This window comes from Schistocerca nitens, chromosome 1 (assembly GCF_023898315.1).
Source record: "Schistocerca nitens isolate TAMUIC-IGC-003100 chromosome 1, iqSchNite1.1, whole genome shotgun sequence".
Lineage (NCBI taxonomy): Eukaryota > Metazoa > Arthropoda > Insecta > Orthoptera > Acrididae > Schistocerca > Schistocerca nitens.
The window spans coordinates 1,230,818,192-1,230,962,370 of NC_064614.1; positions in this window are offsets into that span (position 1 = coordinate 1,230,818,192).

The following is a 144,179-nucleotide window of genomic DNA, read 5'->3' on the forward strand; positions in this document are numbered from 1 at the left end:
TGCTCAATGGGGGACAGATCCGGAGATCTTGCTGGCCAGGGTAGTTGACTTACACCTTCTAGAGCACGTTGGGTGGCACGGGATACATGCCGACGTGCATTGTCCTGTTGGAACAGCAAGTTCCCTTGCCGGTCTAGGAATGGTAGAACGATGGGTTCGATGACGGTTTGGATGTACCGTGCACTATTCAGTGTCCCCTCGACGATCACCAGTGGTGTACGGCCAGTGTAGGAGATCGCTCCCCACACCATGATGCCGGGTGTTGGCCCTGTGTGCCTCGGTCGTATGCAGTCCTGATTGTGGCGCTCACCTGCACGGCGCCAAACACGCATACGACCATCATTGGCACCAAGGCAGAAGCGACTCTCATCGCTGAAGACGACACGTCTCCATTCGTCCCTCCATTCACGCCTGTCGCGACACCACTGGAGGCGGGCTGCACGATGTTGGGGCGTGAGCGGAAGACGGCCTAACGGTGTGCGGGACCGTAGCCCAGCTTCATGGAGACGGTTGCGAATGGTCCTCGCCGATACCCCAGGAGCAACAGTGTCCCTAATTTGCTGGGAAGTGGCGGTGCGGTCCCCTACGGCACTGCGTAGGATCCTACGGTCTAGGCGTGCATCCGTGCGTCGCTGCGGTCCGGTCCCAGGTCGACGGGCACGTGCACCTTCCGCCGACCACTGGCGACAACATCGATGTACTGTGGAGACCTCACGCCCCACGTGTTGAGCAATTCGGCGTTACGTCCACCCGGCCTCCCGCATGCCCACTATACGCCCTCGCTCAAAGTCCGTCAACTGCACATACGGTTCACGTCCACGCTGTCGCGGCATGCTACCAGTGTTAAAGACTGCGATGGAGCTCCGTATGCCACGGCAAACTGGCTGACACTGACGGCGGCGGTGCACAAATGCTGCGCAGCTAGCACCATTCGACGGCCAACACCGCGGTTCCTGGTGTGTCCGCTGTGCCGTGCGTGTGATCATTGCTTGTACAGCCCTCTCGCAGTGTCCGGAGCAAGTATGGTGGGTCTGACACACCGGTGTCAATGTGTTCTTTTTTCCATTTCCAGGAGTGTATGTTCCACTGCCACTGTGCCCCTCTCTTTCTTTCACACTGCCATTGTGCCACTGTCACCTTCGCACTTTATACAACACAACCACTGTCTACTTTCTTCCAGTATTTATTACTGTTCCGTGTCTTTGTCACTGCCACTGTCTTCCTCACTCTCAACACAAAAATGCGCGAATATATTCGCATGCCATAATTTTTAAAAGTGCAGAGGAAAGTAGAATGACGCATCCTGTACCTCACTTTTCAGTGAAAGGCTTTTAAATAAACAGGAATTCGCATTTTTTGTGCTACGATAGGAGCATTTTCCTGCTGGGTCCCTTGTTTCTCTACTGCAGCAGGATATGTAACTCCTATGAAAAGAAATTCATTGATCAGTAAAATTTACATGGTTTACTTGTGTGAAATTGAAATAACGCAAAACTAATTTTACACCTAAGAACTGATTTCATATGCACAAAAATTTAGCACGTGCTTCAGAACTACAACACGAGGTTTCCAGTAACCGTCTACTGATAATGCAGACACTTTACAGCATGTTTCCCAGTGCTACGTCACTTTATAAATTACGTCCTCGCTTCACACCGGATTTTATGTGCGTATTTTGCAAGTGGGGTAACTTTCAACGTTTCCAAGGTTGTTCCAGATCGGTATCTTAGGAATACAACGTATAAACTGCAGCCGTTTGTCATGGGTAGCCGTCTTTGAATCAGCGACTGGGTTTTTGCAAACAAAAAACAAGTTTTTGGAGTGTTTCTCTGTAACGGATAAAGATTTTTAAAAACGAGAATACAGCTCTTCTAGAAAAATACCTAGAGAATATGCCGTTAAAATGTGAGCAATTTTCTGCGATTATTTATTATTTAGCTTTTGCTTCTTGCAGGATTTTACGTGTAGAAGTAGGGTAACATTGCACGGATCTCTGTATTTTGGAAACGGGTAAAGATATCAAGAAAATTTTCAAGTGTGTTCGAGATCAGGATTTAAGGAATTTATCATAAAAATTTCAGCCGTTTACTTTGCATAGCCGTCTGTGAATCCTCGGCTGGGTTTTGGTCCTCTGGTGACGGCGAAAATATAGTTAAAAAATTTTTTTTAGGTTTTCCGAAGAATCACCCATGAGCTTTTGTTGTGTGAGTGATCAGTGTGGACGTGGTGTGTGTGATCCTGATGAACTGCAACCAGTAATTAATACTGGTACCTCCGTAAGTTCCATCAAGCCCACCTGGGACCACATCAAATGTACGAGGGCAGTTCAATAAGTAATCCAACACATTTTTTTCTGAAACAGGGGTTGTTTTATTCAGCATTGAAATACACCAGGTTATCCCTCAATCTTTTAGCTACACAACACTATTTTTCAACGTAATCTCCATTCAATGCTACGGCCTTACGCCACCTTGAAATGAGGGCCTGTATGCCTGCACGGTACCATTCCACTGGTCGATGTCGGAGCCAACGTCGTACTGCATCAATAACTTCTTCATCATCCGCGTAGTGCGTCCCACGGATTGCGTCCTTCATTGGGCCAAACATATGGAAATCCGACGGTGCGAGATCGGGGCTGTAGGGAGCATGAGGAAGAACAGTCCACTGAAGTTTTGTGAGCTCCTCTCGGGTGCGAAGACTTGTGTGGGGTCTTGCGTTGTCATGAAGAAGGAGAAGTTCGTTCTGATTTTTGTGCCTACGAACACGCTGAAGTCGTTTCTTCAATTTCTGAAGAGTAGCACAATACACTTCGGAGTTGATCGTTTGACCATGGGGAAGGACATCGAACAGAATAACCCCTTCAGCGTCCCAGAAGACTGTAACCATGACTTTACCGGCTGAGGGTATGGCTTTAAACTTTTTCTTGGTAGGGGAGTGGGTGTGGCGCCACTCCATTGATTGCCGTTTTGTTTCAGGTTCGAAGTGATGAACCCATGTTTCATCGCCTGTAACAATCTTTGACAAGAAATTGTCACCCTCAGCCACATGACGAGCAAGCAATTCCGCACAGATGGTTCTCCTTTGCTCTTTATGGTGTTCGGTTAGACAACGAGGGACCCAGCGGGAACAAACCTTTGAATATCCCAACTGGTGAACAATTATGACAGCACTACCAACAGAGATGTCAAGTTGAGCACTGAGTTGTTTGATGGTGATCCGTTGATCATCTCGAACGAGTGTGTTCGCACGCTCCGCCATTGCAGGAGTCACAGCTGTGCACGGCCGGCCCGCACGCGGGAGATCTGACAGTCTTGCTTGACCTTGCGGCGATGATGACACACGCTTTGCCCAACGACTCACCGTGCTTTTGTCCACTGCCAGATCACCGTAGACATTCTGCAAGCGCCTATGAATATCTGAGATGCCCTGGTTTTCCGCCAAAAGAAACTCGATCACTGCCCGTTGTTTGCAACGCACATCCGTTACAGACGCCATTTTAACAGCTCCGTACAGCGCTGCCACCTGTCGGAAGTCAATGAAACTATACGAGACGAAGCGGGAATGTTTGAAAATATTCCACAAGAAATTTCCGGTTTTTTCGACCAAAATTGGCCGAGAAAAAAAATGGGTTGCATTACTTATTGAACTGCCCTCGTAAAAAGAACCAACCGACTTCCTCTATTTGTCTAAGGAGGAGGACGTGTGTAATATTCATATTTTGACACTGTATAGTCGGATAGTGACACTAAGACGATTTTTCAGTTGCGTACACAAATAGTCCCTGTCAGTGGCTACCCATAGCACTTGACCCTACCTTTTTATCGCAGATAGAACCCGAGATATGAACAAGGGAAAATGCAGTTTTTATGCCTCTTTGGATCGCTGAATGACACTATAGGCTTTTACTGCTGCAACGTACCTTCGCGAAATATCTCTTTTTCTGATGCCCTAAATCCCTCAAGAATGACTATGCGAGTATATCCCATGTCCGCTTGCCTCAAACAAGTACCAAACGCAACATTTGTCATTAGTGGGCCAAAAATATTTAAATATTAACTAATTAAACTGATAAAAAGGAACACGGCACTGATCATTTGATGACCTATTAAAATACCAATCCATATATATTGGATATTCAATAATAATGATAAAATTCATTGAAACATTATTAAGGGGATGCGCAAATTGACTGATTTTAAGAATCCTGAGTAGGGAGCGGAATGGCCGTGTGAGATGTAATAGCATCGAATTTAGCAATAATTACCATTTATTTCCTCACTGAAAGTAACACATACACGGATGTTAAGCTAAAACACAGTTACTCGGAATGCTGACGCGTGAATCTCGACACCTGGTACATTATACAACGTAACAACTGAATCGACACGTGTGGGGGGGGGGGGGGGGAAGTCTGCTAAATTACTGGCTGCAGTTCATCAGAATCCAGAATCACACACACCACGTCCACACTGATCACTCACACAACAAAAGATACAATTTAGAAGAAAGTTTCCCTACTCCACATGTAATCTCACTGGATCAGAGCGCGAGTGGCTTTAACGGTCAATTTCAGAGACCAAATGGCACTTCTGAAATGCCGTACAGCTCACTAACTTCGTAAATTAATTTACCAAACGTGAGAGCAGCTATTTCGCGATGAAACTGAGGATTCAGTTCGAACACGAGAGGTCTTTACTTCGAATTGGAGCCCCATGGATTACAAAGAAACGCAAGTGTTGCTGCAGAGTGCGAGCTACGAAGACCGTGGGAATGAAACACAGATTGGACGGTACATTAAATAAAATTTAACTCAAGCATTCCACAAAGCACACGGCATACTCATACATGATACACGAAACAAATTAAAACTGTACATCACGTGCCGGCATCGCTCGTCCACGCCAAGTGGACGTAGCACAGAAGTTTACATCGAATAAACTAAAAACTAGTGAAATTGACACCGTTCCCTTACGCATGATTATCAACGCCTCTCACCAGAGTGACTATTGTAGACTCAAACTATGCTAACTCTTGCACATTTCAATTTAGCAACTTGAGACACTACTGAGAGCACTGTTACTCACCGGAGTCGTAGGGAAGAGTAAAACTAACTTGCCCCATCATCGGGACTCACACAGAAACCCGGAAGAGTTTAGAGAGCATGAGCAGTTTCTACCTGTACCAACCTTGTATGAAAAATTATTGAAAAAAAATTATTGGAAAATTAGAAAACACGTAATCTATCTTAGAGGATTATTACTTCGTTAATTCTATGGGCGATGGGATTATCTCGCCAGTTTCGTTTTCATTTGTGTGTGTTGCCATCCCTGTTTTTAATTTGCCTTCATTTCTGTCTTTATTTATTACTTCCTTTTTAGTTACTAAACTCATCACTTACTTTACACCTGCAGAGAGAGGTGTATTTCAGACAAGGGAACCTCCCCATCGCACCCCCCTCAGATTTGGTTGTAAGTTGGCGCAGTGGATAGGCCTTGATAAACTGAACGCAGATCAATTGAGAAAACAGGAAGAAGTTGTGTGGAACTGTGAAAAAATAAGCAAAATATACAAACTGAGCAGTCCACGGGTCGCATAGGGAACATCATGGACAAGGTGAGCTAAGGAGCGTCGTGGTCCTGTGGTAGCGTGAGCAGCTGCTGATCGAGAGGTCCTTGGTTCAAAGCTTCCCTCGAGTGAAAATTTTATTTTCTTTATTTTTTCATAGTTATTATCAGTCCGTTCGTTCATTGACGTCTTTGTTCACTGTAATAAGTTTAGTGTCTGTGTTTTGCGACCGCATCGCAAAACCGTGCGATTAGTAGACGAAAGGACGTGACTCTCCAATTGGAACCGAAAACATTTGATCGCAAGGTCATAGGTCAACCGATTCCTCCACAGGAAAACACATCTGATATATTCTATACGACACTGGTGACGGCATGTGCGTCACAGGACAGGAATATGTTGTCGACCTACCTAACTTGTACACTTGGCGAAGGGGTAAAAAGATTGTTCTACCTTGCCCGATTTAGGTTTTCTTGTGGATGTGATAATCACTCCCAAAAAAGTGATGAAAACATAAGAGTTTGTCACATAAACTGAAAATAAAAAATTAAACTTTCCACTCGATGGAAGATTTGAACCAAGGACCTTTCGATCCGCAGCTGCTCACGTTACCACGAGAGCACGGCGCTGCTGCGTTCCTAGTGTTCTTCACTTTGCCTATCTTCCCATGAACTAGTCAGTTTGTATATTTTGCTTATTTTTTCACAGTTCCACACAACTTCTTCCTGTTTTCTCAATTGGTTTGTTTTCAGTTTTTCAAGGCCTATCCACTGTGCCAACTTATAACTAAATCTGAGGGGGGTGCGATGGGGAGGTTCCCTTGTGAGTAGTGTGTCGTCGCTCCCTGAGGCATAGCAGAGTGTGCCTCCGTTTTCGGTTTCTGGCAATAAATCTTGCTACTAACAGCACCCTGCTTTACGTGCTGCGTCGACACTAGAGGATGCAAAAAAAAAAAAAAAAAAAAAAAAAAAAATACGACCTCTTAATGCATACCGACGAGTGGCCACTAATGCCTCTCTGACCCAACGTAGCCCGACCCAAAGCTCTGTACAAAGTTTGGCTAAACTGCCCCTAAGTTTCAAGAAAAGCTCATGACAACTAAGAAAACCCGAAGTGCCAGCTACAGACAAATCACACATTTACGAGGGGCGTTTGGAAAGTCCGTGCTAAAATAAGAACTACTTACGTGTTTGGGGTAAACCTTTTTTATTTTTCGACATAGTCTCCTTTTAGACTTATACACTTCGTCCAATGCTGTTCTAACTTGTTGATCCGTTCCGAATAATAGGAATTGTCCAAGTCTGCAAAATAGCTATTAGTTGCTGCAATCGTCTTCTCGTTTGAATAAAATCTTTGTCCCGCCAGCCATTTCTTCGAATTGGAGAACAAATAGTAGTCCGAGGGAGCCAAGTCTGGAGAATAGGGGGGATGTGAATCGAGTTGGAATATTATTTACACTAACTTTGCGACCACAACGGCTGAGATGTGTGCTGGTGCATTATCGTGATGGAAAAGGACGTTTTGGCGGCCCAGTCGCCGGCGTTTTTCTTGCAGCTCGGTTTTCGAACGATCCAATAACGATGAATAATATTCATCTATAACAGTTTTACCCTTTTCCAGGTATTCTATGAGGATTATCCCTTGCGAATCCCAAAAGACAGTAGCCATAACCTTTCCAGTCGAAGGAATGGTCGTCGGCTTTTTTGGTTCAGTTTCTCCCTTGGTAACCCATTGTTTGGATTGTTGTTTGGTCTCAGGGATACGAGGTTTCATCCACAGTGACGAAACGACGCTCAAAGTCCTGCGGATTCTTCCTAAAGAGCTGCAAACCATCCATGCAACACTTCACATGGTTCCGTTTTTGGTCAAGCGTGAGCAATCGTGGAACCCATCTTGCAGGTAGCTTTCTCATGTCCAAATGTTTATGCAAAATATTATGTACCCGTTCATTCTAGATGCTCACAGCAATCTCACGCACCTTCACTCTTCTGTCATCCATCACCATATCACGGACTTTATCAATGATTTCTGGAGTCGTAACCTCCACAGGGCGTCCAGAACGTTCAGCATCACCTGTGCCCATATGGCCATTCCGAAAATTTTTAAATCACTTATAAACTGTTCTAATCGAAGGTGCAGGGACACCGTAATGTTTATCAAGCTTCTCTTTAGTCTCCTGAGTCGTTTTGTGTTTCATAAAGTAATTTTTAATCACCATACGAAATTTTTTTCGTCCATTTTTTGACAATCACTCGACTTCCTTGATTCACACGAGTGCCAAACACAAATAAATAGACCAATATGGCTGGAAATTGGTGTGCTTTCTTTCCAAAGATGCTACTAACTAAACATGACCTCGATATGGACCGGTAGTGCCATCTCTCGGACTTTGCACGGATTTTTCAAACGCGCATCGTATACTAACAGACGACAATGGGGACGAAAGATATGACATGAATATATGATAATGGATTACACAGGTACATACAAAGCATAGTTATGAATTTGAAATTGAGAAAGACATTCTCCTTTGGCGTTGAAATGCCTCTGAGAAACGCCGCTGTAACGTCACGCACTCTTTCGTCTATCTTTCACTCCAGGCATTGTCGTTCTGAACATCTGAGTCGTTCAGAATTGTAACAAAACTTAAGGTTGCTTCCTAAGATCAGTGGAGCGGCTCGCATGGAGACCTTTAAACATATTACCATCGTATGCTGTCGCATGCGTACCTATAGGAAGTGGTGCTACGGACTATCTGTCAAACACAACACGTCAACTGTAGAGTAATCATTTAAATGAACATGTAGGAGTGCCGTTTCATTAGGTATTTGGGTTTCATGCCTTTCCATTCTCTAATGCAGTGCGAGAATAATGAATGATTAAATCCCTTTGTGCTCCTTGTGAATAGATACTTCGCTTCTCGAGGGTTGTGGGTACAGGTGTTGTAGGAGGGAACTCTAAAGCTTTACCAGACCCTCTGAATTCCTCACAGACTGTGAATCTATATGTTGACACTCATGTCAGAGGCACACCTGATGCCAAATACAGTGGTAGCTGCCGGCAGCTACTCATACACAGCAGAGCCAACGCTCGTCCGACGCTGTCCTGCTATGCATCACCGCCAAGCGGAATGGGCGCTGGCCACCTCGCTTTGACGTCACATCTTCGGTTCTCTGTCGAGCTGACGAATCGACTAGCTCAAGGGGTTCGCTCCCACTCACAGTCGCCACTCCAGAACGAGCACACGGGCTGCCCCTATACGCCATGGCCTCATTCATTCACCGGAGCGTAACACTAGCAGCCGTTTCAGCTTCGTAACTTGTCCTTCTACAGCCACTTTCACAGCCCGCAAAACCCCCATACAGTGTTTGGGGGAGGGCACATATAGCACTCCTTGGAACTTGTATGGCTCCCTCCCACCTAAGTGTGTGGCTACTCATGAGTATGTTAGTTTTTAGAATTTTTTTTTTTTTGAAACAGATGTCAGTAAGGAAAGTTGACCTTACTTAGCTCATTCGGAAGAATTGCTCGACTGAGGATGTTATTTACACATTTACTCATAAATAGTACAAGCCTTAAATAATGATATATTACCAGCCGGTATTTTTTGTTATCTTTCCAAGATGTTCATTTTTGTAGATCAAGATGATCTTTTAGAAAAACCAACATTTTATGAAATTGGTGGTTTTACACACAACTGCTGTGAATCATATTTCACAAACAGAATGCACATGGCTGTGATGAATAATTCAGACAACGTCAGGAATGTAGAAAATTGTAGTGATTAGGGTAAAAGAAAAATTTCACAAAGTCAATCCCATAGGGTTCAATTTTGGGACCACTACTAGTCCTTATATAGGTGAATGACATTCCATTTAACATTCAACAACCAAACAGGAGCTTTTAGCAGATGGTACTAGTATTATAATAAATCCCATTAAGGATAAAGCAACAGAAGTGTTGGTGAACAATATTTTCCAAAAAATTAATAAGCTGTTGTCCGCAGCTCGTGATCTAGTGACTAGCGTTGCTGCCTATGAATCATGGGGTCCTGGGTTCGATTACCGGTCGGGTTGGGGATTTTCTCTGCCCGGGGACTGGGTGTCTGTGTTGTCCTCATCACTTCATGATCATCATCATCATCATTCGTGACAGTGTCTAGATTGGACTATGGAAATGTGGGACTGTGTAAAAATTGGGACTTTGTACGGGCGCTGATGACTGCCCAGTTGAGCGCCTCACAAACCAAACATCATCATCATTAATAAGTTATTCTCTGAAAATGGACTCTCCCAGAATTTTGAAAGAAATGGTTCAAAAATGGCTCTGAGCACTATGGGACTCAACTGCTGAGGTCATTAGTCCCCTAGAACTTAGAACTATTTAAACCTAACTAACCTAAGGACATCACAAACATCCATGCCCGAGGGAGGATTCGAACCTGCGACCGTAGCGGTCTTGCGGTTCCAGACTGCAGCGCCTTTAACCGCACGGCCACTTCGGCCGGCTGAAAGAAAAAGCACCCTAATTTGTGTATGAAATTATAGTGTGAACCATAATTGTAAAACGAGTGCATAGCTCCATACTTGCTAGTACAGTCGCTGGACTGCAATGGCTAAAAAATGGTTCAAATGGCTCTGAGCACTATGGGACTCAACTGCTGTGGTCATAAGTCTCCTAGAACTTAGAACTACTTAAACCTAACTAACCTAAGGACAGCACACAACACTCAGCCATCACGAGGCAGAGAAAATCCCTGACCCCGCCGGGAATCGAACCCGGGAACCTGGGCGTGGGAAGCGAGAACGCTACCGCACGACCACGAGATGCGGGCCAACTGCAACGGCGCTGCACTCAGAACAAGAATAATATCTCTAATCCGTTTACGCGCCAAAACGGCTACCAGTAGCCTGTAAACAGTCGTTCGCTGTTGTGGTGTAGTGCAAAAGTTACTAGTGATGGCGGAACAAACATGTGTGCTGTTTTACGGTATATAGACATGTGTGCTCGCAGTACTTAGCAGCGTCACGAATGTAGATAACAGCAAATGACAACAACATTTAAATGTGTCAACGTGTATAAAGTTGACATGGCTAAAAGCCAAAACATGTAAGTAAACATGGTTACATAGCTGTAGTTTGCAAATTGTGTAATCGGCCGAATGTCAAAATACACAACGATTTTTGGAAAATATTTTATAAACCTTTTGTGTTTCAGCTGCACTTGATAATGGCCTAAGGCCGAAATTGCAATAGTGGCAATAAAAAGTTTAACAGTCACTGGCTTAAACAAGATGTCTTTCAAAAAACCCTAATTTAGCTCTGTACAACAGGGGGAGTCACACGAATAGTTGATGTAGCACATGAGCAGGATTCAGTAAGTAGGCTAGAATGCTCTAGATTGTAGGTCTACATACTGAAGAAAACTTGAACAGGAGGAAGCATCTTACTCAGCTTCTCAAACAATTTAAATTCAGCTACTTTTATTCTTCTTGCAGCTGCTGATCGTGGAAAGAAACCTATCAACTTACTGACATATGTTGCGTATTTTCAATAAATAATATTTTACAGAACAATTTTCTCCTCAATTAGAAGGGAGGTTCAAAAATGGCTCTGAGCACTATGGGACTCAACTGCTGTGGTTATCAGTCCCCTAGAACTTAGAACTACTTAAACCTAACTAACCTAAGGACATCACACACATCCATGCCCGACGCAGGATTCGAACCTGCGACCGTAGCAGTCGCACGGTTCCGGACTGCGCGCCTAGAACCGCAAGACCACCGCGGCCGGCTAGAAGGGAGATATTGATTGCACAAAAGCAAGCAGCAAGAATAATATGTGGTGTTCACCCATGGACGTCACATAGGTATGTCTTCAAGGAACTAGGAATGTTAACTGCCCCTTCACAGAAGTTATATTCGTTAATGAAATTCGTCATAAACAATTCATCAGGACCTACAACACTAGAGGGAAAAATGACCTTTATTACCCATTGTCAAGACTGTAATTCATAGAAGAGTTCAATATGCAGAATAAAAATTTTTGATCATTTGTCGAATAACGTAAAATGTCGGATATGTAGCGAAGTAAATTTTAAATCTAGTTTAAAATCATTTCTCCTGGACAATTCCTTCAATCCCATTGACGAATTTATATTTAAAAACAGGTAGTTAGTTAAACAAAGTGTAGCTACCTTAATAGGGCTGAAAACAATAATGTGTTCATTAACTTTTACACTAATGAATCGTTGCACATCATTACGGTAAAAGAATCGCTCAAATGATCTATGGAACTTACCACTAACTAATTGACGTCCGGTCTACATAACGTATTGTCTGAACTGCGACACATTGCGGTCACTAAGTCCCACCCAAAGGTTATCCTTCCTTTAAAAATGAATAAGGCCCAATTAATGAAAAGCACTGTGATTGTTCTCAGTTACGGTTCTGCAGACACCCATGTTTATACAGTGTAAAGTAACATTTTGTTTAATGTCTGTAACACCTTTGTGTTGACCATTGGTTAACCTTGTCATTGCTGAATGTATCTAGAATCCTCCTAACGATATTTAATATTTGTCTAATAAGCAACACAGAATACCAGATTCATGCTTACATATATGAAGTTACTATATTTCGTTGACATTTCAATGCAGTAAACATTATTACAAACCCTGTAAATAAAATGTCGAAGCTCTCGAGGTGACTTACCATCTGTGCTCTGAAAATAATTTGCCAACCCAAAGAATGGTTCTTTTTGAACATCTGCCACGAGCATTAATGAATCTGACTGAAGAATATTCAGTTTACTTACTACCATGTTGGTATTGTACTAATCCTCAAAGGTGTTAGCTTCTACTATCTGCTAAAATTTGTACTTTAGTTAACTAAGTGTACGAACGGAGCGAAGTAGTTATGAGATCTGCATTAACTATGTAATTGTTATGGTGTTCCAAATTACAAAATTCTTCCATAATTCAAACTGGTTACGAAGTACCTAGCAGTCTCACCATGGTCATATAATGACCATTTGGTTAACATACGTTTGAAAAGGCACAGAAAATATAAAACGTATTTGGGGAATGATATCCTTGCTTGCTAAACCCGATCACGAACCAGAGGATTGTTGATAACTACTCCTCCAGGAAATTTAGCTGTGAGTGAATCCATTACCGGCGAGTGTTCGTTTTCACATCTGTCAATAGTGACCAGGAACGCCAACTGCAATCCAGCATAGTTCTGTGGCCAAGTCATCAAACCGTATACCGAGCACGGTACTACACGCTTTTCCTCTAAATGCCTTGGTATCTCACAGCCCACATAAGAAGTGCCTGCTGGACTACAGGGTGGGACTAATAAAAGTGGCCTGGTCGAGTGGATGCGATTGAACATGAATTTGTGGCAGCACTGACGGAGGAGGAAACGACCTACAGTCACTTACTACAGGATGGAGCAAGTGCCCATACAGCCGACTGAACCTTGGAGCACATTTACACAATTTTCACGCAGACAGAGGTGTTAGCAAAATTCTGCCTGGCAAATTAAATGTCGTGTGACTAGGGCCTCCCGTCGGGAAGAACGTTCGCCGGGTGAAAGTCTTTCAATTTGACGCCACTTCGGCGACTTGCGCGTCGTTGGGGATGAAATGATGATGAATAGAACAACACAACACTCAGTCCCGGAGCGGAGAAAATCTCCGACCCAGCCGGGAATCGAATCCGGTCACTTAGGATTGACATTCTGTCGCGCTGACCACTCAGCTACCGGGGGCGGACATTCAGTCTGGTCTCAAGCCTAACCGGCCACCCAGGTCATCTGATCCTTCAGTGTGCGATTAATTTGCGTGGGGAGCCTTCAAGTCTAAGGTGCATCGCCGCAACCTTCATAGTCCTCAAGAAATGCAGTAGGACATGTCGGATGAGACTCCAGCAATTCCAGCAGTGCACCTTCGATCCACCGTCAGCAACTTGCTGAGGAAGGCCCAAAAGTGCTGACACGAATGGTGGTCACATTCAATGTCTACTTATTCTGGTGTTTTTCTTTATGCACGGGAACTCTGTTCTCGGAGAAAATTTAATTGCAAGATACACTCCTGGAAATGGAAAAAAGAACACATTGACACCGGTGTGTCAGACCCACCATACTTGCTCCGGACACTGCGAGAGGGCTGTACAAGCAATGATCACACGCACGGCACAGCGGACACACCAGGAATCGCGGTGTTGGCCGTCGAATGGTGCTAGCTGCGCAGCATTTGTGCACCGCCACCGTCAGTGTCAGCCAGTTTGCCGTGGCATACGGAGCTCCATCGCAGTCTTTAACACTGGTAGCATGCCGCGACAGCGTGGACGTGAACCGTATGTGCAGTTGACGGACTTTGAGCGAGGGCGTATAGTGAGCATGCGGGAGGCCGGGTGGACGTACCGCCGAATTGCTCAACACGTGGGGCGTGAGGTTTCCACAGTACATCGATGTTGTCGCCAGTGGTCGGCGGAAGGTGCACGTGCCCGTCGACCTGGGACCGGACCGCAGCGACGCACGGATGCACGCCAAGACCGTAGGATCCTACGCAGTGCCGTAGGGGACCGCACCGCCACTTCCCAGCAAATTAGGGACACTTTTTCTCCTGGGGTATCGGCGAGGACCATTCGCAACCGTCTCCATGAAGCTGGGCTACGGTCCCGCACACCGTTAGGCCGTCTTCCGCTCACGCCCCAACATCGTGCAGCCCGCCTCCAGTGGTGTCGCGACAGGCGTGAATGGAGGGACGAATGGAGACGTGTCGTCTTCAGCGATGAGAGTCGCTTCTGCCTTGGTGCCAATGATGGTCGTATGCGTGTTTGGCGCCGTGCAGGTGAGCGCCACAATCAGGACTGCATACGACCGAGGCACACAGGGCCAACACCCGGCATCATGGTGTGGGGAGCGATCTCCTACACTGGCCGTACACCACTGGTGATCGTCGAGGGGACACTGAATAGTGCACGGTACATCCAAACCGTCATCGAACCCATCGTTCTACCATTCCTAGACCGGCAAGGGAACTTGCTGTTCCAACAGGACAATGCACGTCCGCATGTATCCCGTGCCACCCAACGTGCTCTAGAAGGTGTAAGTCAACTACCCTGGCCAGCAAGATCTCCGGATCTGTCCCCCATTGAGCATGTTTGGGACTGGATGAAGCGTCGTCTCACGCGGTCTGCACGTCCAGCACGAACGCTGGTCCAACTGAGGCGCCAGGTGGAAATGGCATGGCAAGCCGTTCCACAGGACTACATCCAGCATCTCTACGATCGTCTCCATGGGAGAATAGCAGCCTGCATTGCTGCGAAAGGTGGATATACACTGTACTAGTGCCGACATTGTGCATGCTCTGTTGCCTGTGTCTATGTGCCTGTGGTTCTGTCAGTGTGATCATGTGATGTATCTGACCCCAGGAATGTGTCAATAAAGTTTCCCCTTCCTGGGACAATGAATTCACGGTGTTCTTATTTCAATTTCCAGGAGTGTATATATGATCATCTGTGGTGCAGGACTTCCTCATTACGTCCAACGCTGTGGTGCTATTGCAATGCCGGACGGCCCTGGCAATAGTGAAAATTTAGGGGGAAAATAAGCTGAAGATATGAATTGAAATTTGTGTTGAGGAGAGCGTTCGACTGACGTAGTTCGTGTAGCAATGCAGACCTTAGTGCTGGGTGGTGTAATGGTCAATATATCTGACTGGTAACCAAAAAAACATGCCCCGGTAGTGCCACAAATTTTAATTCTTTTTTTCAGTTTCCATAATTATCGCGGGAAAAGATGAAACTTAAGGCCTCGAGGAAAATGTAATTATGAGAGTGTCAAAGAAATATCAAAGAACGCTCACCATTCAAACAGACCGTGGCAGTCCAGATCTCTACGTTCGATCAAGCGTGGCAAGCAAGCCGGGTTAATGACCGGTCAAACTACTCACCAAACGGTCGGGCCGGAACACACTAGTAACGGCTGCCACGCCCCAGTAACTGCCGCAGAACTCTACGACGTCAGCGCCAACACCCGGGGCCCGCTGCTGGAACACGCGCACAGCGAGAAAGCTGGCCACGCTAACCCAGAACAAGTATGCTCCGTCTCGTGCACTGTCGTCTCCAGGACTCCACCCAAACTCTCGGTCCGACTGTCACATCCACCGTTCCTCTGCCTGAAAGCGCTAGCTCTCCAAATACACAAATATGGTGCTCAATTTCACCGGGTACGAGGTATCAACCTCGCCACACGCTCAATGTATGAATCAAAATAAGCGTAAACGTCAAATAAAGTTTTTTCTGCTTTATTTCGATGTTATGCAGTAGAGTGTGGATCACAAGTGCAACACATACAATACAAAATTAATTCTTCTCGCCGAGCGGTTCTAGGCGCTTCAGTCCGGAACCGCGCTGCTGATGCGGTCACAGTTTCGAATACTGCCTCGGGCATGGATATGTGTGATGTCCTTAGGTTAAGTTCTAAGTCTAGGGGACATGTTCACCATACAGAGGACTTCATGTACGGTGACGAGGTGAAGATCCCACACTCGGCAATTCTGTGTGTTCACTTCACCCATCAGAGAAAAATGTGCTTCGTGTATCTGTAGTATGCTCCAGAGCCAGCCCTTGTTTACTTCAACCCTAGCGAGAAAGTGGAGGATGAAGTCAACATGTCGTACGTCCTGTGGTGCAAGTTTCAGTTCGATATGAATCTTGTACAGATACCATTTGAGAATGGTTCGAAGCACCTGCCGTGCAGTGGGTCACAGGAATTTCGACTGTCGTGACACAGCATGCGCACTGCCTGACGATCGTGAGTTGCGCGCACCCTTGTCTGCATAGCAACAGCGATTTCATCAACAATGTGTGGTGCAACCGGCCGCCGACCTCATCCCAGAGCGACGCCCAGTTCTCCAGTTCATTGGAACTTCTTCACCATGCTCCGCACAGCAGGTGGAGAAAGAGGACCCTTCCGTATTCCTTTCAGCTGGAGATATTCTCGAAGCGCAGATGCAGCATTACCGTTGTTTTGACAATAGAGCTTCACCGATAACGCCCTGCTCCTTTCGTCCAAGCTCATGTTGACACACCAACAAGTGCACAGCGACTGTTCAGGTGTGTGAGACTCTGAATCACGATGATTGATCACGACACCCAGTGGTCATAGTTGGAACTGGACGGTGGGGCTATGACGCACGGAAATCATGCACCCCATGTTCTGGACATTAATGCTACCACTTTTGGTACTAGTACAGTAAATAGTTTTCGTTTTATAAGGTGTTAAATAGGGAAAGTTTAGTTAGAACGACCGGTATATCGGGTAAAAGATCATCGTAATAAAATAATAGAAACCATGGAAAGATTTATCGTTCATTTGAGAGTGAAATGGTAGAGAAATAGCCTCAATGTGGTGCTATGCACCCTCTGAAAAACAGTTAAACGGGAATTGCAGAGTAGCCACGCAAATACACTCCTGGAAATGGAAAAAAGAACACATTGACACCGGTGTGTCAGACCCACCATACTTGCTCCGGACACTGCGAGAGGGCTGTACAAGCAATGATCACACGCACGGCACAGCGGACACACCAGGAACCGCGGTGTTGGCCGTCGAATGGCGCTAGCTGCGCAGCATTTGTGAACCGCCGCCGTCAGTGTCAGCCAGTTTGCCGTGGCATACGGAGCTCCATCGCAGTCTGGTATCATGCCGCGACAGCGTGGACGTGAACCGTATGTGCAGTTGACGGACTTTGAGCGAGGGCGTATAGTGGGCATGCGGGAGGCCGGGTGGACGTACCGCCGAATTGCTCAACACGTGGGGCGTGAGGTCTCCACAGTACATCGATGTTGTCGCCAGTGGTCGGCGGAAGGTGCACGTGCCCGTCGACCTGGGACCGGACCGCAGCGACGCACGGATGCACGCCAAGACCGTAGGATCCTACGCAGTGCCGTAGGGGACCGCACCGCCACTTCCCAGCAAATTAGGGACACTGTTGCTCCTGGGGTATCGGCGAGGACCATTCGCAACCGTCTCCATGAAGCTGGGCTACGGTCCCGCACACCGTTAGGCCGTCTTCCGCTCACGCCCCAACATCGTGCAGCCCGCCTCCAGTGGTGTCGCGACAGGCGTGAATGGAGGGACGAATGGAGACGTGTCGTCTTCAGCGATGAGAGTCGCTTCTGCCTTGGTGCCAATGATAGTCGTATGCGTGTTTGGCGCCGTGCAGGTGAGCGCCACAATCGGGACTGCATACGACCGAGGCACACAGGGCCAACACCCGGCATCATGGTGTGGGGAGCGATCTCCTACACTGGCCGTACACCACTGGTGATCGTCGAGGGGACACTGAATAGTGCACGGTACATCCAAACCGTCATCGAACCCATCGTTCTACCATTCCTAGACCGGCAAGGGAACTTGCTGTTCCAACAGGACAATGCACGTCCGCATGTATCCCGTGCCACCCAACGTGCTCTAGAAGGTGTAAGTCAACTACCCTGGCCAGCAAGATCTCCGGATCTGTCCCCCATTGAGCATGTTTCGGACTGGATGAAGCGTCGTCTCACGCGGTCTGCACGTCCAGCACGAACGCTGGTCCAACTGAGGCGCCAGGTGGAAATGGCATGGCAAGCCGTTCCACAGGACTACATCCAGCATCTCTACGATCGTCTCCATGGGAGAATAGTAGCCTGCATTGCTGCGAAAGGTGGAGATACACTGTACTAGTGCCGACATTGTGCATGCTCTGTTGCCTGTGTCTATGTGCCTGTGGTTCCGTCAGTGTGATCATGTGATGTATCTGACCCCAGGAATGTGTCAATAAAGTTTCCCCTTCCTGGGACAATGAATTCACGGTGTTCTTATTTCAATTTCCAGGAGTGTAAGAACTCTTACGGGACTCGGTGGAATGTCTGCCGCGAGTAATGGGTATAATGTCAGGGGCACTACGAATGTAGTGTGTGGACTGTAAGTTGAGAATGTGGGTCCCACATGGAGCGTGCCGACGGTAAGTCCCTGCAGTCGCACTATCCTATTTGCCCTCAGTGGCTCACATGGACCTTCTGTAATAAAAAAACTAAGTAAACGGATCAACGAAGAACCTGAACGGGTGTCATCGGACATCCGCCCCGAACAAATTCCACAAACAGTATAGAACAAAATGAGATAAACAAAAGATGGATGGAGTGTCTGTCATGTAATCAGGACATCCTGGGTTCAAGTCCCGGTTGGGACACACATTTTCATGTGTCCCCGTTGATGTATATCAACGCCCGTCAGCAGCTAATGGTATTGATTTAATTGTAATTTCAAAGATCATTTTGGTTCCAGGAAAATTTGTAAATATGTGGTAAGAGCTCATGGGACCTAACTGCTGAAGTCATCGGCCCCTAAGCTTACACGCTACTTAATCTAACTTAAACTAACTTACGCTAAGTACAACACACACACACACACACACAGATTCCCGAGGGAGGACTCAAACCTCCGACGGGGGAAGCCGCGTGCACAGTGATAAGACGCCCTAGACAACGCGGCTACCCCGCGCGGCAGGTTCCAGGAAAAGTAAAGCTACCACAGAGGCAGTTCTGACGTGGCAGTTGATAACGGAACCAAAAGATAAAATCAAGACTAGTTCGTAGGATCCGTCGACCTGGAAAAAGCATTCGGTAATGTAAAATGCTGCAAGATGTTCGAAATTCTGAGAAAAACAGGGGTTAGCTACAGGGAAAGACAGATAATATACTACGTATACAAGAGCCAAGAGGAAATAAAAAGAGTACAAGACCAAGAACGAGGTGCTCGTACTAAAAATAGCGTAAGACAAGGATGTAGCCTTTCTCCCCTACTGTTCAACCTATACATCGAAGAAGCAATGACGGAAATAAAGGGAATGTTCAAGAGGGGAATTAAAATTCAAGGTGAAAGAATATCAGTGATAAAATTTGCTGATGACATTGTTACCCTCGGCGAAAGTGAAGAAGAATTACAGAATCTGCTGATTGGAATGAACAGTGTAATGAGTAGAGAATATGGACTGAGAGTAAACCGAAGAAAGACGAAAGAAATAAGGAGCAGAAATGAGAACATCAAGGAACTGAACAACATGTTTGATGATTACGAAGTAGATGAAGTTAAGGATTTCTCCTACCTAGGAGGGAAAATAACCAATGCCAGACGGGTCAGGGAGAACATAAACAGCAGACTAGAACTGGCAAATAAGACATTCAATTTGAGGAAGAATTCTCTGGGAATGTACGTTTGGAGCACAGCATTGTATGGTAGTGAAACACGGAGTGTGGGTAAACCGGAACGGAAGAGAGTCGAAGCATTTGATATGTTGCGTGGCAGAAGAATGTTGAAAATTAGGTGTACTGATAAGGTAAACAATGAGGATGTTATCCGCAGAATAATTGAAGTAACGGATATATGGAAAGCACTGACAAGAAGAAGCGACAAAATGTTAGGACATCACCACGAAATGACTTCCATGCTACTGGAGGGTGCTGTAGAGGCTAAAAACTGTAGAGCAGACAGAGATTGGAATACATCCAGCAAATCACTGGGACCTTGGGGTCTTGCCGTAGATCCATGTTGCACTATGAGTCACTTTTTCAGTTGGCCTCGCTACAGGAGTAAAAGGAGAAATATCAGTTTGAAAAGAAGCATTTAGTTTTCTGATGATTCTTCTACGATATGAGTGACATATTTTCCTATGCTTTTATACGAAATGATATGCATTCATATCCATGGTGTAGAGTTTTTACACATAACAAGCTTTTGCTTAATACTGTACAAATACCAAAATAACATTGAGATAAGAAGCGTAATATATTAAAATGTGGCTTAAAGGAAATATTCTTGTAGTGATTTAGATATTAACATTGTATTGCCTTAAAATTTTTGTGATTCATTGAATTTATGGTCTCTGACATAGACCCTACCTTCAAAATAGATTTCAAAAGAAGAAATGGACCGTTATGGGCTGTACAATTTTCACTTGCCTTGCTCTTGCTCATTTTTGACTACATGGTTCTTATCATGTGACGTGCAGATTGTTATCACTATGCAACGTACCGCAAAGGATGTGACATATAAATTAATCTGTCAGTCTACATATGGGACCACAAATACACTATGTGATCAAAAGTATCCGGACACCCACAAAAATGTACGTTTTTCATATTATGTGCATTGTGCTTCCACCTACTGCCACGCACCATATCACCGACGTCAGTAGACATCAGACATCGTGAGAGAGCAGAATGGGTTCGCTCCGCGGAACTCACAAATTTCGAACGTGATTGGGTGTCATTTGTGACATACATCTGTACGCGAGATTTCCACACTCCTAAACATCCCTAGGTCCACTGTTTCCGATGTGACAGTGAAGTGGAAACGTGGAGGGGAGGGACACGCACAGCACAGAAGCGTACAGGACGAATTCGTCTGTTTCCTGACAGAGACCGCCGACAGTTGAAGAGGGTCGTAATGTGTAATAGGCAGACATCTATCCAGACCATCACACAAGAATTCCAAACTGCATCAGGATCCACTGCAAGTACTATGATATTTAGGCAGGTGGTGAGAAAACTTGGATCTCCTGTTCGAGTGACTGCTCATAAACCACACATCACGCAGGTAAATGACAAACGACACCTCGCTTGGTGTAAGGAGCGAAAAAATTGGATGATTGTACAGTGGAGAAACGTTTTGTTTAGTGACGAATCACAGTACACAATATGGCGATCCGATGACAGGGTGTGGGAATGGCGAATGCCCGGTGAACTTCATCTGGCAGCATGTGCAGTGCCAACAGTAAAAGTCGGAGGCAGTGGAGTTATCGTGTGGTATTGTTTTTCATGGAGAGGGCTTGCACCTCTCGTTGTTTTGCATGGCACCATCACAGCCTAGGCCTACATTGATGTTTTAAGCACCTTCTCGCTTTCCACTATTGAAGAGCAATTCGGGGATGGCGATTCCATCTTTCAACACGATCGAGCGCCTGTTCGTAATGCACGGCCTGTGGCAGAGTGGCTACAAGACAGTAACATCCCTGTAATGGACTGGTCTGCACAGAGTCCTGACCTGAATCCTGTAGAACACCTTTGGGATGTTTTGGAACGCCGACTTCGTGCCAATCCTCACCGACCGACATCGATACCTCTCCTCAGTGTAGCACTCCGTGAAGAACGGACTGCCAGTGCTCAAGAAACCTGCCAGCCTGCGAGAGTGAAAGCTGTCATCAAGGCTAAGGGTGGGCCAACACCATACTGAATTCCAGCATTGTCGATGGAGGGTGCCACGAACTTGTAAGTCATCTATTTTGATCACGTATTGTAAATATTAATGCGATCTGCATCGAATGTGAACAGAAAGTTCGTAATACGTGTGGAATAACCACGTGCAACGCAAATTTAAGTACGCGTTTGACATCCAACCAAGGAAAATCCGTATTATTCCACACATGACCCTCAATGTTTTCTCTCTATCCATCCAAATGTAGACTCGCAAGTCTGTTTACATTCGATACGAATAATGTTTGTGTGTGGCTCCGTATGAGGACTGACGGATTAATTTGTATATCATGTATGTTGCGGCATCTCTTCGTTCCTTAATAATGACTGTACAGTCGAAATTGGCGAACAACAAAAACAGAGAAAAAATTTACGGTTTCTGGTGGAAAATGTTTTCTGTTGGGAAATACTGTTTATGGTGTCTGTGAACCGTGTACAAACAATATTATTAAAATATGAGTTCGCAGTTTTTTCGATACTTTAAATGAATTTACATGCAGAGAGGAATTATACATGATTTCAGGTAATCTTTCGGTTCAATGAATCACTGAATAAGATTTCGCAATTGTAATAAAGAAATAATTACTGAAAATACTAAAGTTAAGCTGATCTGCATTGTAGAAGTCGTCCGCAAATAGATGCAGCGATGAGTGGTCAGCTGACTGAGACGTTAATTTTAAATATAGGTGGTAATGTCATGCGAAGTCTGTACAGGGTGTTCGGAAATTTCCGTTATAAACTTCTACGACTTTTGGAGTGGAATCAGTACATATCATAGTGAATAGGAACCCATGTGTTCTACGACGGACGACGGTTTTAGATCAGTTGTTCAACTCATCCTCTTATGCTTGAGGAATTCAATTAGGCATGACGCAGTAAAGTTATTAGGTATCATAATGAAACATTCATTTATTTGTATTAACACTTGACATTACGTTCTGTACGTACAGTATTCTGGGTTCTTTTTTGTTTTGGAATAATGTAAACATGTAACATTTACGTATTAATAGGAACAAATGTGTTTAAGCGATAAATGGATGTTTGGTTATGTTTCCTTTCGAAATGTTTACTAATAACTGCACTTCGTCATGCCTAATTCATCTCCTCAAGCAGAAGTGGATGAGTTAAACATCTGAATTTAAATCGTCTTAGAGCGAAGACTGTGCTTTTCCGAACATGGGTTCCTACTCAAAATATTATTTACTCACTCTCATCTACAAGTCCTAGAAGTCTGTATGGAAAGTTCCGAACACCCTGTGTAATCCATGGTCTAAGATCTAAGACATATGCACTACTGGCCATTAAAATTGCTACACAACAAAGGCGACGTGCAACAGACGCGAAATTTAAGCACAGGAAGAAGATGCTGTGATATGCAAATGATTAGCATTTCCGAGCATTCACACAAGGTTGGCGCCGGCGGCAACACCTACAACGTACTGACATGAGGAAAGTTTCCAACAGATTTCTCATACACAAACAGTAGTTGATCGGCGTTTTCTGGTGAAACGTTGTTGTGACGCCTCGTGTAAGGAGAAGAAATGCGTACCATCACGTTTCCGACTTTGATTAAGGTCGGATTGTAGCCTATCGTGATTGCGGTTTATCTTATCGCGGCATTTCTGCTCGCGTTGGTCGAGATCCAATGACTGTTACCAGAATATGGAATCGGTTGGTTCAGGAGGGTAATGCGGAACGCCGTCCTGGAGCCCAACGGCGTCGTATCACTAGCAGTCGAGATGACAGACATCTTATCCGCATTGCTGTAACGGTTCGTGTAGCCACGTCTCGATCCCTGAGTCAACAGATAGGGACGTTTGCAAGACAACAACCATCTGCACGAACAGTTCGACGACGTTTGCAGCAGCATGGAATATCAGCTCGGAGACCATGGCTGCGGTTACCCTTGACGCTGCATCACAGAGAGGAGCGCCTGCGATGGTGTACTCAACGACGAACCTGGGTGCACGAATGGCAAAACGTCGTTTTTCGGATGAATCCAGGTTCTGTTTACAGCATCATGATGGTCGCATCCGTGTTTGGCGACATCGCGGTGAACGCACATTGGAAGCGTGTATTCGTCATCGCCATACTGGAGTATCACCCGGCGTGATGTTATTGGGTGCCATTGGTTACACGTCTCGGTCACCTCTTGTTCGTATTACCGGCACTTTGAACAGTGGACGTTACATTTCAGATGTGTTACGACCCGTGGCTCTACCCTTCATTCCATCCCAGCGAAACCCTACATTTCAGCAGGGCAATACGCCACCGCATGTTGCACGTCCTGTACGGGCCTTTCTGGATACAGAAAATGTTCGACTGCTGCCCTGGCCTGCACATTCTGCAGATCTATCACCAAATGAAAACGTCTGGTCAATGGTGACCGAGCAACTGGCTCGTCACAATACGCAAGTCACTACTCTTGATAAACTGTGGTATCGTGATGAAGCTGCATGGGCAGCTGTACCGGTGCACGCTATCCAAGCTTTGTTTGATTCAATGCCCAGGCATATCAAGGCCGTTATTACGGGCAGAGGTGGTTGTTCCGGGTACTGATTTCTCAGGATCTATGCACCCAAATTGCGTGAAAATGTAATCACATATCAGTTCTAGTATAATATATTTGTCCAATGGATACCCGTTTATCATCTGCATCTCTTCTTGGTGTAGCAATTTTAATTGCCAGTAGTGTAGTAGCACGCGGCGTGCAAATGGCTCCTGGCGGCGAAGACGAAGAAAGTTGTTGAAACCATGAGATCGCAAATCTAGCACGAGAAGAAAGCCGTGAAGCATTTCTCGGAGAATTTCATCACGAAAAATTGATTTCTCATACGATGAGTTTTATCCATAAATATGATGGTTATTCCGCAAGAAATAGTCGAAAAGCTGCAGCGCAGAATGTACGCGGAGCTGAATCCCGCATTCCGTGAATATATCTCGCCCTGCATTAGTCCGAGGGCAACGGCTTGGCGGCATTGCCTCTGCGAGAGGTGGCGGCGGAAACGGCAGATGCAATCGCCAGTTCGTTAAGCGGCGGCGGCGCAGCCCCCGACGTATTTCCGAGCGAATGCGGCGAGCGCCGAACCGTGAGGACCCAAACACGAGCACGGCGGTGGAGGGGGAGGCGCGGGGGTGTTCACAGAGGCCGCCGCCCCCGGGTGATTGCCTAGCCCCCGGGTCCCGCCGGGCAGCGCGCTGTGCGCACCCGCCGCTGCCATATTGCGACCAGCTGCGAGTAATTGCGCCCTTCCTGTTCCGCGGAGCTTACACCTCCCCCCCGCCCTCCAAAACCTCCTCCTCCTCCTGCTGCCTGGACCTCCTCGCCAGTGGACTCTCTCTAAATCCACCTCGCCCGCTCTCCCTCCCTCCCCTCTCCAGTTCACAGCACCCTCTGTCGCACCCTTCTCCCACCCTACACGTATTCCGACACCCACGCACACACACACGGACCTGTGCGGGGGTGCAGCCCGCATGCGCCACAGTCCGCTGCCCCGGCCTAATAAAATCCAGCTTCAAAGCGGCGCCGCAACAAATGCGGACCCACCCCCACTTGCGTATGATACAGACGTGGACACGGTGCGCTGGGGCGTGCACCCCAACCGCCGTGTTCGCTCTCTGCGTTTCTTCTGGCGGAGAAGGGGAGAGCTGCAAGTTACTAACGAAATTGTTGCCATAACTGAGGCGGGACGGATGATGGGTCGAGGGTAGATTGTCTTTAGTACGAGGATCGCCGCCTGATGATGAGGGTCGGGTTTTAATACTGAAACTGTGCACCGTTGCAGTAATGTTCTTTAATACTGTTTGTCCGTAAATGAATGAGTCATCGGGGGATGTCTCCCCTTGATGGAAAATGCCGCGGGTATTTTTCTTTTCGGCGAACCCTTTCAAAGCAGCTCGCATGGCTAACATAGTAGAAATTTTAGGAATATCGCATTAAAAAAATGTACAGCACCATTACTGAAGTACAATTACATAAGCCTGTAGAGTAGGTGTAACTCTGTTTTCTTTGAAGGGGATACTATGTTCAGTGCTTTTGTTCATTTTACTTTTCTAACGGCCATGTTCTTCTTGTTTTCTGGCACCCTTCACGTTTCCCTATACCTTCATGCTGTATACCAAATCATGTGTTCTGCTTCTTGTGTATGTTTCCTTTGATCCAAATTTTGACTTCTACTATTTCCTCTCATGTAATATCAGCTAGAATAACAATCCCGAATGATTAATATGATCCGATACAGTTATAATTTTTTTCGGATCTTACAAGGAAACCACAACCCCGTTTCAGCAGCTGTGTGACATCTTCAGGTTGTAACGTCCCCTTAGAAAATTATGAATGACTGTGCTGATAAACTTCTATGTTATTTGATTGTCAAACAGCTGAGCAAAACTCAACGTACTGAGTCATTTCTCTCTTTACTTGTTCTGATCATCACTAAACTGACACACAATATTTTTTCGGTGCAACGCAATCCGACTTTCAATAAACCCTACAAAAGAATGGCTCTGCATAACAATAACCTACTGCAATACAGCGAGCGCCATTACTGACAGCTAAATAAAAGATTCTAACTACTGAAGGTACTAACTACTGATAGGCATAGCAAATGAAAGATTTTGATAGACAAGAAACAAATAGTGTTCAAAAGTCATCATATATCTATCAATTCATGACATCCATCTTTACAAATTTCCTTTTTCTAGCGGACACACGTCCAGGTCGTCCGCTTATAGCAACCTCTCAAAACTCTGGCATCTCTGTTTCCACGTCCACCACTGCTGTCGGCTCAGCTCCAACTGCGCAACGCGCTGTTCCCATCCAGCTGCCCAACACTACAATAGTGAATATTCCAACAATTCCAACCAGCCAAAGACTGCACACAGGACAGTCAGTGATTTTCATACAGAGCGCTACATGGCGTTACCAACATAAATCCAAAACTGCCCACTTACAAGGTGCATGTAAAATGAGTCCATAAAAGTCGAATATCGGAGGTTAAATTAGGTTAAAGGAGTGCATTCCTGGTACATGGCGTAAAACAGGAGACCATCTCAATTACTAGGCACGCTGAAAGACATCTCACAGAGCAGAACTTGGGTCGTTGCTTAAAGGCGCTCCAGACGTGAATCACCCTTAAGCCCTTTGTTCTGTTCTCGAGAGGCCGTCCGGCAGTCTTAGGAATTGAGATAGTCTCCTACGTTATGGCATGTACCAGTGATGCTCTATTTTAACCTAATATTACCTCTACTATTCGACTTTTATGGACTTATTTTACATGCACCTGAAGTTGGAACACAAGTTCCAAAACCAGGTAGTGCTTTTCTTTTAGAGAATAAAATAAATTAGAGCTGTAGCGTATCTTATCATTCGTGATAGACATCAACAGTTGCGGATCTCTGTCAAGAGAAATACATGAATTGTCTTGCTACGAAACTATTCTGTCGCATGCTAGGTTCTCTGTTTTCGATTTAACAAATCTTCCTTTCGATTTTGCTCTGCTGAATTTTCAGTGTACTTCTGTAGCATCACAATTCTAACCATTGAGGTTACTAGTTCCAGTATCCACTTTGCACGTTCTACCGAGGAGGCGGTGCAGCAGTTAAGATCTGAGCTAGTACCGTATGTGTTTACTGCCTGTAAGTACTTACAAACTATTTGTAGATTGATAACATATAATTCCTTTCTATTCAACGAGGCCATGGAAGACTGACTACATGTGCTACTGCTGCTACTTTTATCATTTCGACTCACCCTCTGAATAATGGAGAGAAGAAAGTCTTCGACAGATACTCAAATGGATTAGTTCTTTGCCTTATGAGAAATACTCGTAATGTGTTTCATCTGCTACGAGATATTTAGTAAGAATGATTTTTTAAAATATAATTATGTATTATCTGTAAAATGACTAGAAATCTATTGGTGGGAGGAATACATCGATAATATGTTTCCACTCCCAAGTTGCGTTAAAATAGTTGACAATTAGTCTTGATTCAATGGACCATCATCTACGAGAGTTCCTTTCCTCGACATGTACACGGCAATCGAGGCGAATGCTACGCCTTGAGACCTATTCCTACTCTTTAGAGCAGTGGTTCCCAATTTTTTTGTAACATGACCCACTATTTTTCTGGAAATATCTTCGCGAGCCAGTACATACATATGTATACTCTACCACTACAGTCACTACACAAAAGTTAATAGTAACATAAAAATTGTATATGATATGGAACTGAAGTTACAGTTGTATGAAAACATGCTCTTCTCAGTAATAATTTTGAAAACAGTGAAGGGAACATAATTAAAGGAAAAAAATGGTTCAAATGGCTCTGAGCACTATGGGACTTAACAGCTGAGGTCATCAGTCCCCTAGAACTTAGAACAAACCTAACTAACCTAATGACATCAAACACATCCATGCCCGAGGCAGGTTTCGAACCTGTGAACGTAGCGGTCGCGCGGTTCCAGACTGTACCGTCTACAACCGCTCGGCCCATAAGAATTTTATTTCATGCAAATTAAATGGTGAACTTAATGAGATTTATAGTACTGCTTAGTCTTAATGTTAATGACACTTTTCATACCTGCATTGTAGCTTGTTAGTTTTAGTAGTAAATCGTTTTTCACACAAAGTTTGTTTCTATATTTGTTTTTTAAGAAAGCCAAGCTAGAAAAAGCACATTCACCTAAGTAAGTAGTTGTGAATCCCATTAGTTTCTTCAAAGCTGTGTTTGCAAAGACTCAATACTCTCCCTTTAATTTGATACAAAATGAGATTAGACTAAATTCTTTAAACAAACTTTCCAAATAATCACACGCTAGTTCTATCAGGGAGTCTTCCGCAGACGCCGACAGTTTTAATTTTTTAAGGTTGTCCTCTTCAAACGGATTTTAAAAATGGAGGTGGTTGAACTTGTTATTTTTCTGTATAGGGTGAAAAACAATAAAATTAAAATTATAAAAAGGTTTAATAAGGAATACTTCGAATCTAAGTTATTACTAGTAAAATTATTCCAGAATAAGTAAGTGAAACTAGAGGCCAGTGCTTCAAGATTTTCCTTCATGGCAGCTGCTGTTTCCTCGTTAACTTTGATTCCATATGTTTCTAAGAAAACACTGTGGAATGGGAATGCATCAAAACAGCTCTCCTTCACTTTATTGGACCCTCTTTCAAGTTTTTTAATAGTTGCTTCTATTTTATCTTGAACGTAAAACTTTTGGACATCCTTCCCTTGCAGCGATAAATTGAGACTATTAAGGACACATGGTACTTTTCCGGCTCAACATTATATAAAAATCAAAATCTGTTTCTTTCATGCACTGTTTATAATGTATTTGTTTCACAGATTTTTTGTTGTTGTCAGGTAATGTAGAACACTTTATAAACAAACCTGAAGTATTTTGAATATTTTTGAACCGGGTTAGGGTTATTAAAAAATTATAAAGAAAATGATGCAATTTTTTTTCCAAAATGCTTCCTCAAATTTAGGTACCATTTAATCCAATGTTATACATTTGAAGGAATTTTTACCAGATAGGCATGACATGATGGCTGAGGTACTAGACATATTTAATTCCACCTAGTACGTATATTACAATGGTAAAAAGTATCAATTTCTTACATTTTAATTTTTATAATTTTTTCCTAATAAAACTGTTATTTTTTTCTATAATTTAGTTGATTCTTCAATAAAGCTTATGTCTACTACATATGTATGCACTATTGCAAGTTACAGAAAAAAATTAGAGTAATGCTTTATAAACTTTAGGAAATATTTGTACCTGAATTCTGAAAAGTACAACTGGCAGGAAATTGCAAATGAAGATATGAGTCCAATTAAATTGTGCCTCAGAACATTCCTGAAGCATAGTCTTCATCCTGCAGCATTTCTTCACCTTCAAGCTTCCTCTTGGCATTCCTTTTAGCACATTTTGCATCTTTGGTAACTTGAAGAGCGAATCTTTCAGCTTCATGCACCTGTTGTCTGTCACACACAAGCAACTGTTCTTCCATGTTAGAGCAACATTTTATGCCTAAATTTCTCAGGACTTCCAAACTTCCTGTCAGTCCATCATTGAAACATATCACTGCATCTAGTACACCAACTTTTAATGTATTTAATGCTACAAAAACATTCTTGGGCAATATTCCCCATATGCAATTGTTCAAACTTTCATTTGTGTTCTGAGTGCCTCCATGAAGACATTTACTAAGCAAAACAGGGTCACTTAGGTCTCTAAAAATTGGTTTTATTTCATTCATAACAGGCTCAGGAAGAGAATGCTTGTCGACCGCTGTGGCCGAGTGGTTCTAGGCGCTTCAGTCTGGAACCGCGCGACAGCTATGGTCGCAGGTTCGAATGTGTGTGATGGCCTTAGGTTAGTTAGATTTAAGTAGTTCTAAGTTCTAGAGGACTGATGACTTCAGATGTTAAGTCCCATAGCGCTCAGAGCCATTTGAACCATTTTTTAAGAGGATTCTTATGATGGTATATTTGACCACTTTCTTTTGCTTTTTGGTAGCCACACCAAGAATCTGCTCCTTTAGGTCAAAGTCCGTGAACAGGGTTGTCATCTGTGGTCAACTTATGAAAGTAGGTGGCCCATACACCTTTCCTTATTCCTGTAACAACATTCAGAGGCGCAGTTCGACTAATGGTTAGTCCATAATAACTCTGAAGAAGGTCTATTACAGTTTACAGTCTGCCTCGGCCAGACAGAGATTTTCCATCAGATAGCAACTTTCCTTTCATTTCTCTTCGTAGCTTCCTCAATCTAGCACCCATCCTCTTTTGCACATGTCCACAACACTTCAGTTTTCTTACCAAGGTATCACCATAAATACTGAACGCATTAATTTTATTGAAAGCTTTAGATTCCCCATCAACTAGGTACTTCGTATATCTAACGTTAGAAACGTTAATAACCACACTCCATCCCTTCAATGTAACCATCACAATTCTTAGAACACTGATGTTCAATATGTCCTTCAGTGTTACCATGACAAGCGCGCCAGTACTTAGATAAGCACTCAACATCAACAACTTTTTCATTCTCCAGAGAAGCAGCACTTACAACACCATTCAAGGAACGATGTCATCGTCGTTGCCGTGTCCCATCAAGTGCAACAGCAATGTCCCTGGTTCGACTAATATTTATAGTTTCTTCTACTGCGCGCTTCATAGATACTTTAGACTCAACCGTCAAGGCACCTAAAAGTATTTTTATGTACTTGCAGAATCTACTGGGAGGAGGAGGAGGAAGTTCCATCAAACCGCAAAATGTTCCAATAGCCTTTTTTCCCTTTTCCTATTGCACGCATTGCATAAACTAACTTCAAATTCAAATCATATGAATTATGCACAATGTTAGAAGTCATTTTCGAGATAGATTTATTGCAGGATCTACACAGAACAATTAATTTTGACGCTAAACCCTTCCTGCTACTTTGTTGTTCAGTTATTTCCAGACATCCTACACCATCACAATGTTTACATTTCGCCACTTCCTTTATCAAAGAAGATAAGATGTCCACATCGACAACAACAAATCCACTACAAACAGCGTCATTGTTAACACAAAAATTTGAATCACCAGGAGGCGTGCCTTGAGGGAATTTCTTCCTTGATGAACTTATACATAGGTTACTTTCAATAGTGTGGCTTGCTTTGTTTATGAACTGGTTACACACGGAATTTCCTTTTGTTTAATTTCTTGATGCGTGGCATAGTTCCTATTTATTGCACACTGAAGGATATGTACTTCCACAGATATATGTAGCAATTGGGCAACAAGCATGCAGTAACACGTGAATAAACTGCGTAAGCGAAACAAAAGTAAATACTAGCAAAGATTATCATTTACAGACACTAGAAACCTGCACTGTTACCAACATATACAATGTATTATACTGTAACCATTGGAAACAGAAAGTTCACAGCTCTTCTCGTAATAATACTTGTTTCTGTAACAGAAATAAAGGGGGCGTGGCGACATACATGATCTTAACTTTAAAATTTGGTATATATAGGTTATTCTTCTTTTGAAACCCTATAATGTATAGATCAATGTAATTAGGAAAGACCATAGAATTTAATAAAATAAAAAATTACGTTTTCCACCATTTATGAGTATCCCGCATCCTTAAGAGCACAGAATATGTCACCCAAATATGGAAGCTGTATTAACGAGTTTTCGTCATTTAACATGTAAAGAAACTGCTCACAGATTTCGCATTACTTTTGTGCTCCAAGATTCTCAGCTCATCTCGAAGCTCAAATAATCTTGATAGCACTTTCCCAATTGGCAACCAGCGTACTTCACAGTGCAGAAGAAGTATTTCGTGCTCACTGTCCATCTCATCGCACAGTATGGCAAACAATCTTGAATTTTTAGGTCTAGATTTAATGAAATTCACCATTTTCACTGCATCATTAATGATTAGGCTTTCAGACAGATCTTCGGACAAAGGTCTCTCAGTGCAGGCTACAGTGGGTCCACTGAACAGAAGAGGCAACTGCCCTAACTCTGGAAATCAAACCTGAATAAACGCCAGAAATAGCACTGGTATCATCAGTCGTCTGTGCAACGCATTTTGTCCACTCCGTTTCATTTTCTGCCACAAAGCCATCAAGACATTTAAAAATTTTTTCCCCCGTTTTTCTCGCTGGCAAACATTTACGAAAGAGCATTTCTTCTTATATACTCCCATCAAATTCAAACCTAACAAAAGCTGTATTCAAGGACTGTTTGACAAACTCTGACCCTTCATCGTTCCTTCCCTTTACCGTAGTGTTTGATAGGGGTATTTCGTCAATTAGTCTTGTGCATTTTTCGATAAATAAAGCACCAGATATTATTTTGGCCTCTGGTAAGATAATATCTTCTCCTACGGTGTGAGTTGCCCGCTTCTTGGCTATCAATAACGACAGTCGATATGAAGCGATTGTTGCTTGCTTATTTTGTTCCCCTTATGTAGATGTTGTCATCACTGATTTTGACTTTAAAAATTCTCGTTTTTTGTTTTGGAAAAAATCTGTTGACTTACTTACGTATTCTGGATGTTTGCCGGCCGGTGTGGCCATGCGGTTCTGGGCGCTACAGTCTGGAACCGAGCGACAGCTACGGTCGCAGGTTTGAATCCTGCCTCGGCCATGGATGTGTGTGATGTCCTTAGTTTAGTTAGGTTTAATTAGTTCTAAGTTCTAGGCGACTGATGACCTCAGAGGTTAAGTCGCATAGTGCTCAGAGCCATTTTCTGGATGTTTCTTTGATAAATGTCTTTTACATTTTGAGGGTTTCATACTTTCGTTAGCAAGAACTTCAAAGAACCCAACACACTGAGGAAGCAGCTCTTGATCTGTGTCAGAAAACACAAACCCATATTTCAAATAATCGCCATTCTATTTGCGGAATCAAAATTTTGCCTTTTTCTGGAAGGAGTTCAGGTCACTAACTTCACTAACACTGTCACCTTTAGGGGGATTGCATGATGCACTAGTACCGGATGTGGAAGATTCAACGTAATTAACTTACATGAAATCTGTCTTTTACGGTACGATCGTGTTTTAATCAACGCGTCCATAGTGAAATAAAATGAAACAAGTCATCACAATAAACACGCATGCACACCCTATACCAACAAACAAACAAAGCACGCTCTTACAGTTAAGAATCACATTGTCGCATGTGCAAGAGAAAGTGGTGTTGCATTGTCACAGTTACCGATGAGTCATGCGCCTGCGCTGTTCTCGTTTAGCCCAGAGCACGTTATTAAGCCACAGTAGTTTCTTGCTTAGAATGATTCTGTATATAACTGTTCAGATTATAAAACTTTCCTCTTGAAACAAAATTTCATATTTTCAGTCGCTAAGATATTTTACTTAGTTATTTTAAAAATCGTTCGGCGACCCACAGTTTGGGAAGCATTGCTTTAGAGCATTTATGACGTTTTAAGGAAATATTAACTGCAAATGTTAAAAAAGAATTACAGTGTGATTTTCTTCCTTCCACCTATTTTCCAAAGCCTTTAAAAATGTTCCATTTTCACTTTAAAACAAGAAAATTCTTTCACTTGTCGCATTACCACTACAGTGCTTTGCGTATAATCCTTTGTTACAGAATGTTGTTTCGAAATTCGGAACTCCTTACGAATTACAAGTATCTGCGTGTGACATTGTACGTTGCTGTAACTGATACATTTCATCTGCAAAAAACTGGACTTCGGGATTTATTTACATTCTGTTTTCTGTTCATTCTATTGGAGTCCATGCAATACTTCTACACATAGCGTCCTTCCAATAGTGAAGTAACTCTGTCGAGAATAGTGAAGTAGTCACCTTACTGTTTCAGACTCTCGTGTCTTCCTGATAAGAATTAGCACAGATTCTAGAATCGTTCTGAATGGATATGCGAATTAAAAATAACTGCTCTCCTCGTGAAGAGCCTTAATAGTCTATGTATTATGTCATCTATAAGTACTACGAAAACCAACAGTTCAGCAAAACTTGCAAGATACGCTTTCAACTTGCATCTTGCAAGTGATCGAATATTCCCAAAAAGCTAAAGCGTTAAACGTTGTCATCAAACAATAGTTCATGGTTGTATTTAAGGTTACCAGACACGAGACTCAACTGGTGGTTTGTACTTGTGCGCTTGTGGGTTTCGAGAAGAAAAAGTGTAAGCTGAGCTTCACAGGACAACCTGAGGCAGATCTTTTGGTGTAAGCTGTAACGAACGAAGCTAGTTTAATAACGTCGAATAACATGCCACAAGAATATATTGTTTCCTACCATCCGCAGCTATGGGAGGAAAAAGAAAAAGAGAGAGAGAAAGAAAGAAAGAGAAAGAGAGAGAGAACCAGTGAGCGGCGAACAGGAAAGGGCGCTGTCCTCTCGCACAAACATCTGTCATAATAACTGATCTGCTAAGGGACGTATTTACAAACGAATGGCGTCCGCTGGAGTTCATAAGAACCTCCGTGATGCTATGTTTCTGGAAGAGTCTATTCTCAGCCGCATTCTCTCAAATCCCGACGCAAAGGTCAATGAACTGGATCGTGGAATATACACTGTTTGTCTTTATAAGGATCTGCAGTGTCTAGTCAATCACTTACATAATCGCGTGGTACAATGCGACTAAATAAGTGGTGGAAACAGACTAAGAGAGTTTTAGCTGCAATTAGCTCCATAGCTGAAACAAATATCCTGGGTGATAACAGTGTGCGTTGGATGAAAAAAAAATCTTCCTTTCGGATACATAGACATTTTCGAGTGAACCCTTCAGACGAACAGCACACTATTATACTTGCAATAGGTTATGTTATCACAGCATTCCTGGGAACATTCGGTGTCTTGCTATTGGCTTTTAAAGTCCTGCAAAGAAATTACTTTTTTTAATAATGTGTGACCAACCAAGTTTCGACTGTTGCTCTAATATGTCTGTCTGACAGGTAATTCTACACAGCGCGAGTCATAATAGAGGATCAAAATCTTAGAACATCAGACGGAAATCCAGTGACAACATGAGTGCAATTGAACAACTGTCACCTGTTAAACAACACTCCTGTAGAATCACACCGAAGAAAAGTTAACTGTCTACAAATTGTGTCAACCACGTGGGTTTGCTCGGCTAATATCTTTAAATTACTAATGCACTTTTTAAACCTTGGAAATCTAATATCGTCCTAAAAGAGATGGCTCTGTTTTGTTTCGGCGCCAGATTTTCAGCGTGTAGATGATCATCCGCGGAGGAAAACTATAGACTCAAGGAAAAATTAACGAAACTTTTCGCGCTGCTAGTGACCTATTTCTCGCGGGGTATCAATGAGTAACCAATTCACGATCTTGGGCTACACCTTAAAGCTGTGGGAAGCTTCAACAGTACGGAAGTGGACTTGTAGACTTGTAGTTTACTACAGATCTGTACGGTTCAAGATCAGAACAAAGTTGTACACAGACATAGGGGGAACCGTAGTAACTAATTTACTCTTACGATCTTTTCTTGATTAAACAACGTGCCTCTTATTTTTAAAATCTTTTTTTTTCTCTTGTTACTCCTGGTTTGAATCCACTGTACGAAACAATTAGCTGTGCGTGATCTGGGCTCCAAAAATGAAACCCTTTCCCCTAGGTCCTCACACTAAAAAAATAAAAAATAAAAAAAAATCATTCACGCGTTACCCCAAAACGCCCAGCATTTGTAAACAGATGTGCTATTCTCTACTGTAGTTGTATCTCGTAACAAGCATCTGTGAGCAATACGTATACGGAAATTGCCTGAGTGATTTTAAATATTTTAGCGATGACAAACGTTTATAACGGGCTGAGTTCTATCCACTTGACATCTTGTGCATTAGGGCATGTTTTACTACAGTAAAATGTTCAAGACCTGAAGATGACAGCTAAGACCATTGAAACCGGTTGTCTTGAATAAAAAGTATTTTGCGCGATCTTGGCTTTTGAATGGTTTTTAACAATTACTGTTCTCAGAGAGATTTGAACTTACTATTAAAACACACCTTACGTCAGGAAATGAGCATACTCCAAAGCGGTACTACGATGCTAGGTGATGAACTGGAGGCTCAGTTGTTTAAGGGTGGGTGATGGAAGCAGTTCATAATCTGGACGAAAGTGTGCGTGAGGAACGATCTTTTTGGAGCAGCAACACTGCATTTAAATATTCAATGTCACATCACACGTGTAAAATATTCGGAGCATTTCGTCTAGTTCGATCTCTTTCCCGGGTCAATTTGAATAAATAGCGCAGGAAGGCACAGATCAAGCCTTCAAAGAGGTGGCGAGCTACCAAGCGAACTGAAGCAAAATCAAAATAGCTAAAAGATGCCCCGTATAAAGTCTTATTTTGGCAGCTAGCACAAGAAATTGTGTTTAGATGACCAGCTGGCAATGTAAACCATATATTAAGAGGAGTTGGTACACTGAGCCCAACCTGATGCGTTTCTTCTATATATCACCAACCACCTCATGCAATTCCAATTTCATTTCCTGATCGTCTTCAGCCAGGGACTACGTACAAGTTGGCAAATTACTTACAGCAAATTCCCCATTACCCATGTCATTGCGAGTGACAGACTGCACCGATAATCGAAATATACGGATAAGTCTAAAAACACACGTTTTTATCGAAACTGCTATTTACAATGTTTAAAAGAGGTACTACATGTCACATATGAAAGTTCACTGCATTATTCGCGAAAACTGAGAACTTACGTACAAAATCGCTATTAAAACAAACTGTATTTTCCACATTTTGTTTCCTATTACTTGCTTTCATCTCACTTCCTGGAAATAGCGGTTCCCCTTTTCTGTTTCTAGTTTTCATTCATATTATTTCCTGACGCCGGCTATCATTTTCCGGGGGATAAAAACGTGGGTACAGTAAGACGAGTTACGTCCTCTGTATCCTGTCAGAGATCAAGACATTTTACTGGTTCGGCGTGCATGATAATGGATTCCTCGATCAACTCATCTTCGCTCTCTTCCTCTACCTAGGAATCCAATAGACCATTTATACGGGCATCAAGTTAACGATTATTAGGACGCTTACTGGGGCACGCATTGTCTTCCTCTGGAACACATGAGTCACTTGCACATTATTCATACCTCGCCAGAGAAATAAGTTTTGACTGGCATCTGTATTTATGCAGTGATATCGCTGGTTGCTGTCACTTACAAGATTTTTCCCTATTCCATATTAAACAGCCGAATCCGAAATAGGCACGTAAATAGGAGAATACCAGGGAGGATACAGAAATAAGTTTTGACTGGCATCTGTATTTATCCTGTGATATCGCTGGTAGCTGTCACTTACGAGATTTTTCCCTATTCCATATTAAACAGCCGAATCCGAAATAGGCACGTAAGTAGGAGAATATCAGGGAGGATACAGAAATTGGTGCTCTTTTACTGAAGATATTCTCACATGGCAGCCAGTGTTACAACACCTGAAAACGGCTAGTAAGAAGTATGTCGTCCTCATTGTTGATTTTAAGAAAGCGAATGACTCGATTAACAGATCTGCTGTTATGAAGATCCTTCAGGAATTAGGACTGGTTCAGAAGACCCATAATCTTATAAAGCAGACTTTAAACAACACCAGATCACGAGTTGATTTCAGAGAAACATTTTGAAGAAGTTTTTAAATCAGGACAGGCATACACAGGAAGATACTCTTTCTCCTCTCATCCTTAATTGTGTTAGAGAAGATAACATGGAAGTGGCGAAAGGAGTTGGCTAGACAGTATACACCACCTACCACAATGGTTCACTGACGACACTCGTAAAACTATAAAGTTAGCAATTTAGTGAGCACCCAAATTCTCCAAAAGAAAAACAATTCAGTGAAAAGGTAGTCATATAAAATATCGATCTGTTCCTATATTTCCGTTAAATGCCTGTTCAATGCCTTCGGTGAGTGTTCAGATTCATTTATCAACACTTTTTGAATTGTTCATCCCGGTTGTGATTTTTAAATGACTGAAACACTAATTTTCCTTTTGCTGTTGCTGTCTTATTTCACCGTTTTCTTTGAATCCAAACATAATGGTTGACACGTTTTCCATCATATAATTCTTCTACTTTGATTCATATTTTTAATACACGACCTAATTTTACAAAACAGAAATCAAATTTAACTCAGTGTAGCCAAAACCATCAAATAACGCAGACTGCCGCACATGTAATGCACTTACACTATGTTATCAAAAATTTCAGGCAAACCAGCAAACACACGTTTTTCATATTAGGTGCGTGGTGCTGCCACCTACTGTCAGGTACTCCATATCAACGACCTCAGTAGTCATCAGACGTCGTGAGAGGGCAGAATACGGCGCTGAACGGAACTCACGGACGTCGAACTTGGTCATGTGATTGGATGTCATTTGTGTCATACGTCTGTACGCGAGATTTACGCACTCATAAACTTCCTAGGACCACTGCTTCTGATGTGATGGTGAAGTGGAAACGTGAAGGGACACGTACAGCACAAAAGCGTACAGGACGACCTTGTCTGTTGACTGACAGAGACCGCTGACAGTTGATAAGGGTCGTAATGTGTAATAGGCATACATCTATCCAGACCATTACACAGGTATTCCAAATTGCATCAGGATCCACTGCAAGTAGTATGACAGGCGGGAGGTGAGAAAACTTGGATTTCGTGGTTGAACGGCTGCTCATAGGCCACACATCACGCCGGTAAATATCAAACAACGCCTCGTTTGGTGTAAGGACCGTAAACACTGGACGATTAAACAGTGGAAAAATGTTGTGTTCAGTGACAAATCACGGTAAACAATGTGGCGATCCGATGACAGGGTGTGGGAATGGCGAATGCCCGGTGAACGTCATCTGCCACCGTGTGTAGCGCCAACAGTAAAATTCGGAGGCAGTGGAGTATCGTGTGCTCTTGTTTTTCATGGAGGGGGATTGCACTCCTTGTTGTTTTGCGTGGCACTCTCACAGCTTAGGACTACAGTGGTGTTTTAAGCACCTTCTTGCTTCCCACTATTGATGAACAATTCGGGGATGGCGATTCCATCTTTCAACACGATCTACCTGTTCATAACGCACGGCCTGTGACGGAGTGCTTACACGACAGTAACATCCCTGTAATGGACTGCCCTGCACAGAGTCCTGACCTGAATCCTATAGAATACCTTTGGGATGTTTTGGGACGCAGACTTCGTGCCAGGCTTCACTGACCGACATCGATGCCTCTCCTAAGTGCAGCACTCCATGAAGCATGGGTTTCCATTCCCCAAGAAACTTTCCACCCTGCGAGAGTGGAAGCTGTCATCAATGCTAAGGATGAAAATGGTTCAAATTGCTCTGAGCACTATGGGACTTTTCTGAGGTCATCAGTCCACTAGAACTTAGAACTACTTAAACCTAACTAACCTATCACACACATCCATGCCCGAGGCAGGATTCGAACCTGCGACCGTAGCGGTCGCGCGGTTCCAGACTGTAGCTCCTAGAACTGCTTGGCCACTCCGGACGGCTGCTAAGTATGAGCCAACACCAAACTCAATTCCAGCATTACCGACGGAGGGCACCACGAACTTCTAAGTCATTTATTTTGATCACAAAGTGTAAGTATTAATACGATCTACATCGAATGTGAACAGAAAGTTCGTAATACATTTGGAAGAAGCACGTACAATGCAGAGTTAAACACGAGTTTGACATCCAACCAAGGAAAATCCGTATTATTCCACACATGAACCTCAATGTTTTCTCTCGATACATCCAAATGTAGATTCGCAAGTCTGTTTACATTCGATACAAATAGTGTTTGTGTGTGGCTCCGTGATTTTCAGAGAAGTTACATTTATCGATTGTGTGACATTAAATTTCTACATTAGGATAACAGAGAATTAAGCGTTAGTATAAAATACAGTTTGTATTGCCATTAATATATCTATCTGGTTTTGATTGGTCTGAATGTAAAAATACGTGGATGACTAGTTTCATTTATTCTATATTCTATATAAAAACATGCCGAATATTTTCATTACTGTCCAGTAGTATGAAGAAATATAAATAATGGATAAATAGAGTGAAAAGCAGCTCCGGAGCAAAAGTCTAGAATTGCACAAATATAAGAAAAATTGGTATCAAGCGCGTTAGCAACCGAGAGACCAGAATCGATAAAGTCAATCTGGAAGAGAGAAATTTATATGGGGTTGTTCCAACAGGGACTTCCAAATTATATGTCTGGGGCACGAGGCATTGAGCTATGTGTCAACTGCCTGACATTTACCTACGACCTGGCACTTCTACCTCATTCAATAGAAACTTCAGTGAACCAGCGGAATGTTCTCAGACAGCAAGTAGCAATGGTAGGAATAAATGTGCTGCTCGAAAAAATTTAATACAGGAAGAATATCAGTGATTCCTTTAAATACTTCACCTCAAGCAAACGGAAGTCAGCTAAGACAATAGTTTTAAATACCTGAGAGAATCGAACCTAGTCCTTACGACAGAATAGTATTACCAACTCAAATAAACCCCCCCCCCAACCAACTCAACTAAACAACCTGGAACTGACATAGTAACTGACCAAGAGCACCTACAATGTGACAATTATTGAACTATATGAAAAATAAATAACTTAAATTAGTAGCACACTACGGCGTGAACACAACTTGTTCAACATGTAAACGACACTACAGATATTGGGATTTAGGTTATTAAATGTTCGATATGCCTGCCATCATTGACAATGATGTTCCGCAGACGAATAGCGAACTTCTGCATGACCAGTGTTGGAACATCGATGCTGTCTAGAACCTCCTGAATGGCTGTTTTCAGCTCAGCAATGGTTTTGGGGTTTTTGTTGTACACTTTGTCTATAATATAGCCCCACAAAAAGGAATAGCATGTGTTCATATCCGGAGAATACGGCGGCCAATCAAGACCTTTGCCAGTGACCTCTGGGCACCCCGAGAGCCAGAATGCGGTCCCCCAGTGCTGCTCCAGGTCATCAAACACTTTTCTGTTTCGCTGGGGTCGTCCTTCGTCTTGCATGAACCACATCTTGTCCAAATCATGGTCACTTTGGATAATGGCGATGAAACCATCTTCCAAGACCTTCACGTGGCGTCCGGTAGTCACCATGCCATCGAAGAATATCGCAAATATTATTCCGTGACTGGACGTTACACACCACACAGCCACCCGTTGAGTTTGAAGAGACTTCTCGATCACGAAATGCGGATTCTCAGTCCCGAAATGCGCCAATTTTGCTTATTGTCGAACCCACCCAAACGGAATTGGGCTTCGTCGCTAAACCAAACCATCTTCACATATTCTGATTACCATAATGTACCGCAGCAAACCGTGAAGTTTGAACGTCCTAACGCAAACTGTTCAGAAGTTAATGACGGATTTATTTCATATAGTGGTCCCTGTATAATAAAAGCGTCTCTTCTGTAACACAACAACGAAGCACTACCAGGCAGTTATCGGCTCTGAAGCCCATTATGCTTCACAGTGTCTAGTACTCAACAGGAAGGCTCTCACACTCAAACACGAAATCCAAGAGAGAAACATATTGCGGAAGTTACTGGGACCAAGCAGGGTAGGTAACGAATATAAAAGCTCTACGAATACTGAGAAAAAATCACGGAAGCGGCTAGTTAGAGACGTCTATCCTTATGTGGATCTATAGCATGCATTCCAGCAGGCTGACCAGTCAGCTTCTCGTGTACTGGCGAAAGAGGAAGTCGTGGTTGATGGAAAAGATAAAAGATCTGCATGAACTGCGAGGTACAGAAAAAGACTTAAGACTCTCTCAGGAGAATCCTTAAGCAGGTGATATTCCAGCAAAAGGCCATGTGCCCTTCTAGACAAAGGAAGACAAGGAGCAACACAGCAGAGGATGCACAACTACTTGACGAACACAAAACCCACTCCAAACACAGTAGTTTAATTCCGTGGTCCTTGGTAAACCTATTCGAAACGAAATCGAGAATACTTTATACGTCTTCCTATTTATTTATTTTCTTTCAAAAGTTGCTGAACTATGGACAGGTAATCAGTAAAGAGGATACTCCGCACACAGATATTCGGCAGCTTGCTTTCTTGAAATGTAATTATAGCTGACTGCTGCTGGACGAAGCAGTGCATAACGCTAAAATTAATTTCAGTTAATCTGCTGACAACCTACTTAATGAATTCCTTATTGACATGCATTTCTCACGATATTGATCAACATCTTGCTGGAAGTATTGAAAGGACTTCACTTTCTGTTTGTGGTTTGACAGCCATAAGATGAATACCATATTCTGCCAACTGCTGTGAATGGATATTTCTCGTCCTTGGACTTCAGCAGATGTTCTGTCGGTTAGATGTAGGTATTCAATGCCCACAAACACATAGCTCTTCAGTGTTATTGTTTGGCGCATATTACTTTTCTTAGATTCACGATTCTCGGTGAAGAAGTTGGTAAAATAACTAAAGTTGTAACTTCCAGTTGTGAAATTTGGTTTACAGTGCACCTCATGAGTTTGAGCGTTAAACAAACCTATTTTAAAAACCTGGCCGAAATATTCATAGGTACTTGTAATGGGAAGAATACACCGCTATACGTGTACTGTAATCTCACACTTGGCACAGTGGCTTTTCCGAGCAAATGTAATGACTTCTCCGCTTCTAGAATCCCCGGTACGAAGTGCCTAGTTACAGTGCACAGCAGTACTGAACTACAAGAATGTCAATGAAGAGATTGTAAAGAAGGACCTATCAAAGGGATTTAAGCTTTGTTCATTAGTTTGGAACCAAACAACCCAAGAGAAATCACAAGTATCAATAAATTGACTAGTATCATATTGCTCATATACACTGAAGCGCCAAAGAAACTATTACAGGCACGTGTATGTAAACAAACAGAATACGACGCTGCGGTCGGCAACGCCTGTATAAGACAAGAAGTGTCTGGCGCAGTTGTTAGATCGGTTAATGCTGCTACAATGGCAGGTTATCAAGATTGAAGTGAGTTTGAACGTGGTGTTACATTTGGCGCACGAGCGATGGGACACAGCATCTCCGAAGCAGCGATGAAGTGGGGACTTTCCAGCAAGGTCATTTCACAACTGTGTCGTGAACACCAGGAATCCGCTAAAACATCAAATCTCCAACATCGCTGCAGCCGGAAAAAGAGCCTACAAGAACGGGAACAACGACGACTGAAGAGAAACGTTCAAAGTGACAGAAGTGCCACCATTCCGGAAATTGTTGCAGATTTCAGTGCTGGGCCATCGACAAGTGTCAGCGTGCGAACCATTCAACGGAACATCAACGATATGGGCTTTTGGAACCGAAGGCCGATAGCCCACTCGTGTACCCTTGATGGCTGCACGACACATAGCTTTACGCCTCACGTGGGCCCATCAACACCTACATTGGGCTGTTGATGACTGGAAACATGTGGCCTGGTCGGGCGAATCTCGTTTCAAAATGTATCGAGTGTGTGATCGTGTACGGGTGAGGAGACAACCTTATCAGTACCTGGACACTGCATGTCACCAGGGGTTGTTCAAACTGGTGGAGGCTTTGTTATAGTGTGAGGGATGTGCATTGGGTCAGCTGGTATATCTAGATACCTCTCTGAAAGGTGACACGTGCTTAAGCACCCTGTCTGATCACGTATATCCATTCATGTCTATTGTGTATTGTGACGGGCAATTCCAGCAGGACAATGCGACACCTGGCATGTCCATAAGTACTACAGACAGCCTCCAGGAGCACTTTTCTGAGGTTAAACACTTCCATTGGCCACCAAACTCACAGACACGAGCATTATTGAGCATAGCTGGGATGCCTTGCAACAGGCTGTTCAGAAGAGATCGCCACCTCCTCGTACTGTTACGGATTTTTGGACAGCCCCGCAGGATTCATGGTGTCAGTTTACTCCAGCACTACATCAGACATTAGTCGAGTCCATGCTTCGTCGGGTTGCAGTACCTCTGTGTACTCCAGGGGCGGTACACGATATTAGCCAGGTTTACTAGTTTTTTGGCTCTTCAATGTAGATATGAAGGGATACAGCGTACATGATTTTTACAGAATTTTTTGTGAAAATACAATATGATCTATTTCCATGTACAGTCATATTATTAATTAATTAATTTTATCTGCCTTTCCCTTTCCACCATACTTAAAAGAGGACTTCAAGGTGTAGGTTACACCTTATTACAGCAGACCAGTATTGAATGCTGCACTACATTTCAAAGTGACAAAGATATATGACACCGCTTTCCTGCATAGCTACCAAAGCTCTGTAAAGAACACTCGGAATGTTTTACTGATGTACAGTAATGATGGAAGCTGCAGAAATGAATTAAAATTTTGTGTCATAAATGGGACTTGAACATGAGTCGCTTTGCTTACTAGGGAGGGATCGTAGCCATCATACCCCCCGTGGCAATAACCTCAATTCACATCTTTAGCTTATTTTGCATATGCATGTATGTTACCTGTAATGCTGTTGAGATGTAATGGCTTGCACACCTGTCGAATAAGCAAGGAGATCTGGGTTCAAGTCCTGGCCATGGCGAAAATTTTAATTCATTTCTTTAGCTTCCATCATTATCGTAGATAAAAATAGGACTGAAATGTCTCGAGAAAAATTTAATTGGGTCCGTTCTAACAATTGTTCAACTTCTAGACGATAGAAATCACCTCCTTGGTCATGAATACATTGAAGAGCTGCTGTAGGAACGTCCTTGTCGTTGGAACATCTCCGTCCTCTGCGACTGCTGTGAAACAGTTCCTCAAATGCCTGCACACTGTCGTTCGTGGTCGATGTCCTCTCTTTCTGATTACTGTGGTCGCACACTTCAGGCATCGTAGCGCCTACTGCATCAGCATGCCACTTTACGTCCAACCATCACGGGATGCCTGCATCACAGGGTGTATATTCACCAGGAAAACCAACATCATTTGTGTTGTCAAAACAAAGACTTACCAGCGGCCACAACACAACACCAGGTCTCCACCAACGGCCGCCAGGGACCGTTATCCGTTCGCGGAGCCTGCAGAACAGCTTCTCAAGAAGTCGCAGCTAGCCTATGAACTACTTTGCTGCGCCAGGCACGTTATCGCAAATAGTTCCGGCAGAATCATCCGCCAACCGGCACACTGGCAGCAAAAGGGAGTTCGACGCACCGCTCGGAAGGATACAGAGCCAGCGTCCCGGGGGACATGGCCAGACGCCTCTTCTAGCTGGCCGATCTCTTTGTATAGTCGACGAACCTATTGATGTTGTAGAACTGTTTGTGTTCGCTCCCCGTGAAGAGTCGGGTCTTTTTTATTATTATTTATTGTTTTGTATTTGCGTCGATCCGCGGTTGGGATCGAGTCGATTATTATTTTGGATATTATATTATTGTTCGTTTTCGTGAGTCCAATAAATTGTTTTCGGACGTTTTTTCGTATTTCTATTGTGCTAGTGCAGATACTTCACTGATCAGCTCCACAAATCTCTGTGAGGCTCTCGTCGAATTTCTGGCGTCACAGCTTTACGATTGGACATAACAGTGCATTTGGTCCACTACTGAGCGAATTTCACGATGAATCTGTGTGTAGCCGGCCGAAGTGGCCGTGCGGTTAAAGGCGCTGCAGTCTGGAACCGCAAGACCGCTACGGTCGCAGGTTCGAATCCTGCCTCGGGCATGGATGTTTGTGATGTCCTTAGGTTAGTTAGGTTTAACTAGTTCTAAGTTCTAGGGGACTAATGACCTCAGCAGTTGAGTCCCATAGTGCTCAGAGCCAATCTGTGTGTAGTTTAGACGTTTTCAACACAAGTTTCTTACTGTAAAATGTAAACTTCCATTGCCTGAAATGTCACAGTTAGTGAAATGTTCTGGGCTAATTTGCCATGGTCAAATACATTTCACCTTAAAACCCAACGTTTCGTCCTCATGTGCGGTGGACATTTTTGAGGGGAATAGTAGCTACTTTGAATGTCCGATTCACACCCTGGCGAGCCAGGATCACTTGATGTGGTTGTGGAATAAAATAGAAGACCAAATTACAGGTTATAAAATTCGGAACACTGAGTCCAAGCTGCTTAGACATAGTGTAGCGAAGTGTAAAACTTGTGATTTCGTCATCTGTCTTATTCCACAGCCATATCAAGTGAATAAGTCGTGCAAATTGCCAGTAAATTAGCCTATTACACAAATGTTCTCGAATTTACTTTTGTCAAAATTGGTTTATAACAGAAGATACATGTTCTTGTAATGACTTGTGCTGTACTCAAGCCTAACGATTTTTGATACTTGCTACACCTGAAAATTGTTTAGGCCGAAATCTAGATTGTGGAATAAAACCCCTTGGACAATCAAATGTAACTTAATAATGATACCTCTTAAACTGATATATTTTCAGCCATACAGTGACTCTTTGGCCGACCGAGACCAAGTCACAGACCACTGTGCGGTCGACTGCTCTAGAAGTTTTGAGACGTAGGTGTGTCTCCGATGAAATAATGTGCGTGATGATGGACAGTGATTCTGAAGAATCGTTACACTGATCAGTAGAGACAGATTCGTAAGAGAAGATTTTTTTGCAAATGATTTACAATCTACACCTGGTGCTAATCTCCAGTCACCACGATCTGCAGTTACTGCTTCAGTGCCCACGATACCGAGAAGATAGAAAGCGCTGTCTGCTGCCATTCAGTGTTCATTACCTTTGGTGTAGATGCAAGACAGCCAACAGGCAAGATACAACAAAATTAAATCCAAAAAAGGAGCAATTTGATCGATCCTAATCAGATCTGAAAGCTCAGGCAGACGCAGCTGAGAGCTAACTGTGTTTCTGTAAACTTTCTCCAAATACAGGAATAGTTAGAAAGATTTACATCTGTCGATTAGCGAATAACGAGGCAAAGATAAACTCCCAGAATAAGCAAGCCGAGTGATAGGAACGTCTTTGAAACGTATTTGATATTATTTTATTTTGACAAGGGTGGGCAAGGTAAAACTGAATGAAAACTGGTCAACAAATGTACATGCATATGTGTAACATATACTGCACAAGGTACCATACGGTGCATGGCGAAGAATAACTTATGCCATCGCTAGTCGCTCTCTTTCCTGTTGTACTCACAAATGAAGGGAAGGAAAAGCGACTGAATGCTAGTAAATTCCGTTTCACAAGGCATATTCTGTATCACTTGTAAATTCATATTCAAATACGCAGTCATATAGCTTTTCCGAATGTTAGTTTTAAGTTTTTCATGTAACGATCTGTTGAGGGCTTAAACGACAGTGAAACTGGCACTCAAACAAAACACACACACACACAGTGTTATGCAGGTTAGCTTTAACCGCAGCTGCTGCAAATTTGTTGCATACACATTACGTATTTATGGTGTACACGTTACACGTTACATTATCAGAAACACAACAAATTCTGGAAAATTTTTGTAAGGTTATTGAAGGGAACTTATTACCCCTTTCAAAGATTTTGTATAGGTGAATAACTGATGCCATAGAAAGATCGTACGAAAATTAAGTAGTATAACCCAGTAACAAAAGTGGATTCGATATTGATGTGTCCTTTTTAAAAAAAAATCGTGAGACAAAGTATATAAGTTAATAGATACTGTCGATTATATTGGAGCAGAAGGAGATCTTGACAAGGGATTATCTGCAAAAGCAGTTGCCACGTAACTCCAACCATATTTGGATAAACGTCATATCGAGTTTATCGATAAGTGATGTAAAAACTATACAGTTTATGGCACAGCAACAAACGCGTTTGGTAAGGTCAGAAGAACAAGTGACGAAATGGCACGAACGGAGGAGAAATCTAAGAAAGGAAAAATTGAAAATAAACTCGGTGCGAAAATACAAGTCTGAGGGGAAAACGATGTTTGAGAACAAAGTTCTTTTGTAAAGAATACGGTGCTAGTTTTTCTTTGATCTTGTCCGTGCTTGAAAATGTACCAGAGGTGTCTTCAACAGCAAATAACATTGTTCAGTCTTGTTTCTAGAGAATGTACGAATATGTCACAATTCTAAAGACGTCTCTATGTTCTTTCATTAAAATTGCATCAGATAAAAACGTATCACACACTAACGTAAATACTGTAAATAACGAAAATAAAATGTCTTAACCCTTCCAGCGTTTGTCCAAAGCCCAGAACAAAAAAAAAATAAAGTTAAACGCTTAAAACGCTTAGAAAGGACATGCGCTTCGAGGAGTATTCAGCAAGCGATTCTCTCAAGCGGCAGTCAAGGCATCGCAGGATTAAATACAAGCAATTCAGATTTTTTACAATTACTTCCTACGTGCAGACTGAAGTACTACGGAATTTTCCCACTTGTATGTCAAAACCTTCTGATACTGGCATGAACATCCACCAAGTACTCAGATGCCTCTACAATACGTAGCTCACAAAAGAGGTAGTTCTGCAGGTAACTTAGTGTAATACCTGCTGTAGACGTTTTCGTACCTCAAAAGCGACTGGTTCATCTGTGTCTCTGCAGAGCGTGCAACACTATATACACTCCTGGAAATTGAAATAAGAACACCGTGAATTCATTGTCCCAGGAAGGGGAAACTTTATTGACACATTCCTGGGGTCAGATACATCACATGATCACACTGACAGAACCACAGGCACATAGACACAGGCAACAGAGCATGCACAATGTCGGCACTAGTACAGTGTATATCCACCTTTCGCAGCAATGCAGGCTGCTATTCTCCCATGGAGACGATCGTAGAGATGCTGGATGTAGTCCTGTGGAACGGCTTGCCATGCCATTTCCACCTGGCGCCTCAGTTGGACCAGCGTTCGTGCTGGACGTGCAGACCGCGTGAGACGACGCTTCATCCAGTCCCAAACATGCTCAATGGGGGACAGATCCGGAGATCTTGCTGGCCAGGGTAGTTGACTTACACCTTCTAGAGCACGTTGGGTGGCACGGGATACATGCGGACGTGCATTGTCCTGTTGGAACAGCAAGTTCCCTTGCCGGTCTAGGAATGGTAGAACGATGGGTTCGATGACGGTTTGGATGTACCGTGCACTATTCAGTGTCCCCTCGACGATCACCAGTGGTGTACGGCCAGTGTAGGAGATCGCTCCCCACAACATGATGCCGGGTGTTGGCCCTGTGTGCCTCGGTCGTATGCAGTCCTGATTGTGGCGCTCACCTGCACGGCGCCAAACACGCATACGACCATCATTGGCACCAAGGCAGAAGCGACTCTCATCGCTGAAGACGACACGTCTCCATTCGTCCCTCCATTCACGCCTGTCGCGACACCACTGGAGGCGGGCTGCACGATGTTGGGGCGTGAGCGGAAGACGGCCTAACGGTGTGCGGGACCGTAGCCCAGCTTCATGGAGACGGTTGCGAATGGTCCTCGCCGATACCCCAGGAGCAACAGTGTTCCTAATTTGCTGGGAAGTGGCGGTGCGGTCCCCTACGGCACTGCGTAGGATCCTACGGTCTTGGCGTGCATCCGTGCGTCGCTGCGGTCCGGTCCCAGGTCGACGGGCACGTGCACCTTCCGCCGACCACTGGCGACAACATCGATGTACTGTGGAGACCTCACGCCCCACGTGTTGAGCAATTCGGCGGTACGTCCACCCGGCCTCCCGCATGCCCACTATACGCCCTCGCTCAAAGTCCGTCAACTGCACATACGGTTCACGTCCACGCTGTCGCGGCATGCTGCCAGTGTTAAGGACTGCGATGGAGCTCCGTATGCCACGGCAAACTGGCTGACACTGACGGCGGCGGTGCACAAATGCTGCGCAGCTAGCGCCATTCGACGGCCAACACCGCGGTTCCTGGTGTGTCCGCTGTGCCGTGCGTGTGATCATTGCTTGTACAGCCCTCTCGCAGTGTCCGGAGCAAGTATGGTGGGTCTGACACACCGGTGTCAATGTGTTCTTTTTTCCATTTCCAGGAGTGTATTAAACCCCTGAGCGAGAGAGGTTATTCGTGCAAAGCCTTGCATCAACTTAACGCTTCATAATCGCCAAAGTGACGATCAAAACCAGCCGCTAAAAATCTGAGGCAAATGAGTTTTCAAGCATTGGCGTTTCTTGTCGATAAGCGAAAGGAATCTGAAGAAAAGAGCAACATCAGGATCTTCAACTCCACAGCACGGATAAGACGAACAAATTGTAGCAGTCACAAGTGAAGAGCCAAATTATGCGTTTGTCTAACTTTTTCCCTTTATGAACTTCCTTTTTCTCCTTATTTCCCTCTCTATATTTCCTTTTCCTCCCCTCTGTGAATATTTTTGATTTCACCGAGACAATGCTGTTGGTGATTCTCATAGGGATGGTAAAATTGGCAAGATATGTGGGTACATTTCGTAAGCTGTCCTGCAAGAATCTACGACACTCGAATTTGTTATTCAGATAACCTCTGCTCTCAGTTTCGTTGTAATATTGTACACTGCTCAGTTTGAACAATGCACACTAGGTGCTACAAACCACATTTTTCATTTGACATATTGCCTGTTGGATTTTGCCTCGGGATCTTCAGCCGATGTTTATTTAACGATTATTCCTGACGTGTCATCAGGACCAGCGGATGGCATTGTCAAAGGTTCACTTTCCTTGTTGTTAAATACTGTACAAGTAAAACCCTTGAGTACCTGCATGTGCTTTTGTTTATAAACAAGAATAAGAATAGCAAGTCACGACTGTGAAATTTTCTGCGTCGTTGTGTAAGGTGACTCGCCCTGTAAAAGAGAACAGAAGGGCTGGAGACTCCAGTGGCCTGTTCCCTGAAGGCAAACAGCCAAAGATTGTAGAAATCGAGATAGATACAGCTGCCGGTATAGCCCCACAGGAAATGTATAGAGGCGAAGCGAAGATCCAGGCACAGATATACACACAAAGGAATCAAAAAGGGCGAATCCTCTTGTACCGACCCTTCAGATGTCGTTAGGGGACCGCGAACGTCACTCCCACTTTTACATAAATGTTACAAACATTAAATACGCTGTGAAAATCATTCGTGCCCATGTCTCTTCTGCTGTTACCAACATTTTCACTTTGTGAGAATCCCTTCCCATCGCGGCTACCTTCGCTGCAAGCTCATTTCCCAAGAAATAGAAATGTCACGGATTCAGGAATAAAAATAGATAGCTGTCAATAGTGGATTTTACCAAACTGCTACGTTCACTATAACGGAACAGATATAATAGGAAATGTCCCTATTTCTTCATGCAAATTATGTGCTTCTATGCAGCTATCTGGGATCTGATTAACTATTTTGTTTAGTGTAGGAGTGGGTTTTTGCACAGCATTCGGCACTCAGTCCTAAAATGTATACAGGGTGAGACAGGAGAAAAGGTACATGTTTTGAAGGGTGATGGCATTAGCGATTCTGAACAAAAAACTTGATGGTTATATATGCCCTATTCCAAATGGTTTCCGAGATATAACAGTTTTAATGTACATTTCTATTTACTTTCTGTATTATTCATTGTCATCGTTTACAACGCGCGACAGTAATATAGAGGTATAAATGAAGTTGAGACAAACATTTTGATACAGGTGGTCTATCAAGTCGGAAAACCACCCCAAACTGGCCTACAAAAAGCCCCTAACCTACAGTGCACGCACGGCACCCGAGATTTTCAATATTCGCGCGATCTCTCCGCGCGAACTGTTAGTGCTAGACAACAAATAAATAGGATCTTTTTTGTAGCAAATTTAATTTAGTTTAATTGTGTACTGAGACAAATTTTCATTGAAGTGTGCTGTTTTCGGGTTATTAAAGAATAACGTACAAAAGTGATATTAAATGTATTGTATCCTGGAAACCATTCGCCATAGGGCATATATCCACATGAAGTTTTTTGTTCAGAATCACTAATACTACCACATATCAAAGCATACACCTTTCCTCCTGACCCACCCTGCGATTTATTTATCTGGCACTAGGTAATTTACGTGGAATTCACGACAGTTGCATAAAGATATATTGTGCGTCCTTGATGTGTTTGCGCCTTTGTGTGTGAGTGTGTTTGTGTGTGTGTGTGTGTGTGTGTGTGTGTGTGTGTGTGTTTACAATCAGTTGATAGTCAGGTAACACAAGCCAAGAAGTATATTTGTGAAAGCTGCGAGTGTAGATTTGTTATATCTAAATTCACCACCACGAACTACACTACTGGCCATTAAAATTGCTACACCAATAAGAAATGCAGATGATAAACGGGTATTCATTGGACAAATATATTATACTAGAACTGACATTTGATTACATTTTCACACAATTTGGGTGCATAGATCCTGAGAAATCAGTACCCAGAACAACCTCCTCTGACCATAATAACGGCCTTGATACGCCGGGGCATTGAATCAAACAGAGCTTGGATGGCATGTACAGGTACAGCTGCCCATGCAGCTTCAACACGATACCACAGTTCATCAAGAGTAGTGACTGGCCTATTGTGACGAGCCAGTTGCTCGGCCACCATTGACCAGACGTTTTCAATTGGTGAGAGATCTAGAGATCGTGCTGGCTAGGGCAGCAGTCGGACATTTTCTGTATCCAGAAAGGCCCGTACAGAATCTGCAACATGCGGTCGTGCATTATCCTGCTGAAATGGAGGGTTTCGCAGGGATCGAATGAAGGGTAGAGCCACGAGTCGTAACACATCTGAAATGTAACGTCCACTGTTCAAAGTGCCGTCAGTGCGAACAAGAGGTGACCGAGACGTGTAACCAATGGCACCCCATACCATCACACCTGGTGATACGCCAATATGGCGATGATGAATACACGCTTCTAATGTGCGTTCACCGCGATGTCTCCAAACACGGATGCGACCATCATGATGCTTTAAACAGAACCTGGGTTAATCCGAAAAAATGACGTTTTGCCACTCGTGCACCCAGGTTCGTCGTTGAGTACACCATCGCAGGCGCTCCAATCTGTGATGCAGCGTCATAGGTAACCGTAGCCATGGTCTCCGAGCTGATTGTCCATGCTGCTACAAACATCGTCGAGCTGTTCGTGCAGATGTTGTCTTGCAAACGTCCACATCTGTTGACTGAGGGATCGAGACGTGACTGCACGATTCATTACAGCCATGCGGATAAGATGCCTGTCATCTCGACTGCTAGTGATACGAGGCCGTTGGGATCCCGCACGGAGTTCCGTGTTACCCTCCTGAACCCACCGATTCCATATTGTGCTGACAGTCATTGGATCTCGACTAACGCGAGCAGCAATGTCGCGATACGGTAAACCGCAATCGCGATAGGCTACAATCCGACCTTTATCAAAGTGGAAACGTGATGGTACGGATTTCTCCTCCTTACACGAGGCATCATAACAACGTTTCACCAGGCAACGCTGGTCAACTGCTGTTTGTATATGAGAAATCGGTTGGAAACTTTCCTCGTGTCAGCACGTTGTAGGTGTCGCCACCGGAGCCAACCTTGTGTGAATGCTCTGAAAAGCTAATCATTTGCATATCACCGCATCTTCTTCCTGTATGTTAAATTTCGCGTCTGTAGCTCATGTTCGTGGTGTAGCAATTTTAATGGCAAGTAGTGTATGTTGAGTAACGAACGAATTGAGATCACTGAGCCGTGGCGCTCGTTACTGGCGCGCCAGTCTCTTGGATGTCCATTATTGATCCTTCGATGTTTCTTATCTTTGCTTGCCTTGTTGTTTACCGCAATTGCGTGGCGAGTGGCAGTTGACGTTTGCTCGGGCTACCTGTTGAGACGCCGCGAGGTACGAGGTGGTAAGCAACCTCGTATATGTGGATTTGGTTGTACGCGGTCTGCTGGTTCAGCATGAAAGATATGTGTTGGCTGCCTGCCTGTCTGCTCTCCTGATTTTGCTCGCTGTGCCTTGCGACCGCCTAGCTTGGGTTGCTGCCTGGTGTATCCTACACGAGCCATACCGGACGACCAGCAGAAGCCAGTAGAAGTTAAGCAGCCTTGCGTTTCTTTAAAGAAAAGGAGCAGATATATAAGAGCTTTTGTAACCAATTTTGTTGGCCTCTTAAGCGTGGCCTTCGCGTTTACACCGCCTTTGGGGAGAGCTAATTCTCTTAAATTTAAATAGTTGGGGTTCCATGTCCTCTATAACCTTTTGGGGGTTTTATTTGAATTTTCTCTTTGGGGTTTCTTCCTTGTGCTTGGTTAAATGTTTACTTGTATAGCGGGAAGTGACTCCTGGTTAAAACTCGGAGAAGGTGTTTGATGTTACTGCCCCTTGCGGCATTTCTCTTTTCAATTAAGTGTTGTCATCCCTTCGAGCGGCCTGGTGTCACTCCTCATTAATTAATGCTGTTTTATGTGTACTTAATTTTGAATTGGCCATTTGAATTAATATTTTGGAGCGGAAATTGCACTAAGGCAACGTCATTGTATACCACCTTGTGCCCCGGTCTAGTACCTTAATTTTCAGTGGCACGAGTTAGCTCCACTACCGGTTTTACTGATGTGCTCTCTTCAAAATCTTGTCATGTATAAGTTTGCCCCACGTGTGTCTGGGAACACAGAGGTGAGCTTTAGTGTGACTTCAGTGCTAGTCAGTTAATGGAATCTTCATTTTGGCTTGGCTTCCACTGAAGAGTTTGAGTGGAGCGTAGTGTGTTTGATTTGTTATTCATTTAATTACTGTAAGATTGTTTATTTAATGGGGAGCAAGACCTTTAAAGACTGTTGGTATTAACTCCCCTAGTTCCGGGGTGTTGCTAATTCATTCCAAATGGCCTACTACTTATTCAGTGGCAAGGCTGTTGATTAGTTGGTTACTGTGAGTACAAATTCACGCTATTTATTTGTTACCGAAATTGTTGAAGTGTCTGTGTCACGATTCAATCACTAGCTACGTGTTTGAGCTAAATTGATATAAAACTTACATTGCCTCCTTAAAATTTGTTGCCAGCAGAAACCCTTAAGACAACAAAGTTTTGTCACTGCTTATGTTAACCTTTACTGGGAGCAATATTTCATGTAGTTAAATTTTGTCTTAAAATGTGTATTTCTCTGATGTAACGAGTGATAAAAGAAAAACGCAAAGGGGCCTGGTCCTTCCCATTGTGTCCGGTTCGTAACACGTATCAATCACATTGCATTGTTACGGTGCAGAATAGTAAGGGGTAGAAATGAGGAAGTATTTTTTATGCAAACTCACTCATATTACCTCAGGCAAATTCAAGTCATGCCAGAAACAGAAGCGGAAGCAGGAAGTGAGCCAGTATGTGGCAGGTGGCACTATCTGCCGAGTAAGGAACAAGCATTCAGCAGAAAAGGGGACGGAAAATCAAAGGAAGCGAGACAAGCATATTCGTTAGCTCGTAAGGCATGTTGCAAGAAACTGTATCTATTTCATAAGAGCAGTCACTGAGGGACCGGCACAGCAGTTAACATCCTGTTGAGAGAATGTAGCAGAATAAGGAGGGCGCGTTCGGTTAGTGCGAACTGAGCTTTTCCACTGAGCTTCACGCTAGCTCCCTTGAAATACTCTACCTCGACAGCTCTTGTGATGAGTCGATCATTGGGATCGATAGCGTTCACAGTAATAGAACTCGATTCCATGATTATGATACTGCAGTGAATCTATGTCCTAAATGGTCCAGAACTGTCTATGAACTAGCCGAGGATATACTCAAGTTGATGACCTCCACCGGATGAAATTCGTGCGACTCGGCGCCTACCGCCGACTGATGGGGAAACTGAATGTCTTCCGACAACGCCGCAACGCGGAGTGTTGCCAGTACCGCATCAATGCTGACGTCAGCAACAAGGACTACTAGGGTCCACGTTTCTGTTCAACACTCAGGTGCCTTCGGCTGCTGAAACCTACCAGGGGTAGGGAGGAGATCAAGCAACCACTTGCCTACTGACACCTGGTACGTAGCGGACGGTTCATCAAGGGTCATCGTAGAATTCGCAGTGGGACCGAGTACACTCCGCAGCCGGGGCGAGAGAACCACTTCGAGATGGGCAGCCGCCGCGGTGCCAGGGTCGCTAACATCATCTCTTGGGCGTGCAAAGGCTCAGCTGACTCTACGGACGTCACCTGGAATCCAACACACAGCTGAATTAGCAACAGCCGGGGCTGCTGCATAAGAACGACGGCTTGTAAACATTGTGAGTAAATAACTGAAGTCTACTAATGTTTTACTGGCGTCGTGGACGCTTCACGGGTTCCCAACAGCTATCTTCACGTGACCTAGAGGTGTCCGCGCTGTCTAGCGTATAGCATACCGCTGCACTGCAATATTACAGAAAATTACATATTGTTTTAATGCTTGCATAACGAGACGTACCGGACATGTTGTAGTGGACTGACAAGGCAGCCAGTCCACAGTGACGGGTAACCGAAAGGCACGCGTACACACACGCCGACTGGCGTTAAGTGTGAAACAGGATACGTGATGAAAGCTATAAAGAAAAGAACGGAGCTTCTCGTATACTTAACTTTAATTCATTGTGGTACATTTCTCTTGATAATACAAGTGAGACTCTCTCCAGATATGGTTAATGCGCCTTGCTAGGTCGTAGCCATGGACTTAGCTGAAGGCTATTCTGTCTCTCGGCAATTGAGAGAAAGGCTTCGTACGTGTAGTCGCTAGCAATGTCGTCCGTACAACTGGGGCGAGTGCTAGTACGTCTCTCGAGACCTGCCTTGTGGTGGCGCTCGGTCTGCGATCCTGACAGTGGCGACACGCGGGTCCGACATGTACTAATGGACCGCGGCCGATTTAAGCTACCACCTAGCAATTGTGGTGTCTGGCGGTGACACCACACATGTCACTAGCGATAACTTGAGCCTGCAAGATTTTAGAGCAGCAGAGTTCATCTGCATCTAAAGGATAACTCTGCAATTCCTAGTAGATAGTTCTTCGAACAACCTTCAGATTATGTATTTACCGTTCCATTCTCCAACAGTGAATGGGAAAAGTGGGTACTTAAGTCATTTTGTACGAGCTCTGATTTCTCTTATATTATTACGACTGTTGTTTCTTCCTGTCTTCGTTGGTTGGCAACGGTAAAATATCTTCAAATTCAGAAAAGAAAGTTGGTGACTGAAATTTCGTGGAAATATTTCACCGCAACGAAAAACGCCTTTGTGTTAATGATTGTTACTGCAGCTCGCTCTCTCCTCAACTGCGCGACAGTACAAAACAAACTGCCCTTCTTTGAAATTCTTCGGTGTCTTCTGTCAGTCCTGTCTGGTAGGGATCCCATATCGCATAGTAATACTCTAACAAAGAACGGACAGGCTTAGTCTAGGCCGTATCTTATTTTCTGGATCCGGCGAACTACGTGTCAGTAGACCGTTTTCGACAAGGTAATTAATATTCCTCGAACCAGTGTATGTTCTATTATCCTGCTGCAAATCGACCTCAGTGAGACGGGTCTGTAATTCATCGGATTACTTCCATTTTTTTCTTATAAACTGGTTTGATCTCTGCAATTGTGCAACCTTTTGACACGAGGCTTTCGTCTATAAATCGGTTGTATATGATTGCCAAGCATGGGGATAGTGTCTCAGCACACTCTGAAAGGAACGTTACAGGAACACTGGGGTTTGTTAACTGCTGTAACCCGCTTCGCCGCAATGAGGATTCCTACTTCGAAGTTACTCATGCTGGAAGCTGTTTTTCACTCGAATTTTCGAATCTATACTTCGTTTCCTTTAGTGAAGGAATTTTGGAAAACTACGTTTAATAACACCACTTCAGTGGCACTTTCATCGGTAACATTACCATTGGTGTAACGCAATGGAAGTATTGTGTCTTGGAGCTGGTGCACTTCACATTTAGAATCTCTTTGGATTACTGTCATCTTTCGAGGCATAGTTTCGTGGCGGAAGCTATCAAAAGACCATCGCATTGGAGTCAAGTTTCGAGCTTCGGTAAAATATCTCCAACCTTGATGATTTTGTGTTGTTTTATATTTGAGGCTTATCTCACTAGGGGTAAGATACATACTGCCTACAGGAAAATTAAAGAGACCTTTGGAGAAAAGAGAACCACTTGTATGAATATCAAGAGCTCAGATGGAAACCCAGTTCTAAGCAAAGAAGGGAAAGCAGACAGGTGGAAGGAGTATATAGAGGCTCTATACAAGGGCGATGTACTTGAGGGCAATGTTATAGAAATGGAAGAGGATGTAGATGAAGATGAAATGGGAGATATGATACTGCGCGAAGAGTTTGACAGAGCACTGAAAGACCTAAGTCGAAACAAGGCCCAGGGAGTAGACAACATTCCATTACAACTACTGACAGCCTTAGGAGAGCCAGTCCTGACAAAACTCTATCATCTGGTGAACAAAATGTATGAGACAGGCGAAATACCCTCAGACTACAAGAAGAATGTAATAATTCCAATCCCAAAGAAAGCAGCTATTGACAGATGTGAAAATTACGGAACTATCAGTTTGATAAGTCACGGCTGCAAAATACTAACGCGAATTCTTTACAGACGAATGGAAAAACTGGTAGAAGCCGACATCGGGGAAGATCAGTTTGGATTCCGTAGAAATATGGGAACACGTGAGGCAATACTGACCCTACGACTTATTTTAGAAGCTAGGTTAAGAAAAGGCAAATCTACGTTCCTAGCATTTGTAGACTTAGAGAAAGCTTTTGACAATGTTGACTGGAATACTCTCTTTCAAATTCTGAAGGTGGCAGGCGTCAAATACAGGAAGCGAAAGGCTATTTAGAATTTGTACAAAAAGCAGATGGCAGTTATAAGAGTCGAGGGACATGAAAGGGAAGCAGTGGTTGGGAATGGAGTGAGACAGGGTTTTAGCCTCTCCCCCATGTTATTCAATCTGTATATTGAGTAAGCAGTAAAGGGAACAAAAGAAAATTTCGGAGTAGGTATTAAAATCCATGGAGAAGAGATAAAAACATTAAGGTTCGCCGATGACATTGGAATTCTGTCAGAGACAGGAAAGGACTTGGAAGAGCAGTTGAACGGAATGGATAGTGTCTTGAAAGGAAGATATAAGATGAACATCAACAAAAGCAAAACGAGGATAATGGAATGTAGTCGAATTAAGTCGGGTGATGCTGAGGGAATTAGGTTAGGTAATGAGACACTTAAAGTAGTAAAGGAGTTTTGCTATTTGGGGGGCAAAATAACTGATGATGGTCGAAGTAGAGAGGATATAAAATGTAGACTGGCAATGGCAAAGAAAGCGTTTCTGAAGAAGGGAAATTTGTTAACATCGAGTATAGATTTAAGTGTCAGGAAGTCGTTTCTGAAAGCATTTGTATGGAGTGTAGCCATGTAAGGAAGTGAAACATGGACGATAAATACACTCCTGGAAATTGAAATAAGAACACCGTGAATTCATTGTCCCAGGAAGGGGAAACTTTATTGACACATTCCTGGGGTCAGATACATCACATGATCACACTGACAGAACCACAGGCACATAGACACAGGCAACAGAGCATGCACAATGTCGGCACTAGTACAGTGTATATCCACCTTTCGCAGCAATGCAGGCTGCTATTCTCCCATGGAGACGATCGTAGAGATGCTGGATGTAGTCCTGTGGAACGGCTTGCCATGCCATTTCCACCTGGCGCCTCAGTTGGACCAGCGTTCGTGCTGGACGTGCAGACCGCGTGAGACGACGCTTCATCCAGTCCCAAACATGCTCAATGGGGGACAGATCCGGAGATCTTGCTGGCCAGGGTAGTTGACTTACACCTTCTAGAGCACGTTGGGTGGCACGGGATACATGCGGACGTGCATTGTCCTGTTGGAACAGCAAGTTCCCTTGCCGGTCTAGGAATGGTAGAACGATGGGTTCGATGACGGTTTGGATGTACCGTGCACTATTCAGTGTCCCCTCGACGATCACCAGTGGTGTACGGCCAGTGTAGGAGATCGCTCCCCACAACATGATGCCGGGTGTTGGCCCTGTGTGCCTCGGTCGTATGCAGTCCTGATTGTGGCGCTCACCTGCACGGCGCCAAACACGCATACGACCATCATTGGCACCAAGGCAGAAGCGACTCTCATCGCTGAAGACGACACGTCTCCATTCGTCCCTCCATTCACGCCTGTCACGACACCACTGGAGGCGGGCTGCACGATGTTGGGGCGTGAGCGGAAGACGGCCTAACGGTGTGCGGGACCGTAGCCCAGCTTCATGGAGACGGTTGCGAATGGTCCTCGCCGATACCCCAGGAGCAACAGTGTCCCTAATTTGCTGGGAAGTGGCGGTGCGGTCCCCTACGGCACTGCGTAGGATCCTACGGTCTTGGCGTGCATCCGTGCGTCGCTGCGGTCCGGTCCCAGGTCGACGGGCACGTGCACCTTCCGCCGACCACTGGCGACAACATCGATGTACTGTGGAGACCTCACGCCCCACGTGTTGAGCAATTCGGCGGTACGTCCACCCGGCCTCCCGCATGCCCACTATACGCCCTCGCTCAAAGTCCGTGAACTGCACATACGGTTCACGTCCACGCTGTCGCGGCATGCTGCCAGTGTTAAGGACTGCGATGGAGCTCCGTATGCCACGGCAAACTGGCTGACACTGACGGCGGCGGTGCACAAATGCTGCGCAGCTAGCGCCATTCGACGGCCAACACCGCGGTTCCTGGTGTGTCCGCTGTGCCGTGCGTGTGATCATTGCTTGTACAGCCCTCTCGCAGTGTCCGGAGCAAGTATGGTGGGTCTGACACACCGGTGTCAATGTGTTCTTTTTTCCATTTCCAGGAGTGTAGTTTGGACAAGAAGAAAATAGAAGCTTTGGAAATATGGTGCTACAGAAGAATGCTAAAGATTAGATCGGTAGATCACATAACTAATGAGGAGGTACTGAATAGGACTGGGGAGAAGAGGAGTTTGTGGCACAACTTGAGTAGAAGAAGGGATCGGTTGGTAGGACATGTTCTGAGGCATCAAGGGATCACCAATTTAGTATTGGAGGGCAGCGTGGAGGGTAAAAATCGTAGAGGGAGACCAAGAGATGAATACACTAAACAGATTCAGAAGGATGTAGGCTGCAGTACGTACTGGGAGATGAAGAAGCTTGCACAGGATAGAGTGGCATGGAGAGCTGCAACAAAGCAGTCTCAGGACTGAAGACCAAAACAACATATATTTGGCATGCGGTTTTCGCTGCCTGTGGAACAGTGTTTTTACACGGCTTATGTACCATTGGTGATGAGTACCATCTTTTATAACTTTATTTAGTATAAGTCTCTCAACTGCCATAGTTGCCACTTCTTGAATTTAATTTAACCCACATCTGACTGCACCTGCATAATCATCTTGAGTCAAGGTAGTATACTCAGTGATAAAGCAGTAGGCTTTACCAGAAATATCAACCCTTAGACAATGTGTCTAATAGTGTATTTTAAATAAGACAGTATGCCATCTTAGGCACTGTATAACACTTTATAGCACTTGATAATGGCACTTTGAAGCCGAAATCATGATCGTGTAAATGTAACACCGCAAATAAAAAACAGTCTAATGGCGATACTGACTATAAAGAAACACGTGTTTTGACACCAAATGAGGGCTCACTGTGTTTTCATGCGGCAGTTCGGGCACTCATTACTGTGACAAGTGTGTTTCATTTGGTCTGAATTTGCTTTGACATACTGCTAAGATGATAGACTCTGTCATCGTCACTTGTCAATAAAATGACCTTGTCCTTGAGGGTGTCACATTTTCTTCCGGCAGTTTATAAGGACTGATAGACAATGGTACTGCTATTACATACTAACAAGTTCGAATAGTTGTGGAAGGCTGATCGAGATAGACCACTAACGATATTGCACGTTATAAAAGTCTTTTGTGACGAGAATAATCTACAGAGAGACGACCCCATGTCGTTCACAGTGTTAATACAGGTGAAGCAGCGTGGGTTCCTCTGGACCAGCTGCTGCCCAGTGCGGTGACGCCGGCTGTCGGCTCACGCGCTGCCTCAATGACGTCACCACAGCCTGTCGCGCCCGATGCAGATCGAGATACCGTCCGCGGTGGGCGGACTTTATTTTCGCAGGCGGCGTTATTTAAATCTCACCCGAAATCACTTTTGCAGCTGACAAGCAGAAATAACGAGCGGTAATCGCTTTTCGGGGTAATCCGCTTTGGTTGTGACGCGGCTCCTCTCCGCGTTGTTAGAAGGGGGCTGATGGGTTGTAAGGGGGGGGGGGGGGGGGAGAAATTGAAGCCGCGCGACGGCCGGGCGCATCCCTTCATCTGGGAACCCTCCATTCATTAGGAGCCTCAGCGGCGTAAGGCTCAAGGGGGCCAGAGCAACGGCTGGGACGGGGGTGGGTGAGGAAGAGGGGTGGCACGCAACCCCCGTGGGACCTGCCCCTCGTCACGGCTGCAGGGGTCACTCGACGAGAAGAAACAGCCGGTGCGGGAATTTCCAATGCCGTCGTGCATTCTCGTTGTGTACCGCGGAAACCGACCGCTGTTTTTTGCTCTCTTTTTTCCACTATTTTGTTGCCTTCCAGAAATCCAGACGTCACTTCTCTGGCTAAATCGTTAATGCCAAAGTTCAATAAATTATGTATAAAAGACACCCGGGCTTCGTGACACATTACGCCATCATATCCTCTTTAGTACTGTGTTGACAATTTGTTGCTTGTTTCTTGCTTTTTACAAAGCAGCCATGAATCCATTCTCATAATGTCTTTCACAGGGCTACCATAAAGTCAACATCTGACAAATTTCTTTTCTCGGCAGCTACCGAATTCCACAAGTTTCTAGACCCAAGGACAGTCACAAAAAAAGAAAAAATTGTTCAAATGTGTGTGAAATCTTATGGGACTTAACTGCTAAGGTCATCAGTCCCTAAGCTTACACACTACTTAACCTAAATTATCCTAAGGACAAACACACACACACCCATGCCCGAGGAAGGACTCTAACCTCCGCCAGGACCAGCCGCACACTCCATGACTGCAGCGCCTGAGACCGCGCGGGATTAGTCCAATAGAAATAAAAGACAAAGAATGGTTCAAATGGCTCTGAGCACTATGGGACTCAACTTCTGAGGCCATTAGTTCAAAAATGGTTCAAATGGCTCTGAGCACTATGGGACTCAACTGCTGAGGTCATTAGTCCCCTAGAACTTAGAACTAGTTAAACCTAACTAACCTAAGGACATCACACACATCCATGCCCGAGGCAGGATTCGAACCTGCGACCGTAGCGGTCTCGCGGTTCTAGACTGCAGCGCCTAGAATCGCTCGGCCACTTTGGCCGGCCCGGCAAGGACAGTCGCAAACGGTTCCTACGTATCTAATTCTCATTTAGTGCTTTTAATGTGAGCCGATTTTAAGGAGCCTGCCTTCCACAAGGCAGCCGTAAAATCATCGTCCACCTACGTTTCTTCGCCCAATGGAAAATCATCCCGACAGCTGTCTGGAGCCAAGTTAAGTTTGCTGGATTTCTTGCGCATTTACATCAGCTGTAGGACCGGGTTTCCTCAGGCATGAATTACTTATACGTGTATCCGTTCACTAATGCCCTTACACGCAAGTCAGAGTTTTCACGCTTCAAAATTCGAAACGCCACTTAATTTGCTTTCAAGGTGGTGACCAGTTAAATTATTTGTGCACCAGTTGCGCAGCTTTTATCCGAATACCCTATAGTGGCGTTGACGAAAAAGCGGACACACAAACGTTGGATATGGAAATGAGTATCTCGTAGGAATCGTTTTGGGACATCCAATACGCTAATAAGAATGCTGCCTGGCGAGGTCTACGTTTCGTTCTAAAATAATTTTCGAATGAAAAATCAATTTCGAAATCCTTTTGAGCATCATTTCTGACTTAATACAAAAGCTTGACACATGTGTGTGGAGAAGTTGGTCTAGCTGATATTACATTAACGTAATACTGAACATTCCAATATCTGGCAACTGTAGACACTGCAATAAGCAAATCTCATTACGAAGAGCACTATTTCTAAATATTTATGTTACCTGTAAGTCGCGAAGGGCCAATAGAAGTTGGATGAAAACCGAACACACAACTTGGCATAAATAAAGTTATGTAAAATGTGGCTGATTGCTATGTTCCTTCAAATAATGTAAGACAGAGGTCCTGAAAGTCTGGGCTTGTTTTCCCAAATCAGCACCAACTACCTTGTGAAAAGCAGGTCCTTGCACACACTTTGTATTTAGGACTAAGACAAAGCTTTTCACTGGTCAGAGATACATCTGGAGTTACGCCTAAATTCTGAGATGAAGTGTAATGATGGAGAACAGCACTAATCCATACCACTTGCGAATTTCCTTTTCGGCTGCTTTCTTGTTTAGATGTATAGGACGACAATTATTCAACTGTATGAAATACCATCGTCACAACTTCTGAACGGTTTGCGTTAGAATATTCAAATTTCACTGTTAGCCGCTGGCCGTAGGGCATGATGCGAATCACTAAGAGCATGCGTAGTTTGGCTTAGCGACGAAGCCCACTTTTATTTGGATGGGGGACTGGGAATCGGCATCTCGCGATCGATAAGTCTGTGTTGTGTGCAAATTTCCAGTCACGGAATAATCTGTGCAATATTTCTTGAAGACACGGTCACTACGAAAAGATACGTAAAGGTTTTGGAAGATGATCTCATCACCATTATCTAAAGTGAACCTCACTTCGACAAGATGTGGTTCAGGCAAGACGGAGCACGACGCCATCCAAGCAGAAGATTGTTTGATGCCCTGGTGGAGCACTTTGGGGACCATATTCTGGCTCTGGAGTACTCAGAGGCCACTGGCATGATCCTCGATTGGCCGCCATATTCTCCGGATCTTTTTTCTGGGGCTATACTAAAGACAAGGTATACATCAATAGCCTCAAAATCATTGCTGAGCTGAAAACAGCCATTCAGGAGGTCACCACAAAATCGATTTTCCGACACTTCAGCGGGTCATGCAGAATTTGGCTATTTGTCTGCACCACATCGTCGCCTATGATGGCAAACATACCGAAAATGTCACAACCTAGATCCGAATATCTGTAGTGGCGTTTACATGTTGAATAAAGTGTCTGCACGCCGTAGTTTGTAACTAATTTATGTTTCTTTTCATATGGTTTTGATAATTGTCACCCTGTATGTTGCTACATTCTTGCAGATTCTTTTTATGTAGGTTTGGATTAGTGAAATCATTGTAGGGAATTACAATTGTTTCATTAATTAGTGAAATCATTATATGGAATTACAATTGTTTCAGTAATCCAGCTGATCCAAATTTTGAAAGAAAATTCTGCAACATTTATCTGATTTATCTGAAGAAGAAAGCACGCAGCGAGAAAATTCGGAAGTGGTAGGGGAAAGTATTCCTCCTCATCAAATTCAACATCTAACTATTTACAAGTAACACTAGATGGATTCATATCTCTGACGAGCAAAATACAAAAAAAAAAAAAAAAAGTTCAGTGTATGTTGTGACTCCTCAGGGGACAGCACAGTAACGTAACACTGTCCGTGCGGGCGAGGAAGTTTGCGTACTCCAGATTCGGAGGGCAATGCCGACGGTAGCATATCTTCGAGAAGGGTCACCCAAGCCAGTCAGACGGAATGGGAGAAACTGGTGCTCCCCACAACGGATTAATGGTCTCTCTCTCCCATCCTAAACCTGTCCTTACCATACCGTTTTTCTTGTCATCTCCAGTTGTAAGTAAGGTTGCCAGACTCCCTAGCGAAGTTAAACCCTTAGAATACAATCAAATGGTTCAAATGGCTCTGAGCACTATGGGACTTAACATCTGAGGTCATCAGTTCCCTAGAACTTAGACCTACTTAAACCTAACTAACCTAAGGACATTACACACATCCATGCCCGAGGCAGGATTCGAACCTGCGACCGTAGTAGTCGCGCGGTTCCAGACTGAAGCGCCTAGAACCGCTCGGCCACACCGGCCGGCAGAATACAATGGAGCAGGTTGGTACGCCGCAAAGTTGCAGCACTATTATCCAACTATACTTGCACAACACTCGTAAGACTGCCAGGTGAATTTTGTCATTTATTACTAGTGCCATAAGCGGCCTAGGATTATGGTCATATACTGGGTGATCAAAAAGTTAGTATAAATTTGAAAACTGAATAAATCACGGAATAATGTAGATAGAGAGGTACAAATTGACACACATGCTTGGAATGACATGGAGTTTTATCAGAACCAAAAATATACAAACGTTCAAAAAATTTCCGACAGATGGCGCTTCATCTGATCAGAATAGCAGTAATTAGCATAACAAATTAAGACAAAGCAAAGATGATGTTCTTTACAGGAAATGCTCAATATGTCCACCATCATTTCTCAACAATAGCTGGAGTCGAGGAATAATGAGAACAGCACTGTGAAGCATGTCCGGAGTTATGGTGAGGCATTGGCGTCGGATGTTGTCTTTCAGCATCCCAAGAGATGTCGGTCGATCACGATACACTTGCGACATCAGGTAACCCCAAAGCCAATAATCACACGGACTGAGGTCTTGGGACGTGGGAGGCCAAGCGTGACATAAGTGGCGGCTGAGCACACGATCATCACCAAACGTCGCGCGCAGGAGATCTTTCACGCGTCTAGCAAATTTTTATTTTTTGTTCTAATAAAACCCCATGTCATTCCAAGCATGTATGTCAATTCTTACCTCTCTATCTACATTATTCCGTGGTTTATTAGATTTTCAAATTTATACTGACTTTTTGATCACCCCGTATACCGATGGCGAACCCAGCGATAAGAAAGGTTAAACATAAATGGATTGCTAATACAGCTGAAGTAGTAATATGGAAATCGGAGGATTTGCAGACAAAGAAGGAATGGTGGCAGAAATTTTAAAGACGGCCAAGGTAGATACAGCTTCTTTAACAGAAACAAAGAAGAAACTATTGGATGACAAGTAAGCCTATATCGATATCATACAGCGATACACGAGAACAGATGAGAGCAACCAAAGGGTTTCTCATCTATAGACATAAGAGGTGGAAAGAATAGAACTGCAGGATATACACTTCGTGACCAAAAGTATCCGAACACCTCCAAAAACATACGCTTTTCTTATTAGGTTTCTTGTGCTACTGCCAGGTACTCCATATCAGCGACCTCAATAGTCATTAGACATCGTGAGGGCAGAATGCGGCGCTCCTCTGAACTCGCGGACTTCGAAATTGGTCAAGTGACTGGATATCATTTGTGTCATACGTCTGTACGTGAGATTTCCACACTCCTATACGTCCCTAGGTCCACTGTCTCCTATGTGATAGTGAAGTGGAAACGTGAAGGGACACGTACAGCGAAAAGCAAAGCGTACAGGCCGACCTCGTCTGTTGACTGATAGAGACCGCAGACAGTTGAAGGGGGTCGTGTAATAAATAGTCAGATATCTATCTGTCAAGACCATCACACAGGAATTCCAAACTGCATCAGGATCCACTGAAAATACTATGACAGGCGGGAGATGAGAAAACTTGGATTTCGTGGTCGAGCGGCTGCTCATAAGCCACAGATCACACCGGTAAATGCCAAACGACGCCTTGCTTGGTGTAAGGAGCGTCAACATTGGACGATTGAACAGTGGAAAAACGTTGCGTGGAGTGACGAATCACGGTACACAATGCGGCGATCCGATGGCTCATTGTGGGTATGGCGAATGGCCTGTGAACGTCATCTGCCAGCGTGTGTAGTGCAAACAGCAAAATCCGGAGACGGTGGTGTTATGGTGTGGTCGTGTTTTTCATGGAGAGGGTTTGCACCACTTGTTGTTTTGCGTGGCACTATCATAGCATAGGCCTACATTGATGTTTTAAGCACCTTCTTGTTTCCCACTGTTGAAGAACAATTCGGGGATGGCGATTGCATCTTTCAACACGATCGAGCATCTGCTCATAATGCATAGCCTTTGGCGGAGTGGTAACACGACAATAACATCCTTGTAATGGACTGGCCTGCACAGAGTTCTGACTTAAATCCTATAGAACATCTTCTGGAACGCTGACTTCGTGCCAAGCCAAACCGACCGTCATCGATACCTCTCCTAAGTGCAGTACTCTGTGAAGAATGGGCTCCCATTCCCCAAGAAACCTTCCAGCACCTGATTGAACGTATGGCTGCAAGAGTGGAAGCTGTCATCAAGGCTAAGGGTGGCCCAAAACCATATTGAATTCCAGCATTACCGACGGAGGGCGCCACGATCTTGTAAGTCATTTTCAGCCAGGTATCCAGATACTTTTGCTCAAATAGTGTATTCTTGTAAACAAAGGAATTATAGTTTTTACTGTCGACGAGGAGAGACAAAATTTGACAATAATTGCAATCCACCCACCTGAGAAAGAGAAGAAAGAGGAGCGTATACAGCTCTATGACAAAATACGATCTGTTTTGCGGATGTGTAACAGTAAGCATCAAATAATATTCACGGTATATTCAAAGGCAAGGGTAGGGAATAAATCTGTTCCAAAGATTGCGAGAAAGATGGGAGAAAACATCCTAAATAACAGTGGAAGACTTTCATTTAACAAACTAAAGACAACCAATACTTTCTTCTGCATGAAAGATATAAATACACCTAGTAAAATGGACGATTGCACTCTCCCATTGACTACATTATTATTAATGAGATATTTGACGGTAAAATATGAGCGGCAAGAGTGTACAGCGGATATGGCATGAGTTCTGACAATTGCTTGGTGTTACCTGAAATAGATATGTAAAAAACTGGAGGAAGAACAAAAAGTTGGCAGAAGAAAAGTTGAATGATGAAATCTACAAATTATAATTACTAAATGAACATATCGTACGTGATCTGTACCAAAGGAGACTTAATCAAGGACTAGAGCGGACAGATGATGCGGAAGAAATTCAGAAGGGAAGCAAAAACATAGAAACTACAGTTAAGAAAGCAGCTGAAGAAGCGTTAGGAAAAAAGTAAAAGATGACAAAGAAGAAAGAATTAAAATTGTGGACACCGGAATGACAAAGTTACCAAGAAAAAGTAAGACGCTTAAGTATCTCTATTTCAACCTCAGTCTCCAGAGTTGCAAACAAGAAAGAAATCCAACAAATCGACCAGTGAAATGAGATCGTCAACAATTCTGGGATGGCTTCGTAAACGTAATAGACGACTATATTCACGGAAGGGAAATGATAGCTTACAAAGCAATGAAAATGCTCAGTCAAACAGAAAATGAAAATGCTCAAATAAGTAACATCCACAAGAGAAATAAATAGAACATTACAAGGACTTGTCATGTGAAGAAACATGCTCCACAGTGAATTAAGACAATGAAATTTAAATAGGATGTGTAGACGATTTACGTACGGATAAATGAAGAGAAGCTGTCAGCTCCACCAAGAATAGAAAAGTTACTTGTATGGACGGCTATGGCGACCTACTACTACAAAATAGATTATTGTAATTATTTATTGTTATCTGGAGGAATGGAGCTATTCCACAAGCATGTTCACAAGCATAGGTAATATCACTACTTATATAACAGTTTAATAAGTCACGGTTGATAAATACTAACTCGAATTCTTTACAGACGAACGGAAAAACTGGTAGAAGCCGACCTCGGGCAAAATCAGACTTTATTCCGTAGAAATGTTGGGACACGCCAGGCAATACTGACCCTACGGCTTATCTTAGAAGACAGGTTAAGAAGAGGCAAACCTACATTTCTAGCAATGTTGACAATGTTGACTGGAATAATCTTTCTCAACTTCTGAAGGTGACAGGGGTCAAATACAGGGAGCGAAAGGCTATTTACAGAAACCAGACGGCAGATATAAGAATCGAGGGGTCTGAAAGGGAAGCAGTGGTTGAGAAGGGAGTGAAACAGGGTTGTAGCCTATCAGCCGTGCGGTGTAGCAGCGCGGTCTGTTCGCCTTGCCAATGTTCGCGCGGCTCACCCTGTCGGAGGATCGAGTCCTTCCTCGGGCATTGATGTGTGTGTTGTCCTTAGTGTTAGTTTAAGTTAGATTAAGTAGTGCGAAAGCCTAGGGACCGATGACCTCAGCAGTTTGGTCCCTTAGGAATTTACACGTTCAAACATTTGTAGCCTATCTCCAGCTTTATTCAGTCTGTACGTTGAGAAACCAGTAAGGGAAAGAAATGAAAAATTTGGAGTCGGAATTAAAATCCACGGAGAAGAAATAAAAACTTTGACGTTTGCCGACGACACTATAATCCTGTCAGAGAGAGCAAAGGACCTGGAAGAGCAGCTGAATGGAATGGACAGTATCTTACAAGGAGGATATAAAATGAACATCAACAAAAGCAAAACGAGCATAATGAAATGTAATCGAATTAAATCAGGTGATGCTTAGGGAGTTAGTACATGAGTTTTGCTATTTGTGGAGCAAAATAACTGAGGATGGTGAAGTAGAGAGGATATAAAATGTAGACTAGAAATGACAGGGAAAGCGTTTCTGAAGAAGATAAATTTGCTAACATCGAGTATAGATTTAATTGTCTGGAAGTCTTTTCTGAAAGTATTTGTTTGGAGTGTAGCCATATAGGGAAGTGAAACATTGACGACAAATAGTTTCTACAAGAAAGAATAGAAAATTTCGAAATGTAGTGCTTCAGAAGAATGACGAAGATTTTATGGTAATGTCACGTAACTAATGAGGAGGTACTGAATAGAATTGGGGAGAAGACGAACTTGTAGCACAACTTCACTAGAAGAAGGGATCGGTTGATAGAACACGTTCTGTGCCATCAAGGGATCACCAATTTAGTACTGGAGGGAAGCGTGGAGGGTAAAAATCGTAGAGGGAGATCAAGAGATGAATACGCTAGGCAGATTCAGAAGGATGTAAGCTGCAGTAGTTGCTCGGAGATGAAAAAGCTTCTACAGGAATGAGTAGTATGGAGAGCTGCATCAAACTAGTCTATAGACTGAAGACTACAACAACAACGACATCACACGTATAGCGAGACCGCAATAACTGCGAGAACCTTAGAGGAATCAGTATACTGGACACCAAATATAAAGTTTATGCAAGAGTAATGAACAATAGATTTAAGGTTAATAAGGTTAATCTGAGATAATCGGGGAACAGAGAGATTATAATAAGGAAACCTATTTACCATTAATTGATTATATTAGTAATACTGACGGAAAGAAACTGTGGAGAATTATGAGGAAAACAGGATATCCACAACAGTTTTAGAGTCTGTACAAGCACATTTAAGAGTTAAATGGTACTCTAACACTGCCCATAGCCACGAGGAAAGTATTTACATGAGAGTGCAGCATTTCACTCACACTTTTTCGGATTTATTTAGATGAAGCAGTTCGAAAATGGAAGGATATTTTTAATGGGGGAATTAAGATAGAAATTCCCGCCTAATTTGTCTTTTGAGTGCAGACGACGCCACATTGCAGGCGGAGACTTAAGATGACCTACAAAGGGGTATATTTATTACGTAAGATTTATGAAGAGTGCTATTTGACGATTTCAGAAAGGAGAACAAAACCAATGGCCTTTAAAAGAAAACATCCGGTACGTACAAAATTTGTGGATAACAACAGAATACGTCAAACATTTTAACTATTTAGATTGCAACGTCACATATGATCATGGCGAAGACGTAGAGAAGAAATTAGGAATTTGGAAGTAGATGTGGAACAATAGATATATGTTTAAAAAATGAAACGAGAAAGGAAACTTGACTGAAATTTTATAAAACAATGGCATTTCAAATACCTGTTTGCGGAAGTGAATCGTAGGTTAAAATAAATATGAATAAAATTGCATACGAGCAACAGAGCGGTAAAACGATACACAAGAGCCGATTGATGATATTACAGGAAATTCATTCCGCTGCTGGTAAGCTCAAGAAAGCTATATTCGTGTTCAGTCTCCTGTTACAGATGAATCATTTTTATAGTATCTTTTTAGAATTATGTACTTAGTTAATAACGGAGACTAGTTTCGATACATTAAGTAAGATGATGCTGTATATAAATTGGTTCTTAAAGAAAGGATGAAGGATGTATAAGTTAACAGAGTTACTTTATGTTTTGTCGTATTTATGGCTGTTAGCTATTAGTAGTTAATTTATAATTCCTTCCTTTATGCTATAGCTGACTTTTCCAAAAGATCAATAGTTTTTGGTTATTTGGTTTATTTCTTTTAATTTTCTTTGTAGTATCTAGAATGTATGGGATTTATAATTCACTGTTAAATATGATTCGTTTTAAAAATTAGGATACGCGGTCCATTTTCGGCGAACATCCTTTGAATGAGCGTATGGCAGCTGGTGCACCTTCCCTACGCTCGTCGGATTCATTCACCTAATGTGTAGTGGATTTTATTAAAGATCGCCTGGCTTGATTTCCACGAAACGTTCAGAACTGTAGTGGCCACTTTTACAAGCCCCGATCTAGGCGACAAAATTATATACTCGTAGTTTCTGTACTTTTGCCGGTCCTGCACTTGGCATCAAGTTATGTTGTGACGATCCTGTCATGTCGGTCGGTTTAATTACTGCTGTACTCCAGAATGCAGGAAGTAAATAAACAACGATCAAATATACAACTATAGGAATGTATTATAACAAAGAAACTCGGTGAAGTCGACCGGGATGTAAATAGGAGACATTTTCATCCCATGCTTTCAATGTACATTACTCTTGATCTTAGAACGTTGTTGTTTTAGTCAACACTGAATGACATTAAATAAATCAGTAGAATAAACTGTATTTATTTGTCTTTGAAAGCCTGTTTATTGCAACAATTTGTTTATGAGTTGACTTGACTGCGCTTTTAATTTTGGGTACAATATTGAGTATTTTATCCATCCTCAGCCACTACTGTCGTATACAACGAAATAATAAGCAACCAGTTGTATAAAATATTTTTAAAACTGGTTGCCTCTTGATTGTCATTCGTCTGTTATCACTCAGACTGAGCCAGACGTCACTTAACATCCATAGGATTATGTTATGCCTTATATTACCACATCTCACTGTAGATCGTTATTCTTAAAAAGTCAATGACTAGGTGACACAAGCTTTTGCTATTTCCTCAGATATACTCAAACTATACACAAAATGTGACGCATTACGTAATTCTACTGTTGTTGAGAGAATCCTGGCACAGTTTGAGATATCACAAGCAAGATAACCGCGATAACGAAACAGAACACTAAACGCACAATCTAAATTCATCTCACAGGCAAACTGTTGAAGTAACTAAACTTTCATCGATAAATAAATACAGTTTCTGATAATGCTTTATCTAATGCCATTAAGAGTTAGTACGGGACCTAAGGAACACTGAGTAATGCACTCTAAAGGATTTGGGATGAAAACGTCCAGGCCCCCTCAATAGATGTTTTAACGCACTTGTGTTAATAGATAGTTGCGTGAAAATCGAGAATTCCATGCTGACTGCCCTGCTGTTGGGCAGAGAAGACCTTCAATGTCTGATGTGGCAGGCAGCTTCGTATACAGGAGGACGAGACCATCTAAACGAGTAAGAAATGGTGTCTCTATTCACTGACTATTCACTGATCGTTACTCAAGTCTACCAGTGGAAGATGCCCCAGAATTTACTCAGCACATCAGCGGTGAGTGAATGAAGAAAGATAATAATCCTCACTTTTTATGCGAACGGCAATTTTTTAATTCGCTCATGTCTCCTCTTCTGCACCTTTTGAGTATAAGCTTTCCTCTGTTTTACTCCAGTAGTCAGAAGTTTATCCAGCAATAATGAAAGCCATTGCTGCTCGTATAAAATTTTTAAGATCCTTAAACTTTCCTGGCGATACATTTCCTCCGTCCACGGTTCGTTGGATTTCAGCTGCATATCTGAAGAAATCACCGTCGATGGTGCTATCAATACTCTTACACCTGTATATCTTCTTTTGCAGACAGAAGGGCAATGCGCGGGGTAGCTTTAACTGCACCACACAAAGCCTGTTGTCTCCACATCTGTCACTAAAGCCAGGTTTCCACAGGTATTAATTACTTACAGTGGCATTCCCCCACCACTGCTTGCATAAGACAAATTGCAGAGAGAAACACCCTATCTCTGCATTTTCATGCCAACTTAAGAGTAAGCTATGAAAGTTAATAGACGTTTAAGTTTCTTGAATATCTGCTGCTAATCATACTGCCGCCAACGAGACAGTTGCCAAAAGAATGAATGACAACGAAATAGGTAAGTCATATGAAATTTAGCGTCTTACTTCATAGGGTAAATGTGAATGAGCTGAACTAGCTATTTCCGTGTGATATCGTAATTAACTTCTGACGATTAATTAACATATACAGATTATTATGATCCTAAAATGTTATGATACATCAGCTGATGGAACCATGGAGTCAGTGTAAGCCATCAAGCTGAATGCTCAAACCCGAGTACCCTACTTCTTTCAGCACTAGCTTCCAGATAAAATACAGACCCTAGCGCCAACTTCGATACAGTACTACTAAACTACATGTTGCTGATTATTACAACAAACACCTGCCCGTCGTTCATTTTCCCAAAGGCAGTCGGCACAAATGTGTTACAGTTTTACGCTGCATCATAAAAAAAGAATTCCGCTGAGTGTTCCACAAGCGGATTTAATTAGTATTCAAAACTTGTTGTTCGGGAACAATAAGCTCATTGTGCAAACGAAATAATGTTTATTAAATGCTTGTCATGCGCTACGAAAAGTTAGCCTTCATCAGTCAGACGTAATTAATTCGAATTGCATGAATTTAGCGAGCGAATCTCCCGAAGAAGAGGCCGTAGCAGCCAGCACCTAATGAGGTTTTAATTGTCAGAAGAGGCACGAGTTGGAAAAACGTTTCGCAGAGAGTGAAATGTGACCCTTTCCGCGTGCAGCCTTACTGGACACAGTGGACGAAATGCGTATCGCTCTTTTGGCTGCTACTGAACTAACCGAGTCAGTTGTGGTGTCATTAATTAGAGGAAAAATTTAATCAGTTCGTCTCACTTACAAATTTCAGTCATGACCTTCATTTACGCCTCAAATAGCTAATTATCAAGGTACTTATTGATTTCGGTCACACGTCTCCATACGACTCGAGCCAGCCATGAATGATTGCGTGTGGTAATGGAGTGGACGAAAATACTGAAAATCACAGACACAACACATTACCATGCTTAATACAGTGTGGGAAACCCGTTGGTGTAGAAAATTCAAGTCCTTTATGGTTTTCTTACGCTGTTCTTCCTGCAAAATAGTGACAAGTTTAGGTCGAGATGCAGGTGGATGGCGATCATTTAGACTTCAAAGGCCCAATAACATTGTGATCTGGTGACTGTGGTGGTGTGTAGGAGACGAGACAATTCAACCTCGTGCTCACAAAACCAGTCCGCAACGATGCGAGCTGTCTGAACAAGGAACACAGGATCCACAGTGACGAAAAAACATTATGTTACAGGATGGAATGGATCAACCAAGTGGTCACATAATGGTCTGGCAGTAATGCGACCTTGTAGAGTAACCTTGGGGCCTATGGAATGCCAGGATATGGTGGTCAGAAACAACCTCCTCCATGTTTCAGTCGTGGTATGTAAAATCGGACCGCAGTTCGAAAGAGTATGAAACAAGATTCATCCGATCGAATGCCATTATTCCACTGCTCCATAGTTCAGAGTTTATGCCTTCCGCACCACATATTCGTCTTGCAGCCATTTGGTCACGGATAAGTGGTTCTGAAATTTCACCACATCCTGCAATTAACTGTGTATGGACCTTTATTCGTGTTGTTCTGCTGCAGAAGGGGCTACTGACTGTCAAATTCAGCTCTGCAGTGAGTTTCGTAGCTGCCATTCCCTTATTTTTCCTTACAGTCGTCTTGAATGACCGTCTATCACTATCACGCTACACAACTTTCGCCCGCGTCGTGACTTGCAGGTGATGTTTCTCCAATTTTTCTGTATGCAGTATTGTGGCTCTTGAAAAACCAAGGAAACGTCAGTCATATGAGCACTAATCGTCCGCGTTCGAATTCACTTAGCTTCGACACAATGCCCTTAATACCACGCACAACACTGTTCTGACCACGATTGGCACTTATAACGTATCGAGGACACTGCACAGGTATCGTTCGTTGTCAAATACAACAGGCTTTGCTAACATATGCATTTATGTCCAAACACCATTTCTCGTGGTGTTTCCATATTTTTGTCGAACTCTTGTGTTGTCTAATCAAGACTGACCTTCCGACGATCGTTTATTGTGGGTACAATCGGATCCGAGAAGCGATTTTCACACGCTCTGCTTCCTTGGACTCTTCCTAGGTCAGTAGTATTCGCAGCACTACACCTGATCTATCAAATACTCATCGTCCCTTAACTGCAGTCTGAGATCTGATACACCTTCCATCTCGGCTGTACCAGCTTTCCATCTCCTCCTCCAGTTTATCTTTACGATTCTGGAATACGCAACCTAGCAACATGCTTCTTAACCAGAAACTCCTCTTCTTTCAAGAGAAAGTCGACGTAATCTCCCACTCAGCAACTTCCGTATTTTTTCCCCCTGCTGTACAACAGTGAACTAGTATTTCTGCCCATTGTCAATACTACCTCCTTCTTATGTACCTGTTACTGTTTTATTTTCTCCTTCTCCTCTGCTAACTTACTGTATTATGTCCTATTCTTCTCCAGACCGGTAAACTTCTTCAGATTTGATTTCGTCTTGTCTTATAAAAGATGAAAATGTTTTCTTACTGGGTTTTGTTTAAAGACGATGTGAAGCAAGAAATTCCCTATACAATACCACAATATTCGTAATAGCAAAGAAAAACTCTTAATTGCTTCGAGATGAGTTAACTGCCGCGCGGGATTAGCCGAGCGGTCTAGGACTGGGCTGTGCGGCTGGTCCCGGCAGAGGTTCGAGTCCTCCCTCGGGCATAGGTGTGTGTGTTTGTCCTTAGGATAATTTAGGTTCAGTAGTGTGTAAGCTTATGGACTGATGACCGTAGCAGTTAAGTCCCTTAAGGTTTCACACACATTTCCCCCAAGATGAGTTAAATCAATCACTGTAGTTATGGTGCTGAAAATGCGTAACAGTTGTTGCTGGTTGTTGTTGTTGATGTCGTTGTTGTCTTCAGACAGAAGACTGGTTCGACCCACGTCTCCATGCTACTCTACCCTGTACAATGCTCTTAAGCTCCGGATTACTACTGCCACTTACATACTTTTGGATCTGCTTACTGTATTGATCCCTTGGTCTTCCTCTACCATTTTTTCGTTCCACATTTTTCTCCAGTACTGTACTGTTGGGCCCTTGATGTTTCAGAATGTGTCCTATCAACCGATCCCTTCTCGTCAAGTTATGCCCCAAATTTCTCTTCTACATTATTGTGTTTAGTACCTCTTCGTTAGTTACGTTATCTACCTACATAATCTTCAACATTCCTCTGCAGCATCCCATTTCAAGAGCCTCTCTTCACATCTCGTCTTAACTGTTTATCGTCGATGTTTTGTCGTGTAGCATACACTCCATACAGATACTTTCAGAAGAAACTTTCTAAACATAAATCTTCGAGTGTATTCGCTGTTAAAATTTTTTTCCTCTTCTTCATAAACGCTTCTCTGTCCATTGCCAGTCTACATTTTATATCCTCTACTTCGGCCATCATCAATTATTTTGTTGGCCAAATAGCAAAACTCATCTACTACTTCGCCTTGTTGTCCAATGTAGTTCCCTCAGCGTCAGCTGATTAAATTCGACTACACTTGCATTTTATTGTTTTGATGTTGCTCTCATACCCTCCTTTCAAGACAGTGTCCACTCCGTTCAACTGTTTTTCCAAGTCCTTTCCTGTCTCTGACAGAATTACAATGTCATCGACAAACGTCGAAGTTTTTGGCTCTTCTCCCTGAACTTTAATTCCGGCTCTAAATTTTTCTTTTATTTCCTTTACTGCTTGCACAGTGTAAAGACTGATGAAAATCAGCTATAGGCTACAACCCTGTCTCACATCCTTCTCAACCAGTGTTTCCCTCTAATGTCTCTTGACTCCTGTAATTACAACATGATTAGCGTAATTATAAGGTAACACAGTCTAGAAAAAAACAATACCACTGCCATTTTACCGATACTATTCTAGCAGCTGTTGAATTGACAGCACCCTGAGAGTAACGCTACAACGTATGTGAAAAGTACCTCACATTTTAACGACGAAGTCTGGGGCTGACAACCATATAAGAGGACGAAACTTTTATCGGTACATTTTCATTGATTTCTTTACGACTATTTTCGTACAATTATGTGATTAAAATGATAATTGCGCCTCCTGTTGCGTACATTATCATTTCACAAATAACGGATGTACCTTACACAAGTTTTCGAAGCTGACACAGAGAATCGTTAAGCACATCTTACTCCGATGAGAGACAGTACAAGATGACAATTGTTAGTCAGAAGGAACTCTGAATTTTCTCTATAAAAAAAATCTAATGAAATTCAGTCAACGACGTTAGGTTAAAAAGTTTTTTATAGGTGTATCTGCACAGAGTTTGAAAAGTAGCAGTTGTATTCATATGAAAATTGGCTTCTTCAGACGTTACACTGTGTACTGATGTCACACTTTTCTGTTACGTGTCATTACCATATCCGACAAACAACCATAACGAGGAAATTACTTAACACATTTTTAAGTAGACTCACAACTTTGAAATACCATACATTCATTACTATAGTATTATTATTAATATTATAATCATTATTATTTACTGTTAATATACGACGAATATGAAGCAGGCAAAACGGAATACAAACGTCTCAAAAATGAGATCGACAGGAAGTGCAAAATAGCTAAGCAGCGATGGCTAGAGGACAAATGTAAGGATGTAGAGGCTTGTCTCACTAGGGGTAAGATAGATACTGCCTACAGGAAAATTAAAGAGACCATTGGAGAGAAGAGAACCACCTGTATGAATATCAAGAGCTCAGATGGAAACCCAGTTCTAAGCAAAGAAGGGAAGGCAGAAAGGTGGAAGGAGTATATAGAGGGTTTATACAAGGGCGATGTACTTGAGGACAATATTATGGAAATGGAAGAGGATGTAGATGAAGATGAAATGGGAGATAAGATACTGCGTGAAGAGTTTGACAGAGCACTGAAAGACCTGAGTCGAAACAAGGCCCCGGGAGTAGACAACATTCCATCAGAACTACTGATGGCCTTGGGAGAGCCAGTCATGACAAAACTCTACCATCTGGTGAGCAAGATGTATGAGACAGGCGAAATACCCACAGACTTCAGAAAGAATATAATAATTCCAATCCCAAAGAAAGCAGGTGTTGACAGATGTGAAAATTACCGAACTATCAGTTTAATAAGTCACAGCTGCAAAATACTAACGCGAATTCTTTACAGACGAATGGAAAAACTGGTAGATGCGGACCTCGGGGAAGATCAGTTTGGATTCCGTAGAAATGTTGGAACACGTGAGGCAATACTAACCTTACGACTTATCTTAGAAGAAAGATTAAGAAAAGGCAAACCTACGTTTCTAGCATTTGTAGACTTAGAGAAAGCTTCTGACAACGTTAACTGGAATACTCTCTTTCAAATTCTGAAGGTGGCAGGAGTAAAATACAGGGAGCGAAAGGCTATTTACAATTTGTACAGAAACCAGATGGCAGTTATAAGAGTCGAGGGGCATGAAAGGGAAGCAGTGGTTGGGAAAGAAGTGAGACAGGGTTGTAGCCTCTCCCTGATGTTATTCAATCTGTATATTGAGCAAGCAGTAAAGGAAACAAAAGATAAATTCGGAGTAGGTATTAAAATTCATGGAGAAGAAGTAAAAACTTTGAGGTTCGCCGATGACATTGTAATTCTGTCAGAGACAGAAAAGGACTTGGAAGAGCAGTTGAACGGAATGGACAGTGTCTTGAAAGGAGGATATAAGATGAACATCAACAAAAGCAAAACGAGGATAATGGAATGTAGTCAAATTAAATCGGGTAATGCTGAGGGGATTAGATTAGGAAATGAGACACTTAAAGTAGTAAAGGAGATTTGCTGTTTAGGAAGCAAAATAACTGATGATGGTAGAAGTAGAGAGGATATAAAATGTAGACTGGCGATGGCAAGGAAATCGTTTCTGAAGAAGCTAAATTTTTTAACATCGAGTATAGATTTAAGTGTCAGGAAGTCGTTTCTGAAAGTATTTGTATGGAGTGTAGCCATGTATGGAAGTGAAACATGGACGATAACCAGTTTGGACAAGAAGAGAATAGAAGCTTTCGAAATGTGGTGCTACAGAAAAATGCTGAAGATAAGGTGGGTAGATCTCGTAACTAATGAGGAGGTATTGAATAGGATTGGGGAGAAGAGAAGTTTGTGGCACAACTTCATTAGAAGAAGAGATCGGTTGGTAGGACATGTTTTAATGCATCAAGGGATCACAAATTTAGCTTTGGAGGGCAGCGTGGTGGGTAAAAATCGTAGAGGGAGACCAAGAGATGAATACACTAAGCAGATTCAGAAGGATGTAGGTTGCAGTAGGTACTGGGAGATGAAGAAGCTTGCACAGGATAGAGTAGCATGGAGAGCTGCATCAAACCAGTCTCACAACTGAAGACCACAACAACAACAACAACATTGTTGTCTTAACATCTTAAATAAGTCTGGTTTGATGTAACAGAGGACGTAGCGACCATAATTCTCTTGTGTGAAATAAATAAATATATTCATCTGCTCCTTAGCCTATACTATCAATAGAGGTGACATGAGATCCAGACTATCTTCATTTAGCCAAAAACTCCAGAGGCAATGGATATGACAATAATAACAGGCTTTTCCAATTATTTATCCTCATCAGCGATTTACCCGCTAGGTTAAAAATGGCTCTGAGCACTATGGGACTTAACATCTGTGGTCATCAGTCCCCTAGAACTTAGAACTACTTAAACCTAACTAACCTAAGGACATCACACACATCCATGCCCGAGGCAGGATTCGAACTTGCGACCGTAACATTCGCGCGGTTCCGGACTGCGCGCCTAGAACCGCTAGACCACCGAGGGCGGCCCCGCTAGGTTAGCCGAGAGCGTTAATGCGCTGCTTCCTGGACTCGGGTAGGCGCGCCGGCCCCGGATCGAATCCGCCCGGCGGATTACCGACGTCGGCCGGTGTGTCGGCCAGCCTGGATGTGGTTTTTAGGCGGTTTTCCACATTCCGCTAGGTGAATACGGGGCTGGTACCCACGTTCCGCCTCAGTTACACGCCTCGCAGGCATCTGAACACGTTTACACTATTTCATGGATTACACTAGACGCAGACAGATGGGGTACACTAATTATGTCCTGGGGTCGCGGGGTGGCGGCAGGAACAGCATCTGGCCACCCCTTCTAACTCATCATCATCATAATCATCATTTAAGACTGATTATGCCTTTCAGCGTTCAGTCTGGAGCATAGTCCCCCATATAAAATTCCTCCATGATCCCCTATTCAGTGCTAACATTGACGCCTCTTCTGATGTTAAGCCTATCACCTCAAAATCATTCTCAACCGAATCCAGGTAACTTCTCCTTGGTCTACCCCGACTCTTCCTATCCTCTACTGCTGAACCCATGAGTCTCTTGGGTAACCTTGCTTCTCCTATGCGTGTAACATGACCCCACCATCTAAGCCTGTTCGCCCTGACTGCTACATCTATAGAGTTCATTCCCAGTTTTTCTTTGATTTCCTCATTGTGGACACCCTCCTGCCATTGTTCCCATCTACTAGTGCCTGCAATCATCCTAGCTACTTTCATATACGTAACCTCAACCTTATTGATAAGGTAACCTGAATCCACCCAGCTTTCGCTCCCATACAACAAAGTTGGTCGAAAGATTGAACGGTGCACAGATATCTTAGTCTTGGTACTGACTTCCTTCTTGCAGAAGAGAGTAGATCGTAGCTGAGCGCTCACTGCATTAGCTTAGCTACATGTCGCTTCCAGTTCTTTCTATGCATCCTAAGTACTTGAAACCGTCCACCTGTTCTAACTTTGTTCCTCCTATTTGGCACTCAATCCCTTTATATCTCTTTCCCACTGACATTACTTTCGTTTTGGAGATGCTAATCTTCATCCCATAGTCCTTACATTTCTGATCTAGCTCTGAAATATTACTTTGCAAACTTTCAATCGAATCTGCCATCACAACTAAGTCATCTGCATATGCGAGACTGCTTATTTTGTGTTCACATATCTTAATCTCACCCAGCCAGTTTATTGTTTGCAACATATGATCCATAAATAATATGAACAACAGTGGAGACAGGTTGCAGCCTTGTCTTACCCCTGAAACTACTCTGAACCATGAACTCAATTTACCGTCAACTCTAACTGCTGCCTGACTATCTATGTAAAGACCTTTAATTGCTTGCAAAAGTTTGCCTCCTATTCCATAATCTCGTAGAACAAACAATAACTTCCTTCTAGGAACCCGCTCATATGCCTTTTCTAGATCTATAAAGCATAGATACAATTCCCTGTTCCACTCGTAACACTTCTCCATTATTTGCCGTAAGCTAAAGATCTGGTCCTGACAACCTCTAAGAGGCCTAAACCCACACTGATTTTCATCCAATTTGTCCTCAACTAATACTCGCACTTTCCTTTCAAGAATACCTGAGAAGATTTTACCCACAACGCTGATTAAAGAGATACCTCTGTAGTTGTTACAATCTTTTCTGTTTCCATGTTTAAAGATTGGTGTGATTACTGCTTTCGTCCAGTCTGATGGAACCTGTCCCGACTCCCACGCCATTTCAATTATCCTGTGTAGCCATTTAAGACCTGACATTCCACTGTATTTGATGAGTTCCGACTTAATTTCATCCACCCCAGCTGCTTTATTGCACTGCAATCTATTGACCATTTTCTCCACTTCCTCAAATGTGATCCTATTTCCATCATCATTCCTATCCCATTGTACATCGAAATCTGAAACATTACTAATCGTATTTTCACCTACATTGAGCAACTCTTCAAAATATTCCCTCCATCTGCCCAAGGCATCAACAGGATTCACCAGCAGTTTTCCTGACCTGTCCATAATACTTGCCATTTCCTTCTTACCTCCATTTCGAAGACTGCTAATTAAACTCCAGAATGGTTTTCCAGCAGCTTCACCCAAAGTCTCCAACCTGTTTCCAAAGTCTTCCCAAGATTTCCTCTTGGATGCTGCAATTATCTGTTTGGCTTTGTTTCTTTCTTCAACATACCTTTCTCTGTCTACCTGAGTTCTAGTATGTAGCCATTTTTGATACGCCATCTTTTTCCTTTTACAGGCTGCCTTGACTGTGTCATTCCACCAATCTGTTTCCTTCATCCTACCTTTACACACTACTGTTCCAAGACATTCTTTAGCCACTTCTAGTACTGTGTCCCTGTACCTTGTCCATTTCTTTTCCAATGACTGTAATTGCCTACATTCAACTAACTGGTACCTTTCTGAGATCACTATTCTGTACTTGTGCCTGATTTCCTTATCCTGAAGTTTCTCCACTCTTATCATCCTACATGTGGACCTGACCTGCTGCACTTTCGGCCTCACAATACCAATTTCACTGCAGATTAAATAGTGATCAGTGTTATCAAAGAGTTCCCTGAATACACGTGTGTCCCTCACAGCCTTCCTGAATTCCTGATCTGTTATTATATAGTCAATGACCGATCTGGTTCCCTTGCCTTCCCAAGTATACCGGTGAATGTTCTTATGTTTAAAAAATGAGTTTGTGATTACTAAGCCCATACTGGCACAGAAATCCAAGAGTTGTTTCCCGTTCCTGTTGGCCTCCATATTCTCTCCAAATTTACCCATAACCTTTTCATACCCTTTTGTCCGTTTTCCAGTCCTGGCATTAAAATCACCCATGAGCAGAAGACTGTCCTTGTCCTTTAACAACCATGTCACTGAGTGCGTCATAAAAACTATCCATCTTATCTTGATCTGTCCCTTCACAATGCGAATATACTGACACAATCCTAATTTTCTTGTTTGACACTGTCAAATCTATCCACATCAGTCGTTCGTTTATCTTACTGCAACTACGCTGGATTCCATTTCTTTCCTGATGTAAAGCCCTACACCCCATTGTGCTATTCCTGCTTTGACTCCTGACAGGTAAACCTTGTATTCTCCCACTTCCTCTTCTTTCTCACCCCTTACTCGAATGTCACTAACGGCTAAAACGTCCAACCCCATCTTACTTGCAGCCTCTGCCAACTCTACCTTCTTCCCAGAGTAGCCCCCATTGATATTAATAGCTCCCCATCTCCTTACCATTCGTTTGCCGAGTCGTATCTTAGGAGTCCCTGGTTTGTCAATTGGAGGTGGGCCTCCGTCACCTCCAAAGGTCCTTCTAACTAACCTTGGCAAATCCGTTCCTAACTGTGCCGACCCTGCGACACTGCGGGGCAAGGCACAAGCAAAAGAAAGAAAGAATCAGCAGTTTACCTTTCTCAAACTCACAGGTACTTTAATGTCAGATTTATTCTACTATTTTTGCGTCACCCCTATTCCACTCATACTCTCAAATGTATCATGAAATGCCATTAATGCCGGCCGCGGTGGTCTCGCGGTTCTAGGCGCGCAGTCCGGAACCGTGCGACTGCTACGGTCGCAGGTTCGAATCCTGCCTCGGGCATGGATGTTTGTGATGTCCTTAGGTTAGTTAGGTTTAAGTAGTTTTAAGTTCTAGGGGACTAATGACCACAGCAGTTGAGTCCCATAGTGCTCAGAGCCGTTTTGCCATTAATATTGTCATAAAACTGCCTATGAAATCGGAAATATATGGAATCAACAATAACACAGGTTTTTATTTTCTTAACATGTTGCAGCACTCTTATCTTTACCAGCATTCCTACCGGTAACAAGAATGTTTCTCCCCAACGTCTTTAGATAATAAGGTATTTGTATATTAAGTTTGTCTAAAATTTCTACATATGTTTATCGCATACCTAACCCCACCTCTAACAGTGTTATGGGTATCTTAACACAAACATATTAACCCCTATATCAAATTGTTTTCACTCATACGAAATGTGGTAGGAGTCGTCAGTATTACACACCACCACTCCTCGCAAATAGAGGAAGGGTTTGTTTGAATTTGTTTGAATCAATGTGCCTACGAATGTCAAGGTGCCTCAACACAACAGCATGTTTTACTCCATAAGTGCATTTATCGGCCGCATATGTATATCTTTCGATACGTACAAGAAAATCAAACAGTGCTGACAGGAATAAGAAACCGGTAGTTATACGGAACGTTTCATGGAAACGATTATTTATGGCAGTATCGTCACTTCCCTGTAGCCCACCAACGACTAGTAGAAAAAAAATATAAAACTAACTACGTAAAATGATCACAATAAAAAATTTCATTTAACTGTCTCGTTTCGTTATAGACTTTTGGCCGCAAAGTGCACGAAACTTTTCAATAGTGTTTAGTAAAAAAGGGCCGCAGTTTTGTACCTGCGGCAACGGTTACTTTGCGAAATTGGTTTTCTCTTTCTTGTTCGCATCTTCCGTATGATGTCAAGATGAGCCAGGAGATTTATTTCCCAGGCGTGACTGACTGTTCCGCCCACATTCGGTTTCCGAACGTTCTTCCTGTAAAAGGCTTTGACGTTAATATTTTACTAAACCGTTTGCAAAAAAAAAAATGGAAAAGGTTTCTTTGTCTGCAAGGTACCCTTATCTTTTGTGGACAAAGTTCCCATACACACCGTAAAACCACTTTCAATACCCAGCTTTTGTCATTGTTGTGAAAGGAAAATGGACTATTCGTTGGTGAAAGGAAGACCACACGTAGTACCCGTTCCGGTGTAACATCAAGGGCCGACACGTCGGCCTGGAAAGTTACCGCAGATAAGGCTGTGAGACGACGTCAACCAATAGTACGCTGACTAGGACGTCACCACGACAGGAGCGGCATCTATACGAAGAGAATATAAGCGCCGCTCCAGATAGCCTCTGCCGCACTAGAACAGCCGCACCAGAAGACGGTGTGATTTGCTTGCATGGCATTGTACATAAAGTCCAGGAACATTTTCAATTATTTAATGCAAGAGATCTAAACATTGTAGCGATGTCATACATATTGCATTTTGAAGAGAAACTCTGGAAGTTATTTTAACAAACATTCGATATGCGAACCATGAGTGATCCGGCAGACGTCAATACGGTAAACGTATTCTTGCCATATCCGTCCCAGCATGGCGTCGTCGACTGTGGCAGTCGCTTCCCGTATTCTCTCCCGGATCTCTGCTACGTCACCTGGTAGAGGTGGTACAAACACCAGATCTTTAATGTCTCCCCACAGAGGAAAGTCACACGGAGTGATATCTGGTGACCAGGGAGGCCTTTCATGAAACAGCTGTCCCCTTCTGTAGCACGGCCGATTCATCGATGCGGCAGCTCCGTGTTCAGGTACCCACGAACTTCACGATGAAAATGTGGTGGATCCCCATCCTGATGAAATATGAACGGAGAGTCCGATTGCATTTGAGGCATCAGCCATTGCTGCAGATATGTACAAGTAGGTATAACCGCGCTCCAAATTCACTTCACTCACACTGAGACATCCGCTTCTCTTTGCCGGGCACAAGCAACCCGTCGTAACGAATTTGTTGTGCCAGTGGTGGCTTCTTACCGCACTTGGTTCTAAACATCCGTTGAACAGCTGTAGCACGCTTGTTTTTGTCGAACTCCAGCACACAGAAAGCTCGCTCCGCACCTGAACTCGCCATGTTTGCGACTAGCGCTGACTATCGAAAAATTACCAAACTACGCTATGGCGGTATACATGAGAAAAAGAAAAAAAAACTTTCAATGTTTCTCTTCAAAATGACATATGTATGATATGTTTACAATGTTTGGTTATTGTACAACAAATAATTGAAAATGTTCCCGGACTTTATGTACACCCCGTGTATATCGAAGGACATTGATATTTTCCATATCACCATTTGCTTGCGACACATCTTTGTACAAAGGCATAGTAAGTATTGTCAATTTAACTTATTGTAATAAACTCTATTGATAAGATTTGCTTGAATGTTGTCTACCTATCCGAGAAAACAGCTTCCTAGACACGCTTTATTAGACGAATGGCAGGATCCCACAGTACTGAATCGTTTGGCCTGAACTGTAAGATGTTAAGATGGCGTCAACAGCATTCTTCCCTATACCGAATGGAAAGTCAACATATTGGCAGTGACGAATACACTGAAGAGTCAGAGTAACTGGTACACCTGCCTCATATCGCGTAGGGATCCCGCCAGCACGCACAAGCGCCGCAACACGACGAGGCATGGACTCGACTATCGTGTGAAGTAGTGCTGAAGGGAATAGACACCATGAAGTCTGCAGGGCTGTCCATAAACTTGTATGGGTACGAGGGGGTGGAGGTCTCTTCTGAACAGCACGCTGCAAGGCATCCTGGATATGCTCTATAATGTTTATGTCTGGGGAGTTTGGTGGCCTGCGGAACTGTTTAAACTCAGAAGAGTGTTCCTGCACCCACTCTGCAGCAATTCTGGACGTGTGGAATGTCGTATTGTCCTGCTGGAATTGCCCAAGTCCGTCGAAATGCACAATGGACATGAGTAGATGCTGTGTTGGCAGAAGAGCCAACACCGTGTTGCTAGAGGAGGCCGAAATGCACGCGTTTAATTACACGCAAACTGGCGTGAGGTCTGGAACAGGACAATGTAATTAATATAGCCAATAAGGTACGTTGCTGCTGGAATACTTAACTTTAATCCATAATTAGTGTACATCGCTCTTGATGATACATAATTTGTAATCTCAATACAAACTGGTAATGGCGCCTTGCTAGGTCGTAGCAATTGACGTAGCTGAAGGCTGTGCTAACTATCGTCTCGGCAAATGAGAGCGTATTTGTCAGTGAACCTTTCCTAGCAAAGTCAGCTGTACAACTGGGGCGAGCGCTAGGACGTCTCTCTAGACCTGCCGTGTGGCGGCGCTCGGTCTGCAATCACTGACAGTGGCGACACGCGTGTCCGACGTATACTACCGGACTGCGGCCGATTTAAAGGCTACCACCTAGCAAGTGTGGTGTCTGGCGGTGACACCACAGTAGATGCAAGTGAAGAGACAGGATACTTACGTAGGTGTCACATGTCAGAGTTGTATATAGACGTATCAGGGGATCCATATCACTCAAGCTGCACGCGCCTCACACTTTTACAGAGCCTCCACCAGCTTGAACAGTCCCCCGCTTACATGCAGGGTCCATGGATTCATGAGTTGTCTCCACGCCTGTACACGTCCATCCGTTCAGTACCATTTGAAACGAGACTCGTTCGACCAGGCAAAAAATTTCCAGTTATCAACAGTCCAAAGTCGGTACTGACCAGCACAGGCGAGGCGTAAAGCTCTTTGTGGTGCAGTCATCAGGGCCGAGTGGGTCTTCGGCTCCGTAAGCCCATATCGATGTTGTATCGTTGAATGGTTCGCACCCTGGAACTCGTTTACGGCCCAGGATTGAAATCTGGGAGAAGGTTGCACATATGTCCCACTGTCGTCGTTGGTCCCGCTCTTGCAGGATCTTTTTTCGGCCACAGGGAGGTAGGAAATTTTATGTTTTGTCGGATTTCTGATATGCAGGGTCGTACGGAAAAACCCCGCTTCATCGCTACCATGTTCAAACTTATTTAAATCTTTATATCCTGCATTTGTAGCAGCAGTAACCAATCTCACTATTGCGCCAAACACTTGTTGCACCGTATTCTGCCTGTTTACATATCTCTGCTTTTGAATACGCATGTCATGCCAGTTTCTTTGGCGCTTCAGTGTATAACCCTGCTAAGTGCGAAACAGTGATGTAAGAGGTTGCACGCACTGTGATGTCCCAGACACATATTTAAACTGGAAACAGAACATCGAAGGCAGCCAGAAGTTGCTCTCAGAAAAAGTGTTGGTATTAGCTATTCTCCAAAACGAATACTGTGTGTAGGGGCTCGGCCTTAGGACAGAGAAGACATCTGAAGGAACGTGACTGTTCAGCTGACCAGTATTCCAGCATACGAATTCTACAACCGTTACACATTAACAGTGGAGACAACGGGAGGAGTGCGCGTCGTAGATTACTCGGACATGTCCGAAAGAACAGACACCATTTTCATATAGTTAAGGCTAACCGTCCATTGACCTTCTTCTTCTGTGCGGATGCACACGTATTGCCCGAATTCTTACAGGACTTGGTACGAGGGCAGTTCAATAAGTAATGCAACACATTTTTTTTCCTCGGCCAATTTTGGTTGAAAAAACCGGAAATTTCTTGTGGAATATTTTCAAACATTCCCGCTTCGTCTCGTACAGTTTCATTGACTTCCGACAGGTGGCAGCGCTGTACGGAGCTGTTAAAATGGCGTCTGTAACGGATGTGCGTTGCAAACAACGGGCAGTGATCGAGTTTCTTTTGGCGGAAAACCAGGGCATCTCAGATATTCATAGGCGCTTGCAGAATGTCTACGGTGATCTGGCAGTGGAAAAAAGCACGGTGAGTCGTTGGGCAAAGCGTGTGTCATCATCGCCTCAAGGTCAAGCAAGACTGTCTGATCTCCCGCGTGCGGGCTGGCCGTGCACAGCTGTGACTCCTGTAATGGCGGAGCGTGCGAACACACTCGTTCGAGATGATCGACGGATCACCATCAAACAACTCAGTGCTCTACTTGACATCTCTGTTGGTAGTGCTGTCACAATTGTTCACCAGTTGGGATATTCAAAGGTTTGTTCCCGCTGGGTCCCTCGTTGTCTAACCGAACACCATAAAGAGCAAAGGAGAACCATCTGTGCGGAATTGCTTGCTCGTCATGTGGCTGAGGGTGACTATTTCTTGTCAAAGATTGTTACAGGCGATGAAACATGGGTTCATCACTTCGAACCTGAAACAAAACGGCAATCAATGGAGTGGCGCCATACCCACTCCCCTACCAAGAAAAAGTTTAAAGCCATACCCTCAGCCGGCAAAGTCATGGTTACAGTCTTCTGGGACGCTGAAGGGGTTATTCTGTTCGATGTCCTTCCCCATGGTCAAACGATCAACTCTGAAGTGTATTGTGCTACTCTTCAGAAATTGAAGAAACGACTTCAGCGTGTTCGTAGGCGCAAAAATCAGAACGAACTTCTCCTTCTTCATGACAACGCAAGACATCACACAAGTCTTCGCACCCGAGAGGAGCTCACAAAACTTCAGTGGACTGTTCTTCCTCATGCACCCTACAGCCCCGATCTCGCACCGTCGGATTTCCATATGTTTGGCCCAATGAAGGACGCAATCCGTGGGTGGCACTACGCGGATGATGAAGAAGTTATTGATGCAGTACGACGTTGGCTCCGACATCGACCAGTGGAATGGTACCGTGCAGGCATACAGGCCCTCATTTCAAGGTGGCGTAAGGCCGTAGCATTGAATGGAGATTACGTTGAAAAATAGTGTTGTGTAGCTAAAAGATTGGGTAATAACCTGGTGTATTTCAATGCTGAATAAAACAACCCCTGTTTCAGAAAAAAAATGTGTTGCATTACTTATTGAACTGCCCTCGTAAGATTGTGTGATGCGAGTAATGAGTGTAATGGGCAGGGGCACTACGATTGTAGTATGTGGACATTAAGTTGGGAATGTGGGTCTCACGGGGAGCGTGCAAGGGATAAGTCCGTGCAGTCGCACTATCCTCTGTGCCCTCGGTGGCTCAAATGGATAGAGCGTCTGCCACGCAAGCAGGAGATCCTGGGTTCGAGTCACTGTCGGGGCACACATTTTCAACTGGCCCTGTTGATGTAAAAACAACGCCTGTTGGCAGCGTAGGGTCTTGATTTAATTATCATTTCAGACCGGTAGTACTTTCTCCTTTGTCTTATCATCATTTCATTCTTGGCAATCTTAGGTCTGGGGTGTCTCGAGATTTCTCATGTGTAAACTCATGAGATTTTTAGTGACGATACATTAATTTCTTTCTCTACAAATTCCCTAAATCTTCACTTGTGTAAGTGTCTTTTGGAAGTTCGTCTCCTATTTTGAAATTCTCATCATCCTACGTCTGTTAGGCGGCAAGAATGCTAGCTGATACTTGAGTGCATACGCATCAATCAGTACGGTAGCATAGCGCGGCAGCTGTTCATCTTACGCACCACAGTTGAGCGGTGCGGCATACTTTATAACTTGGGTGTGCTACGAGCGTGGGTTTGCCGAGTGCTTTCTTTCATCGTGGTTTTACGTGCATCGGGCACAAGGAGTAGCAATGTTCTTGAAGAAGTCGAGAGACCCTTCCGTACCACCAGACGCCGGTTAGTAACACAGCTTAATGTTTATTTGCATTCTAAGTGGGCTGTTTAGGTTTTTTTATTGGTAACGCCACCTCTGTGTGAGAATCACTGGCTGTGCTGTGTGCAGTCTGTGGCTGGTTTGCATTGTTGTCTGCCATTGTAGTGTTAGGCAGCTGGCTGTCAACAGCGCGTAGCGTTGCGCAGTTGGAGGTGAGCCGCCAGCAGTGGTGGATGTGGGGAGAGAGAGATGGCGGAGTTGCAGTGGGTCTGCACCTCTGGTGGCCCACCAGTACCGTAATCTCTACCAGGACTACAGTGGGTCTGCTCTGTGATGACCTACCTACCAATACTCCTCAAAACTTCGACTGACTCTGCTGTGGGTTTGCTCTGTTGTGGCCCATTACCTGTCAGCATGTCAAGAGTCAGCACTGTCTTCCCGTTGGAAGGACTACTTCTTCAAGACTGCATGGAAATCCACTACTTCCGTGTGCATTTTCTTTTACTGCTCAGACTTTGAGAAAAGAAACGGCAGTTTTACTGTGATGAATGATAAGGACTGTCTTTATGGACTGTGAGAAAATTTTAGCTTTTGACCAACATTGTATTAATAAGTGTGTGCATTTGATATCTTTCTTACTGTAATTATGAAAATTTTTTTCAAATCTGTATTGGCCAGTGCCCAAAACAGTTTGTAAAATTTGTTGTGGGGAGCATGGGGGCTATGTAAGTAGGCTGTTTAGGTTTTTTTATTGGTAACGCCACCTCTGTGTGAGAATCACTGGCTGTGCTGTGTGCAGTCTGTGGCTGGTTTGCATTGTTGTCTGCCATTGTAGTGTTAGGCAGGTGGCTGTGAACAGCGCGTAGCGTTGCGCAGTTGGAGGTGAGCCGCCAGCAGTGGTGGATGTGGGGAGAGAGAGATGGCGGAGTTTTGAAATTTGTCATGAACTGCTATATATATTGTGAGTTTTCAACATTATTGAGGTAAATACATTGTTTGTTCTCTATCAAAATCTTTCATTTGCTAACTATGCCTATCAGTAGTTAGTGCCTTCAGTACTTTGAATCTTTTATTTAGCTGGCAGTAGTGGCGCTCGCTGTATTGCAGTAGCTTGAGTAGCGAAGATTTTTGTGAGGTAAGTGATCTGTAAAACGTATAGGTTAATGTTAGTCAGGGCCATTCTTTTGTATGGATTTTTGAAAGTCAGATTGCGTTGCGCTAAAAATACTGTGTGTCAGTTTAAGCATAGTATATGTATAATTGTTCAAAAAGGGGACGTTTCAGCATGCGATGTGCTGCCTTTAGACACTTTTACTGTCCATCGTTGCAAATCCGGAACATTACCTCACAATGGGAACAAAAATTTCTTAAAGCACAGTTTTCAGTTCACTATATTTGCAGTCGAATGTAGTCACCCAGTTTATAATTTTTTTTAAATTTAACTTCATAACAATTTTTCTGCACACTGCCCTCGTTCATGAGTACAATCCTCACTTGTCTGAGAACATCACCAGCCACATACGCATTTATTATTTACAATACAATTATTTGCGGTATTGCTCCCTCTCACTAATATTCATGGCGTAAGCAAAAACGGATTACATGAGATTGTATTGTGCCTGAGCCATTCCGGAACGCGAATCGTGTTACATGCGGGTCGTCTGCATAGCACGCTTTGTAATGTTTAAGTACTTTTTTTTTCCTCATCGTAAATGCGCTTTGCTTAATTGTTTGGTTACGTTCGCATCAAAATTTCGGAGCACCGTCAAGCGCTCGGAACCGTCTGAAATTTATATTTTGATTTTATATTTTTATATATGATGGTATTTTGCTCATTCTATTAGCTGACATCTTTTATAAAAACAAAATTTCCTTACATCTTTTCTCAAAGACCGATCGCCTAATTGCTGTACAACTAATATATGTTCTCCACTCAATGTAATCAAGTCCCACGGCAATTTGCTACAGATGACGTTATGCCAGGAATAATGATCGGGGTTTCTGCTACTTAACTACCGGCAGCCGAACCAAATTCAGCAGTTTTCTCACCGCCAACTCGGATGGGCCTGCCCCACGCCAGGGAATTCTACTACCGCCAAAGCTATATCATGCTGCTCGTTTTTACTGCATTATTATATAGTAATGTCCATTTCGATTGTAACTAAAGTAATATGTTCTGTTCCTCTTCACAGAATATAGATCTGACGATGATCTCTGCAGTAGATGGATACACGGCATCTATAAATAAAAAGTAATGACTTACACGCGACGACGACTATATTTTCTAAATAAATTTAGATCGTTGTTTCCTAGAACAATGTTTTCAAAAAAATTTATTCTCAACCTTAGTATCTAAAGTGTTTTCTTCCTCTAAAATGTCCATGGTTGTTGTTTCAAACTTCGTTTTAACCACGAGAACGCGTATAAATTTCTGAATTCTTATTCCTCTTATATTCACTACGTAAACAGTTCAGAGATGACGGTTACCTGTAACTTAGCTCTGCTACTGAAAAATATTTCTTTGCAAAACAATTGCGTCACGCTAGACGTATGTGCTCGCTACTGCAAGAATGTTTCGACTGTCTTGTGGGACTTTCACTAATGAAAATTTACTACAAAAATAATACATTTTGAAACTACTACAAAAGAAACCAATTTCTATGCGTAGCACACAGTGGGTCTCGTAAAAAATCAATTCTACTCCTAAATTGTACTTTAACAAACGCTATGTTTGAGTACTGAAGTTCTTTATATGACTCGTTGTTTTGCTGCCACCCGGAAAATATTCCAAAATCGCTTTTTGCCCATATTTTCCTGTTCTGGTTTTACTTTCTCAGAATTTTGGAAGACGCTTCCCTATTACTGTAGCTTTCTCGGTGTCACGCGCTCAGTTGCATATAGCATGAAACAGTCATTTAACAATAACATTATTTCTTTATACATATTAATATAAAAATGTGAAAAATATGTATCTATTTACGTCGTTTAAACGGTCGCGAGTGTAAAATCTCCTTCTGTATGACATGCGTTTACTGATGGTGATAGAAAAATTGTTGTCTGCTTAGCGAGACAAAAATAATATAACAGCTGCTGAGAATTCTTCCTGGTTGTATGGCCGTGGTCCATTCCTTCTAACGAAACATGACGTTCGACCGATTTTCAGACCAACCAAGAAAACAGGCCAAGCACTTCGTTCTGTTAAGGATAAACGTCCCCCGCTGTCTGCAAGTGGTGTATATGAGATTCCTTGTACGTGTGGCAAGGTCTACTTTGGAACTACGAAGAGAAGTGTGAATACACTGTTGAAGGAACATAAAAGTCTTTGCCGACTAGGGAAAACATACGAATCACCCGTGGCGGAACATGCTCTTCAATCAGGTCAAATTTTCGGAAACCGAATTTTTATGTACTATGAAGAACTATTATTCACGGCTATATAGAGAAGCCATTGAAATATATAAACATGGGGATAATTTTAACAGAAAAGAAGGAGCCATGAAACTCAGTGATATATGGACTGTGGTGCTACAGAATCGATCAGAAGTTTTTATCTTTGGCGTGTTACGATCGATAGTTAAAAAAAAATTACTTTGACAAGGTTTATCTCTGCTATGACGTGAAATCCAGACGACGCCCACTTTCCACGGTATGTAGGCCGGTCTTCGACGTCCGACTCGTCAGTCGGCAAGACTCAGCACAACCAGGAGCACCTCCGAAGATGTACAACGTAGCTTTGGACGAAACGTCAGGGATAGAAGAATTCCATGGACCACGGCCATACAACCCGGAAGAATTCTCAACAGCTCAAACATCCGGTCGTGAAAACCTGCATTGTATGAATAATTTAACAATTTTGAAAATCAGATACGCCCACAATATGATAATGGTACTCGACGGAATCGTCAGTCACAGCACACAAAATGGATATACATTGGCGAGAGATGTGCGCATGGGTTACTTCCTGATGTCATATTCCATAATAATAGTTTCACGATCTAGAAGAAACATACCGTCTCGCTTTAGAAGACAGAGGGCTTCTCAGGAGGCAGAAGGCTTCTTTGACGAGCTGACCTGAAGAAAGCTATTCTTCCTTTTATATTTTGACTGTGAAGCCGGAGTGTCATAGACTGCAAGCACTTGAAAAAGGCGAGAATTACTCTGTTAATGTGTACGTACCGTGAAAGTGCCCATTTTATCACAGTTCAAATAGTCCAAGCCAGCCAGGAATCAATACGTTTTCACTTACCTCCTTTTGCAGACTCAAAGAACAGCTAAACTCCTTCTCCTTCTCTATATTAAAATGTGCCGTAGGAAAATACTAATTTTGTACACCGATTTCTTCAACTGAATGGTTATTATTAAACAATGAACGGAAACACTCCCATCTGCCTAAACTCTGTTCAACGATAAAAAGTAAAGATACTAGAATGTGACAAAACAAGATCGACCTTAATATATATACAGGGTGAGTCACCTAACGTTACCGCTGGATATATTTCGTAAACCACATCAAATACTGACGAACCGATTCCACAGACCGAACGTGAGGAGAGGGGCTAGTGTAATTGTTTAATACAAACCATACAAAAATGCACGCAAGTATGTTTTTTAACACAAACCTATGTTTTTTTAAATGGAACCACTTTAGTTTTGTTAGCACATCTGAACATATAAACAAATACGTAATCAGTGCCGTTTGTTGCATGTTAATGTTAATTACATTCGGGGATATTGTAACCTAAAGTTGACGCTTGAAAACTCCGACGTTCAGTTGCGTGTTGTAACAGACACGGGCCACGGGCTTTTCATAGGTCGTGGAGGACGCATAAATTGGACAGCCCGTTCTCCTGATCTTACACCTCTGGACTTCTTTCTGTGGGGTACGTTAAAGGAGAACGTGTACCGTGATGTGCCTACAACCCCAGAGGATATGAAACAACGTATTGTGGCAGCCTGCGGCGACATTACACCAGATGTACTGCGGCGTGTACGACATTCATTACGCCAGAGATTGCAATTGTGTGCAGCAAATGATGGCCACCACATTGAACATCTATTGGCCTGACATGTCAGGACACACTCTATTCCACTCCGTAATTGAAAACGGAAAACACGTGTGTACGTGTACCTCACCCCTCATGGTAATGTACATGTGCGTCAGTGAAATAGACCAATGAAAAGGTGTTAGCATGTGGACGTAATGTGCTGTTCCAGTTTCTTCTGTACCTAAGGTCCATCACCGTTCCCTTTGGATCCCTAGGTAATTCGGTGCTCTCCGATACACACGATCGAACAGCGGAGGAGTGGTACTCAAGCGTCAACTTCAGTTTACAATACCTCCGGATGTAATTAACATTTTACAATGCAACAGACGGCACTGATTACGTATTTGTTTATATGTTCAGATGTGCTAACAAAACTAACGTGGTTCCATTTAAAAAAACGTAGGTTTGTGTTAAAAACATACTTCCGTGCATTTTTTTATGGTTTGTATTAACCAATTACACTAGCCCCTCTCCTCACGTTCGGTCTGTGGAATCGATTCGTCAGTATTTGATGTGGTTTACGAAATATATCCAGCGGTAATGTTAGGTGACTCACCCTGTGTATATATATATATATATATATATATATATATATATATATATATATATATATATATATATATATACTTTTTTTCTACAGAGATCGTAATATTCCATCTGGCACCTGAATTATTTATTGTAACGTTTCACGAGCCTCTGATGCGACGGCAGGGCACCACGGACAGCTGTCTGCACTGCCGAAGCACCCCCAGTACTGGTCTCGCAACATGACTGAAGTACAGTCCTAGAGCACAGGACGGCTGCTGCAGACTTGGTGGCGAGGAACGACGCTTTTGTCCCCAACGGCAATGACCCTCAGTAATTCTTGGATGCTGCAGTTCATGTCCGATAACAATGAGCTCCGAAACGTCGGAAGAAATGGCGACTGGCTCGATCCAATACCCGCCGGTTGATCTCTACAGAGGACGAAGGTTGTAGCAGTGGCGACCCCCCCCCCCCCCACAGGAAGACACGACGATCGTCGGTTCCCCTGATGAGATGTGATCAGCAGTGGATTCACAGGAGACCTCTCATTGCGCCACACTTCTGGCTCATGGACCACACAGATGGGTCTGGTCTCTGCCTCCCATCACCATGTGCAGCAACCTTCAGTCACCAAGTTAATCCCACTGGATGATCGACGCCCAAGTGTGGGCTGACGATGTCAAGGACATAACGTTTGCCACCATAGCTGAAACGGTTACAGTTAGCATTACATTTTAGCAATAGAAATTAGCGTATCATAGCTGTGGAAGTGTTAAGTTGTGATATACCTGTGACCAACAAAAATGTAAGAACAGGCGCTAAATGATTAATAATGCTTACCATATAGTGCAAACATTATAACATATTTATATTCTTAAAAATGTGTCTTTTTCGACACATAACCTCCTTGGCAGTCACAACAAAGGATATTAATACAATAAAAAAAACTAGAAACCCGCCTCGATTGCGAAAAAAGCACCTAGTGTTAAAAGTTAACCCAGGTTTCGGCGTAGATAACTACACCTTCTTCAGAAGAACAATAAAACCCACAAGTGCCTAAGAAGACATTTGTCAATGATTAAAAGAACGCCATAGCTATACATTTATGAACGAAAAAGAAAAGGAAAACAGAAACAGTACATATGTACAAAGTCAAAACCACTACTTAACTTAATGGTGTACACTCCACCTATGTTCGATGGGCCATGACCCGCCACAAACTGCAGCTACAAACGGTCGCTCACTTACAAGACTGACCCGCTATCTATGCACATGCGCAAGTTACTTCCCTCGTCTTGTGGCGTTCTTTTAATCACTGACAAAGGTTTTCTTAGGCACTTGTGGGTTTTATTGTTGTTCTGAAGAAGGTGTAGTTATCTACGCCGAAACCTGGGTTAACACTTAACACTAAGTGCTTTTTTCGCAATCGAGGCGGGTTTCTAGGTTTTTAATATATTAACCAACGATTGCTGACGCGCTGCGATGTTGAAGGTTCTTAAAGGAGATTAACCTTGCTTCAACCTAATTTCAATATAAAACGGACTGTAAATGCAACCAAATTATGGCTGCATTCTGCCGAAACGGGTCGTGCTGATGAAATGTTAGTATAAGTAACTGTTGCAGTATATGTTACTTAATAACAATCAAATATTACATTATTGTAACAGGAATCATCTGCCAGTCATCAACTGTGACTGCAGACAAATACTACTTTGTTGAATGAGTCCCCAGCTGGTAACCTATTATTGTATAAATGTCGTACATTGTAAATAGAGACCGTGTTAATACGTCTTAGACTGATCCCAAAATTCAGAGCTAACGTTTGGCCTTCTTCACTCCTGCATCAACCCTTGTAAGTAGTGCTGCGATTAGAAGATATCAGACTGCCTCGTCTTCACCTGACGCCAACAGAGCGGGACAAGCACCTGTTTTCCAAGTCCTGACTGCAAACCAGGAGGCGAAACACTCTTTGTGCACTATATACTGGACCAAGAAAGGTAAAACTAACGAATACTAAGGTCGTGTGCTAACAGAGCAGCTCCTGAATACGTAAGGTCTTTGAAATAAAATGTCGTTACCGAAAATCATGTGACCAAAATTCTCACGGACGCACTCGCGATTATAGCGGAAAGACAAAGTGTTAGGATCCAGCGAAATAGAGTGATAGAAGCTGGAAAGCTGGATCGTTCAACGGGGCATGGACGAGATGCGCAGTTAAATAGTTTGTATGTGTTGAAAAATGCAGTTATTTAGTGGTCCGAGTACGCACGTGCCGCGTAGTAGTAAAAACGATACGTTCAGTGGACACTTAAGCAAGTGCGTGCGTGTTACAAATCGATATCCCTATTCACCGGCCACACCAAGGAAGAAAGTGGTAATGCTCACGAGAAAGCGATCAGTAGACTAGTGTGGTTTGGGTGTGCCACTGAGTCAGATTTAAATATGAAAATAGAGTGTGAAAAGTGCAGTCATGAGAATGAACAACTTTCACAAGAGAGCTGGTTGCATTACAACTGTGTTACCTTAATCGGTATACCAGCACTCATTCATCCCCTCCGTGTCTAACTGTAGTACGGTATGAAACTTCTTGACAGATTAAAACTGTGTGCCGGACCGAGACTTCACAGTTCATCTGCATACCTTGCAGAACTAGCCCTCCTGGAAGAAAGGATATTGCTTAGCCACAGCCTGCGTTGGGAAACGTAATTATCGTAAAGAGTATGCTGAAGATAGTCAGAGTAGGCGCGCTGCTCATGAGTGCCACGTATATTTACTGAAAATGGGTGTTCGGTAAGACACAACAAATCCTCAGGTCGTCTCCGTGCCTCTGATGACGTCATACAGCGCGCGAGGCAAATGTTTGTGGACAGTTCAACAACATCGGCCCAGAGTGCTTCTCTTACGGGGATTCGTCAAGGCTACCGTGGTTTTCTGCTCTTTCCCGCTTCTCCATCACAGCTCAGAGCTAGAATCTACCTTGCTATTGAACAAGTTACACTTGACATGTGTCTTGTAAAAATTATCAACTTCATTTAATAAACGTCCACTAGCAGCATCCCACATATGAATGTTTGGTGTATGTTAAGAAAACGATTGCGTCTCAAACTATGGAAGTTTACAATGGTATGGGAGTTCCTAAATGTCCTCTTTCTAGGTAAGTGAATGGGCGAGGTATGTCAATCGCATTGCCTCAACGTTCAACGGACTAGAAAATCTATTGACTTTCTCTTACGGGGATTCGTCAAGGCTACCGTGGTTTTCTGCTCTTTCCCGCTTCTGCATCACAGCTCAGAGCTAGAATCTACCTTGCTATTGAACAAGTTACACTTGACATGTGTCTTGTAAAAATTATCAACTTCATTTAATAAACGTCCACTAGCAGCTGATGTCCTTAATTCCTTTGGATCTTAAATCGACTCTAGTTGGAATGTGTGCTGTATAACCACTGGAAGTCACATTGAACCTGGAAGGCAAAAGGTAAAAAACTTTATATATTTTGCCATAAAATGACACCAAATCCATGTCTGTAACCTAAACGAATAAATCCTTATAATAGTCGTAAAATACACTTTTTGAAACACCTTTTACTATGCTTAGATGCTTAGAAATAAATTTCGTGTAATCAGGGAAAGGCTGTATGCTCACCCTGTCTTATCCCAGCCAGTTGGCTTACAACACAGTCACGAGGAGAATAGGGCAAGTGCCATTACCCGATTTCCGATAAACTTCACCCACAGGAAAAGGGGTCAAAATAAGCGAACAGATGTGATGACTTATCCGCAGACATTCGACGGTTTCTGAGAAAACTAAAGACAAAGTTTTCGAAGAAATTTATATGCCTTTTACCGAGTAAACGGTCCAACTGAAGCGGTGGCACAATGTTTAACGTTGCGGATTCACCATTTTGCTCCCTGTGTCAAAAGCCGATAATAATAATAATAATAATAATTATTATTATTACTATTACTATTGCTGTTTTTGAATTACGAGTATCTAGCCACGTCGATAGAAGATTACTACACAAATGTTTTCCATTGCTTACTGAAATAACGTTGTCCTTATTCGTCTACTAATTGCATGTCTGATGAATGAGGAAATAATAAATGAACGGAAAAATTATTTGAAAACGTTTTCGGTGTAATCCCTGCAGTGTATCTTGATTCGTAATCAGTTGTAAGCGGTAGTTCTGGAAAAAGTGCTCCGTTATGCGTGGTCTGCCATGACATTATTGCCAACGAATGAAATCTTCGCCATTGTTAACGACGTTCCTTTCCCGAGAGACATTCACACGAAGAAATGGCGCTGTGTCATCGTGGTGTTCGGATTATCTATGTTTCGAATGTCTATATGATCCGACTGAGTGCAGCAAACCTTCCTGAAGTATAAATATATGAGTAAAATATAAGAATTACGAGTTAATGTAAGAATGCGACATAAGAATATTAGAATTTAAAAAGTTTTTAACTCTTGAAATACCATAAACAGGTACATTTTGTAGTAAATGTATCGCACTTACTGCGAAACCCAGTTGTAATTTTATAATGAATATAAAGCCCTTGTATCCCCTAACGTGATAAGAAACATTCGTGTAGTAACATTCTACGGACAAGGGTAGATAAATAAAAGAATAAAATAAAATAATCAGAAACAAAAGTCGGGTTTCGGACACTGGAGGCAAAAGTGAGATGCTGTGACTTTACAGTAGTGGAAATCAGCATAAAGGCATGAATATTTCTTGGAAAATTAACATTGTCGGTGGAACTGTTATGCATGGTGTATATGGAATGGTATGAGATTCAATAGCCGGACAAATGCTGTCAAAAGTTGTCGCATTTGATGTTAGTGGTAAAGCATAAACAAGACATCAGTGATGGAACTCAGTATAAAGGCAGTTGGCTGTGTGTGGTGTTAGTGTACGGGTACACGCCTTCCATGCAGGTAGGAAACAGACACCATTAGTGACAGCGCGTGTTGTGTACATAAACCACGATTGTGACATAGCCACGCGGGAAACAATACTCATGTGATGTAAAACCAAAAATCGGCACGTAGCAGAAAATCGGAGTCTCTAATTGTCAAACAGCCAGACAGTTGAACCGTTCAAGTAGAGTGATTTATAATTTCGTTATATTGGGCCCCCGATATGGACAGAACGGAATATATGGACAAATTGGAACATTATGTGAGTCATCGAAAGGGTTACTTTCGGGCAAAGGAAGGGTGTTATTCTTCTCAACTTGTTGCTGATTTGTACTCGCTAGTAACTGCGAGACGTGTACGACAGATTTTGGCAAATGACAAACATCTTACATTCAAGAAATGACTGCAGAAATCTGTTCTAACTCTCAGACATAAACGGGATGGATTGGAATTCACAGAGAAACGTATGTTATTGACTTGAGAATGGGATAAAATGTTCTTCAGAGATGAGAAGAACTTTAGTTTAGATGGTCTGGATGGATTTCAGTATGATTGGCACAGTCTGAGAACAAAGAAGTAGGTAAGAATGAGCAGAAAATTTGGTAGTGACGGTGTTATGATTTGGGTAGCATTATGCAGTATAGGTGAATCATGCATTTCTTGGGTGAACACTAGAATGAATTCTAACGTGTACTCTGGGATTCTAGACAGAGTGGATTAGATTGTATGAGGACTTAGGTGACGTTTCTACTAGATAATGTATGTCTTCATGTTCCTTCTACAACAAAAAATGAAGATAAGGGTATAGATGTATTGCCGTGGCCTCCATATAGCCTGGATTTGACTTCCTGTGGAACACTTTTGGGAAATACTTGAAAGGCGTGTTTATCGCAATGGAAAGCAATTTGAAGCCACATGTGAGTTGAAAAAAGCGATACAAGAAGAATGGGCGACAATTTTACTGCAAGAACTACAGACCCTTATGAAATCAACGCAGATAAGGATTTTTGAGTTAATGCAGAAGAACACAGCAGGACCGCGAGTGCTTTTATATCAACTTCTAATCAAAAAAAGCCAACGCCTTATTTTGTTCTTGTATTATGAAGGAAACTATGGAATTCAGTCAGGATCGGTTATGTCTTGTATGTGAGTAGCCCTTACTTGTGTGTGTGTGTTATCGTAAATACAATCCTCGGAATGTCAGCACACAATTTAAATGTGCTACTGAACTGAAAGAAACGTCACTTACATGAATTTTAAAAGAATCCTGCGTGTGTGAAAACCGATCTCACTCATAAGCAAATAAACAAGCAAACTTATAATTTCACGCTCAGTAGACTAGGTCAGTGGGAACTGTTTGAAAAAAAAAAACGTAACTGTATAAAAAAGCAAACTAAACTGTAATATCGACCTGTATAAGAATGTAACCTGAAACACACGGAAATTTCTGCACTGTCATATGACCCTGGTAAAATGAAGAAACTGACAGAACCTACATTGCGAAAAGGGAACCAAACTGTCATGTATTATGAATCTCACCTGCAAAATGAAATATTGACAGAAACAGTGACACAGCAAGACTCCGAAACAGACAAAAAAAAAAAATACTGCTAAAAACTAACTACAGTTGGTCCGCGGAAATTGGGTTCATAAGCTTTACAGGCGAATGGAAAAACTGGTAGAAGCCGATCTCGGGGAAGATCAGTGTGAATTCCGTAGAAATGTTGGAACACGTGAGGCAATACTGGCCCTACAACTCATCTTATAAGAAAGATTAAGGAAAGGCAAAGATACGTTTCTAGCATTCGTAGACTTAGTGAAAGCTTTTGACAATGTTAACTGGAATACTCTCTTTCAAATTATAAAGGTGGCAGGGGTAAAATACAGGGAGCGAAAGGCTATTTACAATTTGTGCAGAAACCAGGGGCATGAAAGGGAAGCAGTGGTTGGGAAGGGAGTGAGGCAGGGTTGTAGCCTCTCCCCAATGTTATTCGATCTGTATATTGAGCAAGCAGTAAAGGAAACACAAGAAAAATTCGGAGTCGGTATTAAAATCCATGGAGAAGAAATAAAAACTTTGAGGTTCGACGATGACATTGTAATTCTGTCAGAGACAGCATAGGACTTGGAAGAGCAGCTGAACGGAATGGATAATGTCTTGAAAGGAGGATATTAGATGAACATCAACAAAAGCAAAACGAGGATAATGGAATGTAGTCGAATTAAGTCGGGTGATGCTGAGGGAATTAGATTAGGTAATGAGACACTTAAAGTAGTAAAGGAGTTTTGCTATTTGGGGGGCAAAATAACTGATGATGGTCGAAGTAGAGTGGATATAAAATGTAGACTGGCAATGGCAAGGAAAGCGTTTCTGAAGAAGAGAAATTTGTTAACATCGAGTATAGATTTAAGTGTCAGGAAGTCGTTTCTGAAAGCATTTGTATTGAGTGTAGCCATGTATGGAAATGAAACATGGACGATAAATAGTTTGGACAAGAAGAGAATAGAAGCTTTCGAAATGTGGTGCTACAGAAGAATGCTCAAGATTAGATGGGTAGATCACATAACTAATGAGGAGGTATTGAACAGAATTGAGGAGGAGTTTGTGGCACAACTTGACAAGAAGAAGGGACCAGTTGGTAGGACATGTTCTGAGGCATCAAGGGATCACAAATTTAACATTGGAGGCCAGCTTGGAGGGTAAAAATCGTAGAGGGAGACCAAGAGATGAACACACTGATTCAGAAGGATGTAGGTTGCAGTAAGTACTGGGAAATGAAGAAGCTTGCACAGGATAGAGTAGCATGGAGAGCCGCATCAAACCAGTCTCAGGAATGAAGACCACAACAACAACAACAAGAAGCTGGACACAGAATGCCAATGAAACACATGACTTAACCTTTAAGTTCTGAAATTTCAGTCAGGAAGGAAATTATCAAAAAAAAAAAAAATAGACTCTACTATGAAAATTCATTTAGTCTAGTAACTTCCATGGTACAGTAAATTAACTCAGATGATCAATCAATACAAAAATTATCAAAACCTCGACTGTGACGAGGGTGACGTGGAGCAACAATACAATCTACAAAAATAAAATATTCATTTCAAAACCTTTTTTATGTGAGTATGCTATCCAACCATTGCTGTCAATCATTATTCCTCCTCGTAGTAAATCTGCAACTCAAATAGTTCCAAAAGTACGTCCATGCATTACACTGTACACTCAACGAAATCCTGTCTGCTGCACACTGCAGCTATCCACTACTGACTGTCAAGGATTCTATGACTCCACAGATCTGCCATCGCACTGTTGCTTCTCAGACCACAGTTCTTCAAATATATCATTTTCATTTACAAACATTAACACTTCCATTAACATCATGAAAAAATGGCCGTCTTACAGTCTTATATGTACCAACTACTTTCGTAGTAAATTCGCCGGCTGGTGTGGCCGTGCGGTTCTAGGCGCTTCAGTCTAGAACCGCGTGACCGCTACGGTCGCAGGTTCGAATCCTGTCTCGGGCATGGATGTGTGTGATGTCCTTAGGTTAGTTAGGTTTAAGTAGTTCTAAGTTCTAGGGGACTGATGACCACAGAAGTTAAGTTCCATAGTGCTCAGAGCCATTTGAACCCTTTTTTGAAATAAATTCGATGTATTTATACTTCTGACATTTTTTTTCTTTCGTAGGAACCCTGCCTGATTTCCACAACTGTAGCCACTAAGCCACTACTGTAGCCACTAAGCCACTTGGGCAATCCATCTATCCCGCTAAAAGACATTTATATTAGGTCGAAAATTTTCATGATCGCTTTCTCAAACACGGCCGAGTATCTATGGATAAGCCGAGATAAGTGTTCGTTTGTTTTGGCTGCTCTTCCACTTAGAACGCTTATTTTTATTTTTATTTAAATTATAGAGTGCAGCAGTCATTCGTTATGTTTTTTGTAGGTATTATTTGGCAAATCGATATTTCGACTAGTGCCTAACCATTATCAATGCACTATTTTCTAGTCTCGATACATGTCACTTTCCTGTTGTTCGGGCGTCTGCCACATTTCTTTGAATACTACTCAACTTTTTTTATGTGTAAATAAATGTAAGCCCCAAAATTAAAATAATTTACGTAAACCTACGCAAGAAACGCTGTATTTCTGTATTAATTTCGTGAATTGTCCTTAAATTATCTTACAACATAAAATAATTAATTTTTAAATGTGAGAGAGCATACACATGCTAAAATTAGCGAAAGAGGGTAATCATATTTTTTTATCGTCAAATAATACATCAGAAACAGCGCAAGCGGCGTCAGCAGTAAAATTTCATGCGATCATTCGCGCCGGAAAGGAGTGCAGCGAACTCTCTTGAACATTTTTCCACGCAAGAGGTTGCCAGAATAGGAAGAGACTGAGAAAAAAATGACAGTAAAGTTGCCTTCAGTTGTCTGCTTGTATATAAACACGAGCGGCGTCTGTCTCTCCCTCTCTTTCTCGATATCTCTCTGTCTCTACTGGGGCCCGCTTTCTATTGATGTCTCCGCTCTTGTTGATCGGTCTCTCTTAAATGATCGCTCTCTCGAATGATTTTGTAACAGGCAGTCGTACTTGAAAGATATTTTCAAGGTGTGTAATGTATTTATCTATGTAAAAGTATCGTCATTATTTGATTAATTGTTATTGATTACCAACGTTTCAATACCATTAGCCTTGCCTGCCAACTTTTCCGTCTTTCAGCTGGGAGAACAGCAAGACTGCCGACATACCGTTTTCTGGCCGCTGCCGAGAATCATTGCTGATAGAATTTATAGCAGCCACTCGTGCGTCCCTGAGATCTGTTAAGCCGATCTCTAATGTAGTTTCCGGGCAGCACTGCCGCACTGTGCAGCCACGCGGTCTCGGGCGCTTTGCCACGGTTCGCGCGGCTGCCCCCGTCGGAGGTTGTCTTTAGCGTAAGTTAATTTAAGTTAGAGTAAGTAGTGTGTAAGCCTAAGGACCGATGACATATGCAGTTTGGTCCCATAGGAACTTACCACAAATTACCAATTTTTTTGGGGAAGTATTTTTGTGCATAATGCGTAATATTAATGGTCGGCATGCAGCCAACAAACGATGTGCGCGGTCAGTCCACTCCACAGTATCAAAGTAGGTTAGACAAAATCATGAATTATTAATCTTCTCTTCCTTTCTTCTTTCATTTGCTACTGCCTTATCCCGCATTGTGCGCAGGGTCGGTAGGGTTAATTACGGAATTAGCATGGTTAATTTTTAAGGCGTGGCCGGATGCCCTTCCTGCCTCCGGCCCCCCATAACCCCTAGGACGGAAGGAGTGTACCCCAGCTGTCTGCGTCTAGCGTAAATCGTGCAATAGTGTGAATGCGTTTCAAATGCCTGCGAGTCGTGTAACTGAGGCGGGACGTGGGGACCAGCCCGGTATTCACCTAGGAGGATGTGGAAAACCGCCTAAAAATCACATCCAGGCTGGCCGACACACCGGCCGTCGTCGGCAATCAGCCGGGCGGATTCGATCCGGTGCTGGCGCGCCTACCCCGGTCCAGGAAGCAGTGCGACTTCCTCCCTGACATAAGGGAGCGGTTGAGAATGACACATATCGATCCCAGCCGCGGTATGGTACATTTCTTAACCGGACACGGACCTTATCCCACGCACTTAAGCCGCGTGAGTCTGAGGCAGACACCTACATGCACATGCGGGGAAGAAGGTTCCCCAGAACACACTGTCTTTTTCTGCGGGCAATACGCGAACAATAGACGTACACTACACTTAGACTACACAGATAGAGACGTAGATATATACTCAGCAATAAGAGACGAAGAACAATGGGCACAATTAAACGCACTGACAAACAGTATTTCAAAAGCAACACATGGAGAGTACATGCGGACACGACATTGCAGACATGCCTATGTGCAACGTAACAACAGTCTCCAGATGATGGACAGCGATACCCACAGTGGCAGCGAAAATAGTGACAATGAGGAAGAACAGGAGGAGTAAGCTGAGATGTGACAGTAAATAAGCAAAAAAGCTGGCGATCTAGCGAAGCATACACCAAATGCTGTACATGGACGGGCACCTAAAATAGTTAATATATAGCATTAGTAATAAATAGGATATGGAACATTATATCTCTACTAATAACCATTTGTGTGTGTGTGTGTGAGAGTGTGTGTGTATATGTGACTGGCGGTCAACGGATCGAAGAAACCATTCCGAGGTATTCACAGTCAGTCACATTCGTTGATGGTACTAACAAATCTCTCCTCTATTCTATCTTCTTTTTATATTCTTCTTAAAAAACAACAAAATTTTATTTATATTTCAACCCTAAATTATTGTTATTTTGAAAAGTATCATCCTTTATAAATGTTGTAGATAAAACAAAAGAAAAGAAGACTGTAAAAAGATGAAAAACGAAAACTGTAACATGCATGACCTGTTCTAAACATCAGGTAACAGGTCTATAATTTGGTAATAAATAAATAAATAAATACCCTGGCGGGTTCATTAATATTCTCTCGCTTAGTGGCAACTTTAACTGTGCCGTGTGATAATTTAAAATTATAATTTTTTTACTTGGCTGCTTCTTTTAATTAACAGCAACTCCAGTTGATTTCCACTTATCAAAATTTATTTTGCAGTTACCACTAAGAAGCACCACACAAAACAGAGAAAACTTCCTTTCTGAAGAATATATAATTCACACTCAGCGAAGTTTCTCGGAAATCGGGGTGTGGCACTCGCCGGGCTCTCGTCGTCGGTGCTAAGGAGATGGCCGGCAGCGACCTTTTCGCTGTCCGACACTGCAGTCGGCCCTCGAGAACTGTGCGTGTCTCCAGAAGGCCTGAGTCCTCTCCAGAGTGATGGATGCGGCGTGCCCGACGCCGACGTCCGCCACCGCCGGCGACATCCGCCAGCGGCGTCCTTCCCAGGACAAGAAGTCGCGACGTCGCCCACGGCCGTTCCGGGCGGACAGCGCGCCATTGTTGCCGTGGGTGTGACGCGGATGGGCGGCCGGCGGGGCCGGAAATTCGATCGCCGCGGCGCGACGCGCGGCGGACGCGCCGTGGAGATGGGGTTTCGTTCCCATCAGTCAGCGCTACCCGCAGCCCGTTTGACGCTCGATTAGCCATTTTTGCTTAATAAGGCGTCCCGTGTAATAACGCGGGCCGGCCTCATCCGATATGCAGAGGACGTCGGCCGCCTCCGTGGTACCAGCTATGCCGGGCAGAGCAGACACACAGAGAGAGAGAGGGGCTGCAGAGAATGAAGCCCGCCCGAGCCGGCGCAGCCAGCGTGTAATGGCCACAATTAGGGTCGGCCGGCCCCCGGATTTTTGACGACTAACCCAATTACTGCCGCCCGTTTCACGAGTCGGCCTTGCATTTTAATGGGAAACCTGTTTTTGATAACGCGTTCTTATTACGCTCACCTGTGGCAGCGAGCCGCGACGCATCTAGGGGTCAGCTCGTTTCGTTGTCTTCCCTCTCTCTCCCTCCCTACCTCCCTCCCTCTCTCTCTCTCTCTCACTCTCTCTCTCTCTCTCTCTCTCTCTTTCGCTGTTTCGTGCTCATATCCTGTTCCTCTAACATCGAGTTCTGCACTGATTGTCTTCGCGGGAGCGCGCTTTGTGCCGCGGAATGCATCTGCAAAGTACAATACAAACGTGGCTAGAACAGGCAATTCTTTCATCAGCGTTTTTAGTATTTAGCAGAGCAATCTTTCCGCTGATTGCAATGCTCTCCATTGCTTCCACATTCCATAGTTCTTAGTTTGCCTGAACTGATATTGCTTGCCCAAATTACAATGCGTGGCCACAGCGACTGTACTAAGGGTTACTGATGAATTGTCGTTCTTCCAAGCAGCATCCCATATCAGAAAACTAGTTGCGTCTGTACCTTTGGTTACTCGCGCTTTAGGTACGGGAACTATGCACGGCTCTGTTTAAAAAGAATAGCTCGATGTAGTCATAGCGTCGAGCCCCATACGACTGCTTTCATGCCCTGCAAATAATAACCTGTAGGTATTGTCCTGCAGTTGAATAATCTATCCATTGGCTACAGTTGCGAATAAAATACACAGAAATACAGAATGAAAGTTAAGTGAATAATTTAATAATAAGGGCCCTGTTCTAATGCCAGTAATTCATGTACACGACAGAGAACTGTATTGAATTATATTTATTCAAGAAAGGACATCTCAAAGGAACGGGAAACGGTTCTACGACTTTCAGTAAAACTACTGACAGGAAATAGCTTTATCAAATGCAGCGGTGTTACTTTGAGGACGTTACGAGAATGCTAGAAAAATCCGCAGACTGAATAGTCATCAAAACGCGAAAACTAAGTTCATTTCGTGGTCGCGAAGGATGAAATATTCATCAGCTCGAAATAGTTCAGGGTTCAACATGATGATTAACAAATCAGCGCATCCGATACGAAGAATAGTAAGTCGTACGCTGTCTATTTTCAGTTGCGTAAATCGCGCAGCAAAAGTTGTTCTACTCTGGAGCAGATTCAGACCTCCAGAAATATGAAGTCCCTTCAAAAGTTAGAGTTTTGTTGCAGCCGTTCACCGCCCAGAAACAATCACTTACAGGACTGAATCGCGCACGTTACGCTACACAGCTCTGCTTTCTTCCAGAACTTGCGATATAGTGCCCCTTCAAGATCCAAGGAAAATGTGTCATCAAAAATTAAGTCTCATAGCCCAAATGGGCCCACGTTAAATAGCAGTATATTGTCGTTAATGTTATTTAAACAATTATTTATGCATTTTTGACAAAAGTATATTTTAGTACTCTTTCCAGTGCATCTGAATCATGCACCTTAACACAAGCAGATGTGTCTTCTTCCAGCACAAACGTAGAAGTGTCCAGGATTGCTCCCTTGAGTTCTGAACTTGTGGAGTTCCTCTTCGCACTTGACTCCACTAATGTTCCACTACTGTCTCATTCTCCAGTGGCTCAAGGCTCTCTCCAACAAAAATACATAATTCTTAAGCTCTAAAGACATGATTTGTTTCAACATGGCTATTTCTTATGGTAAAATAGTATAATAATAGTATTTAAATACAGAAATATCATAAACGTTAACTTACACACACATTATTCACAATGCTTACAAGCAATAGTTGATTCATAAATAAATAAGCCAGCTTTCTTGTACAGGTGTGCTCACGAAAAATGACAACAGATTGTTGTTAAATATTACTTAAACAATTATTTATGCATTCTTGACACAAGCGTCTTTCGATTCTCTTTCCAATTGTGCACCCGACATTAAAATAAATGTTACTGGCAAAACAGTACACTGAAACTTCCTAGCAGATTAAAACAGTGTGCCGGACCGAGACTCGAACTCGGGACCTTTGCCTGAGCTACCCAAGCCCGACTCAGGCCCCGTCCTCACGTGAAGATTTACTTCTGCCAGTACCTCGTCTCCTACCTTCCAAACTTTACAAGTATGGCAATGTGAGTTATTCATCCTGTCTTCATTTGCAGTGTAAATTGTCATGGGTAAAAACACATAAAAGACTGCATAAATCAAGAAGTAAAATACATACAGATGCGTAGTTTTCAGGGATGGTAGCTACGTGCAAAGCTATCATCTGTGATATCGTTTATTGAAATTGCATAAAGCGTTTGTAAATTTTTAACTCAGATGATCATTGTGTAGATGTAGTTCTAAAGATATTGAAATATTGCAGCGTCACTGGATGCGCCTCATTTTTCTGGGATCGCCGACATATTTAGATCTTGATTAATATTTGGTTGCAAATTATTACAGAATGTTTAAAGTCCACTGACATCGAGATCATCAAGGGTGGGGAAGGAAATCAGCCATGCTCTTTCAAACAAACCATCCCAACATTTGCCTGAAGAAATTTAAGGAAATTACAGAAAATCTAGATCTGGATCGCTGGACGCCGGCTTGAAATGTTGTCCTCCCAAGTTGCGTCGACCAAATTCCGTAGGCGGGGAATATTCGGTTTCCGAACACATGCTCCTTGTTTCATCCCCAGTTGGCCTGGACCTATCCTTTGTAGGCCACCCAGTGCCCATGGTACGCTAGGGTTCAGGCGTACATCACATTCGTCTTGCCTTGCAGCAGTTCTAGGCGACCGATTAGCTCTCCTTTATATGCGTAACGTTGCACCACGATCTAAGGGAGAGTAAGGTAGTATGGGACAGCGGGGTGTATCAGACAAGGGATGTTTCTAAACTCTAGAGCTAACGGCAACTCTTATCGTGGAACGGAAGTGTAAATTGTGAAGTAACAAGTGCAAACATAAGATTTTGAGTCAGTGCCTTTCAGAGTGGTGACAAGTTATCTGTTTCTTGTGAGATTTTCGAAGCACAGACTTTGCTTTTCAGGTAAGTAATATTGTATTTGCACTTTGTCTCAATAGATACAACAGATATTACTCTCTATATCATAGGCTGTTATAATGTCTAGCCCAAGTAATAACAACCGAAATATTAAACTACCATTACAGTACCTTCTGAACGTATCGGACAAAGCAATTTCATGCTGTACGTTACAAATCATCGTCAGTTTTGTGGTATATAAGCAAGTCCTTTGCGTCTCCATTTCCTTCGTAACGCCAGTGTACATGTATGTGCTGCACCGCACCACATTATCCAGGATCTAAAATCTCTTCCTCCTTCACCTCCACTTTGCTTTCACCTACCCTTATACACATTTTTTAAGCTCTTCCAACATTCTTGATTATGTCCCATACAGATTCGTTTCCTTCTTTTTATTACCTCCAATAATACTTGTCTTTGCTCTCCCACTCTTCTCAGTACCTCTTCCTTTTTCACTCTGTCCATCCAACATATCCTTTCCATCTTCTGCCATGTCCACATTTCAAAAGCCACCACACTTGCTATACCTTTCTTCCTCAGTGGCCACCTTTCAGAACCATACAGAATGACACTCCAAACAAAACATTTTATTAGCCTTTTCCGTAAACATATGCCCATATTGCTGCAGGAAATTCTCGTTTCCTTATAAAATGCCTCCTTCGCCTCTGCTATTCTGGTTTTAAATTCTGAGCTGCTCCTCCAATCCGTTTCTGTCCTACTTCTGAGGTTTTTATAGCTTTCCACATGTTATAATACTTCTCCATTCATCATTTTCTTTATCTTTTTGTTTCCTCCCAGTGTCATTACTTTTATTTTCCTCCTGTTTATTTTCATTCCATAAATTTTTCCCTCAGCTTCAACGGTATCCAGCTGTAAGGAGGACCACGTCATTTGCAAACCTCAAACACCTTATTCTCCTTCTTCCAGTCTTGTGATTTAGGGGACAGTGGTCAGTTTTCTAGATATAGATTGAAAAGAATAAGAGACAGACAGGAGCCTTGTATTACTTCTTTTCCTAATTCTATCCAGTGAGTACTTTCTCCTCTTCTTTTCACTGATGCTGTCTGACTTAAATATAAAGGGTTTATAAGTTGTCTGTTTTCCAGTCTATTCTCTTTTCCAGCATTATAGTTGCAAACTTATCCCAAGCCACACTATCAAAGGCTTTTTTCACGACTATAGGGCACATATATAGATCTCTTCCGTTTTCAATAAAAATATGCAAGAGTCCAATTGTATCTTTGTATCTGTATCCCATCTAAAAACAAACTTCTCTTCTGCCATATCCTTCCCCATTACTTTTTCCAGTCTTTTATTAATGATCTTAACATAACTTTGGCTGCATGTGAAATGAGTCTAATTGTTCTGTCCTCACTGCATTTCTTGGTTCCTTATTTAGTTGGCTGTGGAATCTTTACCATAATCAGAAAATCCTCTGGCCATTCACAGCTGTCATATACACTGTTGAATAACGTCACTATTTCCCTTACATCTTCTTTATTCAAATATTTTAGTGTTACTCCATTAGCTGGCACGGTAGCTCAGCGTGTTCGGTCGCAGGATAGCTACCATCCTTAGTAAAAAAAAAAAAACTGAGTGAGCGCAATAACGAACAACCTGAACGGGCGTGATCCGATGTCCGCCCCGAACAAATTCAACGAACGAATTTAGATCAACCAAAATAAAAAAAATAAAAAATTAAAAAAAGGGAGAGAGAGAAAGAGAGAGGTGAGTGGTCACCGCAACGGACTGCCATGCCAAGGGGCCCGCGTTCGATTCCCGGCTTCCCCACTGGATCGGACATTTTCTCCGTTCAGGCACTGGGTGTTGTGTTGTCCTCATCATCATCTCAGCCCCATCGACACGCAAGTCACCAAAGCGGCGTCAACTAAAAAGACTTGCACCAGGCGACTGGTCATCCTGACGGGAGGCCCTAGCCACACGATATTTCATTTCAATTTTTTTCTTCAATTATATTTGTTGCTCCTTTCTCATCATCATTCACACTGTTCACGGATTCAAGTCCCCGAGTTGTTGATTTATAATCAATGTCGTATAGCTATTTTAATAGTCTTCCCATCTCAATAGACCTCAACATAATCGTACACCACTTTATCGTCATTGCTGAGAATTTCCGTAGTAGCACTTCCTGGCTTGTATGATCCCATGGTGTAGTCTTTACTGTTTTTTACAGTAAATCATATTTTCCCTACCTCTCCAGTTCTTCAGCTGAATGACACTCCACTTTTCCTTAGTCTACTCTGTTTCTTTACGTAGTTCGTTACTCAGCCTTCGATACATTTTTCTTGATCTTCATTGGTTTTATTTTTGAATTTTCTTGTGTCCTTCATCTTCGAAAGCATTTCCTATGTAATCCTCTATTTTTTTTTCGTTTTTCGCATTTACATTCGTAAGCTTTTCTGCCCAACTTTTATGATTCCTTCTTACAACGTATTCCAACACTCGTTGGCTCTGTCACGGGATTCTTTGCCTTGTAATGTGATAGTAAGTTCAAGTGACAGTATATCCGTAATTCTTTCTCTCCCCGATCTTGTCTTCTCTAGGTCCCGCTTCATCACCATGCCAGCCTTCTTCAGTTTTTTCTTTTTTCATTTTTAGTTCTGTATCTGCCATAGGTAAACTGTGGTCGTTACTGGTGTCTGCATTTGGTACTGTGTGCACTTTCTTGACTCCACTTATGCACCTTTCTTCATCAAGTATAAAATCAATTTTGTTTCTACATTTATTCCTTGGTGATTTCCATATGTAGAGCCCCTTCCTGTCATTTTTGAACCACTTATTGTATAACGCTATTTTATGGCCTTACAGACTTCGTAAGGGTGGTGGAATAGTGACACTGGCCCGCATCTCGTGGTCGTGCGGTAGCGTTCTCGCTTCCCGCGCCCGGGTTCCCGGGTTCGATTCCCGGCGGGGTCAGGGATTTTCTCTGCCTCGTGATGGCTGGGTGTTGTGTGATGTCCTTAGGTTAGTTAGGTTTAAGTACTTCTAAGTTCTAGGGGACTGATGACCATAGATGTTAAGTCCCATAGTGCTCAGAGCCATTTGAACCATTTGAAAGTTACCTGAAGTTCTGTTATTTATTATAAATTCTCACAAAAAAAGTGCAATAGTTGCACTGAACTATGACACAAACAAGTTTAATAATATCCTATTCACTGACAAATTATAACAACATGAAACAGTTACAGCTAACTAAGGTCGGCGGAGATTCAAGACAAGGAACCGATAGTAAGGTTACTACGTTATGAACACACGCGTTTCCGCGATCTGACGACCGTGATTGCCAAAATTTGCATTCTTAAAGTTATGCTGTGTTTTTTTTTCTCCTTTATTGAATTTCAATTCCCCCAGAAGGGGGCGGGCTGGCAGCAGCTTAGTATGCCGCTCTTCAGCGTACAGACTTTGTGAGAAAGATGAAGAGAATAAATAATAAAAACAGGCGATAAAATCGGGAACTTAAAGAGTAACATGGCGAAAAGAAATCGTGGAACTTAAAACAAAGAACAGAGGGATGATGATGCTAATAAAATACATACGAAGCAGACAGGTAAAACAATAGACAGCCAATTAAAAAACACAGTGACAGTCTGGATTCTGTTCGCAAAAGACATAAAATTCACACCTAGCGACAGCATGGTTTCTGTTCGCAACATGAGAAAGACGAACAACACTGAATAGTCACTGGAACACTGCACTAAAAAGTTGACAAATGTGACATACCACAGCCGAGAGCAGGTGGGGCGAAACTGGACAGATGATGGGAAAACAAAAAAGGGGGGAAAGAAGAGTAAAAGCGAAGGGGGGAACCGGGAAAGGAGCTGATGGAGGATGAGGACCCATAAGAGGGGTGGGGGGCAGATGCGACAGCGAGTGGGGTAGGCAGAGGAGGGGAATAGAAAAGGACTTGGGGGGGGGGGGAGAAGGGAGGTAGGGAGAGGTTTAGTGGGGAGAAAACAGGACGGAAGGGGGGAAGAGGGAGCCCAGGGAAAGGACAGAGGAAAGGAGGGGGAGTGAGGATCAGAGTTGATAGGAGGGGTAAATGGAGGGAGAGAGGGCATCGTCCGGGAGGGGGAGTTGATGGAAGCCACCTTGGGAAAGGAGATGTAGGGTGTAGAGATGGAGGGTAGGGGGGACACAACGGTGAAGACGTGGCAGGGGGCGGGGATGGGAGAGGAGAGTAGCAACCAGGGGGTGAGGGAGTTCAAGACGGCGGGATGTGTAGAGGATGCGGATACGTTCGAGGAATAGGAGCGGATGGGGGAAAGGAATGAGATCATAGAGGAACCGCGTGGGGGACGGGAGGCGTATATGGAAGGCGAGGCGGAGTGCATGACGCTCAAGGATCTGGAGGGACTTATAGAATTTGGGGGGGATGCTGTGTTCTGCCCACTCGTCTAATATAGGGTGCCCAGGGAAACACCTTTGTGGGATCGCTAGACAACAGTTCAATAAATAGTATGAATGGAGTTTATTACGAAAATAAATGATTACAATACTTAATTTTAAAAATAAGCAAGCTCTTTAGTATATACGATTCGTAATATAAGTGAACCAATACAGTTTCTAAGTTACTGCTGTAGCGTTCATAGGTCGGCTAGATTTCAACTGGGCTGCGGTCAGGCCGGCGTGGCGCTTATATTCTCTTCTCGTAGATGCCGCTGCTGTCACGGTGTTGTCCTAGAGAGGGGTCCGTCACCGAAGTATGGGCTGCCATCATATTCTCAGCCCTGTCTGCTATAGCGTTCCTGGCCGACGTGCCGGCGCTTAACGCTATCCCGGATCACTCTTACCTTTACTGAGTACATAGCGATCCATACATACCGAAGTCGATTGCAGATCTCACAATTTTTTTTTACCAGCGTCGTTGAGTTGTCCGCCAGTGCTATGTCTGACAATGCCTATGAATCACGAAAAGCTGCCTAACGCAAACATTACATCATGCGCCAGTTGGAGCTGCAAAGTGAAATGACTACAAGCAGAATTCGAAGTGATTATCTCACTACCAATGGACAAAGTGTCGCGTTGGTTTCTCCTGTCTTTCCTCGTAATATTCGCCCTTCTTCGAGAGCCAATTCTAGCCTCTCACGAGCACTTATCCAATGACACGTGCCAATTCTCCAAGAGTGGCCTCCTACTTCTCAATAATTTTCCAAAACTGCTACGTCAGACCAGGCTGACCAATAAAATTCCCGCATTTTCGTCTCCCATATGCCTATAGCTAAAAAACAGGAATGTGCTTTGGCATTGTCCTATCGGTATATCAAAGGAGAGAGTTAGCATGTTTCATACGACGCTCCTAAGATTCCTATCCGCATTATATACATGAGGGGCCAGCTACAGGTGCTTTTGGGACGAGTAAGCTGCAGTCTCACACATACAGAATCCTCACATTTCGCCTGTCATGTTCTGCCGAGAGCGTACAGCCACAAATACTTGTATCTTTCACACAGCCCGCATAGTCTCCACCGGTACATTGGTTTGCTATCGGCAGATTGGCGCCGTCTTCTCTGCGTTCTCCGCCTAAGGCTCATTGCTGTCGACCTTCCAGGACATTACTGTACTTTACAACGCCCTCACAACAGAAGAAGACTTTAGGAACGTGAGAGCAGTGGTCATCTCGTGCAAAATTTCAACGACTCCTCTGTGGCCGTTCAGATGTCTGTTACATTACCTTCTGTCAGCATTTTAATGGGGAAGAGAATTTATCCTATCAATATTAATTAGATCTTTACTACTATTGAGGACTGGGGCTGCACCGTTCTACTTTTGATTCCCAGAAGTTGTCGACTCACGACAGGCGTCCCTAGCTTCCGTCCTGTACACATAACAGCCTAGGGCGAATTCTGCCCTATCTGGCGTCGGCGTCAGCCTTTACAACCTGTGTTAAGTTGATGGTGCCTTAAGTTAATGGTACCCTTTCGCCGTCTTCGATCTGCTATCTGTCTGTAAACTGCCAGGTCAGCCAAACATATTTGTCAAGACACAGAAAGCAAAAAGTACTTCATGAATCAAATGTTTTCTATTCAAGTCTTTGATCACAATATCAATTCTTTAGACGATGACCGGTTTCAGTCCGTAATTACCATCCTCAGATCTTTTTTACACCATGTCATTACGGACTGAAACCGGTCGTCGTCCAAACAATTGATATTGTGATCAAAGACTTGAATAAAAGACATTTGACAGTATTGGATCACTTTTCGTATACGCGGCTATGTCGAAGTTGGTGAAAGTACTTCATGAACTGACATCCATTATCGGATAATCTTCATTAAAAATGAAGGGTTACGCTGTATGTCGATAATGTGAAAATTGACGAGACTGTCAGTTTCACCATCTTTCAGTATCCGTCACTACTGTCTTTTCCTGCAGAAGTCAATAAGCCATTCATCTCTGTTATTCCTCCTTCCAAGACCATGACTGCCTACAGTAATTATCTTCTTCCTGACTCCCACAATAGCATTCCAATCTCCCATTACTATTTTGCAGCATCCTTGATCATCATTCAATATTTTCTCTGTGATGTAAGTTTCCTCTGTGAGTTGGTCATCATATTCTGAAATCAGCACAGCCAACATATATTTCTGAACTCCTTTCAGCCTTGTTCCTATAAACCTGTCACTTGCATAGACTACATTTTCCGACACGCTTAGTCATAATCACCCAGCTTCATTCTTTCATTTCATTTACCTTCCTGGGTAATATATTAGGTATTTGTCTGATTTTAATTCTCAACGTCCATCCCATATTTCGTCAGCAGTACCTACCAGATTCATATCATTCTTTTCCATCTCTCTTTTAAGGTTTCCTAATTTTCATGCTTGTAAATGTGTTCTGACATTCCAGGTACCACTCCTTGTTTTGTTATTGCGCTTCATTTCAATTTGTCCCCCTCAGACACCCGAGCGGTGGACGATTTTACCTCTGGACAATGATTTAACATGAGAGGAAGCCATATTTTTAATATGAAATGGACACTGTGTTATGCGCGGAAAATAATCAGCGGTGGTATTCCGTTGCCTTCCTCATTTCTGGAGGTGGCAAATAAAGCTCGCTTCTTGTCAGCCTGCTGGTCCGCGGGAGGTATTTCATTTCCCTCCTACCACCCATATCTGGGCACCATTCTAATATACATCACCTGGGAACGCGCCCTCTAGGGGTTACGGGCTCCACCGAGAGACCAGATAAAAGAAATACCATAAGTAATGTTACTCTTTTCTTCTTTAGTAGACAGATATACAGAAATTGTAACCTAAATGGGATGGAAGTAAAATGAAAGAACCATACAAAAAGTCGAACTCCTAGAAATGATAGTCCCGAAAGCGAATGAAAAACATTCTGTTCCAAAACGTACCCTAGGGTACAGATTTAAAGATTTACAGAAAAACAAAGAGTCGTCGTTGAAACCTGCTTTCGTAAATAACTTCTTCCAAGAATATTCAGCGATGAACAGAGAGCAATATCGTACGTTCAAAGAAATCTTCGAAGAAGAATGATTTCAAGTGCCACATTTGTGAGGGTTGGACCCAGTGAGAAATTTGCCTATACAGATCTCGACAACCATACTAGTGGTAAATGTTTAACTGAAAGTGCTGCTAGATTTGTTGCCTGTAGATTCGAACAACTCGCAAGGATTACGGGAGAGGGCTCAGGCACTCCAATGGAGTCTCTGGAGGCTAGATGATATTCTTTCCCGGGATCACTACTGAGAAAGTTTAGAGAATCGGCATTTGAAGCTGATTGCAGAACGACCCTACTGCCGCCAACTTACATTTCGCGAAAAGACCACAAAGATAAAAGAAATTAAGGTTAGTACGAAAGCATATAGATAGTCTTTTTCCTTCGATCTGTTTGCGAGTGGAACTGGAAAGGAAATGATTAGTAGCGGCAACGAGATCCCGGGCCACGCTCTGTATGGTGGCTTTTGGAGTTTGTGTATAGGTGTAACTAATGTTTTGATTAAAGTTATTCTGTTCAGAACCATAACGTAATACCTTTATTATCAATTTATGCTTCTTTCAGTCAACTTTCTTCCGGTGTGGAAACTTAGTACTAAGATGTACAACTTGTACTTACTCTAGTTTCATGCCTATAGTCGTTTACGGTTCAGTTAAGATCTTTTGTAACAAAAATTATTTTCTTACATGGTACATGCTCTTCAAGAACTTCAACGAAAAAGGATAGAATAAATAACGAAAAAATAAATTCAGTGAAGGTCTGTTCTTAGGACACTGAATTTTCTAGTCCTGTTAAATATCATATCATGGTACTGCGCAGAGTGAAGGATATTCCAATACAATCTCTAGAAAAAATTATAATTTCAAAATAGTTTAGGTGTATGCTACCAGCTGATCTTTCCTTAGTCACCTATTTTCTTTGTTTTATGAATTTTTCACCCTATAAATTACTTTTCTGGCTTTCCCTCACCATTGTGATTCATTATTCGTCTTTTCCTTATCAAATTTGTTGCTTTCCTTCATTGTTTCTTTCATTTCCTTCGCGTGTATTCCTCTTATACATGTGAACTTTCACTGGGATCATTGTGTTTCTTGATATACTTTTCTTAAAAACATGTAACAGTGGTAAAGTTTGGACTGTTATGTCTCCTTAACATTCACTTTTCTGTTAACTTTCTTTTTCTGACACACTGTGCAGACTGCACGAGGACTTGGACATTTTTCCTAAAGTTCGCTACCACAAGAGAGGACAAAAACCTGAAAGAGGAAATCAATTTATATTCTGCAATAAAATCCTATACGGTCCCTAAATCGGAACAGAAACAGATGTAAGAACTATCATTCGAAAAAAAAAAATTTACTTTGAGAAAGTCAGCTATATTCAAGCTAAAAGTATACAGCGGTATCGCTCTCACTTCCCGCGCACGGGGTCCCGGGTTCGATTCCCGGTGGGACAGGGATTTTTTTCTGCCTCGAGATGACTGGGTGTTGTGTGCCCTCCATCACCATTTTATCATCATTGACTCGCAAGTCGCCGCAGTGGCGTCAGCTAAAAAGGACGTGCAATACGGCGGCCTCCCGGCCAACAATATCTTACGATCATTCCACTTCATATGTCAAGATGAAAAATACAATTTTTTGGCGTTCTTCGGTACTTAGAAACAAAAATGAAGCGCATAGTATAAAAGGCGTTATGCATTGCTTTCTAAATCGTGTTGGACGTAGGTGTATGTATACATTTTCTAAATCAAATAAATTCTGATATTTTACAGCGTTTGGACTACACCTTTCCTATCCTTTCTCTTCTCAACAGTGTCAAAAATGTGCCACAGAACCTTTGTCAAGCTCATTCGTTACGAATTTTGTTTTGAGCACTAATAAATTTGTCGTTGCTAGTTTCTTTCCTAATCTCCGTGATGATTCACTCACCCCATAATGATTTTAGTTGTTTACATTTCGAATTTTCTGTGAGACTAAAGGTCTCTCGGAACCTCAGTTACGCCGGTCAGCACTGGGATTAGTGACGAAACGTTATTTAAATGTCCCATACAGTGCGGAAACATCGCCACTTGACGGTAAAGTTCCTCTACATTTCGTGAAGTTCTGTCGACATCAGTTGTGAACAGACCTTAATTTTCTTTGCTGGGTTAGTACATGTTGTCTGTACGAGCTATTCATTCTTCTGTTCTTGTTTATTTGAGCTATTCATTCTCCTACTCAGCTTTGCATATGGTCATATCTTCCTCGTTTCTTCTTACTAGTGCCTGTTCATTTCAATCTGAGATTACTTTGCCCTTTATTCTCTATACGTAAAATGCAAGCTTTCATTGCTGGAAGTGTTACAGTCATTGATTTGTGGGAGCGTATCATACAAGTATGTCGTCGGTCCCATCGCATTATGGAAGGATGGGGAAGGAAGTCGGCCGTGCCCTTCCCGACGTTTGCCTGAAGCGATTTACGGAAATCACGGAAGACCTAAATCAGGGTGGCCGGACTCGGGTTTGAACCGTCGTCCTCCCGAATGTGAATTCAGTGTGCTCAACACTGTGTGTGCCACCCCGCTCGGTACACAGTGGTCGAACAGACTCTCTGCATAAGTGAAATGTTAAGTCACCTTCTAGTGAGAACATCTTCAGAGAGCTCGTGGCTTCGATTCAGGGCACACTTCGACTCGCTGCTGCTTCACCACTGTGCCCCGCTTAGTCGTAAGTCGTTAACTGGCAATTGTTGCTCCTTACATAAAGCAGTCAGTGTAACGGGTGGCAGGTTACACATCTGTTTGCTTGACTCTATTGTGGTATTTGCCTTGCATGACAGAGCCCTCACGAGGTTACGGTGATTGACGGCTAGATTTATTTCGATAGTTCCTTAAAATAAAAAAAAAAAGGCGCACCACGAAGGAATTATCCGAATGGGACAGAAATTGGTAGATACGATGAACATGTGCAGACAAACAAGCGATTACAATTTCAGTCAAAATGGCTGATTTATTTAAGAGAAAAGGCTTCACAAATTGATCAAGTCAGTAATGCGTTGGTCCACCTCTCGCCCTTATGAAGGCAGTTACTCGGCTTGGCACTGAATGACAGAGTTGTTGTGTGTACTCCAGAGGAATATCGGGCCAGATTCTTTTCAATTGGCGCGTTAGACCATGGTTGGAGTGCCCTGCCAATAATGGCGGAAATCTTAATAATTAAAGGTGAAATATCGTGACCTTTCTGGTCAAAGTGGGGTTATTCAAACACAAAGGCAAGTAGTAGAGTTTCCGACGGGTGCAGTGGGACATTATCTTGCTGAAATGTAAGCCCAGGATGGCTTGCAATGAAGGGCAACAAAACAGGGCGTAGAATATCGTCTACGTGTCGTGCTGTAAGGGTGACGCGGATAACAACCAAAGGAATTCTGCTATTAAATGAAATGACACCCCAGCCCACCACTCTTGGTTGTCAGACCATACGGTGGGTGATGTCAGTTTGGTATTCCATTGCTGTCCAGGGCATCTCCACACATGTCTTAGTTGATCATCGGGGCTTAGTTCGACATGTGTCTCATCACTGAAGACAATTATACTCCATTCAGTGAGAATCCAGGCCAAAGGCGTGTCTGGAGACGTCATGGACAGTCGTGGGATACCAACCTTACTATCGTACGCCAAAAGGTACGACAACCATGAGCGATGGCCTGGAGTGCCATTTCTTTTCATGCCAGAACCTCTTCGGTTGCCATTCGCGGCATCCTTGCAGCATAACGGTACGTCGACGATATTCTACACCCAGTTTTGATGCTCCCCATGGAAAGCCATCCTGGGCTTACATTTTGGCAAGGTAATGGCCGCTTGCACACGGCGAATATCGACATCTACATCTGCATCCATATTTCGAAAGCCACCTGACGGTGTGTGGCGCAGGGTACCTTGAGTACCTCATCGATTCTCCCTTCTATTCCAGTCTCGTATTGTTCGTGGAAAGAAAGATTGTCGGTATGCCTCTGTGTGGGCTCTAATCTCTCTGATTTTATCCTCATGCTCTCTTCGTGAGATATACGTAGGAGAGAGCAATATACTGCTTGATTCCTCGGTGAAGGTATGTTCTCGAAACTTCAACAAAAGCCCGTGCCGAGCTACTGAGCGTCTCTATTGCAGAGTCTTCCACTGGAGTTCATCTACTATCTCCGTAACGCTTTCGCGATTACTAAATGATCCTGTACCGAAGCACGCTGCTCTCCGTTGGATCTTCTCTATCTCTTCTATCAACCCTATCTGTTACGGATCAAACGCCGATGCACTGGGCGAACAAGTGTACTGTAAGCTGCTTCCTTTGGTTTCGGACTGCATATCCTTAGGATTCTTCCAATGAATCTTAGTCTGGCATCTGCTTTACGGACGATTAATTTCATATGGTCATTTCATTTTAAACCACTCCCAATGCCTACTCCCAGATAATTTATGGAATTATCTGCTTCCGGTTGCTGACCTGCTATATTGTAGCTAAATGATAAGGGATCTATCTTTCTATGTATTCGCAGCACATTACACTTGTCTACATTGAGATTCAATTGACATTCCCTGCACCATGCGTCAATTCGTTGCAGATCCTCCTGCATTTCAGCACAATTTTCCGTTCTTACAACCTCTCGATATGCTACAGCATCATCCGAAAAAAGCGTCAGTGAACTTCCGATGCTATCCACAAGGTCATTTATATATATATTGTGAATAGCAACGGTCCTAAGACACTCCCCTGAGGGACACCTGTAATCACTCTTACTTCGGAAGACTTCTCTCCATTGAGAATGACATGCTGCGTTCTGTTATCTAGGAACTCTTCAATCCAATCACACAATTGGTCTGATAGTCCATATACTCTTACTTTGTTCATTAAACGACTGTGGGGAACTGTATCAAACGCCTTGAGGAAGTCAAGAAACACGCCATCTACCTGGGAACCCGTGTCTATGCCCCTCTGAGTCTCGTGGGCGAATAGCGCGAGCTGGGTTTTTCACACGATCATCTTTTTCGATTACTGATTGTGTCGTCTTTGCCTTGGCCAGCAAGGTCGCCGGCTCTCTCGCCTCTGAGAATGTTTGGGGCATTATGGGCAGGGTCTTCCAACGGTCTCGGGATTCTGACGATCTAACTTTCCACTTGTATAGAATTCGGCACAATATCTCTCAGACGTCCGACAATTGTATGAGTTTCAATCAATGCCAAGCTGAATAACTGCTTGCACAAGGACCAGAGATGGACCAACATGTTATTGACTTCCTCAGTCTGTCAAGCTCTTTCTCTTGAATAAATCATTAATTATTTTCTGAAATTGTAATCACTTGTTTGTCCGTCTATGTACATCACATCTACCGATTTCTGCCCCATTTGGATGGTTCCTTCGTGGTGCGTCTTTTTTTTGTGTTAGAGTGTAGGTATACAGGGCACACTGTACCGATTACAAACAGTTATCTAACTTGTTGTGGTCTAAAATATTTCGGAACTGCTCAATGCATTTCTTGGTAATAATTCGATCTTCATTTCCTCCTCTTCAGTGACACGTTACTGTTCAATGTCCTCTGCAGAGTTTCTATTGTGGAGTGACACCGTTTGTCCCATCAGTTCAAATACACCGAGCGTTAATGGGATCTCGCTGCTAATGAATCTGAACTGCGCCGCAAACTCTCTGTAGCTGGTAATTTGGCCATCAGGGGACTGAACGCGGCCTTTGTATCGGATCCCTGCGTCTGCTCAGAGTGAGTGAGGCTGGAGGAGGCGGTACCGACCTATGCTGTACTGTACGGTGCTTCCACAAAACGTATGTACAGAGAAAATACGAGCTACACCGACAACATTTCGAAGGCTGATTTTTCTGAGTATTTCAGCATAAGGAACCAATGGCCTTTGTTGGTAGGCTGCAGATTAAAAATTTAATTTAATAATATTTTTTTATTAATAGAATTACGTTAATACAAGTGCTGTCACAATTTGGAATAGATGATAAGACAACGACGCTTATTCAGCAAACACTAACAAACAATCGATCACAAATTAAATTTTTAGGAGAACTGTCAGAGCCCTTTGAAATCAAAACAGGTTTGAGACAAGGAGTCAAGTCTCTCTCCGATCTTGTTCAACTGTGTTTTAGAAAAAGTTACAAGGGAATGGCGAAGAGAAATGAGTCAGTTTAACTTTCCAAATGGAATCAGAATAGGCCGCAAACAGTCGGGGCTTACATTCGAAAACTTCGCGTTTGCAGATGATATAGTGTTTTTTGCAGAGAATCTAAAAATTGCAAATAAACAGATTGAAGTCCTCAAGTAAACAGCAGTGAAAGCAGGATTGCAAATATCTTTTGAGAAGACACAGTATATGAACATAAATGCCACTGATCCAGCCTCGACAACGAGGACCAGGTATGGGGACATCAAAAGAGTTCAGATGTTCAAGTACCTAGGAGAGACTGTGGCTCCATACAACAATGAAAAGGCAGCAATTGAAGAACGGGCAAGAAAAATGGAAATAGCACTCAGATTGTGTCACAACACATACAGATCTAAATGACTCTCATACCAGGCCATATTCCGACACTACAGCACAGTCGTCAAACCTGAATGTTCATATGCACCTGAGACAATAGCGAGGAAGGGACTTTCAGACCTGTAAAAGAAAGAAAGGAAATTCCTTAGAAAGATTCTTGGGACCAGAAAAATATAAAATGAATTTACGTTCCGCCTAAGATCAAATCAAGAACTTTATCAACGATTTGAAAATATCACCACCAAAATGAATAAAACAAGACTGCCTTTCTATGGACATATTAAAAGAATGGAATCAGAGAGGCTCGCCAACAACATTCCTCTCTTCCAGTTGAACAAGAAGGCACAAGTTCCGTGGGTGAAAGAAGTGCACTGGGATCTATAAAAATGCGGGATCGCGGCAGAAGAAATTGTGAACTGGCAGATCTTTAGGAAAAAGGTTGCGGAGGTTAAGAATTTCTTCGAGGAGAAAACGAGGAAGAACAGAGTATTCTCGGCAGAAGAACGTGCACGAGTAAGCCGACGGATGAAGTAGCACTGGCGAAAGACGAAGGAAGAGAAGAAAGTGAGGGAAGTTGTGTAAACGTAGCCCATAGATGGCTGTAACGAAAATAAATAAATAATTTTATTATGATTCATTCGGCTTGTTTCTGTGCAAATATCTTCATAACAGCTGAAATTTCTACAATACTCGTGAACTAGCATCTTCACGTGGCCACAGGAGGAGGAGTCCAGTGGTGTAATGGAACAGACCACGGGTGCCGAACTACTGTCGTGGAATTCATCGGACACCTAGGATCCCTTATTTCAAAATACTCTGATAATACAGGGGCTGAGCGAAGACATGGGAACAGCGTAGGAAATATATGCTTCAACATAAACTCAGACGCTAGCCAAACCTGCACGTGGCGCATTTTTTCAGAAACGCTTTTCTTGCTATTTTTAGTCTCTCTTTTATAATCTCTCAGCTTCTGCCAATGCCAGTTATTTTCCGGAAAAATAAAAACTCATATTCTGTTTTCTTGTGCCTCATTTCCAATTTCCTCATATCACGTGATTTGATTCCTCTACACTCCCATATCCTGTTCTAATTTTGTTAATAATCACCTTATAAATAGTTTTCAAATCGCCATATATTCAGTTCAGTTTCTAATCCAAATCCTTTGCCATCTCTGACAGGCCCGATATGTCTTCAGCAACTTCAAAGTTTTAGTTTCTTCTCCTAGAAATTTCTCTTTCAAATATCTCTCTGGTTTCCTTCACTTCTTTGTCATTGCCGAGATTGAATTACATTGGGGTAGCCGGCCGTGGTGGCCAAGCGGTTAAAGGCGCTACAGTCGGGAACCGCGCGGCCGCTACGGTCGCAAGTTCGAATCCTGCCTCGGGCATGGATGTGTGAGATGTCCTTAGGTTAGTTAGGTTTCAGTAGTTCTAAGTTCTAGGGGACTGATGACATTAGAAGTTAAGTCCCATAGTGCTCAGAGCCATTTGAACCATTTTTACACTGGGGTACGCTACGACCCTATCGCATTTCCTTCTAAATTGAATTCTCTTATTCACACTTTCGGATCAAAACTACTGTTTGGTTTCTGTACAAGTTGTAGATAACATATCGTTCACTGAATTTTATTACTGCTTCCTTCATAATTTCATTGTATTACAGCCAGTATGACTAAAAACTTTCTCTGAGTCTACAAATACTGTAAATCTATGTTTACCTTTCTTCAAAAATGGTTCAAATGGCTCTGAGCACTATGGGACTTAACTTCTGAGGTCTTCAGTCCCCTAGAACTTTGAACTACTTAAACCTAACTACGCTAGGGACATCACACACATCCATGCCAGAGGCAGGATTCGAAGCTGCGTCGCGCGGTTCCAGACTGTAGCGCCTAGAACCGCTCGGCCACACAGGCCGGCCTTTCACTTCCACAGGATAACACAGAAAGAGCCAACACTTTATAGAATTTCCTGTTGGCCTCTTTGTGTACTTTGTGGCCCAATGTTCTGCTAATTGTATCACCGACAGCTTGTAGTCTGTGTATTTCATTTTCAGTTTCAGAGTCGAAATCAAAACTCACATCGCAGCCTAAATAAGAGATATGATGGACTTGTTTTAAACTGAATTATACAAGAAAATTTTTGATATGTCTAGATAGATTCGTAGGAATGCCATTATCTTTGTTTTATTACTAGAAACTTGAAAGTTGTATTTATTGCATATTTCGTTTAGCTTGTATACCGATCCATGAAGGTCATCATCATTCTTTCGAATGATAACGATATTATCTGCAAACAACAGTGTATTCTAGGGTTCCTTATTCATTGTCTAAGTTCCTTTACTGTACATTTGCAGTTACGAAGAACGAAGTCAATGTAAACAATGAAAAGGGCAGGTGATAGTCTACAGCCTTGTCCACCACCTTGATTAATAATTACTTCTCTATTCGATTTCCACCTGTGTTTATTACTATGGGTACATTTTTGTAAAGACTTTTCACTACCTGTATTAGGTGATAAGGAAACTCACATTCTGACGTAAACTTCCATAGGCTGTCACGGCTCACACGGTCAAAACTCTTTTCAAGGTCGTTAAAGGCCATATGTGTTTCTGTTTCTATATTAAATTCTCTCTATTTATCTATAGCACTTCAGTGTGAAACCGCATGACCACTTCAGTCGCAGGTTCGAACCCTGCCTCGGGAATGGATGTGTGTGATGTCCTTACGTCAGTTAGGTTTAAGTAGTTCTAAGTTCTAGGGGACTGATGACCACAGATGTTAGGTCCCACAGTGCTCAGAGCCATTTATCTATAGCACTTTTAACCACAAACACATTGTACATGAACGACCTGATCAGAATCCATTTTGTTCTTCAGAAATAACAGCTTCTGTGATATTCTTTGAAGTGTCGGCAGAAGTGCCAACACCGTGTTGTTTGAGGAAGCCGAAATGCACGCTATAAACTCACGCAGGCTGGCGTGAGGTCTGAAACAGGATACGTAATGAATGCTATAAAGAAAAGTACGTAGCTTCTGGAATACTTAACTTTAATCCATAATTGGTGAACATTGGTCTTGTTACTGTACATGCTTCATTAGATACATAGCAAAGGAGAAATGGCGCCTTGCTAGGTCGTAGCAATTGACTAAGATGAAGGCTATGCTATCGTCTCGGCTAATGAGAGCGTAATTCTCAGTGAACCTTTCCTAGCAACGTCGGCTGTACAACTGGGGCGAGTGCTAGTAAGTCTCTCTAGACCTGCCGTGTGGCGGCGCTCGGTCTGCAATTACTGACAGTGGCGACACGCGGGTCCGACGTATACTAATGGACCGCGGCCGATTTGAAAGCTACCACCTAGCAAGTGTGGTGTCTGGCGGTGACACAACATTCTTCATGCAGTAATTGATTATCTTTGAGTAGAGGCTCTAGCCGGTGTTTAGAAGACTCATGCTGCGACAGGCTTACAGTCATTACGTTACCCTTTCTTGAAAAGAGAGGATATTTCTGCTACATACAAAGGGTCTGGGATCTTTCAATTCGTCCAACACTCAATTATTAATTGTAAAAGTCTTTTTCTAGTGATAACCCTCCATATTTAATTAATTATCCACCTATCTCATCTATTCCATTAGCTTTTAAGTTCTTCAGCCTGTTAAAGTCAAAACTTGTTATACGGTATCGTATTTTGCGGTAACTCCACAGACCGAGAAAAGTGGGCATAATGGAAATTGATTCATTTAGAAGTACATGAAAACACATGAAAGCAGTATAGTGGTTGTGACTATGGAAAGAAGACCACACAAATCCTAATCCTTCATATTGAGTTAACTGGGAAATAAATAATGTAATGAGCGTGTTTAAACATGAACGTCTGTATAAACCTATATTTCGCGACTACTTGTTACTTTCCTGTGTTACCTATACATAGCTGGTGATTGATACGAGGTGAACGCATCCGTAGGTTGCCAGTACTGACCGAGAACAATTACACATTCCACCTCCTGCGGCCCCTCTAGACTCATAGGCTATGCCATTCGTTCTCCGCTGTTCGAGTTCTCTTGAGCCAAACCGTTTTCTTTCCGTAGAAGCACCTACAGAAAAAGGACAATTTGTCGACAATAGTATCGACTATCACACGAAAACTTTCGAGATTTGTCGATCAGGTAAGGTGAGCTACCAACAAAACTTTAAGACATTAATATTTATAGCAGTGATCTGTGACAAAATAAACGGGAGAAACAGGCGGTCAATAAGTGAGTCGGGAGGATTAAAAAGACATTGCTATAGTAGAGAGATCGCAGAAAATACGAGAGAGATTATCATGCTACCTACAGATTCTTCTCGTTTCCGCGACGATGGAATTTTTGAACTTTCCATTCCATTCTTCGCAGTCATTAACAATATATCCCTATACATTGAATAGTTGTAGCTATCTGTAATTACACTACTAGCCATTAAAATTGCTACACCACGAAGATGACGTGCTACAGACGCGAAATTTAACCGACAGGAAGAAGATGCTGTCATATGCAAATGAGTAGCTTTTCAGAGATTCACACAAGGTTGGCGCCGGTGGCGACACCTACAACGTGCTGACATGAGGAAAGTTTTTCCAACCGATTTCTCATACACAAACAGCAGTTGACCGGCGTTGTCTGGTGAAACGTTGTTGGTGTCTCGTGTAAGGAGGAGAAATGCGTACCATCACGTTTCCGACTTTGATAAAGGTCGGATTGTAGCCTATCGCGATTGCGGTTTACCGTATCGTGACGTTGCTGCTCGCGTTGGTCGAGATCCAATGAGTGTCAGCCTAGGCGCGCAGTCCGGAACCGCGGGACTGCTACAGTCGCAGGTTCGAATCCTGCCTCGGCCATGGATGTGTGTGATGTCCTTAGGTTATTTAGGTTTAAGTAGTTCTAAGTTCTAGGGGACTGATGACCACAGATGTTAAGACCCATAGTGCTCAGAGCCATTTGAAGCATTTTTTGACTGTTAGCAGAATATGGAATCGGTGTGTTTAGGACGGTAACACGGAAAGCCGTGCTGGATCCCAACGACCTCGTATAACTAGCAGTCGAGATGACAGGCATCTTATCCGCATGGCTGTAACGGATCGTGCAGCCACGTCTGGATCCCTGAGTCAACAGATGGGGACGTTTGCAAGACAACAACCATCTGCACGAACAGTTCGACGACGTTTGCAGCAGCATGGACTATCAGCTCGGAGACCATGGCTGCGGTTACCCTTGACGCTGCATCACAGACAGGAGCACCTGCGATGGGATACTCAACGACGAACCTGGGTGCACGAATGCCAAAACGTCGTTTTTTCGGATGAATCCAGGTTGTTTTTACGGCATCATGATGGTCACATCCGTGTTTGGCGACATCGCGGTGAACGCACGTTGGAAGCGTGTATTCGTCATCGCCATAGTGGAGTATCACCCGGCGTGTTGGTATGGCGTGCCATTGGTTACACATCTCGGCCACCTCTTGTTCGCACTGACGGCAACAGTGGACGTTACATTTCAGATGTGTTACGACCCGTACGTCTACCCTTCATTCGATCCCTGTGAAACCCTACATTTCAGCACGGTAATGCACGACCGCATGTTGCAGGTCCTGTACGCTCCTTTCTGGATACACAAAATGTTCGTCTGCTGCCCTGGCCAGCACATTCTCCAGATCTCTCACCAACTGAAATCGTCTTGCGACTGGAGGCCGAGCAGATGGCTCGTCACAATACGCCAGTCACTACTCTTGATGAACTGTAGAATCGTGTTGAGGCTGCATGGGCAGCTGTACCTGTACACGCCATTCAAGCTCTGTTTGACTCAATGCCCAGGCGTATGAAGGCCGTTATTACGGCCAGAGGTGGTTGTTCTGGGTACTGATTTCTCAGGATCGATGCACCCAAATTGCGTGAAAATTTAATCACATGTCAGCTGTAGTATAATATATTTGTCCAATGAATACCCGTTTATCATCTTCTTGGTGCAGTAATTTTAATGGCCAGGAGTGTAGTGTATTCACTTTGAATTGGACTGTGTTAAAATTACTTAAGGCGGAAAGTTAACCAAACGTGTTTGCTCGACACAGCAGCAAGGTATGTGTTCCGTTACCGCTGCAAAGAGTGGCGCACATTGGTGGCTGCTGCTGCTTCTGACGCTGCAGTACGCCTAGACGAACCAGTGCAAGCAGCTAGGATTACTTCCGCCTGCCTAGCTTCCGGCTCGATGCGATACGGCCCCAGCACGGTGGAGTCGCCGGTGCGAGCACGGCGCGTCGTTAAGCACTGTGCTGCGGGAATGAGCAGTTTCCAACTTCATAAAGAAGTAATAGGAGAGCAGGTAATGGCGCCGTGTCAGTCCTCCCTTCAACCTCCTCCTCCCCTCCCCCCCCCTCCTCCCCACCCGCCCCCCATGCTTTCCGACAGCCAGCGCGCTCTAATTATGCAAGACGTGCCCCGGCAGGAAATTTGTTGTAATTAGGGAACTCGATTATAAAATGATGAGTACATAATACTACCGACCCGGCTGCCGTCGCTTCGTGACGTGAGAAAGTTTTTCAGCGTCCGAGTGCCGACCGGCTCAGATTAATTATGCAGGGCATACTCGGTGGGTGCGTGATGCCCGTCAAGGCAGAGTTTCGTCCGTCGAGTGAGGAGTGATCACGAAGGAACCGCCGATAGTCGGGAGGCAATGCACCAACTGCAGAAATAAGCCGTGGAGGAAAAACATGGTCACTGCCACGAGAAATCTTACATGCCGCCTCTGCACCCTATAATGGCCGAAATTCGGCGAGGAGGACAGTCCGCGAGTTTCTTCAGGTACATCATATCCAGCTGAAGCCACACGATCATTAGATCCCGTATGGCCACCACATCGGGGAAGGGGCGGGGGTGTTAATTACTATTCACTGTTGCAAATAGTTGCACACATTGATGGGACTGCATAAGCTTTCCCTCTGTATGAATCCATACATATAAAAATGGTTGTAGGTGTATACACTGAAGAGCCAAAGAAACTGGTACCTCTGCCTAATACTGTGTAGCGCCTCCGCGCAACACGACGTCGCATGGACTCCACTAATGTCTGCAGCAGCACTGAATTGACACCATGAATCCTGCAGGGCTGTCCAGAAATCCGTACGGGTACGAGGAGGTGGACATCTCTGCAGAACAGCACTTTGCAAGGCGTCCCAGGTATGCTCAATAATGTTCATGTCTGGAGAGTTTGGTAACCAGCGGAGCTGTTTAAATTCAGAAGAGTATTCTTGGAGCCACTCTGTAGCAATTCTGGACTTGTGGGGGGTCGCATTGTCCTGCTGGAAATGCCCAAGTCCGTCGGAATGCACAAGGGACAAGAATGGATGCAGGTGATCAGACAGGATGCTTACGTACGTGTCACCTGTCAGAGTCGTCTCTAGACGTATCAGGAGTCCCAAATCACTCGAACTGCACGCACCCCACACCATTACACAGCCTCCACCAGCTTGAACAGTGCCCTGCTCACATGCAGGGTCCATGGATTCATAAGGTTGTCTCCGTACCCGTACACGTCCATCCGCTTGATACAATTTGAAACGAGACTCGTCCGACAAGGCAACATGTTTTCAGTCATCAACAGTCCATTGTCGGTGTTGACGGGCCCAGGCGAGGCGTAAAACTTCGTATCGGACAGTCATCAAGGGTACACGAGTGGGACTTCGGCTCCGAAAGCCAATATCGATGATGTTTCGTTTAATGGTTCGCACGCAGACGCTGATCGTCCAGCCTTGAAATCTGCAGCAATTTGCGTAGGGGTTGCACTTCTGTCACGATGAACGATTCTCTTCAGTCGCCGTTGGTCCCGTTCTCGCAGGATCTTTTTACGGCTGCAGCGATGTCGGAGATTTGATGTTTTACCGCATTCCTGATATTCACGGTACATTCGTGAAATGGTCGTACGGGAAAATCCCCACGTCATCGCTACCTCGGAGATGCTGTGTCCCATCGCTCGTGCTTCGTCTATAACACCACGTTCGAACTCACATAAGGTATTGATAACCTGCCACTGTAGCAGCAGTAACCGATCCAACAACAGCGCCAAACACTTGTCTTATACAGTCGTTGCCGACCGCAGCACTGTATTCTACCTGTTTAGATATTTCTGCATTTGAGTATGCATGCCTACACCAGTTTCTCTGGCGCATCAGTTTATGTATGTATGCACTGATGTATGTATATAAGTTCAACATCGTCTCCTAAACCTCTCGAACGATTTCAGCCGAAATGTGTACGCATGTCGCTCACTGCCTCGAAAGAATCGTTGTGGGGGTAAGAACCACCTACCTATCAAAGGTATGAGGATGAAAAACAGCGTAGCCCACGACGCACAAATACATATAGTTCAGTCGTCTATTGTTTGAGAATGAGAGCAATTAGTGACTTGCAACAAACTTTACATATAATTTCAAATCTTTACGAAACTTTTCTCACTGACGACACTTACAGAATGATGAAAGCAAATACGTTAACGCTCATTACAGTTTCGGTATCTACGCAGTAATACTGTCGCATCAGGCACGACGTTTTCATTTATTACTTCTCTACTGCTAACTGTATTCGCTACACGTTTTGCAGACCGCATTCTCATATACCACTGAATTTACCAGCAAAAGTATATCGTTGTACGATAGATAGTTCAGGAGATATGGTGCACTAACACTGACATGGATGGAAATCTGCCGCATCAGGCAAAACTTTTACATTTATTACTTCGTTGTTTTTAACTCTATTCGCGATACTTCTGTCGCTCCACGACACACAGTTCTGGAGATTTAGTCCCAAAGACACTGAGGTGCATGAAAATGAAACTGCAGCTCGAGATTATCTATTGAAATATGTGTACAAATAATTGTGAAATACGTTAAATATGTCTGACACCTGCGTACATGGGCAAAGCCAGAGGTAGAACTCTCATTTTCAACCGCAGTAACGATTTTTAGATGGGGGGTGCTCACAATCGATTTGGCGTGCCTTGATTTCGGGTTTTATACACTGACGCTACTATTGGCAGCCCATATCCATTGTAGCTTGTCGCGGAGAGTCCTAAAGTAGGCCTTGAGCCGCATTTGTGAGGCAGTGGGTGACAGCGGTATAGAGGCCATCATATGCTGACTTCCGGACATAGTGGGTTAGTCGGCCGTTAGCTTTGTTTATGTCAATATTTGGTGTAACTGGTGGTGTTACGACACTGAGCTGAACGCGGAATCCTTCTGCCCGCGTCGGCTGATTTGTCCGGCTTTGATATTCCGTGCTGTGTGGCACTGGATGCTGGGAGCTGCAGCGGATATCTCCGGGATTGTAGAGTGACTGCCACATCGTGCAGTGTTTCTCATACTATGATACGCCCACCTCTGTTGCCTGTGCTTGGTGGCTTACTGAAATTTTTGTTTGAGCGTAATTCTCTGATCCAAGGCTGTATTGCTTCAGATTATTTATACTTCTCATCAGTCGAATATATGGCTGTATATGTAATTTTGCCTGTATGGGGGATTTATGTGTGCCACTGAGGGCTTCATCGTAGTGTATTTGCGTTGGCTATACAAAGTTTGAAAGTCTAAGTTGAGTGCTTACTCTTAATGTTAGATTTACCCATTGGAAATAGCAGGCGGCTTTCTTGTGTGGTAGTATTCTGGGAAAGTGTTTTGGCAATAACTCATGGCAAAAATTTTGTAGGTTAAATTGTGATCTCAAGTGATCTTAAGGATTTTGCGTTTAATTTTTTATCTTATATTTTGTTTGCTTGAACGGAAATTTCGTGTATTTGATATATGTTTTATAACTGCGCTGTAGATATCCACGTCTAAATATCACAGAAGGAAGCATTGCTTGTTAGACCTAATTCTTATGTGTCACCTCGTAGAGGTAAGCTTATGATTTACTTACAGAACTGTTTGGTCCACGCAATGTTCCTTGCCTCGTGGTTTTGATAAATTACTGTCAGATCAATTCTCTGGGCATTTATTAAGTTTTCCTGCATCAAATTTTATTCAACTAAATTTTCTGAAACGTTACCTTCACCACTACTACGCATTCTTGATGCTTGTTAATTTTGTTAAAGATAAATATTTCAAACTTGGTGGCATATTACGAGGCCTTAGGCGGGACTTGAGTTGGGAGCCGCACTGGATATTACCAGGATTATCAAATGTCTGCCGCGTCGTGCGTTTATGGTCGGTATTTTTCACTCTACAATACGCCCACCTATATTGCCCGTGTTTGGTGGCTTACTGAAATATTTGTTTCAGCATAATTCTCTGAGGTAAGGGTCATTGGAGTAACTGTGTTGCTGATTTAAAACGTCTTGAGCTTAGTGATCAGCAAAGATCTAAAAGTTGGGGCTGGTTCATTGAGTCTGAGTAGTGAAGTGAGTAGTTTGCAACATAGTAGGTCGGCCAGTAGTGAGTTACTAGATTTAAAACAGGTCGATGCACGAGGTCTTCGTTGTATGGACTCTGATGCATTTCCTAAATTACCTAACCGGGTCATGTGTTTGTTTAATGGTATTTCCGAGTTGTATATGGATCAGTTATATCAAGTTCGACAGGTGTTGTAATTAATTGTCCGGTTTGAAATTCATGCCGATGTCTTGCACATATCGCATTCTGTGATGCTCTCCTTGCTTCACCCTTTGTCGGAGGGGTTGTTAAGCAGTTTGCTGTCGGAGTTACGTAGAAATCAAGGTACCCTAAGTCAGCTCAGGACTCGTATCATAGAAAGAAAGTTATCACCACGCATGCGTAATGAACTTGGGCGGTTAAACTATTGGCAGATACAACTACCACCGAGACCTAATATATTGAGCGTGTTCGCACTTCTGTCTCCGCTTTGAACATGTAGGTTACCGAACAGGACTGTATCTCGAACATTATGGAAGGCATGAAGTCGGAAAAACGGTCGCGTTTTGTATTTGCGCGCTAGACTAAGATTTTTCCTGTGTTAAATTAGTTACTTGGTTCTGGTAAGGCATTTAGAAAAAAAAAAGTTCAAATGTGTGTGAAATCTTATGGGACTTAACTGCTAAGGTCATCAGTCCCTAAGCTTACACACTACTTAACCTAAATCATCGTAAGGACAAACACACACACCCATGCCCGAGGGAGGACTCGAACCTCCGCCGGTACCAGACGCACAGTCCATGACTACAGCGCCTAGACGGCTCAGCTAATCCCGCGCGGAAAGGCATTTAGATTTTCAGACAAGCAACGAGATCAGGTAAGGGTTTTCAGTCTGAAACAAGTATCCGAAATGGTAATCATCAACAGTCGCCTTCTGATTCATTAGCCTTTCTTTTCGGTGTGGTGCCAGTAGTCATGTAGTGCGCGAGTTTCCGGTTAGATGTGGTCTTAGGCCTAGCATCTGACGCCATTGGGTGTACGGTAAAGCTCTTCCGAGTAAACTTCCCGCTCATTGCGCGTTGATTCGCGCTCTCCATAAATGTGCTCTTCTACTCGTTTGTGGTTGGCTTAACTGGGAACCTGTTTCTGCACTTCTGGATCCTGGACGTTCAGATTTCTTGCTCGACTATAGTTGGTATCTCGAATTTCGTAATTTGTCTAAGATGACTCCTATGTACCCCTCCATCCATAGACGTCGTGTGGCAATGGGAAGAATGGGTCAAATGGCTCTGAGCACTATGGGACTTAACATCTGTGGTCATCAGTCCCCTCGAACTTAGAACTACTTAAACCTAACTAACCTAAGGACATCACACACATCCATGCCCGAGGCAGGATTCGAACCTGCGACCGTAGCAGTCGTGCGGTTCCGCACTGAGCGCCTAGAACCGCTAGACCACCGCGGCCGGCAGGCAGTGGGAAGAGTAGCCTCTGGTGGGTGAGGTGCGCAGGAGTTTATCTATTTGACATTTTTCTTGGCCTCTTAGATTCACTGTCGTTAAGAACTTATCTGTTACCTTGTTGCTTGAGCGTGATCTCATTCAACTAACAGGCATGGTTCTCGACTTCGCTAGTAACATCTTTTTCTTCAGATTCCGTCCATCTGAGAAACAAGGCCTTCGCTCTTGCCCGTCTGGCCGACGACATGCTGGTACGGCATGCCCCGTATCGTCTCTCACCACCTAAGACGAGAATATTAAGACAAAAGATTAATGATATGCTACGGGATGAAATTATTAGACCATGAACTTTCCCATATACTTCAGCGGTATTTCTCGTTCCTAAGGGCAGGATGAGTGTCATAGGCTGGCAATCGATTATCGAGCCCTTAATGAGAAGGTAATTTTGTAGTCAGTTACCCTTTCTGATCTCCATAATTGATTCACGTGGTTTTCTGGTGCTTGCTATTTTACCGTATTTGATTGAAATCAATCTTACTATCAGATCCCATTAAGCGAGGAGTCTAAGCACGTTATTGCCTTTTGTACAGATTGGAAACTGTATGAATTTAAACGAGTACCATTTGGCATTATTACCGGGAGTAGTGGAGCAAACTATGGTCCACCCCATTCTCCATTGTTCCCAGATGTATTCAAGATGGCGGATCCAAGATGACAGCGATAGATAAGGCAACGTCGCAATGAAGTCATGGCAGGAAGTTCTAATTTTGGTGGAAAGATAGGTCAATTGGGCTACCCTCGCCTCCCCCCCTCCCCACCCCACCCACATAAAATGGCTGGGAGTTCAAATTCCATCAGGACAATGCAACACATAATGGCTACCTCCAATAAGGAAAGAATATGGTGGGAAAATCGGTCACTCGGGCTACCTCCACTAACCTGTCACCCGACTGCCACCTGTTCCTAGGAATTGGCGGGAAAAGGAATCAGCCTTTGTGAGATAGGATTGACTTTAGTCTCTATTTTGCAAGCAGTCTTTATGTAAACAATATGAGGCAGTACTGAGATCAAGTGTGTCAACCATGGGGTCCGGCGTCCAACTGACCTTGTACACAGTACCACCACCATAGAGGGCACTGTCATCCCTTCATGACATAATCCAAGATGGCGCTCTGGGGAGGAAAAATGGCGGGAAGAGGACTCAGTCACATTTTTAACTGTACCCACTCATATTTATCAACGCCTGTAAGCAGTGAAAGGTCTAGATTTCATTATAACGACAGTCTTCGAGACCTGCAAGATCACCAATAATAATAATAATAATGTCGTATGACTAGGGCCTCCCGTCGGGCAGACCGTTCGCCTGGTGCAAGTCTTTCGATTTAACGCCACTTCGGCGACTTGCGAGTCGATGGGGATGAAATGATGATGATTAGGACAGCACAACACCCAGTCACTGAGCGGAGAAAATCTCCGACCCAACCGGGAATCGAACCCGGGCCCTTAGGATTGGCAATCTGTGACGCTGACCACTCAGCTACCGGAGGCGGACAAGATCACCAATGATATCTGTACAAATGCCGCCAATGCTCGTCTTCAGTGCGGATGCAGTCATATCGCCCGAACTCTTACGGCAATCAGAAGACTGACTGCTGCTAGTAATGAGTATCATCGGCAGGGGCACTACAAATCTAGTGTGTGGACAGAAAGTTGGAAAGTGTGGGTCTCAAGGGGAGCATGCCAGAGATAAGCCCCTGCAAAAAAATGGCTCTGAGCAGTATGGGACTTAACATCCATGGTCATCAGTCCCCTAGAGCTTAGAACTACTTAAACCTAACTAACCTAAGGACAGCACACAACACCCAATCATCACGAGGCAGAGAAAATCCCTGACCCCGCCGGGAATGGAACCCGGGAACCCGGGCGTGGGAAGCGAGAACGCTACCGCACGACCACGAGCTGCGGACTAAGCCCCTGCAGTCGCACTATTGTCTGTGTTCTCGGTAGCTCAGTCGGACAGAGCGTCTGCCATGGAAGCAGGAGGTTCTGGTCGGGGCACACAGTTTTCAACTGTCCCCATTAATATTTATCAACCCCTGTAAGCAGCGAAAGGTTTAGATTTCATTATAACTTCAGACTTCGTTCGGATTCCCAGTTCGATTTTGCAAAGAATACTGTACAGTATTGGCTCCTTACATATCTTGCATTTTTAATGAGTCTCTTTCCCAGCAGTGCTGGTTGTTTGAAATATTTAATTTATTACACTTAGAAAAAGTAAACTATAACTGTATGCCAGGGGGTTTAAATCTGTCAACTGTTACATTGCATTAAATCATGGCAAACATGAAGGCTGTATCAGCTACAGAATATTTCTATGACTATTGTATTACGTTCCTGCAGTGGTGTAGGTTATCGCCAAATGCTGGTGACACCACTTGACAGAGACCCAGACGGACTTAGCATCAGCATGACAGCTGCGCTGCGCACATGTCTCTCACCAGCCCAGTGAATCAAGATCCTTTGCCCACTCTACTAGTAGCTATCCCCATGTGATGAAGCCATATGATGTATGGTAAAGCGTGACACAGACTGCTCGCAGTGGTTCAGCATGCATGTGGTGGAGCTAATGTGGTGGGCCTATTTGGTATAACATTTGTTTAAATAAAGACTCAATTATGCCTATCCTATCCTACCACACTCTGAAACACACACACACACACTCACACACACACACACACACATACCACTTTAAACATAGAACTGTCTGACCTGGGAAATGCAGGGGGGTTTGAAATTTTCTGCCATTTTAAACATAGGAAAATAGGCAGAAATGACCTGGCAAACATTCAGTCTGCACCTGTATCCCCCAGGTTCACCATCTAGAATCGCCATCTTGGATTCTGATGCTGAGAGCTGGGGAAAATACAAAAGTTCTGGCAACTGCAGGCTGTGTCCATATCCTGAGGTCTGACATCTTTGATTCTGGATTTAGAAGACATGCAAGCTGTGTCCATATCTCTAGATTGACTGTCTTAGATCAACATCTTTGATTCGAATTTTAGAGGGCTGAAGAAAAGCCAGGAAATCTGGCAACCACTCCAGGTCTGCTATCTTGGATTCTGTACTTGATAGAAGCGACCATCTTAGAATTTATTTTAATTTGCCACCAACAGAAACATTGACCATCTTCTTTTCTGAATTTCCTATCATTCATACTTCGCACAAGCGTCCTGCCTCTACTGTGATATCAAAGGGATGGGAGAAAGCTGGCACCACAACTCTGATATTTTGAATTTCCCACCAATTTGTAAATAAAGGCAATTGGCCTAGGTCAACTACGATTTCATAAAGGTGGGGGAGAAACTGGGGGAGAAGCATGCCAAAAACGCATAAGATGGAGGGATTGGAGAGGGGTAAGTAGGGGGAAGGGGGGGGGGAGAAATCTGGCAACAATGCAGGCTGCACTTGAATCGGCGTAGCTCTATTACTACTACACACAGCAGACAGACAGGGTACATACTTGTAAGTTCCACGTGGGGATAGGGGAGTGGCGGCGCCAGGAAGAACACACAGCCACCAGCTGTCACTAAGCATTGCTGAAATTGTCTCTAGCGTTTCCTTTTACTTTCAGAGCAACAACAATTAAAATAGAAAGACCTCGTGGCAGGTATGGTTCAGTTTGTTTTCTGACCACGCAAGAAAATTAAGAAGAGATGCTGCGCTCAGTAAAAGACGATGTTGGTCTCTGTGTTCGTGGAATTTACAAATTTCCTCTTGAATCTGGTTACATTGACTTTGGCCGGTGAACTTCAGAACACTATGTAAGAAATTATATTATTCTCGTCGTCAGTTGCTTGCAGTTGTCCGTGGAATTAAATAGTGCAGTAGTTGTCACCATTTGTATACCACTGTGCTTGCTGACCGTTTTCAGTAGCAGCCATGGACCTTACAAATCCGGTTAGTACTGGTTTGCATCAAACTTAATGCAACCGCGATCATTTCGTTCGTGAACCATGACAAATGCAACGGTTTGGATATCGATCAGTAGTCGCGACCAAGCTAACAATGCTTGCGCGATTGTGCTTTGTACTGCCCTGCATGGGCTTCAGTTTATCTTTCTCATGAATAATAATCATTACCATTTTTCTCTAGGTCTGCACATACACACACATGCTCTGGTCAAGTATTGGGCGAGCTAACAAATCTCTAGTTTATATTGCAAATTAGAATGAGATATTCACTCTGCAGCGGAGTGTGCGCTGATGTGAAACTTCCTGGCAGATTAAAACTGTGTCGGACCGAGACTCGAACTCGGAACCTTTTTGCCTTTCGCGGGCAAATGCTCTACCATCTGAGCTACCCAAGCATGACTCACGCCCCATCCTCACAGCTTTACTTTTGCCAGTACCTCGTCTCCTACCTTCCGAACTATACAGAAGCTCCCCTGCGGACCTTGCAGAATTACTACTCCTGAAAGAACGGATATTGCGGGGACATGGCTTAGCCACAGCCTGGGGGATGTTTCCAGAATGAGATTTTCACTCTGCAGCGGAGTGTGCGCTGATGTGAAAGTTCCTGGCAGATTAAAACTGTGTGCCGGACGGAGACTCGAACTCGGGACTTTTGCCTTATATTGCAAATTGTTTCCTTGATTTTGCCCTGGAACAAAACGTTTTCTGTGTCATGTTTTTGCGCTATCTTTGTGTGTAGTATCCGATATTTTAATTGTAACAAGATACCTCCCATTTCCATGTGTGTTTTATGTGGTGTCACCGCCAGACACCACACTTGCTAGGTGGTAGCTTTAAATCGGCCGCGGTCCATTAGTACATGTCGGACCCGCGTGTCGCCACTGTCAGTGATCGCAGACCGAGCGCCACCACACGGCAGGTCTCGAGAGACTTACTAGCACTCGCCCCAGTTGTACGGACGACTTAGCTAGCGATGCACACTGACGAAGCCTCGCTCATTTGCAGAACCGATAGTTAGAATAGCCTTCAGCTAAGTCAATGGCTACGACCTAGCAAGGCGCCATTAGCATTACATAGCAATTGATAGTTATCGTATGAAGCATGTCTCATCAAGAGCGATGTACCACAAGGATGGATTAAAGTTAAGTATTCCAGGAGCTACGTACTTTTCTTTATAGCATTCATTACGTATCCTGTTTCAGACCTATCTACTAGCCTGCGTGAGTTAACGCGTGCGTTTCGGCTACTTCCGAGTGGCGTGGCTGTCTTGTTACGCCACAACATTTTATACATGGTTTTACCAGACCTGTTCGACTTACTGGTCCGTAGAATTTCCCTGTTTCCTCTGAGAGCCCTTTAATTAAAAATCAAAAACGACTGCTAGAGGAGATGAGATCCGACTCTGGCCGCAGTCAAGAGAGTCGAAGATTAGCAGGTAAAGTCACAGTAGCAGTCAATTGGAGGTTTTTTAATTTCTATCACCGCTATCGCCATGTTCGTTCTTTTAAAAGAGAATCTACGAAAGTCACAACATATACACTATAAAGCCGTGGAGATATAAGGTGAGATATCTAATGAAATCAACATCGGTACTACTGTTCATCTGCCACAGACATATACACAATCTCTGGTAGTATATGGAAGTTCCGTGACATCGTGACGTCTCCATGACGTAATTCAGGCAACTGTATTAATAGCTACGCGGCCTACAGGTAACTCCTGACGATGACGACGGAGGAAGTTGCCGATACCCTGGGAATACCATGCAAATCTCACGCTGCAAGAAGTCAGTGATGCACTTATATAGTACCTGGTATTGTCCGTGAGACATCTGGCGTCATGGTTTCTGGTGCAACACGAATAG